The following is a 144,179-nucleotide window of genomic DNA, read 5'->3' on the forward strand; positions in this document are numbered from 1 at the left end:
ATGAAAGGTTGACAAGAGAACTGTGTATTGGCAGACAGTGTTGGCTAGGGTCAATTGCATCATCCCAGTCAATTGACACGAAAGCAGATGAGAATGGGACAGTAAGCAGGACACGTGAAGAGCCCTCAGTAGTACACCCATTCATGCAGAAGGCACTACAACAGTTGATCAGAGTCAGGGGGCCTGCAACAGGGGGAGGCCTGTGCCCCACACAGACAATGACACCCTAAACATGTTCGTGATGCAGGACTGAGATAGAGTGAGCATGGAATGGATGAGCAAATGCCATGATAGGTATGTAATCCTGGACACGTACTACAATGATCATCCTGCCAAGAACACATAGGGGCATGCATGGAATGCACATGGATCATGAATGGGCACTCATGTCCCTGGGGAGCATCTGCCATCTGCACAGTCCGAGTGAGACACCCTGCATCAAGGACAAATGATGTACCCCACAGTATGGGCCTCATTATAGGTCGGGCGGTCCAGAATTAACAGTGGCGGTAAACCCGCCGCCACTGTTAATTCCAGACCGCCCGATCTCGGGTCCTGCAGGCGGGAGGTGATGTTCCTGCCAGGTCTGACCTGACGGGTTTAACACCGCCCGCCTGCAGGCAGACGTGGAAACACCAGCACCATCACGAGATGGTGCCAGTGTTTCCACTTCCCCATTCCCATTGAGTCTTATGGGACTCAATGGGAATGGGGATTTACCGAATTCCGCCTCCAGAATTCCTGGGACACCAGGGTCGTAATGCCCTGGTATTTCCAGGAGTCATGGAGGCAGAATGGTAATACGAGTCCGGCAGTAACCAGGAGGTTTTACCAACTCGGTTATCGCCAGACTCGTAATGAGGCCCTATGTGTCTGGCAATTTCATAGGGGGAAGTGTGCATGTACACTGGAGCGTGGAACAGGCCATTGCAGTAGTCCAACATGTTACCCACCAGTGCCATGGTTAAATTGAGGTGCAGGGGGGCGTAGGGGCAAGGAAGCTTGCCCATGCAGAGTACCCGCTTGCAGGCTGAACACACAATTACTTCAGTCATGCAATGACATAGTCTGAGTGCTGAGTGGAAAGACACCACAGGCTACATGCAGACAGGTCAGCGAGCTGGGACATGGACCGGAAGGGCAGCCAGGTGACTAGCATGTGAGTAGGGTGCATGTGTGGTGATGAGGACAGTCCCCGTCTGCTTCACATGTCCAGCATGCATCACAACAGGCACGCATTAGTGAAGCATTGCATGACTCGCACATGAGAACCATGTACACATAGCATGTAGTGGCAGTCAACCACAACACAACACACAAGCAAACCACACATGGGCTGGACAACCACGCAACAACACTCACCAGACAGGGCATCATAATCCTGCATCTCTCCCACTCCTTTGACCAATTGTGCCGGGATGAACTCCACCTCATGCGGAGTGAGTTCTTCCTCCTCAGGTGGTGGCCCTCTGCCAGTCACCCGAGTCATGGTATAATTGGAGGCACACTTTTGCTTAGCACAGTGTCAGAGGTCATCCCAACGCTTTTTGCAGTCCTGAGCTGTGCGCACCTCATATCCAAATGCACTAACACCATCCGCAACATGCTTCCAGTGGTCCCAATGCTCGGCACTCGTAGTGTGGCAATTTGGGCCCACTAGCATATCGCGTTAGTGTTGTGACATGTAGCCCACAAGGAAGTCCAGTTCCTGCTTGTTGAAAGGCTTCTTCCTCGACATGCCAGAGGCCGGAGCCATGTCTGGGGTCCCAGCGTCTTGCTCAGGTGCAACCTTCCTCCTGTTGGGCAGTGGTACAGACCCTGACTGCCAAATGCCGCCCTGATCAGTAGGGCAGTGGCGCTGGTACTGTACCAAGGGAGTGGCAGGTGGAACTAAGACAGAAGCCCTGACTTCCGTCAGTGGCTGTTGGGTGCTCTTGACTGGACCCAGCGCAGCAACAGCCGCTGTGGCAAGGTCTATGACCGAGACTGTCCTGGCTGGCAGGGGTGGTGTTTGCTGCATCTGCCCATGCAGTTGCCAACATCCGGCTGCTATGGGCAGCAGATGACAACACTGCCCCAGGGACATGTGTATCGGTCAGAGCATCCCTGCGTGCACATTGTTTGTGCCTCCTGACCACCTGGAATTCAGCACATCATGCGCTGGTCGAGCCTGACCCTGGGTGGTGGTCACCACAGCTGCACCTGCAGCTACCACTACCATTGGGCCTGTGGCAGTAGATGAAACTAACTGCCTGGTCACATGGGCGCCATTATCATATGCACGAGCTGCATCTCCCGGAGGCACAGGGGGTGGTGGCATAACTGCACCAACATGTGGCAGAACTTTGTGCAAAAGTGTCACACCCCTGCCTCTTCCCCCTCTACAGCCATTCTGGCCACCATGGACTTCCCCTACTCCCTGGTCACTCAAACCACGTCCCTGACCACACCCACCATGCAGAGGATGCCCAACTGGGCACCCCTCACCTTTTGTAGCCTCGCAACCATAGCACGGATGTACTAGTGCCAATGGGAGGTGTACACAACAATTGTCCTGGGTAACTGGGGATGAAAGGGGGTGGGGTACTAGATGTAAACAGCACCCCTGTATACCTGCACGTCTGTATGTGACCCCGGTGAGAAAATGATGGATCACGCAACGCTCAGGCACCCCATTTCTGCAATAAAACTGTGCATGCAGCCCCCTGTAGCCCACATGTGTGGAATTAACCTCCCACAGTACGCGGTGGCACCCAGGGACACAAAAAATGCATACTCACGGGACACACAGGCTACTATAACCACGAAAACGGGTATGCGGTATACAAGTGGACCCTCAGTGGGAAAAATAGCATGCGCGACTCACCATCTGAATAGCATGGGAAAGAAAAACATGCATAGGCAAGACCCCCGCCAAAAGAAGAGGTACATCCTCGATCTGCTGTGAAGTGATGGTTCGTGAAACAACAAGAAGTAGCAACACACACGTCGCTCTCCACGAAAAGCATGTACAGCAAACTGCAGGCCCGCACTCACCTTTAACCTGTGCCAAGGGAAATGCCCGAGTGCATCACATCAATTACGCGCTTAGGCCCTTTCCTCGAATTACACGCATTCACACGTGGACGTATCGTTTTTGCACGTGCGAATTCACTCTGTACCTGTGCCGAGGGAAATGCCCACGCATGTCATGTCACTTACGTGCTTACGCACTAAGGCCCTTTCCTTGAATTGCATGCTGACGTGCTGTTTTTTCACATGCGGATTCACTCTGCATCAAGCTGGCCAACACACAGAAGTCTATGCTCCTGCCCAGAAGGCCATTTTCCTGCCCCCCACTACCCCAAGCAGCCTCACACGAGCCATCTGCTGCTGCCTGCCTGCCTGCTGGCCATGAGCCCTGCTATTTGGTGCCTGCACATCAGCCTTTTGCACGGGTCCAGTTGCTGCAACCATCCCTGCTGGAACAGAAGACTCCCGACTGCTGTTCCATAGCTCCACAGCTTCTCAGCTACAGAAGTTGGCATCCTGGTGGAGCAAGTCCTGGGGCATTATGATGCCCTCTTCAGACTACCATGCCCTGACAAGGATAGATGGAAGAGGACCTGGTTGGACATCATAGTTGCCATCAACTCGGAGGGGGTGGCAATCCATGACTTCAAACATGTCCAGAAGCGCTGGGAGGACTTCAGATCAAGGTCCCTCACAAAGGCCCAGGGCCTCTTGTGTGCAGCAGATGCAGGGGGGCACCAGGTCCAACGTTCAATAAAGCAGATGAGGGTCCTGGAACGCATCAACCCAGTGCTTCAACACCAGGTTCTGGAGAGGCAGACCCATCTGGAGTCGAGCAGTGAATGTCTGGGCTATCCCATTCCACACAGTGCATGTTGAGGTGTGGCAGGAGTGTGCAGCTTGGACATGTGTCTGACATGGCCCATGTATGGATGTGTCTGTGTGTGTGTGTGCAGGGACATGCCCATGCTGCATGTGAGGGCAGTCATGTGTGATGCACATCAATGGTGTATGTGTTCCAATGCATGATGCCCAACTGCATGTGGAGATGCACACATGTTTGCATTTCTGTGTATGTACTATGCCATGGTTGGGGTGTGACACATGTATGCAGGTTCCACCTTTATGTACGTGCATGGTGTACATGGATGTGTGTGTTTGACATGTGTGTGACTGTGATACGCCATGGATGCATGTGACCCAGACATTTGGGTACCTGATTGACCTGATTGGCAGATGTGATTTAGTTGCCGGTGATTGCACTGTGACAGGTGGTGGAGATGTACAGATGCACGTCTGTCTGGTGGCGTGTGTCCATGTGATCGGCACTCCCCATGTTGCTTGTGACGTTGTGCCAACCTTTTGGTTGTTCATCCAGTTACATGTGTATGGATGCTGATGCCTGTTGCACAATACCAGTTTATTTGTGCATGTGTGTGGGTTAAAATGATATGAGTGTTGGGGAGCCATCTGTGAAGTTTGACACTGCCACTCATGTGCAACTGTCATGTGTGTATCAGACCATTGTACAGTGCATTGATGCCTGTGTCCTCTCTCTCCCTGTTTGCAGCGTCAACTGATGAAGAGGACGGAGACGGTACTCTGGAGCACAGCGTCAGGGAAGCCACTGCCAGCCGGAGATGCAAGGCCAAGCTCCCCTCCCAGGTACTGATATCTTCCGGGAGTGAGGAGTCTGGTGCCGCGTCCATGTGATGCAGGTGCTGAGGGAAGGTCCAAGAGGCAGAGGTTGGAGGTGGACTCCTTGGCTGCAGAAGGGGAAGCTGAGCCCCACAGGGGCCTATGGAGGAAGACAGCATGGAGCCATCCAGGTTGGTGGGGGTTTAGTTGAGGAGGAGGCCATGACTGCCCCACACCCAGGGCCTGGAAGGGGGGATTCCACTGGTGCTAGTGGTGCAGTCCAGGGGGAAGGGACAGGAGGTAGCACTGGCTGCCACAGAGGTGCCTGTGGGTAATCCTGTCCCTGATCCTGTGACTGCATCATCCGGCACCAGCAGGGATGTCTTCGTACAGACCCATTTTCAGGGTGGGGATGCGCAAACAACAACTGGCCTTCCTCTCCCTGCGGACGTGGCAATCCGTGACTTGATATGATATGATATGTATTTATAACGTGCCTATACACAAGTGTTTTGAGGCGCGACACTTCCTGCCCAAGTATCACCTGGGCCCCTGTGGAGCTGCCCCTGATCCAGTGGCCAGGCTGGTAGAGGACACATCCCTGCCACAGTCGGGAGTTGGAGGACCAGCAGGGGTGGCCACCCCACCAATTGAAACCCAGCAAATGGAGGACATGCAGGCATCAACAAGCAGGGCACGTGCACGGTGGCACCAGAAGATTCCATCAGCCTGGATGCCGTTGTGGTGCCAGAGGAAGTTGCATTGGAGGCAGCAGCAGGCTCAGCATGGGAGCCATCATGGCTCAAGGCCATCAACATCCCCGGGCAGGCATCCAGGATTGGGAGTGTCTTCCGTATAAAAGTGGTTGGGCCAGCAAATAGAGGCGGAGAGGGCACGGCTCACAATGGTCAGGGTGGAGAACTCCATGCAGCAGGCTTTGAGGCAGGCTGAGTGCCTCAAGGCAACTCGCAGGGAGTTGGAAGATGCCATGGCTGCATCCCTGCGACACCTCAAGGCCAGGGAACAGGCCCGCCTCCGGAAGATCAACATGGAGTTCGATAATGCGCTGTGTGGGATGTATTCACCTACTCCACTATGCTATGTGGCATCACTCTGATAGTATGGTGCAAGGAACTGCAACAATGGTGGCAAAACTCTTGTGAGCACCAAAAACGTACAATAAACATGTTCTGCAACCCACAAAAAGATGGATGCACAACCAGCCACCCATGGTGCATGCGTGGTAGAATAGAGCACACCCTGCAGAAAATGTGCCAGTGGGCTCCATGACCAGCAAACAAAGTGCAGAGAGTGCAGAGAGAGAAGCAGCACTTTGCAAATGAAATTCCAATATGTGCCTACAAATGACATTTGCTTTGGTGCTAAAAAACTCCAAAATGCCTATAACACAGCAATTATCAACATCCAAAATCTTGCTCGGCGCTAAAATTCATTTCATATCATGAAGCATTGCGAACATACAAAGTCCTAATTTGAAGAGCAAAACATTCATCAGACAAACTGGATTGTCTGCAAACTGACAGCCCTGTCAGAATCTGGGTGCATACCCTGGGCTACCTGAATGACAGCTGTCAGATGAGTTACTGAGGGAACTTTAAAGTGATCTAAACTAAAAAGTCTGCCGGATCAGCAAACATAAATGGATTGTGGCTAAAAAGAATACAGATCTCAGTTGCTTTTTATCCCACAGAGTTAAAGGTAAGAAAACATGTATTTATGTTGGATGCAACAAGTTTGGTTTTTCCTGGATTTTAATTAAGAATAAATGAGCTTGGCTGAACTGCAAACCTTTGGAAGTGGACAATCAGGTTTCTACTAGGGGGAGGGATTTTCTCTCAGCAGAAACTCACTGGGAGGTTCTAATGATAATGATGTGTTATTTATATAGCGCCTTAATCCAAAGCACTTTACAAAGCACCTATTTACATACAATATTCTCCAACTGAAATTGGTACTCATTTATCAACCTCGGAAGGATGAAAGGCTGAGTTGGCGTTGCCGGGATTCGAGCCTGCGACCTGCAGATCACGCTCAGATCGCAGCAGCGAGCGCTCAACCCGCTGAGCTATCTTACCGCCTAATTGCAGGTTAGCCCAGACTCTTGTCTACAGAAAGAGACTGAACAATAGCAGGCCCTTCAGCCCAGGAAACGGAAGTGTGAGAGGCTTGTAAATGGCTCCTGGAAGGAACAAACAGGGAGGGGGTTGCTCCTGGATGCAATGGGGAGATAAAGGGGTGTATCATTTGCTGTTAAGCATGAACAAAGAACAATTTCTAAAGACGCATAACTTGCGATTCAAAATGGTGAAAAATATACAAAGGACATATCTGTTAGTCTAATTTTTGGCTGCAGGTTTTAAGAGGAGGCAGGACTGTGTAACATGTTCTGGACAGGAATGGCAATATATGTGGATTTATGTGAAATGTATTAATCCTAGAATTGTGACAATTTACAACCACATCCCTATGTTAAACACACACATTTGTGGAAATTTGCATAAAGTTTGGAAATTGTGTTCAAAGCAAAAAGGACAACATTCTGTAGAAAGTTGAAACAAGACCCCACAGCTGCAAGATTTTGATGAACAGATGCTACATAAAATATGACATCTTTGTGTGTGATTTGTGTAAAAGTGACCAATGTAGAAATGTGCATTTAGTATAAAATCCGATTTTGAGACCATTCGCTAAAGGGAGATTTCTAAGAATTGTAAAGCAAACCATAAAATGTGACATCATCCGGCCTTCATCCAATCACTCAAATGTAAGGCGGAGATGAAATTTTGACCCAATCCCAGCACACAAGGGCAAGTTTAGCTAAGCCAGCCCATACACCCACTTTGTGATGTCATTTTAAAGCATAAATAGAGACAGCTGACTACACACAGAAACTCACAGATCCACTCACTCTCCTGATTCTGGTGACGCACTCTGATCCAGCATTCTACACCCAGCTTTAACATCTTTCCAGATCCAGATGCCAAGACTCTTGCAAGCAGTAGAGATCTACTGACTTTCTGCAAAGCCTAAATCTTCAAATTTATTCTTGCAACCCAGCGAAGCGCTGTGGTGTGAGAAGGCCTTTTGAAATAGTATCCTGAAATTATCTGGCGTGCTACCACTAGGCTTGCCTGAGGAACTCATTATCCAGCTGATTGAAATATCCTCAGACTAGGGGGGCTGATCCTGTGCAAATCCGGTGACCGGCCTAGCTGACCCGATCCCGTGCCTGATGTGCTGTTCTTCCTAGACCAGATCCAATCCAATACCAGAACTGATGGTCCAATTTAATAATGTATCCTGTGAGTATTAATAGGAAGAACTGTGACCCATAGTAGATTTGCATTGTCTTATCCCTATCTCAAACCCATCCCTTTTTTAATTCAGAAACATAGTGTTGCAAGAACTATGTTTGCACTGACCCGTTTCTCATCTGAAGAAGTAGAGTATCCACAACAGGCGGGTTACGCTGATCACGTGACTGTAAGATCCATCTGTGGCATTCGCTTGTTCATAGTCATAATATATTGTAATCAACCCATCTGTCATTTTCAAAGTGAATTTCTGTTTTCCATTCTCACGCCTATTTTACAAAAACAACCTTTACTAAAACCTCTATAACTCCCTCAGTTTTTATGATAGAAACAAAAGTTTACATCCTTAGCTATCCATAGAACCCAAAACAGATCAGTGTGATTCTCCCGTTATAGTGAATATCACGTAAGGAAAAGTTTGCCGCGATTTTACATTCTGAGAAACTTTACACCTGTGAAATAGCTTTGATTTGTTTCCGACTTGGACTGTGAGAGTTCCATTGTGTTCTTTTGACTAAACCATTGCTTGTGATTGTGTGCAACTATTCAAAGCGGCTCCCATAGGAATTTATAACAATTTAATTATTTTTGACCAAATTTGGTGTTTTTGCTCAGTCAATTCCAAAGACAATTTAAAGGCCAATCTGACAGGTGAAAAGCCAATTCCGTTTTTCTCTTGTGTTTGAAGGTGGAAGGTGGGAATGATAGTCTGTTTGATTTGTGCTATTCCTGGACACCTGCTCTCTCCTTCCATCACTTTACATTGTCTATTGGGGGTTGAGGGGTGTTGCAGGGGGAACTGCTAACCATAGTGCTACCTGCTTTACACCAATTCAAAAGTATTATTTTCTGTGCTGCTTTTGTTTTTGTGCTCATTACTTGATTCCTAGTGTATTCAAAATATCATTCAGTGTTCTGTCACCCCATCAGTGATTGTTGTTTACCTATTAAAATATATTGTGATTAAATTCTAAATAGATAAATAAATATTTACCTTTGCAAACTAGCCTGATTCCTAGGGAGGGGTCCAGTAGAAGGGTGTGATATGAGTGATATATCGTTCAGAATATAGATAAAAATAAATAAGTGTTTCAATTGCACAGTGCACGCTGGCCGTGATTTGGGTGTATGCCGGATTGAAATCACTTCCAGCTTGGGGGCTCATCTGTGGGATCCTGAATTTGACATGCCACTCGTGACAGTCTAACACAGCGTGCTAGCCGACGCGGGTCATACACCGTGTTGGGTTACCATACTGTGCTACACTGTACAAGCACCCCTCAAAAGAAATACTCAAAGGAATTGGGCCTGTTTGCAAAAGTAAAAGAACCCTGAGAAAATCAGAAGGAAATTAATATTTCTGGAATGGCGACCCGAGTAGAAATCAATATTGCTAGGGAACACCCACTGCACAAGTTGTTTTTCAGGAGTGAATTGCCAGAACAGGATGAACAGATATGACTGCAGGGAATAATACAGAAAATCACTGAAATCAATCTTGATACCTGGCAGGACAAGGGGCCATTACATCAAGCACTTAGCGAATTGTATATGAGCCCTAAAATAAAAGAGGAGCAATGTAAAATTGCCAAAATAGTGGCCTGCTTTTACCTCCACATAGGAGTCATACAGGAAAAGTACGCAGACCATGTAGATTTCACAAAGAGGCAAGGGAAAGCACTGCAGAAAATCTGGATTCTGCCGAGCAAAGGCTCCAGAGTAGCCAAGAATTTGAAACAGGAGCTAGGCAGTATGCCACCAAAGTCCAAGAAAATCTGGCTCTCTTCTGCAAAAGAATGGAGAGCAAGATACACAGGTACAAACACTGCAAAAAGAGTGTCAGGAAATGTTGGACTTTTTAAAACAGAGTCAACAAAAGCTGGCACAACAATTAACTTTTAACAGAGTCTGCGCAGAACAGCTCAACGTCTTACAAGACCAGATAGACCAATTAAAAGAGGAAAATAATAAATTGATTATTAAAGACCTAGAATCCCAAGCAGAGTTTGATGAGGAGCGCCAGAAAGCTGTTGCATTAAAAAACAGAGGGACAACCTGGCTGCACAGAGGGGTACTCTAACCCAGGAGAGGGATGCCTTAGGCCAGGAAGCCAGCCATTTAAAAACAAAGTTGGAGGAAAGTAAGCTGGCCCTTCGGGAGTTTGGGGAAATCAAAACTGATTATGAAAAGCTGTTAGAGCACACCAGGTGGGTGGAGGATGCTTTGGCAAAGAACAATCAGACTAATAAGGACCAAACTCAGGAGGTGAGTCAGCAAAAATTGGCCCAATACTCCCAATGCAGGCAGGAAGCTCACAGAGACAATGAGGTTCTCTGTGAAAAAAATGACAGGCTCAACAAACAGATAGACATGCAAGAACAAATCATAGAGACCTGTAAGGCCTTAATAGAGGGAAAAAAAGGGTCAGATTTTGGCATGTCATCAGGGAGTAGGGGCTTAAAGAGATGAGGTAAGATGGGAAAGGGGAACCCCTGAGAGTAACCTCAGGACCCCTGGCATCAGGGACTTCAATCCCTTCAGTTCCATGGACTCTGCAACCCTCATGTCCACTGGCTCATATGAACCAAGGGCCATGTGGATGGTAGACTTCAATACAATGGGAGATATGGGACTGACAGATAACTGCCTCTCAGAAATAGATGGGAGGCCATCTATGTACAGGTCCCCAAATACTAGGGCCAGCTTCTCTGATCTCGGAGACTCCAGTGAGGGGAGAATCAGAGAACTGGATCCTCAAAAATATCACCTAGCAAGAGATCAGTTAGTCAAATTTGGTGGGGAATTCCATGAGACTAGGTCCACAATGAACATTATAAAAACCTCTTCCCAGCTAGGACAGTGGGGGGGGGGGTACTCAACCAATCCTGGGAGCAAGGGATAGTCAGAAGACTCTTCTGAGTGCCACAGGTTTCAAGAGACTAGGCCCCCACATTCTGCCAGCCATTCCCAATCCCGTAGAATCAGGGAGTGCCTAGAAGATCAGACAGCCACCTCTGGTAGCAGTGCCTCTGAGTCAGAGGATGAGTGGACCAGGGTGATCAGGACAAAAAGGGCCAACAAAAGTAAGAGGGCCCTATTGAAAGATCCCCTGAAGCAAATCAAGGCTATTAGGAGCGTCATAACGCCCTACCATAGAAATGCAAAATATTCTGTTTGGGAGCACCTCGAATTGTTTGAGCAAATGATGGAGACTTTCCACCTGAAGGACAGCCAAAGCTGTATTCAGTATGTCAAGTGGACATTTTCACCCTTCTTTGCGGGGCTGGAGGATTAGAACCATTCAAAATGGTCCACATATAGGGCAGCCATGTTAAAGCACTTTTCAATACACAGAAACACTCAAGAGGCCCTCAAGGCGGCCTACAATCTGCAATGTGGGAAAGATCAGGCTCCACAAGAATTTGTCCAAGAGCTGAAACGTGCCTTTGCGCAGACCACCAGGAGGGTGCACACAGACAGTAGGGAATTTATCAATACCTTCTGTCACGCCCTCCCTAAATACATTATAACCCAGCTGGTGAGGGACTTTCATGAGTAAAGATCACTAGACTGGGCCATTGAACAAGCAACCTGCATCTACGAAGTGCAGAAGCCAGTAGAAAATAAACGCCCAAAACCAACCAAAACAACTGCTGCTGCTAAGGTGGCGGAGGTGAAGGTTGCTCCCATTTTATATCTGGAGATGGGGGGACCTAAAAACATTCCTGTGCAAAATCCAACCAATCAAAGACCCAGAAGGCCCTTGGGCAAATCCCAAACAGGGAGTCAGGGAGGTAACCCCACAAATGGGACCCCTAACTCCCCTGACTACCTCAGCCCCCGTTACAAAGGCAACAGACCCACCCTGGACTATGTGTGAACTCCCCAAGACAAAGGGGTGGGGTGTCCAATCAGGCAGAGCCAACCCCGGGAACTTCCCTCCTCATTTTCCCCAGGAGGAAACCCATGAACCGGAACATGAATCTCCTGCCCCTGAAAATCTGCAACCTAGGGAAGAGAGGGCTGGTAGGAGAAATAAAGAGCCTAAAAATGTCAGTTTTGTGGAGGAGGTTCGAATCTTCCAATTTGAAGGAGAGGGGTCCTCAGAGGATTCCGGTAAAAGGATCTTCACCTTCAGGGATGGGGGAATTCCTCCCAAAGAAAAATGGGTCCCAAGAGATCCTGATCAAGACTGGGTAGATGTGGGGACTGAGATAAAACCGCCCAACATTTAGCCCCAGAATGATCAGCAACAAAATCACCTTGTTCAAACCAATTCTGGTGACTGCCTCCAAAAAGGGTGGGGGGGGGGCGGCCCAGAATCAGAACCAGGGGAGCCCAAATCTCCCCCCATCTCCAACTGTCACCTTTTTCTTACAGGTTCCCAAGATCCCAAACAGAATCGTGCCCAAAGCACCCCTCTATCAGAATCCAAAACAAAGAAATGAACCCATCATTTGCCCAAAAATGCACATTATCTTTGCCCCCTTGAGGAGAAGGAGGGAGGATTGTATGCCCCGGTCCAAATACAGGGGCAATGTAAATATTTGACACTGTGACACTGGTGGACACTGGATCCCAAGCTACCTTTTGTCAAAAAGGGCCTTTGATCAGCTGAATTCGGAAAGGGGGGAGAAATACCAAATCCCTCTCACCCCTCTTCCTGGACAACTTCAGAGCTTCGATGGGAATGAAATTCCTGTCGAGGGGACTGCGGATTTAGACATTAAAATCGGGTGACACAAGGTGAGGCACCCGATTATAGTTGTGACTCCAGAGGGCACACCATGTTTACTACGGGAATGACATCCTGCATAGATTGTCTCCCCTCATAGATTGTAAACACAGTCCTATAGACCCACACTAACCGACCAATAAAATTACAACATAGTGTGAAGCATGTTAGTTTAAATGGCACATGCCACATGGTTGAACAGAATTCCAATTCCATTTCCAAAATAACCAAATCCCTGATGTGACAGTAATTGCACTAGGACAACAAACTGATGATGGGAAGTGTAGGGTATTTTGTGGAGATTTGGGGCCTGACGGTATTTTATTACCGCCGAAAAATAACTTAGCAATAATCACTCTTTGTATTCAGATTTGGCCATGTGCAACAATAATACAATGGACATGCATTATTTCAGCACCCAGACCTGCATATTTGGTATACGTGGTTGGTGGTATTTTGGTGAGCATAATTCCCTTGTTTTATTTGTGGCCCCAATGTCCAGAATCCCTTATCTTTGCTTAGATTTTTCGTGTGATCACTAGAGAGACCTCAGACCTGCATTCTAGGAATACCACATTTTCCAGTGATAGTGTTGGTGTGCCACCATGGGCGAACTCACTGACTTATTTACGACAGAGAGCTATATATGGTAATCTTGTGGTAATTTCCACTACCTTATATACGGTAGGGAGCTATGTTCTGAGAGTCTCTCTTCCCGTTGGCTCATGTACCTCCAACGAGCTATGCTACAATCACTCACAACTGTTCATACTGGATCTGACATGCACACATCTGTCTTAAAATGACCATTGCACTGTTTAAAAATCTCCCCACATCATCAGCATTGTAATGGTAAACAATAAACATCAACCGTCTGTTTTCAAATATTTTTCTGTATTATAAAAGTTGTATTTAAACACGATCTCATTCTTTACAGAAATAAAATGGTACAGTCAAAGCATTGTCTGTGACACACTGCAAAGAGAGTGGCGGAGAACAGAACTCAAATTGCAACATTAGCACTTGATTAAGACACGCACAGGAATCCCCTTTCCTACACTGACTGCATATTTTCGTGCACACACACGGCTCCCACGCTTATGTAATTACCTTATCTGAGTTTTCTTCAGCTGTTCTCTTTGTGAATGTAGCTCCCTTGAAGATTAACCCCAGTTAAAGGATCGCCTTTCCTTCTCAAACCGGGGTCATTGCCTGGAATTCTCAGCTTTTGCAGATAGGAATGCCTCCAACCAGGAAAAGGGCTTCCTCCCAGCTCGGCCACATCTTGACTGTAGCAGGACGCAGGAATCTGCATTCAGTCAGGAGTCCCACAGCCAGGTCTTCTCCCCAGTAGTGCAGAAAAATGTCTCCTGTCTTTTTCCCCGTTACTGCCCACTAAAACTTTCCTCTCAGCCCTCTGTATGACGTGTCCCAATGAAATCCATCATCTCTCATCCTCCTACTCTTCAACAATAGCTTCGCTTATACATTTGCAATTGTTGCAAATCTGACTTCCTTCTTCCTGCAGTTACTGTGCACAAAAACACGGAGAATCAGGCAGAGAAGAGAAGAAAAAAAAATCTGCACACACATTTAAATGTTTTTCAGAGTATGCCTAATTCTGCAGTGGAGAACACATTTTATTAGTGGGTTATGTTAAATAAGGTTTTATTAGTCAGGTTAATGGTTAATAGGTTAGCTGTTAATTTTCAAATGTGTCTCTCGCACCATAGGCATTTCAGGTGAAAAATAGTGTGCATTTTTAAATGAGCATGTGTGCTTTTAACTGTAAAAATAGATTTGCATCTTATATGTTAAAATCGTTTTTGACTGAATAGCCTGTCTTTCCTTGTTAATCTGGTAACCCATATAGCAATGTACCCACACTTGTGGTGGTGCTGCAAAAAAAATGTGCTACTTGTGCAGTAGTGCTGTACTCTGTGCTGTAACATGCCAAATATCCTTACATATACCCTCCTTTTGTTTTTAGAACTTGGCTATAATCCAAGCCAATTCCTAAAAACAACTTGTTCTTTCTTTTTCTTTTAAAATGCATGTGTATTGGGATATCTTTCTCTTCCTGACGTAGTCAGTAAAATCAGTAACATTTTCATTTTTACTGATAGCACAATCAACCATCCACCCATGATTAGCACCAGGATAGCCAAACCCACTATTGAGCGTTCCCCCCAGGTTCCCCAATTAAATCTTTCCACTTCTATTATGCCCAGATTACTAATTGTAATATTGTTTTTTCGCAAATTCATTTTCATAACATGTCTTTCTTTGTGATTCAATAAATATTCCACATCTGGATCTATTGGAAAAGTATCCCTTTGAAAAAAATCGATATTTTCCACTTGGCTTTCCCAAACATCATTTGTTACATGAAACAATGTTAATCCCCCAATTGACACAATTGCATCCTTTGGAACCTGTAAATAAAAAACATTATATTTTACCTGTTTAACCACGTATGTTCCATGGTTTAAATGTACTACCGTCATGTTCTTTAAACAGGTGCTGACCAACCATTTACCTCTGACCATCTTAGCCTGTGCCATTTCTTCACTCCCCATATTACTAATAATCACTTCACATCCCTCTGATATATTTGGGTCAGATTTCAATCCACAAATAGCATCTGTGGCATCAGGAACAAACGGTTTACCTGGACACATATAATTTTGTTCTTTAAATGTTACACATGTTTCCAGGTTTGGTATTAAATAAACTTCAGGTTCCCATGACTGAAATGCCACCACTTCTGGAGTCTTAATCTTAATGAATTTGTCCTCTTGCCAAAATCCCACGTTGTGTACCCACTTCGTTTGATAAATAAGTTCAGGGGCTACAAATGGGATGCATAGCAAAAATCCGATCTCTAGTCTTTCCAAGTCCACATATAACGGCATTGCATTCCCCATTTCGAATGCAATTTTTACCTGTATAAGGTCAATTTCCCTCCTGGTCAATCTTTCTATCATTTGACGAATGATATCCTGCGAAACAAAATACAAGGGAATATGTCCTTGAATCAATTGTGAAACTGCAGTTTGAACTTCTCTCATATAATTCGTTAATAGTCTATCAACAGGACTCATTATGTTCAATATTTCATTTAAAGTTCTGTCATGCTTAAGTATTATTTTAGTCGCCCGTTGCATCACATCCGCTTGTTCATTTAGAATGATTGCAGTTTCATTTATGAATCTTACTTGTTCATCCAGTCCCCCTCTAATTCCATCTAATGTCTTTTGTATTATTTCGAGGTCAATACTCAGTTGTTGTGCTTTAGTACTCAGTGTTCCTACCGAAATAGAATTGGCTGTTGATATTGTGGTACCTATTATTGCTCCAATTATAGACATTACCATTGATATCGCGAGCATCACCGCACCTCTCTTTCCTCTCTTCTTCTTAATGTCTGCTGAATTCACGAATGTTTTTTCCAATTGCATTAATATATCTCTTATTGACTGCTTAGTGTCCTCTTTTCTTATTTCCAGCCACTCTTTAGTCTGTTCAATCTTAATTCCGGTATTGTTCAAGTGTTTTTCAATCAAAATCTCAGGATTTAACGGAATGTATATATTTTGGAAAATCATCCTTCTATCACTCATGATGAATCCTGGTGCCTCTTCCACCGCGATACCAGATGCTGGTCCAGGTTCAATGACAACGTGTGCTTCTGAATTCTTGAAGATCCCTCCAAATATCATCATCATTGAACATGTCATCGGTATCATCTTCAATGCTGATCGCTTTGTAGCCTTGGTCTTCACCCCTCTTTGGGGCTTTCCCGGAATCCGTCCTCGCGGGCTCCAGGACTCCATCGTCTCCCGTGGCCTCTGGTCCCAGAACCTCCGACCAAATAATGTTAATTTTCTAAATCAAAATAGAAAATAAACAAATTAAGTACATAGCACAATACTAATTTCCACCTTTTGCCAAAAATAAAACATGCTTGGTAAAAATATTTCGTTTATATTTTTTTCTGTTTTTTTTTTCTGAAATCAAATACAAGTTAAAAGAAAACAAGCATATATAAAACAGCATTCAATATTTAATACACTTTCTCTCTGCACACCAACCACGAGCTTCCGTTATATGTGCATTTATTTATTTATTTATTTATTTATTTATATTATATATTTTTACATATATTACAGTGTTTATGTGCCATCATAACAATCAACTTTTTTTTAACTTCTTTGTCACTGCCTCTTGATTACACCCATTTATTTTCTCAAGGGACTCTATCTGTTTCTACATGCTCAAGCTGCCTGATCTCATGCCTGGGATGGCATGGTTTGATTTGATTTACATGGACAAACTGCTCTATTGCTGTTTCACCTTCATTTTTTAAAATTTTATACACTACAGGAGAGACCTTATCTATAATTCGAAATGGCCCCTGCCAGGCCGCTAGAAATTTAGAATTTTTCTGTTTAGTTTTTCCAAAATGAAACTTGTACACCTGATCCCCTACACTGTATTCCTTTACTGATGTCTTTTTATCATAATATGACTTTGCACTGTCAGCAGCTCTTTCCAGATTTCTCTGCACAAAAGCAAATGCATGTTGCAAATGCCTCCTCAGTTCATCAATATATTCATGAACTGTGGATGCACTCACTAGAGTTTGCTCATGTGTTCTGTATAGTAGGTGTTGTGGTAACACCATTTTCCTACCTGTCAAGACCTCATGGGGGCTAACACCTGTTGCTTTGGCAGGAGTCGACCTGATTGCCATCAGAACCAACGGTAAACGTAAATCCCAGCTGGAACCTGCTTCTGCCACAAATTTCTTTAAAATATCCACAACAGACCTATTGCTTCTTTCAACTGTACCTGAAGACGCCGCCCGATATGCGATATGTAGTTTCCTTTTTACACCTAGTATTTGCCATACCTTACTCATTAGAGTACTTGTGAAATGACTTCCTCTGTCTGACTCAATTCTTTGTGGCAACCCAAACCTTGAGAACACATGGTTCACCAGCAATGTGGCTGCTGTTTGCGCACTACAATCTGGTGCAGGAATGCATTCAATCCACTTTGACATCAAACATACCACACTCAAAATATAACGGTGTCCCCTGCTCGACCTTTTTAAAGGACCTACATAGTCTATTTGCAAATCTGACCATGGGAGAGTTAGGCCTCTTTTCATCAATGGTGCTCTATGCATTGGTGAAGCAGGTTTACATTGGGCGCATACTAGACATCCTCTAGTATATAATTCCACATCTTGGGACATATGTGGCCAGTAAGCATAATCTTTTAGTATTTCTAATGTCTTTTGTGAACCTCTATGGCCTGCAGTTATGGCATCATGTGCATGGTGTAGCATTAGTCCTCTGAATGAAAGGGGTACTACCCACTGTATTTGCCCTGTTATGGACTCTCTAATCATGAGCCCATCCTGTAATCTAATTCGTGTTTTGTTCTTTAATAACACCCTCAACTCTTCTTTTCCCATACAATCTTTTTCTGTTACAGGATTTTGTTCAGGATCTATCAAATGATTATAATAGATTCCCAAAATTTGATCATTCTTTTGTGCCTCAATCAAATCTTGGTCTGGCGTGTCATGACTCCACTGCACCACCGGTTGATCTACCTCCTTTGGTGCTTTAGAACATGTGACTGCATCAATTTGTATTTCACCCATTAAATAATCAATAGGTAGCAATTCTCCCATCACAGCCCCAATCTTAGCCAGATGGTCTGCCTTATCATTTCCCTCCTTATCCTCTCCTGGTGTTTTTAAATGCCCACGAATTTTTCTCCAGTATATTGTTAAATTATTTTCTGACACCAATTTGTCTATGGCTTGTATCATTTTTCCATGTTTAAGTGGCTTTTTGTTGTATGTAACCATGCCTCTTGCTTTCCAACCAGGCAAATACTCCACAAAGCTATTCCGTGCATAGTCAGAATCAGTCACCAGGACAATTTCACTGAACTTTTTATCAACTGCAGTAGCAATTGCTTTATAGATGGCTGCCAATTCCGCCACCTGACTGCTCCTATCTCCAATCCTCATCCCTATACTAGGAACGCCTTCACATTTCATTTTCAATGTGAAAAGCACAACCATCCACATATACAGTTGGCAAATCCTTGCATGTTTTTTCATCAAAAGCTTTGTGTGATTATTGTTCAAATTCCTGCAAACTAGTTTCCACTTCCATTTCATTTGGTATTTGTTCAGCTGCACAGTCATGTAAGTCAGCTAACCCTTGAGCAATTGGGCTCTTTTTATTTTGTCCATATCTCACTTCTACGGGAAAACCTTGTAATGCCAGCGTCCATGAAGTGATTCTGGATTGCGCTAGATTGCCTGATCTAATTCTTTTACTCTCTAAAAATTGCAAAGGTTGATGATTTGTTTCAATAATCACCTTTTCTCCCTGAACAATGGGGCGGAAATGTTGTAGCGCCCACACAGTGGTTAATAGGGCCTTTTCACATTCATTAAATTTCATTTCAACTTGGGAAAATGCCTTACTTGCATATGCAATGGTTTTGTGATTCAAATCGTGTTTTTGTGATAACACTGCTGACATACAATGTTCAGAAAAACCTATTTCTATAAAGAAATCCCTGTCCTGTATGGGGTATGCTAAACATGGTGCCTTTACAAGACATTCCTTCAATCTAGCCACTGCATCAGACTGCTCTCTTTCCCATCTCCAGGGAGTATTTAGTTTAAGCAGTTTAGTCAATGGTTGAGTGATTTCTGCATAATTCTCAATGAACTTTCTGTTATAGCCTGTCATCCCTAATAAACTTTTTACTCCTTTCACATTTTTAGGATCTTTTAATCTTTGTATGGCCTCTATTTTCTTCCTTTGTGGATTTAGCCCATGTTCAGTCACTTCATGCCCTAGAAAGTTCACTTTTTTCTTGCACCATTGTGCTTTTTGCAAAGATACTTTGGCGCCTGCTTTCTGCAATTGGCCAAGTACATGTCTTATTTCATCAAAATGGCTTTTTAGGCTTTCATTTTTTATCAGGACATCATCCACATAAACTATTGTTCCTCTTTCCGCTGCATCCGGCATGGCCTTTCTCAAAAATATGCCAAATTCACTCCCACTATTGATGTACCCGAACGGAGCTCTAAGCCAGGCATATTGAGTCCTGTCAAATGTAAAGGAAAATAAGTGTTGTATCTCCTCTGCCAATGGCACACACCAATATCCAGATGTGAGATCTAACGTGGTAAATACATTTGAACCATGTATCTGAGCTAGGCCCTGATCAATGAATGGTAGTGGCCATCTAGATACTGGTACTCTTTTATTTAACTCTCTTAAGTCTGCACACAGTCGCCATTGACCATTTGGCTTTAACACACCTAAAATAGGCGTATTGGATGTGCTATGAATGGGCCTGATGATTCCCCGTGATTCCAAATTTTTAATAATCTCTGCCAATGATTCTAAACATGCCAGCGGTAGTCTATACTGGCGTACAAACACTGGATTTCTGCTACAACCTTCTGGTAGTGTGGCCACATGTAAATCAGTTAAACCACAATCATAAGCATCTTTTGCAAATACATCCTTAAACTCCATAAATATTTCCCTCAGATTGTGTCGATCCTCATCGTTGTCACATGCACCCGCTAAGGAGATCTGCTCTTCTACCATTCTGGAAAATTCTGGAAACTCTTCTGGTAAAGGAATCTCAGCGCTTTCCTCTAACTGTGTGGCTGTGTCTTTTTGTAGAGCTGCCACTTTTAAATGTTTTGGCATATCAGCTTCCACTTCAATGGGCTGATTTCCTGTTTCATTTTCATTTAATCTAAATATTATGCAATCCTCTTGATGGCAGCACACTGTCTCATTTGAATCATAAGGATACACAGAATGAATTTTAAATATTCCTTTGGGCTGAGAGTCCAGGTGTTCTGGCAACTCGCCCTTGGCATCTACATATTTTTTAGGAATATTCCCAATCACCATGTTATTTAAATCTGCCGTATAATGTGATTTTTGTATGGCCATTCCTAATGGGGAGTTTTCCTCTAAATGAATATCCTGATAACCTTTATTATTTACCATGATTTTTACAGATCCCTCACCAATGTCTACCAATGGAATGTATTCATAATCCAGGCCTTGCTGTTTTATGGATTCATTCAGGCATACAAATGCATCAGAGCCTTTCATCTGCTGTCCATTTTTGCATTTCAGTGTTATTGCAAACTGTTTTGTAAATGCAGGAATAATAGTATTTTTCCTCATTTGTAATTCGACTGCATAAGGAACCAGTTGTGCACAATGATAAGCCCTTCTTTTGTCTTCAAATTCAGGTGCCGGACCACCTAGGCGTGACCATATTTTTTGATTAAGGAAATCTAACACCATACACATTCTGTGCATGATGTCATTGCCCATGTAAAATTCATTTTGTGCTCCACTCACTATCCATACATTATGGTAAATTATTTTCTGCCCAATGCTAATTTTAAGCATGCATCTGCCTGCAATTCGGTTTTCAAAGTCTGGACTGTCCAACCCAGAAACATATTGGTTTTTAATCCTAAATTTCGGGATTTCTTCCCTCTCCATAATTTTTTGCAACAATCTCTCATTAATGAAACTCCTTTCATGTTCAAGTGCTAAAGTGGCTTTTATTGTTTTAAGATAATCATTTATACCAACATGAACCCATGGTTGCTCATCTTCCATGTGTATTTCTGCCAGAGTGGTAATGTGTTTTTCTGAATCTGTTTTAGGAACAATATTCTGTTTGCATGTTTTCTCTTTTAAATAGAAAGGTAATGTGTGCTCATCTATGGCAGTCTGCCAATCTTTCCTTGGGTCCAAGTATATTTGTACAGGTAGTTTTTCATTGTCGCTCTGATCTTTGTCTTGACACATTAATATAACAGTGACACTAGGTATGCAGCTATTCTGGAGATATACCTCCACAGCATCATTTGTTTTGGCAACGGTGTGACATTCTTTTATATTGCTGTTTTGTGATTTTAGTTTCTTAGGCCTCAATGGTTTTTTGGTTAAGGACCACAGCACTCCATTCACCCCATCTATGAGAGGAGACAATCTTTTCAGGCAATCTGTCCCCATCAGAAATGGAATTTCACAAATAGATGTGATCAATACCTCTTGTTTCATTCTGTGCTTTCCTATTTTTATGTCAACCTCAGTTACACCTATGATGGGCACCTCCTCCCCATTAAAGTTATGCACTGGGCCTTGATTTGCCTTCACTGTGATCTGACTATGTGGAGGCCTCCCTTCATTGATACTCTTTACCAGCTCCTTGGACATAATTGTGGCCTGTGCGCCAGTGTCAATCATAGCGAAGGTGTGGCATTTTTCTTCTACAGTGATGGGTGCATAATATCTGTCCTCAACTTCCTCTAATACACATAAGAAATGTGAATTCTTACTGATTTCAGGGCTCACCTTTCTCAGGTCTTTTTCACTTTTGGCTAAGCACATTGGTAAATGAAAAGACATTTTTCCCTCCTTTTTACCCATTTCTGTGCGAGATATTTTATTCATTTCTCCATGTTCAGAGGTTTTTTGGAGTGTGGCCACTGTTCGCCCATCCATCTGGGTAACATCAGAGACCACATTACAACCTTCCAACTGAACATGTGTAACAACATCATTCAGCAATTTGTCATTTTTTAATTCTGTGCATTTGTGATCATTTAGTGTAATACCAGCCCTTTCAGCCTCTTCAAAAATATGTGGCTCAAAGAATTCTTCAGGTGATTGACTTGTACCCTCCTTGTGAGTATTTCCTTTCTCTGTCTGTGTTTGGTCATTGTTTTGCTTGCCCAGGGAAGGAGCTATGGCATCCCCACTTACTCCCTGTTCACTGGTATTCCCCATGCATGAGTCATTTTTCTTAAATCTGTCCCTTTGTTCTTTTGGAATTCCTAATGTTTCTTTTTCATTTGTGCAAATCTTTACTGTTTTATTTAGCTCTAAGTTAAACCGTACCTCTTTTTTAGAAGTATTTGCACTTTCTATCACAATTTCATTTACTGGTACTTTCATTTTTAATCCATTAGTCACCTCAGAGTTGTTATGCAAAATTATATCAGAGCAATCTGTCATTTTGGCACTGCGATTATCATGAGTACTTAGTCACTTTTCGGAAGCCCCCCGGTCATTGCTATGGCCATCAGCCCCCTCTTTGGAAGGTTGTTTTTGCGCTGTATAGAGCTTTCCTATTTGCTCAGCTAACATTTTCACTTGGGCCTCAAGGCACTGGAACCTTTCCATCTCTCTAGGATCCTCTTTCTGTGGCCTAGGTCGATATTGGTTGTTTTCCCCCTGATTGGATCTATTCTGATACCTCTCAGGTGATTGATGTCGGTTGGGATGGTTTCTGAACTCTTGATTCATTTGTGGAGGGGAGCAGGTTGCACCCATCCTTTGATTATAGTCCCCTGGTGGGGAATCATTGTACTGGCGTGGACTGTAGTTCACGTTTTGCCTCATGTCCTGTCTCTCAGATTGTGGGTACTGGCCCCTATGTTGATTTCCATTATCAGTAAATCGATCCACATATCGGGGCCTATCCTGATTACCATATATCATGGTGTTGGGATCAAACCTACTCTGTGTCCCCAATGACTGGTAGGGACCATCATTTCTTTGATCTTGATTTTGTCTCTGGTTATTGTTCATACCTGCCATACCAGGCCGATATCCTACCCGGGGTCTATCCCCTTGATACCTAGGGCTGATGTAGCTCTCTCTATTACTAGGATCATGTGATTGGAACATTGGTACAGGAAATGGCGATCTTTGTTGATTACCCCTTTGTTCAGGTGTCACATTATTTTTACCTTGACTTTGAGCAGACTCAAGGGACATTTTGGCTGACCTGATTTCCATTACTGTGGCTGAGGGTTCTTTAGATTTAGGCCTAGTATCTTTCATTTTATCACTTTCTCTACCCTGACAATAGAGTACCTCATATAGCTTTGTGCTTTGATGTACAATCCATTCAAGGGACTTGTCACGGTCAAATTCACGGACCAATTGGGATATGATGTCTTTCTGTAGCCCATAGAAGTATGCAGTTTTAAACTCATTGGAATTTGAGTCAAAAGATACATCAAAGCGAGAGAATGCTCTTTTTAAGTCTTGTAAAAATTGGCGAGGGGATGTATTAGGTCCAGCAGTAATTGTGTACGCGACTTTCTTTGCCTCCTGCAATGACTGAAAAGGAGAAAAATGACGCCTAATTTCTTTTTCAAACTCCAGCCATGTCATATTCTGCTGTTCATTTAATCCCCTTATGATGCTGGCCGTCGGGGCATCTAAAGTTAAATGAAAATATTGTCTGTACTGTTCCTTAGGTATCTGGAGTGCTTTAAAAATGTCATGCACCGCTTCTAAGTGATCCTCAATGCAGCATTCACCTCCCTTTTTAAATGGTTTGATCAGGGCTTTAATGGATTTCATTATTTTTATGGGGCTACTTGTTGCAATGCATGGAATTGCACTATTTTGTGAGTCAATCCTGTTTTCAGGTGTATGAGATTGGTGACTGCCCCCAATGGGAGTATCAAATCCCCCAAGGGCGCTGCAACCAAGTTCAGTCACCGGCCCAGTCACTGGGGCACTAGCTCTTTGGGCAGAGCTAGAATTCACCTCCACTCCATTGAATGTGGTATCCTGCCGCCTCTCCTGGGACCTGGGAATGCACACTTGCTGTTCTAAGTCCTTACACTTTTTAAGGAGTCTGTTGGCTTCATCATGCAAATAATTATTTTCATCACTCATTTTATTAATCACCTCCTGCATTTCGCACATTTGCATTTGGCATTCATTGAACTCTTTATTTCTTTTGTCTCTTTCTTGAATCATTTTAATCATTTCTTGTTCTGCGCTCTGGAGATCCCGTTCTTTTTCACAGTGTTCTTTTTGTAAAATCTGCATTTCTGAAACAACCTCATCTTTATCCTGCCTAATGTGATCCACTAAGGCTTTTAAGTGTGCCAATTCTTGCTCACTATCTTCAAATTGTTTCTTGCTTTTGGATAACTGAGTATCAAAGTCTCTGCATTTTAATTGCATGTCTTTTTGGCATACATCCAATTCTGCTCTCAACATTTCCTGATTTTTACTTGCCCCCTCTAATTCAGTCTTTAACCTGTTAATTAGCTGAGTATCATTCTCTTGCATTCGCTGGGACTTGTTTAAAATAAACCATATTTTGCCGCATAGCCGTATTAAACAGTCTTTCTCTGCACTTTTATCGGCTGCATTCAATAATCTTGTAAGGCAGACCTGAATTATGCTGCCTTCTGCAAAAATACTGTCTAGTTTTTCTTTCTGCACCTCACCCTGAATGCGGTTACTCCATTCTAACGTGCTATTCGAAGACCAATTCCCATGTGCAAACAACTTTGCCTCTAAATATTGCACTAGATCTGAGAATGTGGTTTCCCTTTGTGACATTCTGAAATTCGTTTTTAGTGGCACACTGCTATTATAAAATGGGTTCCCTTTAATGTGCAAATGGCAGTGTGAGACACGCTTGCCACGCCCAGTAGGTACTCTATGATCACTTTCCCGGCCTGCAACGCACCATAAATATGTAGGGTATTTTGTGGAGATTTGGGGCCTGACGGTATTTTCTTACCGCCGAAAAATAACTTAGCAATAATCACTCTTTGTATTCAGATTTGGCCATGTGCAACAATAATACAATGGACATGCATTATTTCAGCACCCAGACCTGCATATTTGGTATACGTGGTTGGTGGTATTTTGGTGAGCATAATTCCCTTGTTTTATTTGTGGCCCCAATGTCCAGAATCCCTTATCTTTGCTTAGATTTTTCGTGTGATCACTAGAGAGACCTCAGACCTGCATTCTAGGAATACCACATTTTCCAGTGATAGTGTTGGTGTGCCACCATGGGCGAACTCACTGACTTATTTACGACAGAGAGCTATATATGGTAATCTTGTGGTAATTTCCACTACCTTATATACGGTAGGGAGCTATGTTCTGAGAGTCTCTCTTCCCGTTGGCTCATGTACCTTCAACGAGCTATGCTACAATCACTCACAACTGTTCATACTGGATCTGACATGCACACATCTGTCTTAAAATGACCATTGCACTGTTTAAAAATCTCCCCACATCATCAGCATTGTAATGGTAAACAATAAACATCAACCGTCTGTTTTCAAATATTTTTCTGTATTATAAAAGTTGTATTTAAACACGATCTCATTCTTTACAGAAATAAAATGGTACAGTCAAAGCATTGTCTGTGACACACTGCAAAGAGAGTGGCGGAGAACAGAACTCAAATTGCAACATTAGCACTTGATTAAGACACGCACAGGAATCCCCTTTCCTACACTGACTGCATATTTTCGTGCACACACACGGCTCCCACGCTTATGTAATTACCTTATCTGAGTTTTCTTCAGCTGTTCTCTTTGTGAATGTAGCTCCCTTGAAGATTAACCCCAGTTAAAGGATCGCCTTTCCTTCTCAAACCGGGGTCATTGCCTGGAATTCTCAGCTTTTGCAGATAGGAATGCCTCCAACCAGGAAAAGGGCTTCCTCCCAGCTCGGCCAAATCTTGACTGTAGCAGGACGCAGGAATCTGCATTCAGTCAGGAGTCCCACAGCCAGGTCTTCTCCCCAGTAGTGCAGAAAAATGTCTCCTGTCTTTTTCCCCGTTACTGCCCACTAAAACTTTCCTCTCAGCCCTCTGTATGACGTGTCCCAATGAAATCCATCATCTCTCATCCTCCTACTCTTCAACAATAGCTTCGCTTATACATTTGCAATTGTTGCAAATCTGACTTCCTTCTTCCTGCAGTTACTGTGCACAAAAACACGGAGAATCAGGCAGAGAAGAGAAGAAAAAAAAATCTGCACACACATTTAAATGGTTTTCAGAGTATGCCTAATTCTGCAGTGGAGAACACATTTTATTAGTGGGTTATGTTAAATAAGGTTTTATTAGTCAGGTTAATGGTTAATAGGTTAGCTGTTAATTTTCAAATGTGTCTCTCGCACCATAGGCATTTCAGGTGAAAAATAGTGTGCATTTTTAAATGAGCACGTGTGCTTTTAACTGTAAAAATAGATTTGCATCTTATATGTTAAAATCGTTTTTGACTGAATAGCCTGTCTTTCCTTGTTAATCTGGTAACCCATATAGCAATGTACCCACACTTGTGGTGGTGCTGCAAAAAAAATGTGCTACTTGTGCAGTAGTGCTGTACTCTGTGCTGTAACATGCCAAATATCCTTACAGAAGTCCTCTCTATTTCTGAAAATCAACCTTCCTTCCGAGTCTTACGTGGCATTCCACACTGCAGGGAATATTCTGAAATTCTATACAAATTCACAATCAGAAAATCCCTCTCCTCTAGTCCAAAACGATGAGAAACTAGTTCAAAGCTTGGTTGACATTCTGAAAATTGGAGAGCAGTTGTTCATTCCTATTCAGTTAAATGAGGGGCAGGACTCTGTTCTCACCCAAGTATGTGTGTGAACAACAGTAAGAGCCTCATCAGCGAGGCCATGTTCCAAAAACTCCTAAAAGATCAAGCCATTCCCACATTTAAATTGATAGAATGAGAAATGGACCTGGAAACACACAATTCCAAACATCTCCTGCCTAGCATTTTGATAGGCAACAAGAGCATAGTCCATAATTGTTAGGTCGTGCAAGATGTCCCTGCTGCATTCTATTTAGGCATTGACATTCTCAATCACTTTGCCATTAGTTTGGACCTAATATACTTCAAAGCTTAGTCCTGATTAGTGGGTAATCCCAAGGACTTTGATGACCCAGAGAAAGCATTTCAGTCAGCTCAACTGCTGCCAAATGGAGTTGAAATTCATATTGGAAAGGAAGTCACCATCCCAGAATGGACCCGACTATTCCCACTTAAAGTAAATATTAAAAGAGGACAGCAACTGAAAAATCCTGACGCCTATGTTCACCTCAATGCCCACCTCCAACAGCAAGGGTTGGGGTTAAACCCAACACCACTAGTTAATACAGAACACAACACCATTCCAATAGAGGTGGCTAACAGCAACCTAAAGAGTATCACTCTGGGCACAGGCACCATCATTGGAATGGCAGTTGATGACCAACATGTTTTCACAGTTTTAAGTAACATACTGATAGGACCAATCCCCAATAACTGTTTTGACAGTGATAGCGACAATGACACAGCACCAGACAGGATCTTCACTCGGCATGGGGGGAATTTCCTGGTGTACACTTCCTGCCCTTATGGTAAAGAAGATGTGACCTGTGTCTTCAGGAGGGATGAGGTGATCTTTCATGTCCAACAGGTATGCCTTTCCGACCTAAAGCCATCAGAACAAGTCAGTACTGTGACCAGAGACTTCTCCACCCAGCTGGAGGCCGCTGAGATAGCCAAACCAGAAGTCTTTCGGGCTTCAGGCAAATGGGTGAAGAGAGAGTCAACCTATCTGATGCCTGTGAGACTCTGGAGCAAAAGCAAAAATTGAAACAAGTTTCCTTAGATTTTCAAGATCTCTTTGCGGTGGACTCATATGACTGTGGCCGCACCAACATCCACACAACAACAATTCCCACAGACCCTGGCATGAGTCCAGTGTTTGTGAAGCAATATTGCTTGCCTCTTGCATCAATGGAGTCCCTTACTGAAATAATTAAGAACCTTGAGTCCGATGGAATAATTTGTCCAGTCCACAGCACCTTCAATAATCCGGTGCTGGGGATTTTGAAACCAAACAGCCAGTGGAGACTCTGTGCTGAGCTAAGGGAGCTCAACAAATGGGTCCATCATTCCCGATGGCCTCTTCCCTACATTGATCAAGGGCTGGCCCAGATCCAGGGGTCAAAGCTGTTCACTGCCATTGACTTGACCAATGGGTACTGGACTGTACCTGTCAGTAGGGAAGACCAATACAAGATGGCCTTCACCTTCGGGGTGCAGCAGTACACTTGGACCCGGGCTCCCTTCAGATACATCAACTCCGGCAATTAATTTAACATCTTTCTGCATAAGGCCATGTCCGACTTGGGTGAAAGGGGTTACCTGGCCTATGTAGATGATGTTCTAATCAAAATCTCAACTGTGGAGGAACACATAGCCGAGATCCGTTATGTTCTGACACAGTTGAGGACTGCCGGAGCAAAACTCTCTTTCCAAAAGGCACGGTGGTGCAGGACCCGTATCAATTTCTTGGGTCATGAGATCACCCCTGAGAGACTCTGTCCCCTGGAAAAGAAAGTAGAAGCGCTCCAGAAAATAAAAGACCCCACAACTCTGCGGGAACTAAGGAGCCTCCTTGGACTAACCAATTACAACAGAAAGTTCATTGAGGATTATGCAGAGATCAGGAGACCCCTGGTTCATCTTTTGAAGGGGGGCGTCAAGTGGGAGTGGGGTCCAGAACAAGCTGAGGCAGTAAGACAACTCAAAAGAAGCCTCTCAGAAGTGCCTTGCCTAGCTTACCATGTCAAAAACAAGTAGTTCATCTTGGAGACAGGGTTCTCAAATATATGCTTGACTGCAGTATTATACCTAAAGCATGACAAGGTCAATAAAGTAATCTCCTAGGCAAGTAAAACTTTATCTTCTGTGGAGGAAAAATGTAACGATTGTGAGAAGGCACACTTGGCAACGGTTTGGGCATTGAAGAATTACCGCCCCTTTATCCAGGGGGAACACATCATAGTGGAGGCTCCACACCAACCTTTGCAATATCTTCAAAATGACAGAATCTGGGCCGGAAATGTGAGTAATTCCAGAATTACTTCCTGGATTCTGTCAATGCAAGCTTTTCCTGTGGAGGTCAGATATGGCTAAAACAAGAACAGTCCCCTCCCGGAAGGTCTGGCTGACTTGCATGATAGTGCCAGAGAAAACTGTCTCGAGGAAAAAAGTCTTAAAATCAAGGACAACATGGAGGCATACCTCAATTCCCCACACAAGGTCTATGAAGAAGACAAGTGTGAGGGAATGCCTACTGTCTATGTGGATGGGTGCTCCTAACATGTTGACAACAACGGGGAAAAGGAACTTGTGGCCGGCGTGGGGAATGCATAGGTGAATGATGCCCCAGAACCCTCCGCTGGGTACAAAATCGGTCCCTGAAGTAGTCAAGTGGCAGAGTAGATGGCTGTTCATCAAACCATCTTGACTGCCATCCAACATCAACTACACGACCTGGTCATAATCACTGATTCAGATTATGTATGGAACAAGTTTGTGGAGCACCTGGGTAATTGGAAAACCAGAGGCATGCTATGTGCTAATAATAAACCATTAAAACACGGAAAATTAATACAACATGTTGATGATCTGGTCACCTCAAATGGGATGGCTATCTACTGGAAAAAGGTCATTCTAAAGTAGTGGGACCAGACAAAACTGGAAATTAAATGACCTAGCTGATCAGCTGGCCAAAACCAGAGACATCCAAGGGGATCTACTTGAGATTGAGTCCCTGTTGGGGAAAATGCAGGTCACTGCTCTCACTAGGTCCCAGACAAATGCTCACAATGAACTCTCAACTGCACAATGGAGTAAGGAAACCCCAGATGCTGATTTGATTACGGCTCAAAAAGGGGATCCAATAATTGGTACGTTTTATCAACACATTGAGGACCCTGAGAACTTTCGCATGAAAGATACCGATTACATTGGGAAAGAGCACCTCAGAGTGTTGATGAAATGTCCAAAAATCTTTGGAATCCAAGACGGTTTGCTGGTGAGGAGATACATATCTGGCCATGACCAGTGGGTGGTCGCTACCTCATTCTGACGCCTGATGCTAAGTCATGCCCATGATGCGGCCACAGCCGGTCATAGGGGGTTTCATACGACTTTAGAAATCTTACGAGAGGTTGCATACTGGCCACACATGGTGCAGGACCTCGACCAATGTTTGAGGGGGTGTGGTCAGTATGCACAATTTCAGCCAACATCACTCACACACCATGCTCCCCTCCAAAAGAGGGGGATGACACTGCCTTGGTCAGATTTGCAAGTCAATTTTATCGGACCCGTGATTTGATCCTCTAGGGGGAACAAGTACATGTTGACCGTAACATTCTTGTTCACTAAATGGGTGGAATGTCTCCCGGCCCCAAATTGCAAGGCAGAAACAGCAGCTGCCCTGATGATCAATCACATCTTCTTGCGTTTTGGACTACCCCAAAGGATTGAGTCAGCCCGAGGTAGCCACTTCACTAGCGAAGTGATGACAAAAATGTGGGAGATACTTGGGGTCAAAAGGAAACTACACATTGCCTACCAGTGTCTTCTAGTGGTGGAGTTGAGTGGTACAATAAAACTATTGTGAGCATATTAAAATAGTTTGTGGCAGATTCTGGGCCAAGTTGGGACACTTGATTACCCCTTGTCCTGATGGCTATTAGATCTACTGCAACAAACATGTCTCCATTTGAGCTGATGACTGGAAAAAGGATGGTGCATCCCCAGCATCTGCTCTACAGAACCCAAGAGCAGACCTTGATAAATACCTCCACAACTCATGAGTATGTTGAGCATCTGAGAAAACACCTTCAACATGCTTTTGCCTATGCTCAGCGGAATCTAGAAAGATCTGCAAACAGTATGAAGACCCACTATGACCTTAAGACAACTAAAAAGAATATCAAGTAGGAGACCAGGTCTACTTGTACAATTTCCAGTGGCAGGTTGTCGTCAATGGGGGTGGGTGGAGGGACATGTGTCGGGGCCTGCTGGCAGGTTGCCGTCAATGGGGGTGGGGTGGAGGGACATGTGTGGGGGCCTGCTGGCAGGTGCCCATCACTGGTGGAGGGGACATGAGTCGCGGTGGAGGGACATGAGTCAGGGCCTGCTGGCAGGTTGCCGTCAATGGGGGTGGGGTGGAGGGACATGTGTCAGGGCCTGCTGGCAGGTGCCCGTCACTGGTGGAGGGGACATGAGTCGGGGCCTGCTGGCAGGTGCCCGTCACTGGTGGGGGGACTTGTGTTGGGGCTCACAAGTGCATGGTGCCATGTGGGCTGCCTGCAGGACATTGTCAGGGGTTGCACTGTTCCTCCCCTGTGGTGTGGGCTACCTGCAGGTCATGGTCATGGTGGATGGGCTGCCTGCAGGGCATGGTCAGGGAAGATGGGCTGGCTGCAGGGCATGGTCAGGGGTATAGGGGGGGCTTGGTGGTGTGGGCTGCCTGCGGGGCATGCCCAGGGGTGATGGGCTGGCTTCAGGGCAAGGTCAGGTGTGTTGGGGGGCTTTGTTGTTGGCTGCCTGCAGGGCATTCCCAGGGGTGTATGGTGGTCCCCTGTGGTGTGCCCTTCCTACAGGACATGGTCAGGGTAGATGGCCTGCCTGTGGGGCATGACCAGGGGTGTAGGGGGGCTGTGGTGTGGGCTGCCTGTGGGGCATGGGGGGGAGGGCACCTCAGGAGGGCACACACTGCCAAATCACATGTAATTCTCACTTGCGTACCCCGGAATACACGTACCCCACACCCGCCAGTGAAATTACATGTAAAAGTGCACGCGCGTATCCCCAAAATACACGTACCCTGATTGCGCCAGCGAAATCGCATGGAATTCTCACTCGCGTACCCCAGAATAAATGTACCCTGCTCCCACCAGCAAAATCACATGTAAAGCGAACTCGCGTACCCCAGAATACACGTACCCAGCTTGCGCCAGCAGATTCACATGTAATTCTCACTTGCGTACCCTGGAAAACATGTACCCCGCTCGTGCCAGCAAATTTGCGTGGAAAGCTCCCTCGCGTACCCCCAGATTCATGCAGCAATGTGGTGAGGAACCACATGCACCCCCTGAAGCCAGCCCACACTACAGGGGTCAACCCTACACCCCTGTCAATGACCTGCAGGAAGCCCTCACCACAGGGGACCACCCTGCACCTCTGTCCATGACCCACAGGCAGCTGTCACCACAGGACACCACCCTACACCTCTGTCCATGACCCACAGCGAGCCCATCACCCCTGGACATGCCCACAGGCAGCGAATCCAAACTCCCCACGCCCCGCAGGCAGACCATCCACCCTCCCAGGCCCTGCAGGCAGAACATCCACCCTCCCCATGCCCCGCAGGCAGCCCATCCACCCTGACCATGCCCCGCAGCCAGCCCATCCACCCTGACCATGCCCCACAGCCAGCCCATCCACCCTCCCCCACCCTGCAGGCAACCCATCTACCCTGACCGTGCCCCTCAGCCAGCCCATCACCCCTGGACATGCAAGGCAGGCAGCCCATCCACCCTGACAATGCACTGCAGGCAGCCCATCCACCCTGACCATGCCCCGCAGCCAGCCCACACCACAAGGAGGACTTTTTCCACCCTATTTGCCTGGGGTGAGTGGGGTACACATATTCTGAGGGGTGTGCGGGGATTTGCGATTGGGCTGGCGCAAGCAGGCTACGCGTATTTGTAGGGGTGCGTGAGGTGTTTTACATGGGATTGGGCTGGCGCGAGTGGGGTATGCATAGTCTGAGGGGTGTGTGGGGCGTTTTACACATGATTGGGCTGGCATGAGCGAGGTACAGGAGTTTACACGTGATTGGGCTGGCGCGATTGGGGTACGTGTATTCCAAGGAGTCCGCGGGAGTTTTACACGTGATTGGGCTGGCGCAAGCGGTGTACGCGTATTCTGTAGTGGCGTGCGAGGAGTTTTACACACGATTGGGTTGTCGCGTGAGGGCTGAGTGGTGTTTTTAGCACAATTTCGTTGCTGGGGGGCTGTATGCTGGTCCACTGGCCTTTGCGCCATGTACGGGATTTGTGCAGATGTTTTTGGTGCAAATGGCGGGGTTGGGGGTGTAACTGGCGCTGCTGCACGGTCACTGCGCTACACTGCACTACGGCTGGTTATGAATGTTTAAATCCATGAATATGCTCCCTCTGTGTGCCAGCCGCGTGCGCCACTTCTGTGCTTGATTCCATGAATTACCCTGTTAATCTCAGACTGTGCAGCCCTAATAGATAAGAGATTTACAATGTTTGGCAGATTAGTTGTCTGATTACCATAGAAGTTTGGAAAAGGGTTGTAAGTGGTCATGAGTTGAGCCTGATGATCATGATGCTAAATGTTTGGATAGCATAGGCATAATTCCAATTAAAGAATCCGGATCACGTAAATCCTCAACCCAACTATTGGCATTATGTCAAAATTCTTGCAGTTATATTAAGCATGCAATAACATGAGAATTTGAAATGGTTAATTGCCAGGTGAGTTGTTTTTATGAATGAAATCATGGAACCATGTTGTATTGATTTGTATGTAAACATTATTTGTGTATTTTTATAATGTGACATTTTTACCATTTGATTCACTTTTTTTAAACATTTGATTTTAATGTGTAACTCTATATAAGGCTAACTTGGATAAGCCAAATAATAACAAAATGACTGTAGCAATTCAATGTAACTCTCCAAGCATCAGAGCTTTCAGAGGGTGTGCTGGAGGCTCACAGTGAAGCACCTATGTTTCTGAACCTTCTCTCACAGCTTCACCAGTCACTACTCAAGACTCTGTTCACTGCACTCTTGGGTTGGAGGACATAGTAGTCCTCTCTTGATCCCATGATGTTGAGATGTTTCTGGAATTCCAGGAAATTAGATCATGAACAAATGCTAGCACACATCAGGATTCAACTGGCAGAAGATGCTGGTATTTTTACTATTTGCAGTCAACCGGTAACTGGTACTCTTTCTGTTCTTTGTTAAAGTTGAAACAGTCGCCTCAGAAACCTTGCCTCAGTAGTGGAAGATGTCTGTTTAGCGCTCAACTATGCATCCAGCTGGCCCTGTGAAATGACATCAGAAGTTCAAAATAAACAGCTGGAAGCCAAGCTACCTTTCTATGGATAGTACACAGAGCACACCACACCACTTAGAGATGTTGCCCTGTGAGCACACATTTCATTACTTGCTCATACAGCCCACTATGGCCATCTATTTCATTTCTTGGTAGAGGCATAGCCAGGATTGTGTAACAAGTGCGGCTTGGAGCTAATGTAGTGGGGCCCACTCAGAGGGGAGCCCACAGAGATAAAACGGTGTGCTCTGCCATTGGCCAATATGCTAGATCTACGGAGCGTAGCGATTTAGTGGAAACCAATCAAGGGTGGTTCAGGAGGGTGGGGGGTCAGGGGAGGTTATCCCACACAAGAACACGTTTTAAATAATGGGTTAAAATGGTGCATTTTACAGTAAACCTTCTGTGATAAAACTTTGGGGGGGTGTCAGGGGAGATTCTCCCATCAGATAAAATGTTTTAAATAATGGGTTAAAATGGTGCATCTTACAGTATACCTTCTATGATAACACACATTTACACTATATGCCAGAAAGAGTAAAAAACATGTTCTTAATAATAAGTAGTTAGTGGCATTTCTGTTTTCCACAGCAAAGGTATGTGTCTTTTTTCTTCACTGTTGGAGGGTAGGTATGCAGAGAATTTGAGAGTTTTTGGTAGTGTTAGTCGGCGGTCGTCTCATTTGTAAGTGACTTCGATCCGGTACTCCAACTAAGTCAATGCCTAGCCTGGGATGCCCAATGGAAGCCCTTATTTATATATTTTTATGTCAAAGTTCTTTAAATCTGGATGATGAACCCTTATACAATGCCCCTCTCTTTGGATCTCTCTGACCTCACTGTGCCAAGAAGTAGGTTTGTTTTGCAGATTAAAAGGTTTATTTGAAGAATGGAACAATATATATATCACACTTTTATGAATAAAATAAGATCTGAATAGCACACTTATGAATATGAACGGTAATCAGCAATGGGTAATATTACAGTCTCAACAATCTCTTTAATCAATAAGGAGTCGTAATAGAAAGGATAAGGTAGCAGAGAATACTTTATATGGTTCAAGGAAATGCAATAATGTGAAAGAATGCAACACAGAAATAACTTGATATGATTTCAACCAAGAGATAATATGATCACTTTTTCCCCTGTTACTACTCACTCCCTCCACTATGCAATATGAAGAGATGGAAATGGGGGCACACAGTTTTTAGGAATACAATTAATAATGCAGTTCAATCCCAGTTACCCCAGCACGCTTAGAGAAAACAGGTATGATTTTAAAACAGGCAAAAATACTTTTGAATGTGATGGCAATGAATGTGAAAACTATAAATGATTTTAATTCACTAAAGGAGATTCAGGATAAGTGATAGTCACTTTGGATTCGTTCAGGTCAACACTAGCAATGATTCATGAATATCAGATTGAATACGAATCTCAGCAGTTGCAAACAAGAAAGAGCTATTTTGGCATGTTTTGAAATGGAGCTCAATGGCAATTTGTGGCAATTTTTCCGCGTGCGTGAAACGTGATTACCGAAAAACTATAATTAATTGGAATGTCATTTTAGGTTCGTTGGAAAGCTTAGGATCTCAGCTTCAAAAGGACAGTTGAATTTTGGTTCAAAAGTTACACATGTTTTTGTCAAAACACTTGTCCCTCTTCAGAAATATCAGCGCAAAGATGATTATTGCTACAATTATCACAGACTTATGTGGAGGAGAGAAGAATTTAGGATAGACAAAAGAGGTTCTGTAATGCAGTTCTGAACAGGTTGAGATGGTTGGCATAACATCACTTTACACTAAGAGATTGGTTTTGGACAGTTCTAGACTAGATACACACTCCTAGGGTTTGGAATGGAATCGGCCCCGTCAAAATCTGGTCAAGGGTTTGGCTGGGTTCTCTCGCCACCGGACAGATCTCAGGCACTCTGGGGTCTGCTCTCAGCACTGCACGGCGGTCTGCACGGTCTCTTAGACGGGATCTGATGGGTTCTGGATACAGCTCTGCCTTCTGCGTCTGGATCTTGGTTCTAGCACAGGGTTGTTGGCTAGAATAGCAAAACAGCACAGCCCGGCTGCTGAAGGTGAGAGCTCCTGGGGAGTTTAGGGATTAGAATCAGGTTGCTAGATTTTGCAGGCCTGCTGAAAAGGGTTCAGCTTTGGATTAGGCCTCTCTGCTTCAAAGTCCTAGAGTTTGGTTCTAGAGTCTGGTCTCTGGATCTATCTGGAGTCTTCATGCAGGGTGCTTCGGCAAGAATAGTTGAGTAGTGGAAAAGTGTGTGTCCTATCTGTCCTAGCAGTCCCTATTTTGTATCTCCAAAGTGGGTGGGGAGGCTGATTCTACAATGCCCAACCCTCTAAGGATCTGATAGGTTAGAGGATTTCCTATCCCCTGATTGGAGAAAGGATCAGCGTGTCAGAATGAGTCAGAGTGATGCTGTGTTTATGGGCCAAAAGAAATCCCCCCCTTTTGCTTTTACCTAGAAAATCTATTTTTCCCAAAAAACATATTTCCCAGATACACAAGTTGTTGAGAATACATAATTACATGACAGATTGTTTAAGGTACCGTTCTGTTCAAATCCCATGTTTCTATGAGCTTGGGTTCAGAAATGACAACATTCTTGCGCTGTTGGAAGGTTTCTCAATATTCATTCTGCACCAAATTTGATACATGCATGCATGTCCTCGCTGGGCATATTGCTGTAATTTCTTATGTTCATAGCAACAACACAGCATCAACAATATGAATAAATTCCGGGGTTTAGTCTCAGAACATCGTCCAGTTTAGTCTTGAACTTTGAGTGAATTTTTCATTTTCACAATCTCAAAGTTTTACATTTTTGTCAGTTCAGTGCACTTTGCTATAAGCATTTTTATAAAACATACATTTGCTTTCAATTCAATTCACACAATAGTTTGTCTCCGCCTATGGTCTGGGCTGACTCAGAGGTCACATGTCTCTCTTTCCTGCCAGCAGTTTGTTGACAGTTACACCCAAATTTAGCATATTCCTATTCATCCCAAAGAATCCATTGTCTTGACTGAGAGCAACAGGCCAGGGTGCCTCTGCTTGCTAGTTCCTGTTCACACCAGCCTGGCAATCTCTTGGCCAAGGGCAGGGGAAGCTTCCTTTGTCCAGGGAAAAGGTGTGAAATTCATTTGAAGCACAGTGTGGAAACTTTTAATTCTTAACTTAATGTCTACAAATTGTCTTTTCTTATAATATAACCCACATTTTTAACACATACATTAAACAATTTCTTCCTTCAAGCCTTTTCAGAATATAGTTTTGAATTGTATCCACCTCTTAGGCTTCTGATAGCAAGTCTTTCTTGGGCATAGTTTGGGGTTCGATTGGTCAACTTTACAAAAATGGTTTTAAAACGCCGGCTTTCTGGTAGAGGTGAGCAACGGTATTACACCCATTTTGGACAGCTGTCTTTCCATCAGGGATCTTTAAAAGAGGATTTTGTTCTGAGAACATATGATTTTTGCTGACATTGTATTGATGTGGATTCTTGCAGTAATAATGTGGAACACCCAACAAAGAGGTTGGATCTTTTAGGTGCTTTGTGAGCCATGATTTTAGCAATTTTTGACAATCAAGAAAACAGATTTTCAAACAGCTCTGTGTTTCTTTTTCACTGTGCTCACTAAGGTAGGCAAAAGTGGATGGTGGCCTATTTTTCAGGTTTTCACTGCACAATTTCTGGTGATTTCTAGCGAGCAGCATGCTTTCCGGTGGCCATTATGATGTTTCTGCTGCCAGCAATGCACAGTGATGTTGCAGGGCTTGGATGAGTGGGTTGATAAATCCCACAAGCCCCCTTCTTGCGATGGCCATTGAACTTCCATCAATGGAACTTCGCAAGACTGGGATGTAAGCCTCATGTCTCCGGATTCCACAAATGGCAAAGTTCAGCATCTTTTCCTCCATCAGGGGTGGATCGCTTTGTTGTCCTCGCCAGTCCTGATGGGAGTAATGAGCGATACTCTGGGTCCCTCGGATCTTTGCTCCCGGTAACTCGGGTCATCCTTCTTGGTCAGTCTCCATGGTTTATCTCTCTCTCTTTCTCCTAGGATGACAAAGCAAAAACATATTTGTAGACATTTCCCCACCACTATTAATGTAGTGGGGCGGACATATAGATTTTATAAATCAGGAGACATTTTTATTATTTTATTTTATAGACTATATGTGGAATATTTTAGGGTTGATATTTTATGGATCTGGAGTGGCCCCCTCTGGGGTTCCAGAAGACTCCTCCAGTTGCTGCAGAGTGTGCCTAGGATGGCAACACTTCAGCTGATTAATATGGACCCACTTATCTTCCCCTTCTGCCAAACTGCCTTTGGGGATGCAGATCTTGTAGGCGACTGGTGAGATCTTGTCTACAATTTCAAAGGTCCCATCCAGGTAGGCAGACATTTTCGCTGTTTGGCCTGGTTCCTTTGGAAATTGTATAGATAAACCCGGTCCCCTACATTGTATTCTTTTCTAGTAGTCTTCAAGTCATAGTGGGTCGTCATGCTGTCGGCTCATCTTTCTAGATTTCGCTGAGCATAGGCAAAAGCATGTTGAAGGTGTTTTCTTAAATTTTCAACATACTCATGGGTTGTGGAGGCATTGATCAATGTCTGCTCTTGGGTCCTGTAAAGCAGATGCTGGGGAAGCACCATCCTGCATCCAGTCATCAGCTCAAATGGTGACATTTTAGTTGCAGATGAAGGGGTAGATCTGATGGCCATTAGGACAAGAGGTAACCGGATATCCCAACTTGGCCCAGAATCTGACACAAACTTTTTTAATATGCTCACAATGGTTTTGTTGTAACGTTCTACTGCACCACTAGAGGCTAGCCGGTAAGCAATATGTAGCTTCCTTTTAGCCCCAAGTATCTCCCACATCTTTGTCATTACTTCGCTGGTGAAATGGCTACCTCTGTCTGACTCAATCCTTTGGGGTAGTCCAAAATGCGAAAAGATGTGGTTGATCATCAGGGCAGCTGCTGTTTCTGCCTTGCAGTTTGGGGCCGGGAGACATTCAACCCATTTAGTGAATAAGCATGTCACGGTCAACATGTACTTATTTCCCCTAGAGAAGCGAATCACGGGCCCGATAAAGTCGACTTGCAAATCTGACCATGGCAGTGTCATCCCCCTCTTTTGGAGAGGTGCACCATGTGGGAGGGATGTTGGCTGAAATTGTACACACACAAGACACCCCTTCAAGTATTGGTCGAGGTCCTGCCCCATGTGTGGCCAGTATGAAACCTCTCTTAAGATTTCAAGTGTTGTATGAAACCCCCTATGACCGGCTGTGGCTGCATCATGGGCGTGACTTAACATCAGGCTTCGGAATGAGGTAGGAACCACCCACTGATCATGGCCAGCTTGGGACTTCCTTACCAACAAACTGTCTTGGATTCGGAACATTTTTGGACATTTCATCAACACTCTGAGGTCCTCTTTCCCAATGTAATCAGTATCCGTCAGGGGAAAGTTCTCAGGGTCCTCAATGTGTTGATAAAACTTACCAATTATTGGATCCCTTTTTGAGCCGTAATCAAATTACCATCTGGGGTCTCCTTACTCCATTGTGCAGTTGAAAGATTATTGTGAGCTTTACTGGTTTGTCTGGGACCTATTGATAGCACTGACCTAGATTTACCCCAACAGGGACTCAATCTCTATTAGATCCCCTTGGATGGCCCCGGTGTTGGCCAGCTGATCAGCTAAGTCGTTTCCAGTTTTGTCTGGTCCCTCTGCTTTGGAATGACCCTTGATCTTGTTCCAGTAGATGGTCATTCCATTCGAGGTGACCAGATCATCAATATTTTGAATTAACTTCCCATGTTTCATGAGTTTGTTATTAGCACATAGCATGCCTTTGGTTTTCCAGTTAACCAGGTGCTCCACGAACCCGTTCCGTACATAATCTGAATCTATGATTATGACCAGTACGTCAAGTTGATGTTGGACAGCAGTGAGGATGGCTTGATACACAGCCATCAACTCTGCCACCTGACTACTTCGGGGACCAATCTTGTACCCAGCGGAGGGTTCTTAGGACTCATTCACCTATGCATTACCTACGCCAGCCACAAGTTCTTTTTCCCCGTTGTTGTCAACATGGTAAGAGCATCCATTCACATAGACAGTGGGCATTCCCTCACACTTGTCTTCTTCAAAGACTTTGTGTGGGGCATTGAGGTATGCCTCCACGGTGTCTTTGATTTTTAGACTTTCGTCCTCGAGACAGTTTTCTCTGGCACAATCATGCAAGTCAGCCAGACCTTGCGCGGGGAGACGCTTCTTGTTTTGGCCATATCAGACCTCCACAGGAAAGCCTTGCATTGACAGAATCCAGGAAGTAATTTGTGAATTACTCACATTTCCAGCCCGGATTCTGTCACTTTGGAGATATTGCAGAGGCTGGTGTGAAATCTCCACTATGATGTGTTCCACCTGGATAAACGGGAGGTAATTCTTCAATGCCCACACCGTTGCCAGGCGTGCCTTCTCACAATCGTTGAATTTCTCCTCACAGAGGATAACGTTTTACTCACATAGGAGATGACTTTAATGACCTTGTCATGTTTTTGGTATAATACTGCAGTGAAGCATGTATTTGAGAACCCTGTCTTCAAGAAGAACTCCTTGTTTCTGACGGGGTAAGCTAGGCAATGCACTTGTGAGAGGCTTCTTTTGATTTGTCTTACTGTCTCAGATTGTTCTGGACCTCATTCCCACTTAACCCCCCCTTGAAAAGATGAATCAGGGGTCTTGTGATCTCTGCGTAGCCCTCAATGAACTTTCTGCTGTAATTAGTCAGTCCAAGGAGGCTCCTTATTTCCCGCAGAGTTGTGGGGTCTTTCAGTTTCTGGAGTGCTTCCACTTTCTTTTCCTGGGAACAGAGACCCTGAGGAGTAATCTCATGCCCCAAGAAATTAACACGGGTTCTACACCACTGTGCTTTCTGAAAGGAAAGTTTTGCTCCGGCTCCCCTCAACTGTGTCAGAACATAATAGATCTCCGCTATGTGTTCCTCCACAGTTGAGCTTTTGATCAGAACATCATCTACATAAGCCAGGTTACCCCTCTCACCCCGGTTGGGCATGGCCTTATGTAGAAAAATGTTGAATTAATTGCCGGAGTTGAGGTATCCGAAGGGAGTCCGGGTCCATGTGTACTGCTGGCCCCCAAAGGTAAAAGCCAGCTTGTATTGGTCCTCCCTACTGGCAGGTACAGTCCAGTATCCATTGGTCAGGTCTATTGCAGTGAATACCTGTGACCCCTGGATCTGGGCTAGCCCTTGGTCAATGTCGGGACGAGGCCATCGGGAAGTATGGACCCGTTTGTTGAGCTCCCTAAGGTTCAGCGCAGAGTCTCCACTGGTCGTTTTGCTTCAATATCCCCAGCACCGGATTATTGAAGGTGCTGTGGACTGGACGGATTATCCCACGGGACTCAAGGTTCTTAATGATTTCAGTAAGGGACTCCATTGATGCGAGAGACAAACGATATTGCTTCACAAACACTGGAGTCATGCACTGGTCCGTGGCAATCGTTGTTGTGTGGAAGTCGGTGCAACCAAAATCATATGAGTCCACCACAAAGAGATCTTGAAAATCCAAGAAAACATGATTCAACTTTTGCTTCTGCTCCAGAGTCACACAGGCATCAGCTAGGTTGACTCTCTCTTCAACCATCTGCCTGATGCCTGGAAAGACTTCTGGTTTCGCTATCTTCCAGCTGGATGGCGAAGTCCCTAGTCAGAGTGCTGATTTGGACTGGTGGCTTCAGGTTGGAAAGGCAGCCCTCATGGACCTGAAAAATCACCTCATCCCTCCTGAAGTCACAAGTCACATCTTCCTTACCATAAGGGCAGGAAGTGTACACCAGGAAGTTCCCCCCATGCTGGGTAAAGATCCTGTCTGGTGTTGTGTTGTCATCACTGTCACTCTCAAAACAGTCCTTGGGGATTGGTCCTAGCAGTTCATTACCTAGATCAATGGAAAAATGTCGGTCATCAACCGCCATTCCAATAATGGTGCCTGCGGCTAGAGTGATACTCTTTAAGTCGCTGTTGTCCACCACTATTGGAATGGTGTCATGTTCTATATTGACTAGTGGTGTTGGGTTTACCCCCAACCCTTGCTGTTGGAGAGAAGCATTGAGATGAATATAAGCATCCAGGCTTTTCAATTTCTGTCCTCTTTTAACTTTCACTTCCAGGGAGAATTGTCGAGTCCTTTCTGCGATGGTGACTTCCTCTCCAATGTGGATTTCAACTGCATAAGGTAGCAATTGAGCTGACCTAAATGCTTTCTCTGGATCATCAAAGCCCATGGGATTATCCGCTAATCAGGACCAAGCTTTGAAGTTTATTAGGTCCAAACTAATGGCAAAGCGATTGAGAATGTTGCGGCCTAAGTAAACGGCGGCAGTGACGTGTCGCATGACCCAACAATTATGGACTATGCTCTTGTTGCCAATGGAGATTCTGAGCATACACCTGCTTGGCAGGAGATGTTTGGAATTGGGGGTTTCCAGATCCATTTCCCATTTGTCTATCAGTTTGAATGTGGGAATGGATGGATCTTTTGGGAGTTGGTGGAACATGGCTTTGTTGATGAAGCTCTTACCATTGTTCACACACACTCGGGCGAGAACAGAGTCCTTCCCTTCATTTAACTGAACAGGGATGAACAACTGCTCTCCAATTTGCTGAATATCAGCCAGGCTCTGAGCTGATTTCACATCTTTATGGACTATAGGAGTGGGAATGTCTGATTGTGGATTGGTAAAGAATTTCAGAGTGTTTCCTTCCAGGGTGGAATACTACCTTAAACTGGAAGGAAGGTTGATTTTCAGAAATAGAGAGGACCCCCCATCACCAGTCTGTTGTCCTACTGCTATTACCGTCAGATTTTTGTTCAACCATGTGGCATGTGCCGTTTAAACTAACATGGTTGAAACTCTGTTTTAATTGTATTGGTCAGCTAGTCTGGGTCCAGAGGACCTTGTTTACACAGTCTATTAGGGGTGACAACCTTCTCAGGAGGTAATTCCCTAGTAAACAAGGGGTGCCCTCTGGAGTCACTACTATAACCAGGTGTTTCACCTTGTGTCACCCAATTTTAATGTCCAAATCTGCAGCCCCTCGACGGGAATTTCCTTCCTGTCAAAGTTCTGAAGTTGTCCAGGAAGAGGGGTGAGAGGAATTTGGTAATTCTTCCCCCTTCCTGAATTTAGTTCATCAAAGGCCTTTTTGGACAGAAGGGTAGCTTGGGATCCAGTGTCCACCAGTGCCGAAATTGTACCCTGCCCCTGTACTTGAACCGGGGCATAGTATCTTCCCTCCTCCGCAAGGGGGCACAGATAATGCACATTTTTGGACAACTGGTGTGCTAATTTTCTGGTTTTGGACATGGAGAGAGAAGAGATTTGGGCAGAATTCTGTGGCGAGTCTTGGGAATCTGAAAGAAAAAGTTGGCAACTGGAGATAGGAGAAGTTTTGAGTTCCCCTGGTTCCGGTTCAGGGCCGCCCTCCTCCCCCTTTTTGGAGGCAGTCACCAGGATGGGTTTGAACCAGGGGATTTTGATTCTGTTGGTTCTGGGATGGGATGATGGGCAGTGCTAGCTCAGTCCCCATATCTACCCAGTCTGGATGTGAATGCCTTGGGACCCATTTTTCTTTGGGAGGAGTTCCCCCATCTCTGAAGGAGAAGATCCTTTTCCCAGGATCCTCTGAGGATCCCTCCCCTTCAGATTGGAAGATCTGTACCTCCTCCCCAAAATGGGTCTGTTTGGGTCCTTTGTTTCTGCTAACCCCTCTCTGCTCCTTGGGTGGCAGGCTTTCAGGGGCAGGAGATTTTGTTTCCGGTTCCTGGGTTTCCAGGCGCTGTTTACAAGTGTGGAAGGAAGCTTCCTCCTAGGCTTCACACCCCCCTTCCCCTTGTGACTCCTCCCTGGGAACAGGTGAGTTATCGGGGTGCTGCCCCTGTCATTCTTCTGGAGCTTTTGGGGCATTCTGTGCCGGCATGCTCATCTGAGGGTTCTGCTGAGCCCTCAGCATGCGATCCAGATTGTGTGCCATATTTTGGACCTGGCGCTCAAGCTGTGAAACCTGCTCAGGCTGATACGGGGTTCTGTTTTCTCCCCTGGGCTGATCCAGAGAAGGGTAGCTATCCCTTCTCTGGTAGTACCCCGGGTTGGGAAGATTTGGGTACCCCCCCACCTTAGCCTCCCCTCTCCCGGATTAGGTGGTCTGGGCTCAGGGAAGTGGGGAAAGAAGGATGGATTATTTTGGGGTTGGAAATTTTGTGGATACCTGGGGAAAAAGTTCTGGCCAGGATTTGGTGACTTTCTACCCTCCTGGGGGAAGTTAGGAGGGGAGTTCCCTGTGTTAGGTGCTTGATTGGATCCCTCCCCTTGGGCTGGAGGAGTCCACACATAACCCAGGATGGGTTGGTTTCCCTTGTAGCGGGGACTTACATAGTCAGGGGAGTGAGGGACCCCATTTGTGGGACTACCTCCTTGACTCCCTGTCTGTGACTGGCCCGAGGGCCTTCTGGGCTTGGCATTATTCTGTGCAGGCAGGTTCTTAGGCCCCCCCCCATCTCCAAATCTAAAATGGTGGTAACCTTTACCTCTGCCACCTTAGCAGCGGCAGGGGTGCTGGTCGGTATGGGGCTTACCTCATAGATTCGGGTGGCCTGCTGAATGACCCAGTCTAATGATCTTTTCTCATGAAAATCTCTCACTAGCTGGGTCATGATGTATTTGGGCAAGGCATGGAACAACGTATTAACAAATTCTTTGCTATCCGTGTGTACCCTTTTGATAGTCTGCGCAAAGGCACACTTCAACTCCTGCCCAAATTCTTGTGGGGCCTGATCCTCCCCACATTGCAAATTGTAGGCTGCCTTGCAAGCTTCTTGGGGATTTCTATGAACAGAAAAGTGCTTTAAGATGGCCGCCCTATATGTGGACCATCTTGAATGATTTTGGTCCTCCAGCCCCACAAAAAAACTGGAGTATTCTGGGGAGAATGTCCATTTTACGTACTGAATGCAACTACTGCTGTCTTTCAAATGGAAAGTCTCCATCATTTGCTCAAAGAGCTCTAAGTTTTCCCACACAGAATACTTCTTCGTTCTTGTGATAAGGCATGATGACACTCCTTATTGCCTTAATCTGTTTTAAGGGGTCCTTAAGCAAGGTCCTTTGGCCTTGTTGGCCTTCTTGGTTTGGGTAACCCTTGTCCATTCCTCCTCTGACTCAGAGGCACTGCTCCCAGAGGTGCCCATCTGATCTTCCAGGTTTTCCCGGATTCTGCAAGCCTGGGAATGGCTGGCAGAATGTGGGGACCTAGTCTCTTGTGTCCTGGGACGCTCAGAGGAGTCTTCAGATTCCTCCTTGCTGCCAGGATTTGATGGGTACCCGCCACTGACATAACTGGACAGAGGTTTTCAGGATGCCCTTAGTGGTCCTACTCTCCTGGGGTTCCCCACTAAATTGCACTATACTTGGGTGCCCATATCCAGATGCCCACCCATCCATGCCTGGGAGGTACTGTCCTATGAGCCCATACTTCTGACTGGATAGTAATCTGCCATCCCCATGGCCCTGGGCTCATGTGCGCCAGGGGACATGGGGGTGGCAGAGTTCAGGGACTGGGAGAGTTGAGGGCTCCTGGTACTAGGGCTCCTGAGGTTATGCTGAGGAGTTTCTCTTTCCCAGCGAACCTCATTTCTATCAGCCCCTGCACCCTGTTGCCATGCAAGAGTTTGTGCTTTCAGTTCCTCAATCAAGGACTTACTAGATTCTATCAGTCTCTCTTGCATGGCTACCTGTCGCTGGAGCCTATCATTGTGCTGACAGAGAGCCTCATTCTCTCTCTGTGCTTCCTGGTTTGTCCTGAGTCCCGTCCCTACTGGCTTGTTCATTCCTTGCCAGAGCATCTTCCACCCTCCTGGTGTGTTGATGCTCTTTTTGGAGGTCACCAAGTCCCTGGAGGGCCAGGTGATTTTCTTCCAGCTTCCCTTTTAAGTGACAGACTTCCTGGCCTAAGGTATCCCTTTCCTGAGCAAGAGCCTGCCTCTGTGCCGCCAGGTTGTCCCTCTGCCTTTGAAGGGCACTAGCTTTCTGGCGATCTTCCTCTTTCCAGGTCTTTCAGAAATAATGTATTGCTCTCTGCCTTTTCTCTATCTAGGTGGCTTTGCAGGATGACTACCTGCTCTGCACATGCCCTATTGAAATCCAGTTGTTGCTCCAGCTTTTTCTGGCTCTGAAGTAGGGAGGTCAAACCTTCTTGATACTCCTTCTGCAAGGCCAGAATTCTGGTATCCTGGTCTGCCCTTTCCTGTTGCAGGATACCCATATCTGCTTTGATTTTAACCAGATACTGCCTACTTTCGTTTTCTGACTCCTGGCTCCTCTGCAGCCTGTGCTCAGAAGAGTCCAGATCAGATTGGGCCTTCTCTAATGCCATCGGTTGCCTACTTGCCAAATCTTGGCCTTCAGCACATTTGTCCTGTATGGCTCCATAGATAAATATAAATATGCCGCTACCCTGGCAATCTTGTTGTGCTCATCCTTGGCCTTAGGGGCCGTATATAGTTCACTCAGGCCACATGTAAGGGACCCTGATCTCTTCAGGTATCTAACCCAGTTGCAATGACCTGTTGTGTGATCCCCTGCAACCACGCATTCTGGTCCTGCTCAGTCCACTCACCTCTCACAAATAGCTTATGTAAAAGGTGCTCTCTAGCTATCTTGCTGTCTACCAACGTCCACATTCTGGAAATTGATTGCCTTCCTGACTTACAGAAGTTTATTATTTTATTTTGCAAAACAGACCATTTACTTTTGAGGGGTGCTTTTACAGTGTAGCACAGTGTGGTAGCCCAACAGGATTTATGTATCCTGTCAGTTAGCACACTGTATTAAGCTGCACAAGTGGTAGATCGAATCCAGAAGTCCCGGCTACCGAGCCCCCAATCTGTAATTGACTTCAATCCAGCACTCCAACTAAGTCAATGCCTAGTCTGGGATGCCCAATGGAAGACCTCATTTATATATTTTTATGTTAAAGTTCTTTAAATCTGGATGATGAACTCTTATATAACGCACCTCTCTTTGGATCTCCCCGACCTCACTGAGCCAAGAAGTAGGATTTGTTTTGCAGATTAAAAGGTTTATTTGAAGAATGGAACAATATATATATCACACTTTTATGAATAAAATCAGATCTGAATAGCACACTTATGAATATGAACGGTAATCAACAATGGGTAATATTACAGTCTCAACAATCTCTTTAATCAATAAGGAGTCGGAATAGAAAGGATAAGGTAGCAGAGAATACTTTATATGGTTCAAGGAAATGCAATGATGGGAAAGAATGCAACACAGAAATAACTTGATATGATTTCAATCAAAAGATAATATGATCACTTTTTCCCCTGTTACTACTCACTCCCCCCACTATGCAATATGAACAGATGGAAATGAGGGCACACAGGTTTTAGGAATACAATTAATAATGCAGTTCAATCCCAGTTCCCCCAGCACGTTTAGAGAAAACAGGTATGATTTTAAAATGGGCAAAAATACTTTTGAATGTGATGGCAATGAATGTGAAAATTATGCTAAAATGATTTTAATTCACTAAAGGAGATTGAGGATAAGTGATGGTTACTTTGGATTGATTCAGGTCAACACTAGCAATGGCTCATGAATGATTATCAGGTTGAAAACGAATCTCAGCAGTTGCAAACAAGAAACAGCTATTTTGGCATGTATTGCAATGGAGCTAAATGGCAATTTGCGGCAATTTTTCCGGTGAATTGTTTTAGGTTTGTTGCTTAGGATCTTAGCTTCAAGGAAGTACGGTTCAGAAGTTATGGATGTTTTTGTGAAGGTAGATTTTTCAGAAATAAAGTCAAGATTTCAAATGACAGATCACACTTTAAAGATTTACCAACAAGGATAGGCATATACTAAGTAGCTACGAAGAAGCAAGACACTCAACGGGCAGCCACCAGAACAGCGGCGCCACCGCTCTGATCTCTGTCCTTCAAAACACTTATCCCTCTTCAGAAATATCAGCGCAAAGGTGATTATTGCTACAATTATCACAGACTTATGTGGAGGAGAGAAGAATTTAGGATTGACAAAAGAGGTTCTGTAATGCAGTTCTGGACAGGTTGAGATGGTTGGAATAAGATCACTTTAAACACAAGATTGGTTATGGACAGTTCTAGACTAGATACTCACTCCTAGGCTTTGGAATTGAATGGGCCCCATCAGGATCTGGTCAAGGGTTTGGCTGGGTTCTCTCGCCACCGGACAGGTCTCAGGCACTCTGGGTTCTGCTCTCAGCACTGCACGGCGGTCTGCGCGGTCTCTTAGATGGGATCTGACGGGTTCTGGATACAGCTCTGCTTTCTGGGTCTGGATCTTGGTTCTAGCACAGGGTTCTTGGCTAGAATAGCAAAACAGCACAGCCCAGCTGTTGAAGGTGAGAACCCCTGGAGAGTTTAGGGGTTAGAATCAGGTTGCTAGAGTCTGCAGGCCTGCTGAGAAGGGTTAAGCTTTTGGATTAGGCCTCTCTGCTTCAAAGTTCTAAAGTTTGGTTCTAGAGTCTGGTCTCTGGATCTATCTGGAGTCTTCCTGCAGGGTGCTTCACCAAGAATAGTTGAGTAGTGGAAAAGTGTGTGTCCTATCTGTCCTAGCAGTCCCTATTTATGTATCTCAAAAGTGGGTGGGAAGGCTGATTCGACAATGCCCAACCCTCTAAGGATCTGATAGGTTAGAGGATTTCCTATTCCCTGATTGGAGAAAGGATCAGCATGTCAGAATGAGTCAGAGTGATGCTGTGTTTATGGTCCAAAAGAAATCCCTCCCTTTTGCTTTTACCTAGAAAATCTATTTTTCCTAAAAAACATATTTCCCAGATACACAAGTTGTTGAGAATACATAATTTCATGACAGATTGCTTAAGGTACCGTTCTGTTCAAATCCCATGTTTCTACGAGCTTGGGTTCAGAAATGACAACATTTCCCGCGCTTTTGGAGGGTTTCTCAATATTCATTCTGCACCAAATTTGATACATGCATGCATGTCCTCTCTGGGCATATTCCTGTAATTTCTTATGTTCATAGCAACAACACAGCATCTACAATATCAATAAATTCCAGGGTTTAGTCTGTGAATTTTTCATTTTCACAATCTCAAAGTTTCACATTTTTGTCAGTTCAGTACACTTTGCTATAAGCATTTTTATAAAACATATATTTGCTTTCAATTCAATCCACACAATGGTTTATCTCCGCCTCCAGGGTCTGGGCTGAGTCAGAGGTCACATGTCTCTCTTTCCTGCCAGCAGTTTGTTGACAGTTACACCCGAATTTAGCATATTCCTATTCATTCCAAAGAATCCATTGTCTTTACTGAGAGCAACAGGCCAGGGTGCCTCTGCTAGTTCCTGTTCATGGCAGCCTGTCAATCTCTTGGCCAAGGGCAGGGGAAGCTTCCTTTGTCCAGGGAAAAGGTGTGAAATTAGTTTGAAGCACTTTGTGGGAACTTTTAATTCTTAACTCAATGTCTACAAATTGTCTTTTCTTATAATATAACCCGCATTTTTAACACATACATTAAACAATTTCTTCCTTCAAGCCTTTTCAGAATATAGTTTTGAATTGTATCCACCTCTTAGGCTTCTGATAGCAAGTCTTTCTTTGGCATAGTTTGGGGTTCGATTGGTCAACTTTACAAAAATGGTTTTAAAATGCCGGCTTTCTGGTAGAGGTGAGCAACGGTATTACACCCATTTTGGACAGCTGTCTTTCCATCAAGGATCTTTAAAAGAGGATTTTGTTCTGAGAACATATGATTTTTGCTGACATTGTATTGATGTGGATTCTTGCAGTAATGATGTGGAACACCCAACAAAGAGGTTGGATCTTTTAGGTGCTTTGTGAGCCATGATTTTAGCAATTTTTGACAATTAAGAAAACGGATTTTCAAACAGCTCTGTGTTTCTTTTTCAATCAGCATTGCTATTTCCAAGTGGTTTCAGGCTACTTTGCAGGTAGCCCAATGGTGGTTTTCGGCAGTGATCTCCTGTGCTCACTAAGGTAGGCAAAAGTGGATGGTGGCCTATTTTTCAGGTTTTCACTGCGCAATTTCTGGTGATTTCTAGCGAGCAGCATGCTTTCCGGCGGCCATTATGATGTGTCTGCTGCCAGCAATGCACAGTGATGATGCAGGGCTTGGATGAGTGGGTTGATATATCTCACACATTCATTTTCTGTGCATTGGGCTGATCTGTTCCGTTAAACTTATTTTATGGTGTTTGGGGTTAGCAATCCAGTTTTAGAGTTTCTTATTGTGCTGTATTGGTGATTTTCCTTCAACTGTGTCCCCTCTTTAGTTTGGTGAGCTAAAGAGCCATGTATTTAACAGTTTCCTCAATTTGTGGTGATCTTATGTTTGTATTTCCTTTGGGAGCGAGTTCCAAAGTCTCACTGCTATTCAACAGAATGTTGATCTGTGAATGTGTGTTATGCGTATTGTTTTGTTTTGAGGAGAATGTTGTTTTTGTATTTTAGTGTTTGTGCTTGTTTGTAGATGTTGATTTTTCCCTGAATGAATTCCGCTTCTTGGCCATGGATTGCTCTGTGTGCTATGCAGAGTGTTTTGAAGAAGATTTGTTTTTTGATTGGTAACTAATGTAGTGTTCTCCTGGTGTGATTTGTTTTCTCTTAGTGAGTCTGAGGAGTAGTCTTGGTGCTGCGTTTCATTTTGGTTTTTGTCAGACGGTTTTGGGAATTGTGAGATAGATTCTGCTGACATGAGAGAGAATAGGTAATTCTAGACATGATGAGAGAGATGACAGTGAGTGTTCTGTGAGGAAAGGCAAGGAAGTGGCCTATCCTCTTGATTGTGTGTAAGTGGAAGAAGCATTTCTTCACTAATGCATTGACTTGTGGTTCTATTATTGGTTTGTTTTCCATTAGTATTCAGAGATTTTTTTATCACTTTGCATAGTTGGGGTGGGTTTCCCAATTCAGTATGCCATGGAATGTCATGATCGTTCAATAGGTCATTTTGTGCGATCATGAATTCTGTTTTGTACCGGATTGAATCTAAGACTGTTGATGCTCATCCACTGGCTTAATTCAGTTATGCAGTTGGTAAAGGTTGTTTTTTTTTTCTTCACAGGTGTTGATTTTTATAGATGATTTGAGTGCCATCTGTATAGTTGTAGCAGTAAGGCCATGTTTTTTGCTGAGGTTATCATATGCCAACACCCCCACATAAGAATATACTCCTGTTGGCTTTGTCTTAATGATAGTAAAAATAAAGCCATTCCATAGTAAGAAAACACTGCCTGGCAGGATGCACATATGCCACCCCCAATGTAAGAACAATTTGCCTTTGACCTTAGTACCAGTAAATACATGCCAGTGTTTGACAAGTGTAAGCAATTGGCAGTGTTCCGTTTTGTTTCTGGCTTGAGTCTGTGCATCTGAATTATTTTTGCTTTGCACCCTGAATATGGCATATGGTGTTGGTAAAGAATTCAAGGTGCCTACACCTTTAACATTGCTGGGGACTCTGTGCGAGTGGACCTGCTCCACCCGCCTCAGGCCAGCAAAAACCACTTTCGCTTCGCGAAGTGGCAAAAATTGGTTGACAAGTGTAAGCAGTTGGCAGTGCTCCCTTTTGTTTCCTGCTCAAGTCTGTGCTTATGCATTATTTTTGCTTTGCACCCAGTGCAAGAATATAACCTACTGTGTTGGTGAAAAAACTAAGGTTCCTACACCTTTAACATTGCTGGGACGCTGTGTGAGCAGAAGTGCTCCACCCCCCTAAGATCAGCTGAAACCACTTTACCTACGTGAAGTGGCCGCAAAGTGGTCGACAAGTGTAAGCAGTTGACAGTTTGTGGTGAGCAGTAATGGTAACCGCTAGAAAGGACTTATTTTTCCCTCTGCTTAATCTAATGCAAAGCAGGTGGAAACATCATTAAGAACACCTTAAACTTAAAAAACTGTAAGTACAGTGCTTTGAGGGTAAAACTCTTCCTAAGCTTCCAATAAGTGAGTGGAAACTTTATACGTACTGCAGATCCGGGGGCTGCCAACAATATTGAGGATAGCAATCGCGCTGTGCTCATGTGGGGCGAACCTGTCTGCTGCTGGGAGAATACAGGGGCCTACACTTTGATCCCAGCAGCGGGGTTTCATACCGGCTGAGCACATTATTTCGACTGTTGAGGAAGTGCGTGTTGCAGAGTTAAGACACTGAAGTCCCGAGTGCCCCGTGGGCTTTCCTCTTTCCATTACTTTGAAAACATAAACACAGTAACATGGTGATGCTGGGAGCCTGCAGAGTTCTATCCTTTGATCCCAGGAGCCACTATCGGTGCCGGCGAGGCCGAGCAGTTTCACAGAGCTGAGTAAATCAGTACAGTCATTTACTTGTATGCAGTGAATACAGAGGAGGCGGAACATTGAAGACAATTACATACAGTTACCAAGTAAGCACACTTGGACATAAAGGGGCTTCTTGTGTCCATTTTACGTACCCCTACTTGACCTCAGGTGGGTGCAGAAGTATAAATCTTTGTTGTCTGACCGAAGGCCACGACTTCAACGCACCCGAATTTGAAATTCCTACAGCTTGGAAAAACTGATAAGTGTTGGAAAGATCAATCTTTAAACCATACCCTGCAGGTGGGGGCTGGGTTTTCCCCTCCCAAGAAACTTTATGTGTAGGATAACAAAGTACCCATTGGTTGTGTGTCTACTGACCCTAGTACCACTGAACTGTGGGTACCAGCTACTTCTACACCTTCCCACTCACTCATGAGTGGGGTTTTGGCCTCCAATTTGGAATATACATTGACAGCTACCACGTTAAAGAATACCATCACCAAATTCTTCCCCTCGAAGAAAAACAAGCCGCCCAGGACACTCTTGTAGTGACGTCTGGGGAGTCCCTCAAATCAATTAAATGAGGGTGTCTCACATAATAGAACTTTTGGAATCGAAGAACATGAAAGAAAAGGTTGATAATGGGGGGGAGGGTAACTGTACTACAGATATCCCTTGATACCTCTTTTGAACCAAATGCCACATCGGCTCTGCTGGAAATTTCAAAACTGGTGGCTGAAAAACGTGACTCAACTAAAGGAAGGGAACATGGGCCTGCCCCAGTCCATAAAATCATGCAGACTAACCATGAGCCAGCAGTTACAGTCCCTACACTTACAGATTTAAACTTTGTTTTGAGCTTGTTAGTCCAAGTGTTTGAAGCCCTAAAATCAGAGGTGTACCAACATTCAGGAATCCTCCTCGAAGTCACTGAAGACATGGAAATCAACGAGACATCATTGGTAGCTCTAAAATCAGCACTTAACAGCTATGTGGGGAAGGCTCTGAGAGAGATTCAAATGGAAACAAAAAATCAATCCAGAAAACTGGATCTCTTACAAATGCAATGGGATGGGGGTTAAGGGGAAACTGGCTTGTTTAAACTCAAATTGGGCTGAAGATAGGAGAGGGTCTTTGTGTGGTCACAGGGAGATGCACCCTCGTGGTTCAGAAAGTCTGCTACAAGAATCCACAAAGATCCCGTTAGACGATAGCCCTCTGTCAGCTTCAGCATTGGAAGAATTTGTGTGATTGGCCCATTTCGTTGATGAGCCAGTCAAAGCCATACTGAACAAAAGCTCCTGCCATTTAAAGGTGTTCATCTAAGCCAAGAGAATCTAGTAACACATCTATCAAACCCATGAGCAAAACTAAAAAGAAAGGGAAAAAAGGGTCTTATGGAATCTGCCCTAGAAACACAAGTTGTCACAGGGGAAAATAAGAAAAGAAAACATCCAAAAAACAAGAATAATTGGAGCTCGGAGACAAACCAGTTTATTAGGAAAATAAAATTACTTGGCCTGGATGTAGTGGAAATTGCAAAGAAGAAGGCGCCTGCATTTATCAACCCAACACCTATGAAAATGACAGGAGGGAGCCAAACTGAGGCTCCAGGGGAACCCCTGAAGATTGCTCCAATATTCCTTAGAGGTAAACAATGCGCAAAGTTCCTCATCCAGAACAGAACTGCGAGACTTGTCCTTGGCCTCAAGCCCAGGGACCGTATCTCTCCAGGACTGAAATCTCTACACTGGCTCCCAGTGCCTGCGAGGATTAAGTTCAAAACCCTCTGCATTGTCCACAAGGCCTTCTGGGGCCTGGGGCCTAAATACCTTCAACTCTCTCTTCCTAAATATCTTCCCTCCCGAGCCCTTCGCTCATCCATCTCCAACTCCCTCAAGGTCAGCCGCTTCTCGAAGCAACGAGCTGGGGGTAGATCTCTCGCTGTGGCAGGGGCCTCCCTCTGGAACAGCCTTCCTGTCTCCCTGAAACTTGAGGAGAACCATCTCCGGTTCAGGAAGCACCTCAAAACCTTCCTCTTTGCTTCTGCTTTCTCTCTCCCTCTCCCCTGCTTATTTCTCGACTGAATCTGCACCTAATCTGCAACTGGGCCACTCTCACTGACCTCGTTCCTGGGCCCAGCCACTCTCCTCTTGCACTGCCTCCCTGGCAACCCCTGCACTGAGGGACTGTTTCTGTTATCCCTACAGCCCCCCCTTTCCCAGCACTTGTCTGCACTTACCTTGCACTTGCCACCAGCTGGCCCTATTTATTTACTTTATTCTACTTACTTGTACTGCACTTCCCCCCTCCCCTTCCCCTTGCACTTTTCCCTTCCCCCTCCCCCTGCACTTGCGCAGTCTGAATGACACCTGGCCTAGTAGGATCGCTGTCTGTCTTCCCCTTGTTCCCCACTCCCTGCCTCGTCGTGCCTTGAAACACTTGTGTATAGGCGCGTTACAAATGCCGTATCATATCATATCATATCATATCATATCATATCATATCATAGGGCTGGACCTACATTTGGTCAAAGTAACAATCAAATTCCAGCTATTCCAAATACACTCATCAATTCTGCACCACCCACCGTGGCCAACACAAATACAAAGCCCTCTGGTGGGCGAAATCCTGCTGACCGTAGGGAGAATATTCAAATTGAGGACACAAGAATGGGTTGAAACCTCCAGAATGGTGATGAACGTGCATGTGTACGCTGTGCCTGCTCGGAGGGACCCTCCGAAAAACCAAATCAGCTTCAAGAAAAAAAAGCTACAGGGTCCCTATAATAAGAAGAGCCTAAATGTCTTTATTATAAAACCTGACGTGACAAACACCAGAAGGACTCTTTTGAACAGGTGTTCAGTTCTATCAATCATGAAAGAAATCCCTGATTTACGTTTCTTCACCACAGAGGATATTGAATATATCCCATTCCCCAATCTACCTTCGAAATACATGGTGGAACTTGGTTTTACATCTAGTCTGGGTGTGAATGCCATATGGGAAGCGGGAGCAGACTTCAAAAGGAGGGGATACAAAGTGTCTTTCGATCTTCCAGTGACACCAAAGCCAAGCCACGGCTTGGGCCCGAAAGTCTTGGTGGGGCAATCAAAATCCTCTTCTCCACAGAAAGTTGAAACTGCATTAAATGTTTGGGCGTTGGTGCTGGAGATTGTTTCACAAATATTTCTTAAGCTGGGCCTGCCCGAGAGGCAACTCTGGTAAAAGAGTCAGTTGACCTCCTAATCTGGAATACAAGGCAGAAAGCTTATATCTGTGAGAATTTGATGTGATATTGCTCCAGGAAATATGGCTGCTATCTCCCTTTCAGTTTGGATGGTTTTTCAGTCTTCCATCAACTAGCAGTGGGGCAGGGGGTGGGGGGACCTTCAGGGGAACTGTGTGTTGCCTGACAGGGGCAATCTGATTGTAGTGAACATTTATTGGAACCCAAATAAGGTGGGTCTTCTGGGCTTCCATCATCTTCTAGCGGACCTCTGTCTTCTTTGGTCAAGCCAGTTCCTGTGTCAAGAATTTCTAGTCATGGGGATTTTAACTCACAGTGTATAGAAAATACTGATCCAGGTCTTTGTCTTATAAGCCTTCCACAGTTAATGGGGAGAGGTGGGTGAATATTCTACTGGGCTGGGACCTTTTGATGGCAAATGGCACCATTGAATGGGACACCCCCTGGCTCCCACCTGGAGGAGGGAGTAAAGCTTTTCAACTATTGAATATTTATTCCTGTCATGAACCTTATTTGAAAGTTGTACTCGCTTCATGATTATTGACGGTCAGCTCAGTGATCATGATATTTTAGAGGCAGTGTTTGTTAAAAATAAAAAAACACAGGTGATGGCACATGTTTCCCCCTAGAACTGACCATTAATAAGAGAGGGAATAGAGTGACGATGTTTAAAAAGAGTGGACAGGTTTTGATTAATCGATTGGAGAGGGTGACCTACTCCATGTCAGAAATAGAACTACAGAACATCTGCAAGCCAAATACCTTTGTGGACTTCTTATAGGATATCCATCTCCCGACTGTGTCTTCCCTACCCACGCCTATTAAACATCTCCATCATTTTGTCACTCAGACTTGGGAGAAAAAATGGGGAAATGAGGTGGCACCTTAGAAAGCTTAGAACAAGGAGTAAAGATAGAAAGGAATATGCAAGGGAAGTGAACATTTTAAAAAACACCTACAGAAATTGGTCTAGATCCCATCGATCCATGCGTGCACAACTGGAGAGGGAAATTATGTTTAGGGCTATTTGTCCAAATAATTCTCGGAATGTCTGGTCTATTACTGGCTCACTGGATAACCCGTCTATCTGGGGCCAGGACGGGGTTATCCAGGAGCATGTATGGGTTGGCCACTTTTCCAAGCTGTATGGAGCCCCCTGCTTTGCATTGCACAAAACTGCCAGTGAGACATGCCATGCACTTACATGCAGACACTGTGATGAATTGCCCTTTAGCAAAGGTGTTCAAGCACTGGATATTTTTATTTTTATTAAATGTATAAAATGATACCGGTAATTACATCTCTGAATGGGTAATTTGCTGATCAGATTCCCCTTTCATAATCCCCATGACATAGCCTGTCTGATAGCACATAGAGTAGAGTGCTCCCTTTGACATCTGTGTAGAGTCTGCTGACGCAGGTTCGAAGCCTTGCAGAGCCAAACTCAGCCTTCATCCTTCTGAGGTTGATAAATGAACACCACACACTGTGGGTAATAACAAGCAGCCCTCAGATGCCTGAGGGTTCGCAGCTCTATATAAATGCTAAATTATTAATTACTAAAACATAATCTTTACCTGTTCCCTGCTGTATCAGTATCCTGATCTGCAGCCCATGCTCTACCAGTGGCGCAGAACAGATTCAGAGGCCATACGTACTCCTATGGCAGCTGCAGTAAAGGTCAATACTCTGTAGCTCAGGGGCTGCATTTAAGAAATGAAGTCATGTACCAACAACATATAATTAACAGTCTACTGTCTACTGGCAAATGCATTTTTACGTTCAAGCCATAGCTGAGTTATGGTATGGTGGATCATATATCTCATAATTATTACTGCTGTAACAACTTGCTTTCACACATGTGTCAGTACTGTGAGCCCAGCTCAGCTTTGAAATTATTATGTGTATTCTCCCTAGACAAGCAGGACCCTGCCACTGCTGGCCGGACTGCAGCCTTGGGCATTGACTCTCTCTGTTCCTTTGTGAGGACAGGCAACAATCTGTCCAGAGAGACAGCCACTCCACTGGGATCTGTCCTGGGAGCAGGAATCAAAGGGCACAACCATTCACAAAAGACTTGACCTCACAGTAGGGTGTTTCATATTTAAAGACCTTTGATTATATGGAGAAGGACATGGGGTGGGGTTAGTGTAGACAGAGGGAGCTCTACACCGTTGGAGGAAGGTTCAACCATCTAGTTTATCTCTGCATCCATCTTTCCTTCTGCCCCCTTTGTTCAAGGATTACAGGGGCAAATGCGCTCTCTGTCCCGGCCCTATGCTCGCAGTGAGAGCCATAACTATTTTCTGCATGTCCAGTGGTCTTGACATTTACTCTGTAATAAACTTAAGCGAATTATGGAAGAGAAATGTGCAGCAACTGATAATATACAATTTCTTGTACAAGTAAACAACATCAAAGTAAAAGTGGAACAGGAACACATTAAAAGACACCTAATTTTTTAAATGTAATAGGTGTGATATGTGCTAAACCTGGAGCCCTGTTACCATTGAAATGAGAGACAAGCGTCAAGACAGATCACCCATTCAATCCCCCGTCACTGATAATAAATAAATATGTACACATGGTGTATTCCCATGATCTATTCTGGATGAGTTTGTTTACAGAACAATGAATAGGATACCTGCACGAAATCCTGCGGAAATGCACATTTGCTGACAGAAGACAACAAAACAGTATTCATCATATTTTATTATCAATGGAACATTGGAACTTTTAACTAGTTTGTTGCTCTGCCGAGGAACATAAACTCCTGAGCCTTATTATAGAAATAGGGCTAATCCTCCCAAATAATAGTAGTGATACATTACGTCAGCAAACAGGGAATTAAATAGTCGCACACACACAAACACACACATAAGGACATTCATACACATTCACCCACACAAGCACCCCAAACAGTCACACTGCATTATTATTGTTTTAAGCATTCATTCATCAGCATGAATTTACAGACACTCTCACATATATACATGCACACCCAACCATTTACACATTTGCATGCATATATACATGCACACAATCCCTGCAACACATTTACAAAAATACAAACCACTTTTTTTTAGTTACCTGTTTTCCTCCAGAATCAACAAATGTAGCTGCTCCATAGGCCAAGGGCTCCCACACTCTATGCATACAGGAAAGAAGAAGGAGAGATAGCCTAATGACATGACAGCATCAGACATCGCTCAAAAGAAGGAGAGAGAGCCTCCTGACATGACAGCAGCAAGCATCGCTCTCTGGCCTATCCACACAATGTGCAGATGAGCTGGAGAGCGACCCCAGCTGCTCAGCCTGTATAATGAGCCCACTCAGCAGTGTTAAGTGGGCATTTATAGTTTTTGGGTGAGCCTTGCCCGCTCAGGACCTCCCCTGTCTATGCCTCTGTTTCCTGGTCCAGTTTTGGTGCCATGTACAGAACGTTAATACTGAGTATATGAATATTTCTAATGAAGGGTGTTGCCTGGGCATATATATGCATATGCAAATAAGACTGGTGAGTAGCCATTTCCTTACCAGATTTGGTATTTATGATCACGCCATGCATATAAAAACGAAGAGAATGAGGCAAAGAAAGAGAGCGAGAGCGAGAGGGAGAGAGATACATTATCGTTATGGTAATTTCTTTGGGCAATGTAGATGTAAAAATGCTATTGAGTGAACTGATTGAAACACTTTAATGTGTTATTATCACATAGGTATTGATGCCTGGATGCAATAATATCCTTGAGATTTTCAACCAGTTCCTTTTTGTTAAACATACAACTATAAAACACATCATGGAATTGGAGCCCTAACAAGAAAGGTCAGACTCTTTATTGAGTTTGCTGTAAACATGACATTATTCAGGTAGATCAGACATCTGACATTTATAAGCCTCACCGTGAAAATACCAAGCTGAAGATTATGATAAATCCAAAACTATTTATATGAAAAAAAGAGATCACGCATCCACTGACAAAGGAATGCAGTTTGTAACTATGATAAAAACAGTCTGAAATTAGATGAAAAATACAAATTACAGTGAGGCGATACATCAAAAAACAGGTGTTGTTCCAAATTTACCAAATATTTGAATTACTGTGGTTTGATATATTTATGTGGATCATAGAGTTAGAGAATGCATATGGGCTGTGTCCTACCATTGAAATGAATGTGTGATAAAGCCACCAGTAGGTGACGAAACGCGTGACGTGCAGCTTCTGCTGCAGATTCAATTGCGTTTCATGAATACATAACCTTTTTATTTTCCCCTGTGAATTCAGGGTATTTTACAAGACAGAGCACGAGTGCGGTCCTGGACATGCTGTGTGTCTAATACTTTGATACTATAAATATATATATTCACTCAAAAAACTTAAAGGTACGTTATGGTTAAGTTGCACTAATAAAATGCTATGAATTTCAATGAAAAAACTTTGTTAAAGGGACGTTATGGTTACAAATAAAACCGAAAAACCTCAGAAATGTGCCTGTTATGGTAAGATAAGCAACCATAACTCTCACCACCACCAGTCACTGCTAGGACTAACACTAAGGACATCACAAATGTCATTGAAGACATCACTGATGACATCACATATCTGGACCACTTGTTTTTGTTTACTGACATGATTATGCTCGTTTTCTGTTTTTACTGACATTGAGAATTTTGCAAATTGAAAAACTGAGCTCATAGTGCACATACATGGGCCAATAAGCATGCCTCAAACACATAATTAATTTGTGTCCATGATGATTGCCTCTAATGTTATTGTCATTTTTTTGTTGTTGTTTCTTTCTTCCTTACTTTAGTTTCCCTGTATGTGCCTCTAATGTGTATGTATTGGCGTTTCATATGTATTTTTTCTACTAACACAAGTGTATGGTAAGTTTTCAATTGTCACATATTTATTCCATGCTTAACATTAATGAAAACTCTCATAAGGTAGCATTTATTATTTTATATTAGGTTCCTCTTATAAGAACAACAATAGAATATAATGATGTGTTTACAAGAGTACATTCTTTAATGCATTGCGTAGTTCATGATTGGTCTCCCAATCACCCTTAACATCTTTTTTCCAACATTATAAACTCAACCCCTTGTAAAGAGAGTCTATTAAAATGTTTTTAATATGTGATGTCATCAGTGATGTCATCAATGGCATATGTGATGTCATATTTGATGTCCTGGGTGTTAGTGTAAGCAGTGCACAGTGGTGGTGCAAGTTATGGTTGCCTAGCGTCCCTTTAACAACGTTTTTTTCATTAAATTTCATAGGTTTTATTAGTGCAATTTAACTATAAAGTCCCTTTAACAAAGTTTTTTTTCAGTGAATTGAATAGGTTTTTATTAGAGCAACTTAACAGTAACGTCCCTTTAACAAAAAATGTTCAGTACATTTCATTGGTTTTTACCAGTGCACTACAACTTACTAATATCATACTTACCGCAACATAGCAAAAATGTTCTCCAATGTACAAAGTTTCAGCTTGAAACTCTGTCATTCCCAACCTTCTAGCATCGATTTAACACTTCTATACACTTCTTGCAACTTTTTTCACAGTTTTGAGTTTGGCGACATTCACAAACGTCTGACGTCATTGTGGACCTTCCTGACAGTGTCAAGTGACCATGCACTTGCGTGGGGCATGATGACGTGTCCGTGAACGGGTCCTCACTTTGTGATCAGGTCTGTGCTTTGGGGACAGTTCAGAACTGCATTTTCGACTGAACTAGGAACTTATGTTGCCCTTGCACAGCTCCTGCAACTATTCTCACTGATTATCCATTAACAATCTACTGCACAGCACATACGTTGTAATTGTAAATTGAAATTGTTTATTTGTAAAGCACTTATACACAAGTGAAGGGCTTCAAAGTGCTTCAAGGCGGGAAGAGAACAAGGGGAAATCATCATCTTAGACCTTGAAGATTCCGAAAGATCTAACAGTAATAACTAGCATACGGGCCGGGGCTTTTCTGCTTATATAAGTGCGTGACAAAGACTGTGGGAAAAAAAGGGGGGCGGGAGAGGAAAATACAAGACAAAAAAGGTTGGTCAACAGTACGCCTAAGGATGCAGGCATGGCCTGCTAGGGAGGGGAGAATAGAGGGGGACAGGACAGACAAACATGCAAGCCTAGTACAACCAAGGTTGTAAACGTGCGCAGGCAGAAGTGCAAGGAAGGGGGATGTGGACAAGTTTGCCCAGTCCAATGTGGGCCAGGGTGAAGTGCAGATGGGGTGCCACTCGCATGGAATGAATTTTGAGTGCAGTAATATAGGGCAAAGTGTGTAGGCCCAGGGGCAAGTATAGGACTGGCAGGGGAGCCTGGGACCTGTGAGGATCTGGAGGTGCACTAGGCAACCAGTCAGCTGACTGAGCAGATTGGTGAACAGAGCGAGGGAGGGAAGCACAAGAGAGATGATTATGGTTAGCAAGGGAGAGGGAGAGGAAAAAGAGGAAGAGAAGAGGAATGTCTTCAGTAGTTTCTGTAACTTAAGGAGGTCTGGTTCCAGACAGAGAGAGGCAGGCAGGCTGTTCCAGAGGGAGGCACCTGCAGAGGACAAGGATTTATCCCCAAACCTATGTTTGGAAAAATGCCTCACCCACAGAAAGTTGGAGGAGTCTGAGTGGAGGCCTTTGGAGGGAGAGATTTTAGTAAAAGAGCATTGTAGTTAGTAGGGGCCCCAGCCCCAGAAAGCCTTGGGGACTATGCAGAGGGACTTGAACTTGATCCTTGCAGCCATGGGGAGTCATTGGAGGGATTTCAGCACCGGAGAGATGTGGTCCCTGGTCTTGAGGCCAAGGATAAGTGTCACGGTTCTGTTCTGGAGAAGTTGAAGGGGTCGGAGAGTAGAGGTAGGAAGATTGAGAAAGAGACTGTTACAGTAGTCCAACCTGGAGAGTGAGCTTCTGGGGCAAGGGGATAAAAGGTAGATTGCTTTTGAGGAGGTGCAGCTGGTAGTGGGACTTTCTGGACATGTACAATATGTGAGAAGAGAAGGAGAGCGTAAAGTCGAAGATGACCCCTAGATTATTTTCCTGACTAGTGGTTGAGGGTGCAGGACCAAGGGTGGTTGGTCAGAGTGAAAGTGGGAAAACAGGAGCAGGGGTCCCAATGAGGATGATCTCTGTTTTACTGGCCTTACGGCAGAGATCATTGGCTGCACACAAGGACTGAATTGCGGACATACAGCCTGTGATGAGTGAGGACGAAGAAGTGGCCGAGGGTAGCCTTAAGGAGAGCTGAGTGTCATCCACATAAAACTGAAAGTTGGAGATGAAGGCAGAGATCATGTGGGCCAAAGGGGCCATGTAGACATTGAAAAGCCAGGTGGATAGATTAGATCCCTGGGGTACAACACAAGTAGAGGCAGTGATAGCAGAGAGAAAAGAACCAAGTTCGGTCAGAGAGAAAGGATGCTAGCCATGCCTGGGCCTGATCAGTGATGCCCAGGTTCTCCCAGAGACAGGAGATCAGTATGCTGTAGTTTAGCATATCGAAGGCGGAGGAGAGGTCGAGAAGAATGAGGACAGAGGGAGAGCTAGATTCAAGGTTTGAGAGCAGGTCTTCACAGGTGTTCAGAAGAGCAGTTTCCGTGCTTCTGGAGGCTCTAAAGCCAGTCTGATGGTCATGGAGACAACCAACAGATTCAGTGTGGAGGCTAAGCTGAGAGATAGCCAACTTCTCCAGTAGTTTACCCAGGAAAGGAGAGATGGAGAGTGGGTGACAGTTATCCAGAATAGTAGGGTCGGAAAAGGTTTTTTTTTAAGCAGACGGTGCACAAGAGTGTTTGAGAGAAGTGGGGAAGACTACAGTGGAGAAGGAGAGGTTGCAGAGGTCTGCTAAGGTTGGGGCTAGTGAGTCAATCAGGGGTGTTGCTAGGCCTGGAAAATATCAGGGGCTAAGCTAATGTCGGGACTGGTGGGATTCGGGGCTAGCTATATCCTTTTGGTTGTAGCCCCTGAGCTTCTATCCGGGGCTACAACCAAAAGACCCGGGGCTATAGCCCCCTTAGCGCCCCCCTAGCGATGCCTCTGGAGTCAATGCTGTCCTTGATGGTTTTGGAGAGGCATGGGTCTGCCTGTTTTGAAGACGCTTTCATAGACCAGACTTGTCTAGAGATCTCCTCATGTGTGACAGGGGAGAGGGAGGAGAGAAGAAGGGGCGTGGCTGGGTGGCTGAGGGGGACCAAGGAGATGGTGTACGAGTGGGTTTGGAGGAGAGAGTAGACAGGATATCCTGTGTTTTGGTGCAGAAGTGTGCAGCCAGGGCCGAGCAAGAGCATGGGTAGGTGTGTCAGAGGAAGAGGCTCTAGTAGGATTTGCCAGTTCCTTCCAGACTTTGAGGAGTTTGGCCGTGGTGTTGGATGCCGCAGAGATGCATGCTTGAATTTTGGACCGAATGCAGAGTCTATCTTGCCTCTGCAGAAGATGGCAGGCCAGGTTGTCAGAGGGTGAACCTGAAGATCCCCATTTCCGCTCTGCTGCCCTGCACTTGTATTTAAGGTCAGCCAGGTCGGAGTCGTAAAAAGAGGGACACTTTTTGGCAGGCTTCAGTCGAACCCTCATGAAAGGGACAGGGATATCAAGGGTATTGTAGATGGGAAGGTGAAATTTAGAGAGGGCTGTATCAGGGTGGGAGTCAGCCGCAAGAAGAGGAGGAGGAAACTAGGTGGAGGCAAAGGCAGCCACTGACACTTTTTTCATAGGTCGGATGACCTTGATGGTTGGCAGCAGTGCATAGTGTGCCGGTGCCAAAGGAGAGGAAACTTCAAGTGAGAGGAGAAAAGAGAGTGATCCATGAGAATGTGGTGGTAAGAGGAATAGAAAGAGGAATGTCTGTAGAGATAAGAGCGTCCAGGGTGTGTCTGGCAAAAAAGCGGAAAGCTGCAGAAGAGTCAAGATGGATGTTGAGATCCCTCAATAGGAGGAGTTGGGAGGAGGAGGAAAGGAGAGAATATGCCAGTTCAGCCTATTTTCGAGAGGAAGAGGGTGGAATATATTTTGAGGAATATTAACAAAACTGTTATTTATCTTACAAATGGCATCAGCTATTGCCATCCCTCCTCCCCAAGAGTCACTACCACCACCAGCTGGAGGTCCTACACAACAACAAAAAGTGCAGTACTTCCAAAGACAATGAAGAGGACTAAGAAAATGAGGTAGAGGAAGTACCTACCTCTAGCACCCACAGAGAATCATGGGTGTGGCAGTTCTTTACTACTATTGGGAATGTAACAAAGGCTAAAGCTACCAAAGTGAAATGCACTGTGTGTATTCAGTCGAGGACAATGTGGGCAGTACTCCTACGGGACCACCTCCATGCACCACCACACCCCATCCAACCACTGCAATGCTCTAAGAAAGGTTGTTGCATTTTTAGCAAGTAGTAGGCTATCTTCCTTCACCTCATCTTCCTCAACCAACAGTGTAATCACACAGCCTACTTCTGTTGAACACAGAATTCCACCATCTACCTTGCAAGCGATAAGAGGCTGTTGATCCATATATTTCGCAGACAACAGTACTCTATATACTGCAACACACCACTCTGCACAAGGGAGACATTTCAAAGTGCTTTTAAAGCTGTAATCAAGGAGCATGCACATCACTGCCGCCTACCATAGATGTAGCACATGTGCAACATCTTCCCGTGTACACCTGACCCTCTATATTAGTAGTGGGTGACTCTTCCATCATTTCCCTCCACACCTTACTTTCTGACCTCTCCTGCAAAACAATTAAAAAGGTTCCTTCAGCAACCACCTTTTACAGTATTAAATAATAGAACTAAAACAATAATCTTATAGACTCCATCTACTGTATATTTCTCAAGAAAATTGATAGACTCAATAAGATTCTCCAACATTTCCATTAGCATTTTGTGTTAAGCTAATGGGAATAATGTGGCATTAATCCCCCGTTCCAGGGGTTGGAATGGGGGATGAAGGCCATTAGCACTGTGAGTTGCCAAAACGGTAACCCGGGATACTAAAGAAAAAGGATTTTCTTTCCTATAGCAGGACATGTGTGGCATCCTGCTATAGGAAGGAATATTGTTTTCCAAGATGGCCACCTGTCACGACCACTGTGAGGGGGCACAAGTTGTGCCACAAGCAGGCTCCCACCAGAACCCAGAGGGCCTTAAAACCACTGCAAAAGGGCTCCTGGAGCCAGTCCTTGCGCCTTTGGCACCAGGCTCATATGTAAGAAGGAAGGGCTGTTCAAACGAGGTCCCATTTATGTACATGGACCTTTAAATCCAACATGGAAGCACCCACACAGTCTAGTTCTAAGAACCAAGTCACGCAGTCTAGTGTTTTGGGTGTGGCAGACATGGAACTACTTTCCCTGATACTACTTTACCTGGGCTATATAAACCACACCCTGACAGCAGAACATGCTTCGTGTTATTCTGCAACCCGCAGCGTGACGCTCACCGTGTCCAGCTCCTGGTCTTCAGCATCTTCCTGTAATCCTGCAAGAACAAGAACAAGATTATTCTGTTTTACCTGAGAAAACACCATCCAGCACTCAGCATCTCAACTGGGCTGCAATCTGTGGAAACCGAGAGAAGAAGAAACATCACTCACCTGTGAGTACTAGCTTAAGAACTTCCGGCGAACCACTACCACAGCTGTTGTTCGAACATTGTGACCTGCAATAACAAGAAAGGGAAAAACAATATTAGAACGCGCGCTTACAAAACATTGAATTCCATCAGTCTTACCTGAATTTCATTGTGCTACGCCACGCTTCCATTCGGAGCACCACAGCAACATCTGCAAAAGAAAAGAGACATATTCAGGTCCGCTTTCAATATCAAACAACCGCACATCGCTGTACTTACCTTAACGGATTCCGGCGGCCTCTTTTTCATCAAGATGTAATCCACTCACAGCACTACAGCGGCCAGTGAGGAGAAGAAGAAAGAAACACAGGTTAGCTTTAAAAGATAATAAAGAAGCTGCGCTTTGTGATTTCTCTTATCTAGAAAACATGCCTCTCCATCCGGCACGCCAGCATCAAGACCTTCACACCTGAAAAGAAGGAGATAAAGACATTAACAAATTCCCACCATAAACAGAACAAAGACTTACAATTAACAAACATATCTGCCTACCAGCAGATTTGGGGTCACAGCAGGCCTAGGCTCAAGGAAGGCGTACTGCACCAGTGAAGCAACTCGGGCAGCTTGCCGAAAAACGTCAAGCGCCCCTGCACAAGAAACGCAGGACGGATAGCTCACCATACAAATAACTAAGGTAAGAAAAAAACCCAGTGGGAAGGGAATTGGTCAGAGGGAGGTGAGAGATTCACTCATTAGAGACAATTATCACAAATCCTCCCTTCTGTAATTGCAGATTCATTATTCAGCACTGGGCAACTACGCATTCAGGGTTCCAGCTCTCAGAGCCTTCCAGACGCCCCCGGGGATATCAGGTGAGCATAACACCACCATGGAAAAGGAAGGTGGGGCTCTATAAAAAAACATGTGGCATCTTCAGAATACATTCTTAAAGAGTGATATTCTGATCCACTAATTTGTGTGGACCTTTCATCACATCTTCCTCCTTTTCCTGTAGGTAAGAGTAGAGGAAAATAATGTGCTTCTACACTTTTTGCCATATGCTCATTGGGGATCCTTTGGCTTGATCCATTTGAGATGTTTCTAATGCATCGTCAATGGTGTCTTTGGAGTGTAGTGGGTGAATTGTATACTGGTCTAAATTGTTGGCTGCAGTAACAGGATCTACACGTTCAAATTGGCCAGTTGCTGGTGAGTCTTGAATAATTTGGGTGGTTTCTCTCCGGTTTTCCTCCATGTTTATTTCTTTTTAGTATTAATTGTTTTCCTTTATGCATGTCTGACTTTGTTTACGTCAACTAGTTGTTGCCAAATTATGTTGTCTTTTGTTGGTACACCATTAACTAGTACAATCATTGGTCATTGTTCCCCTAGAGCTAGTACATGTTCTTTCAGATTTAATGGCAAATATACTACTTTACCATGGATGGGCTTTAGTAACTTGTTTTGGAGGTAATTTGGCTGATTTCTTTGAAGGTGTGTTATAGCTTGAAATGGGGGCACTGTTTGGATTATAACGCTCTTGTACAAGTTAAGTTGTTGGAGAGATTTGGGGGCAGATTTGGAAGTGGGAAAGATATTAGTTATGACATGTGATGGAATTTGGTGATTTCCAAACTTTGTGTGGCAGTACCTGCAAACTGTTGAGAGGTCAGTTGTTTTGTATTTAGTTTCTGCTGGTAGATATAAAGCTCATTGGAACCATAGGGATTTTTCATGGTCTTCTATTTTGTAGGATACATCTACTATTTTTGTGCTCTTTTTATAAAAGGTTTTGCGACAACAGATACATATTTGGTCTGGTATTTCAGCAGATGTGTTTTGAAACATAGCTTTTTTGTAGGTCTTTATTTGGATGTTGGTGTTTATGAGGTTTTCTGAAGGTACGGAATGTTCTAAGTCAAATTCAGTTCCAAAGAATTTACATTGGATCTGCTCTATTTCTTGAAGCACTTCTTTGGCTGTGCCATGTAGGAGAATGGTATTGACATTTTTCAGTTCTAGAGCAGGACATTTTGCATAGTATGGTTGGTGCACAAGATTCCATATAGTAGAATGGCGTGTTGCTAACATTTTGATGTGGTGGAATGTGCTTTTGCAAGCATTTCCAAAAATGCAGGCTAATGAATGTCTTTGCAGGCCAGTGTGACTGAGCACTGGACAGGAGTCTATGGTTTGTAAAGTTTTCATTCTACTTTTGTCTTTTAGTTTCAAATAGTGATTGAGGAATTGTCTTAAAACTTAAAGGATTGTTGGTGTACATTACACATTGAGCTGCATGTCCAGTTGTACATGGAAGGGTTGTCTGGATGAAAGGAGCATTTGTTTCAAAGTTTGTTGGGGACTTTTGTTGTATATGTGTTTTTTTTTGCCATAATGGTGTGTTGCACCATTTCATACCCTTGACCATTATTGGCAACTGATTGTTACTTTTCTTGTTTATACATTTCTTCATTGAAATATGGTTCTGTGCTGCTTGCGTGAATCCATTCACCAGTACAAAAGTTTGAAACGGTTTGTTTATTGACACTGTGCATGTTTAGAAGTCGCGTTTGTAATGTATTGATTCATTTAGTTAGTGTTTTGATTCTGTTTAAAATCTAAACAAACAATATTCTCTTTATTATGAAAGCTCGGTTCATTAGAGCTTTCAGGATTAGTCTCCTGCTGTAGTTTGTAAGGGTAGATTGTGACTTTTCAGCTGTTTTTATAAGATTGTGAAGAATTTACAGTGGAATATTTTCTGTATCATAAATATTTTGGATTGCTTTACAGTGACTACGTTAACACTGGTAGATGGAGGGTTAGGTTTGTTAGTAGGTCTGCTTTTCTTTGTACATAATTGTACATAACGTTTTCATTTTAGTTTTTACAAGATGGGCCTTAACTTTTTTCACGATGGCTGGTTTAGTTTTGTTGAGTGAGGTTACTAGCTCTTCTGTTTTACTGTTTCTATTAAATTGTTTTAGAGGTGAATTACTATATTGTGTAGTTTTATTCTTTTCTATGGAGTTGCTTTTTGGTAGGAATTTTGTTGTGTCTTTTGGGAAAGAGAAGGTTTGCATTGGAAAGTTGTGCAATGTATATGCATGTATGGTGCATGGGTTTCTGGGTGTGATTGTAGAGAGGAGTAGAGTTATTTTTAGTTGTGAGGTGGTTTGTTAGGTGTGGTTGGGAAGATTGTGAGCATAAGAGTCTGCAGTGGTGTGATGGTATTGGATTAGTGAGTAAGGGAGTGGTGGTGTGATGGAATATGAAGGGTCATTTTGCTGTTTTGATCAATAGAGTGGGTGTTGCAATGGTGGTGTGTAGATGGGAATAGTAAGAATGTGAATGGTGGAATAATGGGCTAGAGTGAAAGAAATGATGGTTTGAAAAGAGTAGTCGGGGGTAACATGATATGTAGGTGTTTATGTAGTCCTAGATGTTTTTTTTGTGTTCTGGGACTTATAGATCCACGGTTCCCATTATAAAAGTTGGAGTACAAGTCACAGATTGTCGGAAAAATAGTAGGACTGCATTGTCGGAAACATAGTAGGACTGCATAAGCAGCTGAAGATTGGAGTGGGTTATGTTAGGAAGTATATATCAATATAAATGTATTTAACTGGCACACACTGATTGCCAATTGCTAATGGTGTACAAATCTATTTTATTTTAATTTATTTTATTTTATGAACAAGTGACACAGTGCTGCTATAAATGCAGGTATGCATTTATTTACTTTCTTCAAAATGCTTCCCCCAACAATATTTTAAAAGCACAGCATTTTACATGTTTATTTGATATACATGTCACAGTTTCCAATATTGAAGTTCAGTCCTGTTTTTCTCTTTGTATTCTGGTACTTGTAGTTTGAGATTTATAATAGGCAAAGTCAATTGGAAGAGACAGAATGCAAAAGAGAAAATAAAGACTTAATAAGCACGTATAGATTTGAGTGGGTGATGTTGAGATGTATGCATGTGCTGCCAAATTATTAAACAGACAGACATTAGGTGCCAGTCAAAAATGGTCTAAATGTCTATTTTATCTGTTGTTCCTTTATTTTAAGAAACAGTGACACAGTGCAGCTACACATGCCTATTATGCATTGTTTTTACTTTCATCACAATGCTTGTAATAAGAATAATTGGTTTGCTGCTTCATGTGAGCAGGTGATGAATGCTGCAATGCATGTCATTTGCTAAGTAGTAGGAAGCCTCTATATAAAGATATATTTGTGAAAGAGTTGAAGATTTTTTATGAGCATATCTGTGTTTTGTTAGATGCAGATCTTGTTGAATTTGGAAATAGAAATCTTGGACAGTTGAACAGTAGTTTTTGATGCCTTTCATTAACAGGAGATATGTACCGTGAGAGTTTATGGGTACACCTGAAGTGTTGAAGTGAGATTATAGGTTTGGGTGTAGAGGTTTTGGATGTGATTGGTGGATGGATGTGTGAATCTGTGAACGCAGTCAATAAGTGAGTGTTGAGAACATGCAAGTGGAGAGGGTAGAATGGCTGCCCCTGTGCTACGGGGTTGGCGGTTTCCGCGGTAGTCCATGGATGGCACGTGCCACATCCAGGTCTTTGTGGATGCCTGTCATGAAAAGGGGACTGTTGGGATTAGCCAATCTGGTTTGCTGGGTGTGATGTACAGAAAAAGAGGGTAGCAGGAGTTTTGTTTGCAGGAGTTGAGAGCAATGAAAATGGCTATGTCTTTGAGAAGTAAGACTGTGTGGATTCTGGGGGACTTTTCAATTCAGTCAATTAAGGTGTATGCTGAAAATCATGGTATCCTTACAAATATTAGACTGGTAGAAGTGGAAGTTGTGTGGCATGCAGTTTGTGACTTAAACTGGGCAAGCTTGCTTTCCTTTGATGAGAGTATGGCTCACTTTAAATGTCCAGACATTGTGATTTTGGATTGTGGAGGGGACAGTTTGGGGTTTGAGTCTCCAGTGTATTTGCAGGTTGCCCTGAAGGATTTCTTTATATTCCCAATCGAACTGTTCTTTCTGCCACAATGATTTCACTGAAATAAATCACAAGGAAACATGGAACAAACGTTTTCAAATCAAGAATCAAGGCAACTTGTCAATATCTGATTTTTTTAATATGCTGCAGGAATGTCATTGTTTGAGAATGACAATATAAATTGTGATGGTGGGGATATTTTTGTCAAGATGGAGTTCATTTCGCAGATGTAGGAAATGCAATTTTCCTTTACAATGTTAGGAATGCACTGAAAAAGTTTCTGTAAGAGAAATGTAAAGGAAGATGTAGAGTGTACAGTACTACTGCACATAAAAGCAAACAAAAAAGGAAACAAAGGTGTTTGTTAAGAAACCCAAAACAAGGGTTCTTTTCAGAGCCACCATTAAAGATGACATAACTTAAATTGTGTTTAATCCCCCCCACCCCTTTCAGTGACCATGGCATTTGCATACTCAGCAGCAGGCCGTGGATGGCACGTGCCACATCCAGGTCTTTAAAGGTTGCCTGACATGGAAAGGGGTCTATGAAGACCGCAGGCAGTCGTGGTGTCAGCGGACATCAGAGGATTAGCGCAATCAGGTTTCTTTGGTGAAAAGTATAGGAAGAGAGGGTAGCAGGAGTTTTGTTAGTGGGAGTCGTGAGAGGATTAAAAGTGGCCACTACAATGTCTTTTAGCAGGCATAGTGTTTGGATTTTGGGGGAATCATGGATCCATTGGTTGAAGGTGTATGCTGAGCATTGTGGAATAGCCAATAGCCAAAAATCTTGGATTCCCTGAATTGGAAATGTTCTGGTATGGAGTGCAAAGCATGAATTGGGTGCACTTTCTCCCATTTGCACAAATGTGGTTGAATTGACACATCTGGACAATATTATTGCTCATTGTGGAGGGAAACGTTTTGGTAACAAGACTGGAATTTCATTACAGTTTGCAATGAAGGAGACATTTGGAAAGTTGAAGGAAATGTTCTGTAATTCAAAAAATATTTTTTCACACATTGCCCAGAGACAAATGTGGAAGCGTGCAAGTTCATTTGGTCCACAAATGGAAAAAGCAAGGTGCAACATCAATAAAGCTTTGTGTGCTTTTATGTGAGATGTTGGCATGACATTGTTTGGTAATGAGAACATTACATTTGATAGGGCTAACATTTGTTTGGAGAGATGGAGTCCATCTAACTGATGTGAGTAAAGATTTTTGTGGAAAATATTCAAAGTGCTTTGAAGCAGTCTTTGTGAAAGTGAGAAAAAATAATTAAATTCAGTTAAATGTTTTCTTAGTTCAGTTTGTAAAACCAAAAATTAAATAAAAACACATGAAAGTCAAAAACCCCAAAAACGTTCTTTTAAGAGCCTCCCTTTTTAATGCAAACCTATGAAATCATTCTAACTGTCCCAACCCTGGAATTTTGTAGAAGTCTGCTGACTGCTGCACTGTCTGTGGATTATGCAGGCTGCACAGGGGCCTGTGACTTTTTTTCTTACTTCTATTTTTTAACTGTGAAAGGTGGCTCCTAAAGGACTGTTTTTTGTGTTTTTTGATTTATTAATTTATTTGGCTTTTTTCAGGATAGGCAAGGTAGGGGAGGGAAGGGGCACCAACCACAGGGGCAAAGAGGCAGTTGGAGAGAGGAAGATGATGGGCAGGCCTTAATCAGGTAGGTGGCAGTATTTATCATGCTCCTTGACTGGAGCCTCGAAATGCACTCCAAAACAGATCCCCTTTATAGATCAGTGCTTCAGAGTACATACATAACATTATGACCCTCAAAAGGTAAGCATCAACAGCGTTTGGTACGGCCAGTGAAGCCACCACTGGGATCCTCTGCCCCAAAGGAGCAGGTGATGATGATGAGGGGAGGAAGTCAACCTGCTCTTACCTGAGCAAGGTATTGCCTTTCTCAGAGAAGTTGGGTGGGTTTATTTGGTGTGGCGCCTCATGGAAGTAATCTTGTATGAATACAAGCCATGTTTCCTGTGACTTAGTGCAACTTTGAACTTGTATGAGCCTTTGGGACATTTATAATGGTCGTGAAATATTTCCACACCCAGGACTCCACTTCATCCTCTTCTTCTTCTTGAACTCCCCCTTCTTTGTCACCGTGCCTGTTCCCCTCTCCAGGCCCACCAGATGATGATGGCGGTGGTGGTGGGGGACGGCTGGGAAGAAACGATGGCCATAAGAGATGCCATGGTCTCCAACAACAACTTCATCAAAACTAATCTGCACAGTAGTGAAGCAAGCACTCTCTCCTAGACAGCCAGATTGAGAATGAGGAAAAGTGATGAGTGGGTCCCTTCTGGAGAACCGTCCATGGACAGTCATTCAGTCTGCAGACGATAGAGCCAAAAATAGACCTAAAAAACTTAAAAGTTGTAAAATGTTGCCAGATCAACCAAGAATGGGTTTGGGAGTTGTGGAAGGGTAAAGTGTCTGCTTGAAACACCCTAGATTGGCTGGAAAAACTGTTTTAAACTGCATGTGGTCACAAACACCATTCGCGGATAACCCTGTCATGCTGCATGGGTGCAGTTACATAATTATGCGTGCGGCCATGATGGCTGACAGTGGACACCCAGCAGGCAGGAACTGCCGGAACATGAACTGGGTGTCTGTAGAACAGGTGCAATGTCTGCAGACTAAAAGTGTGTCATGCAAAACCAGACATTTCCAGACATCACCCCTGTCCGGGGCACCTCGATTTTGAATACGGTCACCCCCGAATATTACATAACAATATAAACACATTTATACTATCAAATATATATTTCTTCAAGAAAGGGATGGTGTATCAAAATGGGAAACATATATGGGAGAATTAGGAATTTGTGTACAACAATTATAAGGGGAGAAAGGGAGTGAGGTTTCATCAAAGTGTATTTAATTAAAATGTTCAGAATTTGATGAGGTTGATTGCTGGACACAAGGGGGACAGGTGCAAGAAGGACAGTAATAGGGAACATTTGAAATGACATGTTTTTTGACATACTATAAAGGTTCCTTAAATTCATTACTTCAGCCATAATTGTGCTGTCTGTGACCACATTTCCTAGATCTTTGTGTAAAATCCTGTTGAATATACTTGGGGTTTCACAGTACCCCTGGGGCAACCTACAGTGTTCATATCTTTTTCCTCCCAATGTAAATGCTGTCAGATATCGGGACTCTTCAGCTAGTGGTACTGAGAAGAATGCGTTCTTCAAGTCGGCCACTGTAAATCAAGATGCATCTTTCGGTATACTGCATAGAATTGATGCAGGGTTGGGGACCAATGGGAATTCTTTCTGTATGACGTCATTGAGTGGGTGTAAGTCTTGGATCATCCTCCAAGCCCTGCCATTTGCTTTCTTGATGGGGTAAATGCAGGTATTGCATGGTGAATTTGATGGCACAATTATTCCCTGTGCTAACAATGCAGTGATTGTTTCCTTTATCCCTTCCTCTGCTTCCCAGGACAGGGCGTACTGTTTTACTCTGGGCAGTATTGCTCATTGTTTGAGTTTTATCTTAACTGGTGTTACTATATGCAACAGTCCCACATCATGTGGGCCGGTTGTCCACAGGTCGACCGGCACTGATTGCTTGTCATGGTCAAAAAATGAAGGTGGCGCTCCTACCAATGCCATCAGCTGCACTGGCACCTGTCTTGTCTGTATCATGATGTCACAGGGGATTGCTATCTCCATTATTATTTCCCCATCACTGTCTGAATCTGTGAAGATGTCTTCGTTGGATAAGTCTTGCAGCGCAATGTTTGCATTGATGCACAATACTGTGCGCCACTGGCACCCATGTATGTCCATTCCAATAACCGTTATCCTTTGCGCTGATACCTGTACTTAATTTTGCCTCGTCTGCTAACCTTTTCTGTGCTATCTCTTTCTCCCTTTCCTTTATTCTTTTGCAGTGGTGTACTATTATGCTTTGTATTTCCTGCCAGCCTTTTGCTTCTATTCCTGCTATTTTGTCGAGTGCTTTCTGAACCTCTTTTGGGAGCCCTCTCTTTATTATAAAGTAAAACAAATATGTCGATTGATCCCAGGCCGTACCCTTTCCGCTCTCCACATCTGCTGCACCCGTAAAATGAAATCCATGGCATCTTCCCCATCATTCATTGTATATTGCATTACTGACTGCAAATCTGGTGTATCTGGGAACGTGTCTCGCAAGGCATCCCAGATCCTTGCACGTACTGTATTGAAAGAGGCACCATCATGGAGGTCCCAATCTAATGTTGTCCCTGGGAATCCAGCCTTTGCCCAAACCCTGTCAGCTTGATCACCCACTCCTCCCGACAGCGGGACCAATAATTTCAACAAGTTGGCCTTATCCATCTGAGCCCAGCGTACCATATATCATGAGTGTGGGGGTCTGCAAGGGGTCAAGGCATGTTTGATAGGGACAGCTTTGTTTTCTCCCAGACCTCAACTTGGGCTCCGGTCACTGTCAGGGGCAATGATGTACTGCGGAAGGTAAATGATACAGTGTTTGTTCTGTTACTTGTTCGTGCCTAGTTGTTCGGGGGAACAGGCCTTCTGTTTGGCCGCCATGGTGAGGAGGCTGGGGGGAAGTGTGGGCTCCCTGTGTGCGATCAAATGGGGGAGAGCTGCAGTTCTGCAGGCTGTTTATTCCGCAAAGGGCTGAGTTAGTATATTCAAAATGGAGTCTAAGTATATCACAAACTGGAGTCTATATCATGCTACAAGGTGAGCCGTGAAGTCTCATGCATCAGCCAGCAGCCATCCTGCATCCCAGGCCCAGGCGCACGGGCGGCTGCCGACAAGTCATAAGCCCCATGTAGGAGAGGGATGTAGGGGAGGGAGGTCTAAAAGACGTTTCCTCCCATACAGAAGGGGGGAGAGGCTGCGCTGATATTAACTCAGGAGCCCCAACATGGGTCTGGGACAATATTAGAGAGCATCAATCGCCATACCATTGTGGAACTTAATTCGGATGAAGAAACTCACTTCGTCTCACCTGTCCTGTCTCCTTGTGAAGGCCCACACCTCTGTCCATTGGATGTTCAGGTTGTAGCTAAAACTCTTTCTCCTCGTAACATCTTGGAACATCATCAGGAGGGCGCATTCCCAGAATTCCTCAGTGATTTTGCCCTTAGTTCCATCTGTGGCCGGGGGAAACTTGGATATGAATTTAACTACCTTGACTGCTGACGCTCCTAATATTATGCCTTCTGTAAATTATGTAGGTCTCCAAGATCAGGAGTTGAGGGTGGTAAAATCCACCCTTTTTAAACCCTACACTTTTGGTATCTCTAAACAACTTAAGCCAAACAAACACCCTTGTTCTTCAGCAGGATCTTCAATTTGGAAGCCTAGAGGCCTAACTCCAATTCTGCCTCCCTCTAAACAATTGTTTAGCCGGGTATAAACTCTAAAGGTGAAACTGGCTCCTCAGATAAATAATCCATCCCCTGCCCTTTTGATTGTCTAGACTTGACAAATGATACTCACAAGCCTCCTGTTGAAGTGAAGAGTAGTATTTTGAAGGGAAATGAAGACTCTTACACTCAACCCCCACCAAACTTAATTCCTAGACCCAGGACCGCAGAAACTTCCATGGAAGGTGATGGACTTTTGGGTGCTTCTTTTCGGGTGATGGTTCAGGAACTGGGTTGGTGGCTCCATCCAACGATCAACTAGAAGTTGAAACATCCAAAAGTGTTTCAATCAAACTAAACGGTACCACTTCAAATAATTAAAGTCTGGGCATTGCAGTGCAGGAAATGTGAGGGGTGGGTCAAACTATTCAGGCTCTTAAATGTAGGAGGTTCACATCATGTTCAGAATATTTAAACACCTCTGAAAGTAATCAGATCACTGATGAATACCTATTACTAGATGTTGTTGATGCCCAGATTGAGAAAGAAGGGACAGATGTTCCAACTACAGATGCAAATATGATTGTGGTCTTCTCTCTCACAATTCTCAGCCCCATTCATGAAGTTATATGAAGGGGTGGCCGAACAAATTTGAGACCAAAATACTCTTATAGCCATGCTTCATTCAAAAATCATCTATATTGAAGACTTCATTGAGGCTCTAAAGGAGAATGAAGATAAAAGTCTTGAAAGGGTTTCTACCTTTCTAAGGAATACTCTTGAGCCCCTTATAAAATAAAAGGATAATAGGAGGGCTTCCCTGTTAATAAATCAAAGGACAACCCCTCTGCACTTGACAGTTAACAACGAAAACCCTATTCAAGGAGAATCTGACAAGACATTGCAAATCAGACAAGAATCCTCTGATAAATGTATGTCTGATGAGTTTAGCAGCATTAAATCGTCTAACAAGTATTGTGTTTCTAGTGAGAATCCAAAAACCAGCTGCTTTAATGCCTCACTGCTTAAAAAAGGCTCAATTATATCTGATTAGCTGAACAAATTCGCTATGAGAGCTCCAGTTCAGAATCCGGACAGGGATCCCATTTTAGCAGCAGCTCCTTACCCTGTGTCTTTAACATCTTACAGAATTTTCAATAAAATATTGGATCCTGCTCTTAATGTAGGTGTCAGCCATGGCTCCAAACCTTCTAGAAACCTCACCTCGAGGAAAGAGCTGGTGTCTCTGGCAAAAACAATTCTGAACTCTTCTACACATAAGCAAAGACCACAACTACTGAAGAACTTTAAGGACCTTGCTGGCCATCGAAATCACCAAGGCTCTTCAGAGAATAACAAAAGCATGCCAATCCCTAGTGAGAGTTCCTCATGCGACTCTATGGATGAATCAGGTGTAAATATATCTTTCATGGACGAGCTGTCAGAATCCCTCTTGAAATATCAGCCCCGGTGAAGCCCCAGTGGGTGACATGTTAGGCCCTCAGGATACATCTATTTGCTTTGATGATCTCATGAATCTCTCTACATATTGAGATGAAATGGGATGAGGTTTTTTCAAATACAACAATCAACAAGACTCACTGGCAGAGCGTCTAGTTGTTTTAAGAACTTGCCATCACACGACCAGTCAATCTATTACGGTGATGGAACCCGAAAGTAGTGATGAATGCGAGATTGCTTCACAAAGACATGAAAGGCAGGCAAAGATTGTTTCTGCAACCTCTGATAGCTGCCAAAAGGTAAAGGTGCCCTCTCGTGTAGACGTGACCAAGTTTAACCCAGCTCCAAAGAGGGATAAACATTTAAAGTATCTTTGCATTGATTTTAAATCACTGGAACAAAAAAGTCAAGATTGAAATAGACAAGCTTTTTGGGGAGATAATAACGAAAGTTACTGCATGCCTTCATCTACTGACCCCCGAACACCTCAAGCGGATCGCTCGAGTACAGGATCAAAGAGGAGAAGTGATGATAAGACTTTGCTGACCCTTGAAAGAATCCTACATCTAAGGGATGATTTTTTCCTCAATAGAGAAAATGTTTTGAGGCTCCTCCAGAGTGTTCTAACCTTAACCCAAATCTGTTCCAAGGATATTAAACTTATTGAAATTCCTGATAAAAAAAAGAAAGACAAGATGATCTTGCATCTTTGCTCCAAGGAAATCAAAATCTACTTATAGGAGAAACTCGCCAACTAACCCTTAGGGGATTTTCAATTCAAGACTTTGATAGACCTACGTCTGAAAATGATGATAACATTCTTGATTGAATAATACACTTGTTGAAAGGCCCGATCAAGCAGAACACCACTGCACCTATCAGAGATTTGCTGCTACCTTCTTTGAAAAACCTGAAATTTGTGATAGAAAATTCAAACTGTAATAACATGAGCAAACCTCAAAATGTTAAGCAGCCAGAGAAATCTGAAGCTAAATGGGACTGGCTTACTGGTGCATTGGCAAATAAATCATAATGCCTCAAGAACGGGGGCAATAAGCAACCAAAAGATATGTGTTTAATCTGTCAGAACACTACAGGCTATAAACATTTATTTAGAGTAGGAAATAGGCCGTTTGAGTTTACTGACTTGTTGTGTCTCCAGGAAACAAGGCTAGGGGAGTCACCTATACTCAAGAGTTTTACTTCTTTTTCATCCATAAAAGGCCAAAAAGGTCGACCTATGGTGGGCCTACTTTTCCTATTGAACGACAAATGTAGCCATAAGGTAATATGGGTAACAAATCTGTCTCCTCTTGTACAAATTGTTCTGCTAGATAAGAAAATCCCAGACTACAGCACTTCAGGAGGATGGTTAATCTGCAACCTTTATTTGAACTCTCATTCAGATATGGCCAAGAAATCTGTCAAGCAAGTTATGGATGAAATTGATGACACAAGAGCTTCTAGGTCAGAGTTGAAAATTATAATTTGTGGTGACTTTAACATCCACTACTTTGACAAAGATCGAATCTTGATGACACATACTACACCTAACATGGACAAAGTAATTCTATGGGATTGGAAATGGAGAAAGGAACTCAGTATTAGAAATATTGAGACCTTAAACGGTTGCACAATGGGTGACATCCCCCTAATGAAACGTGTAAAAGGGGTCTAGAGAGGCAGATCCTCAACTACTGTTTTGTATCAGACAACTATAAGCCCTACAAATCGCTAGTAGTTGAATCAACAGATTTGATTGATCACAATCTTCTGATCCTAGAAATCAAACGTCCCAATCATAATAAAATGCAATCTAGGCTATATAATATAACAGTACTTACAGGACATAATATAATGGCCACAAGAGAAGCCTTTGATATGTTTCCTTCAAGAGTAGACCTGGACTACCCAAGTTTTCTTTGCTTATATGCGGGGGAAAAAAATAAATAGGGGAAAAGACCAGGATTTCAACATCAGCATAAATTTGACTGCGGTTTTTGAAAGGAAAAAGCAGCTGAACAAATTAAAAAAGGGCATGGCAGAAAAAGCCGTGTGACATTTGGAGGACATACAATTCCATGAACGCCCCACAGCAATCCCTGTAAGCAAACCCTGTTTCCGAAGTGGATTGTATTGCTCACTTGAGTAATCCTTTCTCAAGTAAAATTATGGCCAGTACAAATACGGACATCAGCTGTATATCTGGTCACCCCAGGACTTTTGATACAAGCAGGGATAACATCCTGACCTTGATTAAATCTTCAAGCTCCTCTAAAGCTGGTGGCCCAGAAGGTCTAACAAATATGACCTCGAAGAAAAATCCAGAAGAACGGGCATCCTTCATGTACGATATGCTTGAAATGATAAAGTTACACAAGGAAATACCAGAGCCATGGTTGTCTGTCATAGTCCCAATCTTCAAGAAGGGCAATAGGTCCTTACCAGGTAATTATAGGACTAACACCCTTCCTGATGTTATGGGGAAGATATTTGCAGCCCTGGTTTTGAAGCAATTGACTTCTAGGCTACGGGAAACTAAACACTGAGACCTCTGGCAGTCGAGCTTTGAAAAGGGTGTCGGAACATCACTGAATTTGTTTCTTATAAACCTGTTGAAACTAAGATCTTCACAGAGAAACAGTAAGAAATTATGTTTAGCATGACTTATCTAGGGCGTTTGACTCTGTTAATTGTCAAACCCTATGGAATAAATTGAAAGCTTTGGGTTGTTCAGGTGATATCTTGGAAGCCATAATGAGTCTTCATACCCAAACCACAGTGCGTATAAGACTGAATAAAGCAGGTGATTTGACTGATCCAATCAATACATCCATTGGTTTGAAACAAGGTTGCCGCTCAGCACCTGCAATCTTTAACCTACATATTGCGGATATAGAAGATGCATTTATAGACATCCAATGTTTTCCTCCAACCATCAACGGAACTCAGTTTAATAGATTGCTGTATGCGGATGATTTTATTATTATGGATGAAACCCTGATAGGGTTGCACCGCCAGATGGAAGCTCTATCTAACTTCCTGGCAGCAAATGATTTAAAGGTAAAATCAAGTGTACTGATCTTCGGCAAAAAATCTGGGAGGAAAAGGAAAAGTGGCTGTTGGTTTATTGACGGTTTAAAGATTCCAGTGATAACCCAAATGACTTACTTGGGTGTATCAATAAATGACAGTGTTGTAGAAGTCCATCGTGAGGTGGAACTGAGGAGAAAAACAAAATGCCTGGCTGTTCAGGCCACAGTCTTTAAAACTTGCTTTGGCAAATTCACATTTGCCCCTGTCATTACCTTCTACCCCAGTAAAGTAATAGCCATACTGATGTATGGTTCTGAAAGTTCCTTATTTTTGCCTTGGAAAATCCGGAATGTACTTGAAGGTATATTTTGGAGATATGTCTTATCTTTACCTAAATCAATGCCAGCCCCTATCATCAGAAGAGAGCTCGGCTTAGCATCCTATACATACAAACAGTTTGGAACAGTGTCTCCTTCTATCAAAAATATTTGATACCTCCTATAGAAGCAGGGTTTACACTATTAGAACAAGCCATTAGTGTTGGATGTGGCCGCCTCCTCATAAATGTATGGAAACTCTAAGCAACTTTGGGAAAAACAACAAGTCATAAATACAAAATCCAGAGAGTGTTAGGAAGGCATTTTTTGATCAAGATTGGATCGATACATTGGATGCTGCATCAGAGTACAAGTTATACAGCAAATACTGATGAGCAACAACCTTACTTTATCTTCAGAAATTTCTGTCAGACTCTACTCAATCTCAATTATTGAGAATAAGACTGAATTGACTGCCCACTAAGGAGCTGCTTGAGGCTAGGAAACCAGCGGCCATTAGGGATTATCAATGTAGACTATGCTCTCATGCATATGAATCTCTTAAGCACCTCATCATGATTTTTTCTGGAATTGAGGACGTAAGAACAAATGTGAGGATTTTTTTTTTTTAAAATTACTGCTCACTCATCTAGTTGGAAATTTGCTCCCAGCTAACAAGGAACCAGAATTTCAGTGACTTTTGCTTTCTTTAATTTGTTAGGGTTATATTTGCAAAAATTGAAGCAATAGTCACTTCTTAAATTCTATTTAAGAAAGTACTTGCTTTTGAAAAGGTTTTTTCCTTTTCCTGGTTTTTTCTCTTTTTTTTTTGTTGAGCTTTTTCTTATATGTGTTATGTTATGTTACTTTGCATTTATATAGCGCCTTATGTACCATTGGTATGGTCTGAAGGCGCTGGTAGGTTGAACGCCCTTGGGAACCGAAGTTCAAGTCAGTAGAGAGAGTAGAGAGAGTCAAAGGTGCGTGTGAGCACCGGATATGTGTGCAGCTGGTGTGGCATTCGTGAAATAGCTGCTTCTTAGCGGTAGGTGTGGTGGTTGAGAGGTCAATAGTATGTGTTCGTTCTGGCAGGATTTATCCAGACCGATTGTGGCTGCGTTGGGCCTGAGGAGAACGCCTGGCTGGGGGGTGTGCAACCAGCAGTGTTTAGTTAGAGTGATGGGGGTTTGAGGCAGATGTTGGTATGAGAACAGTTATACCGAATGGTGTCATAGTATCGCTGTGTTCTATTTGAGTGGTGGTGTAAAGAAGAGAATATGGTGGTTTACTGTAAGTGCTTGAGATTGCATCCACTCCAATAGTTCTATGAACTTCATCCGTTCCATGTACTCTGACTGTTCCGTGCATTACGACCATTTCAAACACTCAGACCGTTCCTTTCAAAGCTCTTTCAGATGTTCCATGCCTTCCAAACCATTCCATGTACATCACGCCATTCTGTGCACTCCAACCCGTTCCATGCACTCCCATCCGTTCCATGCACTCCCATCCGTTCCATGCACTCCCATCCGTTCTATGCACTCCCATCCGTTCCATGTCCTTCAACCATTTTATGCACTCCACCATTTTATGCACTACTCCTTTCATTCGTTCTACCCACGTTATCCTTTCTTCATTCATCATCCATACACATACATCATCTTCACACTGCTCGTTTCATTCGTTCTACCCATATTATCCTTACTTCAAGCATCATCCATCCACATGCGTCATCTTCACAAGTTCCATTCACTTAACTAATTGCAACCATTTCACTCGTTCCATGCACTTCATTAGTTCCACCCACTTCGCCGGTTCAAAGCACATCACCCGTTCATTCACCTCCTTCATCCGTTCTACCATTTCACCTGTTCCACCCACTTCACCCATTCTACATCAGTTCATCCGTTCCATCCTCATACTTCACCCGTTCCATTGACATACTTCACCCGTTCCATCCACATACGTCATCTGTTCCAACCACATACTTCACACGTTCCATCCACATACTCACCCGATATAGGGCATCCACTTCACCCGCTCACCCGATATAGGGCAGACTTTCTAGACTTTGGCACATTGACGTTATTGGGGACACTGTCAAATCCCGTTATGCCAGAGTGTTGTTGTTATATACACTTCTAGAATCAACTTTGTACCGAGAGGATATTAGGCGCACTTCTAAAATCAGCCAAGGCACGCTAAAAGGCACACTTCTAAGTACAACCAGGGCATGCTATCAGGCACACTTCTAAATTCAACTAAGGCACGCTATTAGGCACACTTCTAACTTCCACTTTGCACAAAGAGGATAATAGGCACACTTCTATATTCAGCTTTGCAGAAAGAGGATAATAGGCAAACAAAACATCTTTGCAATGGGGATGATGTTATTCAACCAAATTTAAATTTGCACAGTGAGGATATTCAACTAAGGCACGCTAATGGGTACACTTCTAAGGTATACCAAGGGCACGCTATCAGGCACACTTCTAAATTCAACCAGGCCACGCTATTAGGCACCCTTCTAAAATTCAGCTTTGCACAGAGAGGATATTAGGCAACCCAATTCAACTCTGTACAGAGAAGATATCAGGCACACTTCTAAATTCAACCAGGGCGCGTTATTTGGCACACTTCTAAAATCAGGCAAGGCACATTAATAGGCACACTACTAAATTCAACTTTGCACAGGGAGGATATTAGGCACACTTCTAAATTTAGCCAAGGCACGCTCATAGGCACACTTCTAAATTCAACATTGCACAGAGAGGGTATTAGGCACACTTCTAGATTCAACTTTGCACAGAGAGAATAATAGGCACACTTCTAGATTCAACTTTGCACAGAGAGGATATTAGGCACACTTCAAAATTCAACTTTGCACAGAGAGGATATTAGGCACACTTCAAAATTCAATGAGGGTACGCTATAAGGCACACTTCTAAAGTCAACCAGGGCATGTTAATAGGCACACTTCTAAAGTCAACCAGGGCATGTTAATATGCACACTTCTAAATTCAACTTTGTACAGAGAGGCTATTAGGTGCACTTCTAAAGTCAACCGGGCACGCTATTAGACACATTTCTAAAGTCAACCAGGGCATGTTAATATGCACACTTCTAAATTCAACTTTGCACAGAGAGGACATAAGGCACACTTCTAAATTCAACCAAGGCACACTAATAGGCACATTTCTAGATTTAACTTTGCACAGAGAGGATAATAGGCACACTTCTAGATTAAACTTTGCATAGAGAGGATATTAGGCACACTTCAAAATTCAACTAGGGTGCGCTATTAGGCACACTTCTAAAGTAAGCCAGGGCACGTTAATAGGCACATTTGTAGAGTCAACTAGGGCATGTTAATAAGCATATTTCTAAATTCAACTTTGTACAGAGAGGATATTAGGCACACTTCTAAAGTCAGCCGGGCACGCTATTGGGCACATTTCTAAAGTCAACCAGGGCATGTTAATATGCACACTTCTAAATTCAACTTTGCACAGCGAGGATATTAGGCACACTTCTAAATTCAACCAAGGCACACTAATAGGCACATTTCTAGATTTAACTTTGCACAGAGAGGATGTTAGGCAACCCAATTCACTAGATATCAGGCACACTTCTAAATTCAACCAGGCCGCGTTATTTGGCACACTTCTAAAATCAGGCAAGGCACGTTATTAGGCACACTACTAAATTCAACTTTGCACAGGGAGGATATTAGGCACACTTCTAGATTCAGCCAAGGCGCGCTAATAGGCACACTTCTAAATTCAACTTTGCACAGAGAGGATATTAGGTGCACTTCAAAATTCAACCAAGGCACGCTCATAGGCACACTTCTAAATTCAACTTTGCCCAGAGAGGATATTAGGCACACTTCAAATTCAACAAGGGTACGCAATTAGGCACACTTCTAAAGTCAACCAGGGCACATTAATAGGTGCATTTGTAGAGTCGACCAGGGCATGTTAATAAGCACATTTCGATCCAGATGCGGTGCAAGCTAAAGTTCAGTTCCCTACATATGTGGCACTAGCTAAATTGGCAAGTAAGTTCATATGCAACAAAGGCAACATTTACATTCCATTTATAGTGGTCACAAGTCTTCCTAAGTATGTATTGTTTAAGTCTATGGCAGTCTACGTTATGGAGGTAAGATAGAGTGGCAGGGGCTTTCTGGAGTACGCCCCACCCATGCCACACTCACGGTTTTGTTGGTGTCTGTTGGCTTCCTTGGCTTCCCCTGCTGACACCTGCAGACACATCTTGGAGCCGCCAATGTCGGAGCTGCCCTTGGCCTTGGAGCCCTTAGCCTCAGGGGCTGTCAGGCAGAGGGCTGCCTTGGTCGGTTCATTTAAAACCAGACAGTCAGCCAATTACAGGGTGGAGGGAGGTCCGGGAGGCGGGCAGAGGGAGGGGAAGGGGGAAGGAAAGGAGACGGGGAACGGAGCAACACGAGGGGACATGCAAATGGGTTACAGAGGGGTCTGGGGGACCACGGATGGCACCAGGAAGGGGTGGAAAATTACACCCAACAAGCGGCTGCACTCACCGTCTCCAGAGGATGGAAAGAGCTGGAGCGGGCACGCGAGTCAGTACACTCGCAGCCCCACGCTGGATGCACTAATGGGAGGGGGTGGGCAGGAATCGGAGGCGGGGGGCAGGGGAACCAGGAAATGGGTGCAGGCAGGGAGTGGGACACAAAGGGGTTACAGAGGGTTCTGGGGGACCACGGATGGCACCAGGAAGGGGTGGAAAATTACACCCAACAAGCGGCTGCACCCACCATCTCCTGAGGATGGAAAGAGCCGGAGCGGGCACGCGAGTCAGTACACTCGCAGACCCACGCTGGATGCACCAATGGGAGGGGGTGGGCGGGAACGGGAGGCGGGAGGGCAGGGGAACCAGGAAATGGGTGCGGGGAGGGAGTGGGACACAAAGGGGTTACAGAAGGGTCTGGGGGACCACGGATGGCACCAGGAAGGGGTGGAAAATTACACCCAACAAGCGGCTGCACTCACCGCCTCCAGAGTATGGAAAGAGCCGGAGCGGGTATGCAAGTCAGTACACTCGCAGCCCCACTCTGGATGCACCAATGAGAGGGGGTGGGTGGGAACGGGAGGCAGGAGGGCAGGGGAACCAGGAAATGGGTGTGGGGAGGGAGTGGGACACAAAGGGGTTACAGAGGCGTCTGGGTGACCACGGATGGCACCAGGAAGGGGTGGAAAATTACACCCAACAAGAGGCTGCACTCACCGTCTCCAGAGGATGGAAAGAGCCGGAGTGGGCACGCGAGTCAGTAGACTTGCAGCCCCATGCTGGATGCACCAATGGGAGGGGGTGGCCGGGAAAGGGAGGCGGGAGGGCGGGGGAACCAGGAAATGGGTGCGGGGAGGGAGTGGGACACAAAGGGGTTACAGAGGGGTCTGGGGGACCACGGATGGCACCAGGAAGGGGTGGAAAATTACACCCAACAAGCGGCTGCACTCACCGTCTCCAGAGGATGGAAAGAGCCGGAGCGGGCACGCGAGTCAGTACACTCGCAGCCCCACGCTGGATGCACTAATGGGAGGGGGTGGGTGGGAACGGGAGGCGGGGGGGCGGGGGAACCAGGAAATGGGTGCAGGGAGGGAGTGGGACACAAAGGGGTTACAGAGGGGTGTGGGGGACCACGGATGGCACCAGAAAGGGGTGGGAAATTACACCCAACAAGCGGCTGCACTCACCGTCTCCAGAGGATGGAAAGAGCCGGAGCAGGCACGCGAGTCAGTACACTCGCGGCCCCACGCTGGATGCACCAATGGGTGGGGGTGGACGGTAACGGGAGGCGGGAGGGCAGGGGAACCAGGAAATGGGTGCGGGGAGGGAGTGGGACACAAAGGGGTTACAGAGGGGTCTGGGTGACCACGGATGGCACCAGGAAGGGGTGGAAAATTACACCCAACAACCGGCTGCACTCACAGTCTCCAGTGGATGGAAAGAGCTGGAGTGGGCACGCAAGTCAGTAGACTCGCAGCCCCACGCTGGATGCACCAATGGGAGGGGGTGGGCGGGAACGGGAGGCGGGAGGGCGGGGGAACCAGGAAATGGGTGTGGGGAGGGAGTGGGACACAAAGGGGTTACAGAGGGGTCTGGGGGACCACGGATGGCACCAGGAAGGGGTGGAAAATTACACCCAACAAGCAGTTGCACTCACCGTCTCCAGAGGATGGAAAGAGCCGGAGCGGGCACGCGAGTCAGTACACTCGCAGCCCCACGCTGGATGCGCCAATGTGAGGGGGTGGGCGGGAGGGCATGGGAACCAGGAAATGGGTGCGGGGAGGGAGTGGGACACAAAGGGGTTACAGAGGGGTCTGGGGGACCATGGATGGCACCAGGAAGGGGTGGAAAATTAGACCCAACAAGCGGCTGCACTCACCGTCTCCAGAGGATGGAAAGAGCCGGAGCGGGCACGCGAGTCAGTACACTCGCAGCCCCACGCTGGATGCACCAATGGGAGGGGGTGGGCGGGAACGGGAGACGGGAGGGCAGGGGAACCAGGAAATGGGTGCGGGGAGGGAGTGGGACACAAAGGGGTTACAGAGGGGTCTGGGGGACCACAGATGGCACCAGGAAGGGGTGGAAAATTACACCCAAGAAGCGGCTGCACTCACCGTCTCCAGAGGATGGAAAGAGCCGGAGCTGGCACGCAAGTCAGTACACTCGCAGCCCCACGCTGGATGCACCAATGGGTGGGGGTGGACGGTAACGGGAGGCGGGAGGGCAGGGGAACCAGGAAATGGGTGCGGGGAGGGAGTGGGACACAAAGGGGTTACAGAGGGGTCTGGGTGACCACGGATGGCACCAGGAAGGGGTGGAAAATTAAACCCAACAAGCGGCTGCACTCACCGTCTCCAGAGGATGGAAAGAGCTGGAGCGGGCACGCGAGTCAGTACACTCGCAGCCCCACGCTGGATGCACCAATGGGAGGCGGTGGGCGGGAACGGGAGCGGGAGGGCAGGGGAACCAGGAAATGGGTATGGGGAGGGAGTGGGACACAAAGGGGTTACAGAGGGGTCTGGGGGACCACGGATGGCACCAGGAAGGGGTGTAAAATTACACCCAACAAGCGGCTGCACTCACCGTCTCCAGAGGATGGAAAGAGCCAGAGCGGGCACGCGAGTCAGTACACTCGCAGCCCCCCGCTGGATCCACCAATGGGAGGGGGTGGGCGGTAACGGGAGGCGGGAGGGCAGGGGAACCAGGAAATGGGTATGGGGAGGGAGTGGGACACAAAGGGGTTACAGAGGGGCCTGGGGGACCACGGATGGCAGCAGGAAGGGGTATATATATTGATTGTTTAATAAAATAGCTGAAAAGTTTTGATTAGAAACTAGATATTAATAAAAAATTAAAAAATAAAATAATCCAACATAATTAAAAATGGATAATGTTTACAGTTCCAGGGAATGACTCCCTTCCCCATGTTTCTCTCCCTCAAAATAAAGTTAAAAAGAATAACCATTTTTCTTCATAGCCCAAGAGGATAACCCCCTCCGCTTGGTGTATTTCATTCCCGGGGAAATGATTGCCTTCCCCAGGTCTTTTTCACATGCAATGCAATCTTCCTTTGGATTCTCTTTTCAGAATACTGCAAATGCAATTAAAAATCTTAAGGTCATGAATCTTCCTTGGGAATTTCTGACTTGCAAAACACCTGGTATACTCTCGTGCCAGGTTTGCTCATGAAGTTCCTTGGTACAATTTGGGTGTGGGTACCAAGCCAACAAAACATCTGGTAACATAACAGGCGCATTTGTAAAATGCATGTTCACTTCCGAAGGGACATCCTGGCGCTAATAACAGATGTATTTTGTTACCCAACTAAATTGTACTCATTTTATCAACCTCAGAAGGAAGAAGGGTTAAGTGGACCTGTCGGGGTTCGAAACTGTGACCATGAGGTCAAACACAGACCCCTCTAGTGGATGCATTAGTCCACTGAGCCATATACCCGACCTGGTATACTCTCCTAAGAGGTTCTCTCATATGTTCATTCACTTTCAAGACCTGAGGGTATATGTTTTTCCCCAAGTTCCTTTTATTATTGATGTATTTGTATCTCCCAAAACACAAGGACTATGCAACTCAGTTCCTGATTTAAGTGAAAGGTAATTTTCCCCCCGTTTCAGTTAGGGACCAGGAATGCCTTCTCCAGTTTTGTCCAGAAGCCCTGACCATCTACTGTGGGCTCACCAACTATACGACAGCTCCCTGGGCTTCTCTGACCCAGATCATGTCCTTCTCAGCTTTCGCGTTCTCTCTTCAGTTTGGGCGTCACTTCGCTGTGGCTGGTGGTGTTCTGCACATCATTCTGCTTTCTCTTGCTGGCAGAAAGCTACTTTGCCTTGCATTCTGCTTCAACATCTCTCCTGCCAGAGAGAATGTGTCTCCAGTCCAGATGCCACTCCATCTTTCTTTGTGCCACTTCTTTGCTTGCAAGTCCACCTAACAGCTTGGCTTCCCCACCAGCCTCTAGCTGGTTGGATCTCCTTGCAGTTCTCCATGGCTCCAGTTTTGAACTCCTGCGTTACTGAAGGGAGCTGTTTGGAGCCTATCAGTTTACTCCAACAGCTCGACCGCCCACTTCAGTCTAGCTGAGTTATCTTCATTCCGGGTTTCTTTCTTCCTCATGTCGGTCTTGGTTACTGATGTAACTACATGATATTTAATGGTTCTATGACTAAGGGGGTCATTCCGAGTTTGGAGGCAGCCATGGTGCGGTTAGCACCATGGCTGCCTCCAAACTCGGGTCTGGGTCCGTGGTGTCGGAATGAGGACTTACCGGTACATTCCGACCTATGCGGGCCCGGTAAGTCCCCATTTCGAAAACCATTCCCCATTCCCATTTGAGCCCCCATAGGGCTCAATGGGAATGGGAAGGAGCTAATATGGGCCTGCAAATTCTGGGCCCGTTATTTGCTCCATGGTCCCTTAACGGGTCCCACTAAGGCTGACTGGTAAAACCAGCTGGTCCTGGTGGGACCCGCTAAGGGACCTCGTAATAGGGTGGTAGGGGGTTAACGGCACCGGCATCCTTACCGATGCCATTAACCCCCTACCATCAGGGTCGGAATGACCCCTAAGTGTTGGAGAATATGAAGGGTGACTGCCACAATATGCCATGAGGGCTTGAGGTATAGTAGGGGTGTCCCTAAAAGGGAATAGGGGATACCATCTCTCACCCAATGATGTCCCCAACATGTGGTCCTCCCTCAAAGAACTGCACCCGGGGTCAGGGTCAGGTAGCATCTTCTGTCCACTTGCCACATGCGGAGAGGCAACCTTCAGGAAAGGAGTGATAACATCACCAGATTCATCACATCTTCCCTTTCTTTTTGATTCTTGATCTCAATAGTCAAAGATATAGATATTGCCAGTGAATCTAAATCTCATATCTGCACATCTCTCTGCCTAGTCTACCTCTAATCAAGAGTTGCTATTCCTCATCATAGTCTCCAACTACCCCCTTACTCTTCCTTGTCACAGTTCCAACTTACCCACCTCCCAATTCTTTGTGACAGTACCCAACTACATAACTTCAGTCTTCCTCATCACAGTCCCCCAGTAACCTTGGTCGCTCTTCCTTGTCACAGTACTACATTACTAATCTCTTCTTATAGAGTGGACACACAAAAAAAATGAAATACTTGCTGAACCTGATTTTGCAAAGCTCAAGAACAGATATTGATATCAAATGATATGTATTTGTAATGTATTGTATTTTGGAGTGCAGCGCCACTGCATGGGATCACATTATTGCTATAATGTGGCACACATATAGCCAGCCAGATGTTGCCAGTGTGACATATGGATATGCAAATGAAGACAGGTCACAGATTTAAAAGCATAATAGATTTTTTTTTCTTTCTTATTTGAAATGCCTCATTCACAGGAGAACACATTAGCTATCTAATTGACTGACTTAATTAACCAATACTAACACAATATCAACTCATTAACATTATAATGTGCTCTCCATGTAGAAAAAGGAGGCAGGAAAGGCCTGTTCTGAGATTCAGTTTAAACGTGCATTTTTCTCTGATTTTTCTGGCTGCGCTGAAATGTGAAGGACGGAAAGGCAACAGGAAATCAAACAGAAACAGTTATTACAGTATGAAGATCCCATTGTTTTTTGAAACAGGGGTGGCAGCCTAATACACTTTCTGTTAATATGATTGGGGGGAAGTATATCTGAAGACAGGCTGCGTAAGCAACAGAGCTTTGCTGGACGAGCTCTGACAGAATTATGATCAGTTCACTTTTGCGGAGCTGCTGTGAGGTCGCCTTTTCTGGGCTGCTGGGAGGGGTCATTCCAGCTGCCCTGCTGACCTTCAGAGACTGGGGGTTCCTGGTCACTTGGCACCGGCTTGAGAACTGCAGATTGCAGATTGAACTGCATGTTCTCGCTGTGCACTTTAAAAAGAAAGCCCTGGGCCCATTCATCGGAGGCCACGAGCCAAGGGAGATTGCGTGTGGGAGAACTACAGATAACTGGTAATTATCAAAGTGAATGGAGATTATTGTGACTGCTGTGTACGAATGACCTAATATATATCAGGCAGGCAGAGTAGAAAAAAAAGGAATCCCCTGTGTTTATTTGACACTTTATAATGTTGCAAAGTGAATATTGTTCTTTTGCTGCATGTTTTCTTTTTTCTCTTTGTTACAGATGATGCAAAGTGAATCTCGTTCTGCTGCTGTACATTTTTCTGGTTTATTTCTGTAAAAAAAGAAGGGTAAGATGGAGTTCTGAAATGCAACTGTTTATAAAACACAAAAATACATGAAAGCAGATGTGTAGTGTGTTTTTGTTTTTCTCTTTTCTTAGTGCATCTGGAATAGCACCTGTGATATGGGGAAGATTTTGAGGTAGTGCATTTGTCATTTTTCCCATATAGATAGAACAACAGAAAGAATAAGTTGTCTAAAAGTAAGACTTAGTAATTATAAATAGTTGTGTGCGTGATTCCACTCAGGTGTGTGTGTGTGTGTGTGGTTTTTATTTATTTATTTATTTAATATGTTACAGTTTGGTTAGTAAACTTTACACATACATGGCAACAAGAATACAATAATGAAATTAAGATTACACAATTAAATAAAATGGCAATACTAATAACAATAAATAAATAAATCTAGCCTGGACACAATCATACATGCTAAGACCTAAAACAACCTAAATCAAGCCCTGTATATATCACATCAGAACTCACCAGGATATGAAATACTGACAATATTAGGAAGAAACAATTAGGAGTTAGAGTTCACAATTTCAGAGTAACGCATAGCCCAAAAAGGGTTCTCGTATAGGTGTATCCCATCACTACTCCTAAGTGTAGATAAGGCCACCTATTCAAATCTTAATGCCCAATTTTCCCTCTATGACCAACCAGATGTTATATAAAGCAGTTAGAATATGGATATTTTCAGAATTTAGGCAGTGATGCCAAAATAATGCCTTAGAGGTTGCTGCAGAATCATGAGTATACTTTCCCATATGTTGATGTATTATGTCTGTCATACTACTACATTGTGTCAGAACATGTTGTGCTGTCTCTAAAACATTATTGATTTTACACAATCTGCAAATCCTTAGTGCCGACAGCATTTGATCTCTCTGGCCCGTGACCCATAGTGTGTGGTTTTTGAGTGGAATACAATACAATAGTCCTTGCTGGGCGTACATGAATCAGCAAAAAGAGGCCTATGGAAACATAATTCACTAATGTAAATAAAGTAGTGATAATACCACATGTTATTGTGAATACTTTATGGAAACATAGTTCCTGGTGTAGCTAAATCAGTGATAACAGCCATAGGTGGCACTCTATATGAAAATGTGGTGTTTCTGAGTAATGTAGGTCCGAAGCCTCTAGAGATCACACAAACAGTCTAAACAAAAGAAGGGGGCTTTGTATATTGGGGCCACAAATAAAACAAAGAAATTATGCCCACCAAAATACCACCAACAAAAATGTATACCACTAAATGATCCTATATAATGTAATAAGGAATGCTCAGGGAGTAGGAGGTATGAGTAGTGGTAGAAGCAGAAGTAAGAGAGGAGGCAAAAAGGTGTAAGGGAGAAGAATGGAAGAGATATGATTAGAGAAGTGCGTGAAATAGGGTAGGAGGAGTAGAGAGGAAAGAGAGGGTGAGGTGGTACAGAAGTAAGAGAGGGAGTAGGAGGTGTAGGTAGAGGTAGTAGCAGAGATAAGAGAGGAAGCAAAAGGTGTTAGGGAGGTGAATGGAAGAGATATGATTTTAGAAAAGTGCGGAAAGTAGGGTAGGAGGGATTAGAGCAGATGCGGAGGGTGAGGTGGTTCCAGTGAGCGAGCAGTTGGAAAGAGCACAAGCGAGAAGGGATGCAGGGTGGTGGTGGAGGAGGAGAGAGTAGGAAAATATCGGCAGAGCAGAGAGAACGAGAAGGGGTATAGAAAGTGAGAAGGGAGGATAGGTGGGGGGGCAAGACCATAGAGGGATTTGAAGACTAGACAGAGGAACTTGAATTTGAGCTGGGAATTAAATGAGAGCCTGCCTAGATAGGTGAGAGAAGAGGAGATGGGGTCATGAGGTGAGAGAAGGCAGACGGAGTGGATGGCAGAGTGGTAGACACATTTGAGTGGGGGGAGGTGAGAGGAGGGGAGTCAAAAGAAAAGAGAGGAGCAGTAGAAAAGTCTGGTGAAGATGAGGGAGGTGATCAAGAGTTTTGTTGTGTAAAAGGTTAGGAAGGGTCAAATTTTACGAATGTTGTAAAGGTGAAAGCGGCAAGATGCAGCAGTAAGAGAAATGTGGTGAGATAGGGAGAGGTGGGGGTCAATGTGAACACTGATGTTACGGGCATGGGGAGAGAAGGAGAGCTGGGAGGGGGAAAACAGAATGAAAAGGGGAGGGAGGGAGTAGAGAGTGTGTTGGCAGGGAAGAAAAGGATGTCAGTTTTGTCAGCATTAAGAGTAAGGAAGTGAGAAGCTATCCAGGATTTAATAGCAGCGAGGCAAGAAGAGAACTTATGGTGGATGTCAGGAGAGAAAGAGGAGAAGGAGAGGAAGAGCTGGGTATCATCAGCTTAGAAATTGTGTGAGACACCAAATGAGGAGATGATGGGAGCTAAGAAGGAAGTGTAAAGTTAGAAGAGAAAGGGGCCAAGGACAGAACCTTGGGGGATGCTATGGTTGAGAGGATGGGTGTGAGAGGTGGAGCCACCACAGGAGACAGCAAAGGTGCTGGTAGAATAATAAGAGGAGAACCAGTTAAGGACAGAGTCTTTGAGGCCAAATGAGGAGAGAGAATTAAGAAGAAGAGGATGGTCAACAGTATCAAAAGCAGCAGAGAGGTCGGGGAGAATAGTAATAGAGGAGTGCTTAGAGTAGCGTGCAGAAAGCAGAGAGTTAAGAACAGAGATGAGGGCAATTTCAGTGGAGTGTTGAGGGCGAAAACCGGTTTGGGTAGAGGGAAGGAGAGAGTGGTTAGAGATGAAGGAAGAAAGTTGAGAATAGATAATACGTTCGAGAGGTTTACAGAGGAAGGGTAGGAGAGAGATGGGGCAATACTTGGATGCAAGGTGGGGATTAGCAGAAGGTTTTTTGAGAATGGGGATGATTGGTGCATGTTTAAAACGAGTAGGAAAGGTGGAAGTCAATAGACAGGTGTTAAAATAGGAGGTGGGATATGGTATGAGGAGGGGGCAGATTTTAGGAATGAGGGGGGTAGGAATGGGGTCAGTGGGGGTGGAGGAGGGGAGTAAGAGGGGAGGAGAGGATAGTTTGGTGGAGATTGAGGACTTTGTTAGAAAAGAAGGAGGCAAGATCAGAAGCAGAGAGAGGAGAGGCGATGGAAGGATCAGGGGTAGCTGGAGAGGGAAGTCGGGATAAGGTTTGAAAGAAGAGGACTGAGACTGTAGAAGGTCAGAGAAGTAGGTGTGTTTAGCGGAGTTAAGGCAGGAGTCATAGAGGGTATGATTGGAGAAGTATGCTGCTTGGTTGGAGGCGGTGGGGTGTTTGAAGCAGAAAAACTCAAGGTGCCTGAGAAAGCAGTGCATGGAGGAGAGATGAGATGAGAGCCGAGGTTGAGCATGTTGGCCAGAAGGATGGAATGTGGAGAGGGGGTAAAGAAGAGCAAGAGTAGAAGTGAGAGAGGAAGTTAAGGTGGAAGAGGCTTTGATGGCTGAGAGAGAAGAGAAGTGGGAGATGGGGGAGGGAAGAGGAGCAGGATGCAAGGAATATAGAAGGGTTGACTTTGCGTAAGTCACACTGGAAGAAGAGGGTGGAGTATGGAGGGGAGGGAATAGAAGGGGAGGGGGTGAGGGAAAAAGAGAGTAAGGAGTTGTTGGATAGAAAGTTGGGTAGAGTAGAAATAGGAGCAGCAGTGAGATAGGAGGTAAAGATGAGGTCGATAGTGGAGCCAGTTTGATGAGTAGGAGGGGATAGGAGGAGGGAGAGAAGGTAGGATTCAAGGGTGGATAAGAGAGGAGAGGAGGGAGGTTTAGAAGAGAGATGGAGATTGAAGTCGCCAAGTACAATTAGTGGAGTGGAGCTTGCAGCAATGAGGCTAAGGAGATGGTCAATGTCCTCATAGAAGGTGCCGATGGGGCCAGGGAAAGGAGGGAAGGAAGGAAGAGTAGGTAGAGAAGTAGGAGAGGGATAGGGAGAGGAGATAAAGTGAGAATGAAAGAGAAGGCCTACGCCACCTCCGGGAAGCTCCTGTGGAGTGAGGGCCATGTTCAATAGAAGATGAGGATGAGGTGAGGATGAGGTGAGGGAGCAGGAATGGAGGTGTTGTGGGGCGGGGTCCAGGTTTCTGTAATACTGAGAAATTGGAGGTTGAGGCATAAGAAAAGGTCAAGAACAGCCATGGTTTTGTTGCAAATCGATCTGGTGTTGCAGAGGGCAATGTCAAAGGCATTGGAAGTATTAGTGATTTGAGGGTAGATGAGGCTGCAGTATTGGAATGAGATATTTGGGAGCTGGGCTGAGTGTGTATGGGGGTGGAGGGGAGGTTGAGAGAGGAAAGGGCCATGATGAAAAGGCAGAGAATTTTGAGGTGGGAAAGAGTAGGGGGAAGATGGGAGGGAAGGGGAGTGGGGCGGGACTGAAACAAGGAACAGAGCATAACAGGGAGTAAAACACAGCGAGGAGATGGTCAGTAGGACTTGAGGCTGCCTGTTGGAGTATTCCTGAAAGGGGAGGAGGCTGGTAGGTGGTGGAGGGCACCAGAGGTACCAGAGGAGCAGATGGTAATAAGAACCAGAGGAGCAGATAGTAATAAGGCGGAGCACTCTTAAAGCCAGGAGGCTTCCAGGTCTAGGGTAGACACATACAGTGTTGAGACAGGGCCTGAGAATGTAGGAGGAGCAGGTGGTGGGCAGGCGGTGCAGCCAGTTAGGCAGACACAGTTAGATGGTGGGATCAGGAAGTAGTAGCGTGAGGATGGGTGAGGGGCAAGAAGTATAAAGCACTGAGAGGAGGGGCCAAAGTCGGGGGAACAGGCTCAACAGTCCGTAGCTCACAGGGGTGATAGGTGTGAGGTGCTGGTGGGAAGATGCAGGGACAGGTAGATCAGGCTTCACAGTCTATGGAAGAAATGAGGCAGGAGGTCAAAAGTGCAGGAGGTCAGGTAGGATTGCAGAAAGAAAATACAGAACTACAGATTGTGTGAGGTATAGTAGAGTAAAACCCTTGAAATTCAGTGAAAAAATATTAGTTAAGGTGAATACATTCAAATACATTCAGTGCAACAAAACCCTTGAAATTCTGGAAAAATTCTTAGTTGAAGTTACGTTAAGGTGCTGATTTAACACCACAGAACCCTAGAAATTTGCCAGTTGTTGAAGTTGGGCAACCTTAAATATGATGCCCCCATTGTGCGGCCCCTGAGATCATGGCTGATATCACAAATGACATCACGGATGAATTCACAAATGACATCATGAGTAACATCACCTGTCACGTGTGTGTGCAAGAAAGGCAGTTGCAACGTTTCAAAAGTGTGTTTCTGCATATAAGGGTGGATTCAGCAAGGTTGGAGTGATGCTGAGTCTCCACGTTGATAACCCCTAGGATTACATGATGTGTTATTTAAATAGCGCTTATGGCTAAGAGCATTCCATTGAACACATATACTTACAATTTCTCCCAACTGGAGTTGTTACTCATTAATTGACCTTGGAAGGCTGAAAAGGTGAGTTGGCCCTGCCGGCATTCAAATCTGCCACCTGTAGGACACACACAGATTACACCAACAAGCTCTCAACCCACTGAGCTATATTGCTGGGCTTCTAATTTTGTTTGTCATTGTTTGTCATTGTGAATAACATCTGTTATGTATGTGCTGATGGGCTTTGAAACAGGGGAGACATTGAGTTATTATGATCATAACTTCGCACATCTGCTGAATTTCAAGCATTTTGTTGCATTAAATATGATCCCCATAACAGCTCCATAACTAATGTTTTTTTCAATTAATTTCAAGGGTTTTGTTATACTCTAGTTTATTCAAGGGTCACTAGCCTTTGGTCATGGCCGCTCTGCATGTTCCAACTAAAGGTTTCCTTGGGGCTCACTAGCCCCTTTGGCCCTGGCCAGTGAGCATAGCCGTTGGCCAAGCCCAATGTATATTTTAATTAACTAGTTTTCTTTCAGTCCCACTCTTCAAGGCCTTTGGCTATGGCCAGTAGCCACAGCCTTTCGCCGCTGCACATGATGCACCATTAGGTTTCTTTGGGGTCCATTCACCAGGCCTAGTAGTTCCTCCCCCAGTTTCTATTCCCCCAATAATTACTTAAGTCTACCCAGTTGCTCCCCACGTGCCTCCTTCCTTTTCCATAGAACCTCCTACCCACCTTGATTGATTTTTACATCCCTGGCTCCCTCCCATTACTTCTTTCCTCACTTGGTGTGACACACTTTTGCTTCTGAGCGCGTCTTGTTTTATTACTGCAGCGAACTCATGAAATTCCCTCCATATTCCCCTGCTAATACAAAAACATCCCACCTGTAATTGGCTCCCTAGACCACCCCCAAGTTTAAATACATGATGTCCTCTTCGCCCATCCTCATTACTAGCATGGTGTGATTTCAACCTTTTTCCTTCTCCAAATATGTTTTTTTGAACTTTTCGTTTTCACATTCACTGGATATTACCACAGTAATTTCTTGCATCAAGCAACAAAACTGGTGGCTTTTAATTTCTAAGAAGCCTCTCTGCTGCAAAGCACCAGAGGAGATATAGCTATTATTTTGGGAGAACAGGTCACTCTGCTCTCTGTCAAATGATTTTTGTGCTTCGGTTTCATAAAATGTTGACCTTTTCTCTATGGTAAAATGAATGGGAGTAAACCGAAATCAGAATGTATTTGCTTTTTCTATAACCTATTGACTTTTTAGCAAATTTGTCCCATCATTTTCTGTATAGGGGTCCCGTGACAAACTTTTTGTTTGGGAAATATCAGCCAAATGTGTTATGCAAGTCAAAAGTTATTAGCAATAGAATGAATGGATTTCCTGTTGCTCATGCATCATCTTAACTATAGTGCAGTGGTAAGTATGTCCTGCTACTTTCATATTCTAAAAGAGCTCCACAAAGAAGATAAGGGAGTCCCCGCTTTCCAAAAATGTTCGTTCTTTGGTTCTTTGCATTCTTAATAATCCATCCATTGAGTGTTGTGCTGCTGAACGGTGCCAGAGATAACAAGTCCACACATCACCACTGTTTGCAGAATATTACAATATACGTCACGTTGACAATGTATTTGCTACATCTATTTGACAGTTGTGTAAGGCACCAGATACTACCTACTAGCACTATGCATGGATTACAAACATCAAAGTTCCATTTTACAGGACACACCATGGTGTGTACAAGTGATTCAAGTAAATAATGCACGAACAGCCATTGAGAACATCAAATTCATTTAAAGGCAAGTGTAAGACCTGGACTAAGTCTCTCACAATAATTGTTGTAAAAGAAAATGTGGTATTCTAAATAACTCTAAAAACCTTGTCTAATTATGAGTTAAATTAGGTACACTGGAATTGGCACTAGTCACGTAACAATTGTTGTGGGGCTTCTTGCCAAGAAACGATTGTATGGTTTTATAAGTGCCTTTACTAGTGAATGTGCCCTAGGTGTTGACACGTGTTTCGACCCTACCAAGGTCTTTTTTCGAAACAGGGCACTAGAAATAATGATAACATAAACGTGACAAAGTTATTTTTTGTATATGATTCACATTTAAGCATAGATCAAAGAACACACAAAATACCATAAGCCAATTATAATAGCACATTGTTGGCAAGGGTTTGTCAGCGCCCCGCACATGGCATACGTTACAAAAGAACCGAATTACAAATGGACACAATAAAGGTGAATATGAGAGGGATTAAGAGGGAATGGACATAGTAAGGGGTTGTGTGGGGTAGTATAGAAGGAAATGACAAAAGAAGGATACACAACATATACGTAAGTATGGGGGCCGGTATTTGGTTGCAACAATTAGCTATATTGTTACAAGCATGCAGTCAGACACTAATCAAAGTGATCGGTTGGAACCATTTTTGGGCCACTCCAAAGGAAACCTGTACGCTCACCTTGTGTGCGTATGATATTCACCACCAATACGTGCTGATTGGAAACTGTGTGTCCTAAAAAAAAAAAAACAATGTTAACCATGACCGAATGTTGCCAGATGTGCATATGTTGCCCCATAAAAAAATGTGCATACTTGATAATTCGAAGGTGCAATTTTGCATTCATTTGGCCAACCTAATCTGCATCCCGATAAATGCAGTGAAACGTTCCTATGTGAGTTGTACCGGCTGTTTACTTGTGCAGTTCAGGCGTGAGTTAAGGCATGGGGTTAGCACTGAAAGTAAGGTGCCAGTTAACCTTATCATTGTAATTGAAAAACATATTCAAGAGCTGTGTAATTGAAACATTTACCATCAGTGTGCCCTGCAAATATAGTGTATACATCTTAATGAGGGCTGCTGTTGCTTGGCAACAGATGTACTCACGGTACGGCGGTCCTATAAGCTGCATCTCCCTTCATAAGAACGCACTACCACCTTCACGTAGGAAGGAAACCCCATTCACAGCATTCCTCAGAGCGCTCAAAACCAAGCTCTTCAGCTAGCACTGCCATGTTAGAACTGACAGCTTCACATGTAACTCTGGAAACTGTCCTGTCTTTACCCTTATTTCTGTAACTGTATGTACTACTGCCTATCTGTATTACTGACTGAATACTGCTTGATTGTTATGTACCATGTGTTTTAAGCAAAACCTTATGTAACAGTGGCATGATGCCTCAGGGCCGTTAGTCGCTCTATAAATGCAAATAAATAAAAAACATAAAAAAAAAACAATAAGTACAGCCTCAAAGAGTGTTTCCGAAGGCAAGAAAACACCCCTACCTGAACTGGATAAGCTTGTCCCCCTGTAGGTACGGGATCACTGGACCTGATGGCGTGTCGCGATCCGTTTGGATCGAGGCCGTCATTAGGTTTGTCCTAACAGTAGTGGCCGTAACTATAGCATCACGCACATGCGTCCAACGCCATTTGTCAAAGACGTGCAGTGTGCCGATGTCATATTGAAAATGACTGGGCTAAGGGCCCCTGGTTCTGCTCAAATATATAAATTGGTGTCATAATGCAATTGCTATGACACTATTTTTACTGTAACAGTGTGCATGGATGGGGTAAGCACAAACCTAATATAAGTGTTACGTGACTAGCACCAATACCAGTGTACCTAATTCAACTCATTTGAACGATGTCAAGGTTTTGAGTAAACCTCGTCGGTACCTGTGGCTGCTAAATACCATGGCCCAGAAGCGTTCTACACATTCATGCTCCATTAATATTGAGCATTGATCGGCGCTGAGTGAGCCGAATTACCCTGCTCTTGCATCCACTTTCCAATTATGAGTTGTGGTCACTTATTTAACACATGAGGTCAATAAAGTGCACAACACGGGGTAGATATTTCTTGTTTTCGTCAGGTGGTACTTTTTATACCTAATAAAGTAAATTTCCAAATCCCATATAATACATATTTTTTTTGTTTTTAATTGATATTTAAAATATCACATGATTTTCCACTTACCACCATACGCATAATGAATCCCAAACATTTCTACTAGTGCTGTGGGTTGACATGTTTAGAGTGCTAAATTCTCATCAATGCGATCTCGTAGTGCTGTTGGCGTTCGGGAGTGCATTGCTGCGTGGTTGTGCATATGTGTGTATTTGATTTATTATGGCTAGGCCCATCTAGCTAAGTAACAAAGTCCTGTACATAGGGTCCCCACCTAAGGGGTTCTAGGTAAGGTGTGGGGGAAGCAAATGTAGCGGGATCAGGAATGGTGGGGATCAGATGAGGGAGAACTGTGGAGTGTTCACCGATTGGCAAGATGTTTTTTGAAGACAAGGGTCTTCAGGTTCTCTTGAAGAGTAGGCTAAAGCGGGACAGTGTGAAGAGATTGTTCCATAGACTGGATATTGTAGTAGCAAGTGGTATCTTTCCTAGTTTCCCTCCCTGCGCTTTCAGTTCTTTGTTCCACATCTGATGATGTTGTGATTTTTGGTGGTGCATTTGCCACTGGAGATTGTGAATTTCTTTGCCAGGTAGGTATTTTGTTTTAGGCAGAATCATATACAGTACACTTTGGGAAAACCAAATACAATTAAGACTACAAGTGTAAGTACAATTTAACCTTTGGTACAAGCCTGTACTACACAGTAAAGTGGTAGTGATGGCTGAGCAGCCAGACTTATAGCAAGAGTAAAGTGAGCAGTATCAGAAGTTACACAAAGGACAACAATTACTATGATTAAAAAAAACACTGATTCAAGGTTTCTGAGTAAAAGAATATACATTTATTTACACCATCAGTTATGAAACAGTTCACTAATAAACTTCTCAGGACCTTCCTCTTTGCCTCTGCCTTTGCCCTCCTTCTCCCGTGTTGATCTGTTTCTTCTCATGGCATTGTGCAACTGGCCACCCTCTGTTCTTTCGGGCCCAGGTATCTGCTCATCCTGCCACCCTCCTGCACTGCCTCCAGGCCACCATCTGCACTAGAGTTCTGTATCTGTACCCATACAGTCCCCCTCCCACGTTTCTTCTGCACTTATCAGATATACCTTTCTGATTAACTTTCACCTGCCACTTGCTGGCTGCACTACCATGGTTTAAAGCCCTTATTTATTATTTATTCTATTTAATATTTATTTATGTTTCCTCTCCTCTGCTTCGCACTTTCCACTCCCCCCACCCCCTGCACTTCTCCCCCATTTTCCTTTCCCTTGCACTTTCTTAAATGTCATTGGGCCTAGTAAGATCGCTGTTTTCTGTTTTTTCTTTGTTCCCCTCCCTTTCTACCTGGTCGTGCTCTGAAACACTTGTGTACGAGCACGATATAAATAAAATATCATGTAATTTAATTTCATTTCATTTCAATATAAAGCAGCCGAAAATCACAATCTTAATACACTACAATGACCCCCAATCAATTCTGGACAAGTTAAACTAAAAAATTAAGTGTGAGCAAAATGGAACTCCAGCAATTTAAAAGGGAGGACCACCAACAAGTGATAGGCAGGGCAATCTAGAAAAGGCTTACAACTAGGATTCAAATCAATCAATAGGCCTGGGCCAATGTTAATGGTTCAGAGTCTTTGCCGAGGATCACACAGTTCAAAGTAGTTTGCGGTTAAGTCTTTTCCCTGAGTTCAAAACGAAGTTGGTCGGAGGAAAAGTTATTCAAAGGAGAAGGGAAGGACAAGCCTTCAGAGAGGCGAAATATTACAAACACTTTCACCGCAGTCGGACGGAACGAACAACCGGATCTCCACAGTACCTTAAATGAAGAAGAATGCTATAGCTGAGGCGGTTGTTCCTGGCTGTTCTGTCAGGCTCACGGTTCCTGAAGCGACTGTCATGGTGACAAGAAGGAGGAAGACTGGAGGGTCCTGCACTGCACAGGGAAGAAGCCAGCAGCAGAGCAAAGCGTCGAATAAAAGTTGTAGTTGTGCTCCTTAAAAACACAAATGGACTCTCTATCCGGTTTCCTGTAGCACATCAAATTCAACCAGGCTGAAGAGGAGGTACAGGGGCTTTGTGAGCTGGTTGGTCCTACCAGGCTCAAGCGGAGAAGACTCCTTGAGGATCTCCTCTGTCGTCGAAATTTCAGGCGATTCAGACCTGCAGCAGGGCTCCACCAGGTGTCATGTAGTTGCAGCAGTTGAGGTATAAAAAATCCGGAAAGAGACTGCACCCAATATTCAAAAGGTTGTTTTTATTGTATTTTCAAGGTACCCCTTGGTGATGACACGTGATTCGGTCTCCCTTAGACCTTTCTCAAATCAGGGCTTGTATTGCTCTAGTGCCCCTATTTCTTATGGAATAGTACCACCACAATAACCGGGTTAGATCCCTTTGATAATAGTAGCGCGTATAATCGCGTGCTGCACTGAATCCTCTGTCATCAAAATTTCAGGTGATTCAGACCTGCATAGGGCTCCACGAGGTGTCATGTAGTTGCAGCAGTTGTCTTCCTTCAGCTTCTCGTTGGCTCTCTCGATCCAGTGGTGACTCTGCCTTCCAAGTCCCAGAGACCTGCTTTTAAGCAGTTTTCCCCCATTCACTCAGCCTCGCTGTCAATCACACAACAGGGTGGCTGTCCTGGCAGGACAGTCACCTAGCCAATCAAACTAGAGTGCGACTTGGGTTTCCAAGGAGACCTTGTGCAGGGAGCCTCAAACCCCTCCCTCACATCCTGTCCACCTGGACACTCAGGAGCCTAAGGAGGGCTTCTTTGCGAAGCCCACCAAAGGACAGTGAACAAAGGAACCAAACCTGGTTTCGCACACAGAGTACAACACAAGAAAGACCTTTACAAAACAAAATGGCGAATTAACCCAACCAGAACCGAATAAAATAGAAGGGGTCCAGCGGGTTAGAGTTTGAGGCTACCACCAAAGCCTCGAAAGTTGCTGAGGCTATTTTCATAGCCCGCTGTAAAATGAAAATGGTAGATACCACTGCCACCAGCCAAATCTTAGAGACAGGGGAACTAAATAATGTTCCATGAGAATCATACAAAAAGGGATAACTATTAACCCTTCCAGTACTCTATTGGAAGATAGGCTGTACTGGGTCTGTAAATTTAAAATGACTAGTAAAGTCAATGGCAACTTTACATGTTCTGGGACACAGTAGTCAGTCCCAGAAAATGGAGTTTAAAGTGGGAAGTCTAATAAGACAACCTTGTGTCACTGCACTAAAGGTGCTGTGTGACAGACAGTAAAAAGATGATGCCTGTGGAGTGGGTGAGACTCCATAGTCCATGAGCACAATAAATGTACAATACAGAGCAAAAACACATGTACGAGTGGAAAAAAAGGCTCACACTCTTACCAAGTGATACAATGAAACCCTAGAAATCCACCAAAGCTGCTGAGGGACACAACAGGTAAGGGAAATTAGACATTCTGGAGAATTCTCCCTAACATTTTGCTTATGAGTGCTTTGTAGGCATTGCAAATTGTCATGAACATGATGAATGCTTGATGGGGGTAGCAGGCCAGCTCTTTGAGGTTGGGGGTTATCTTTTCAAATAGTCCTTCCATCTGTGATGTGGAGTTCTGTAGCATGCATGATGGATTTCAGAGGGAGGGACCAGAGTGGCATCCTAGAAGCCTGACAGTAGGATGTTGACACCATGCAAGTGGAAAATGAGTAGTGATTGGAGAATTGTTGTAACTTTGTGCAGGGATTAATGGATGAGTTTTAGTTGGCGCTATGTTGTTTGAATCATGTTTTGTATGTGTAATTTGAATTTAATTAGAGATCATTGTCAATCCTACAGCCAAGACATCTTACATGGCGTGATGGTTGAGTCAGGAATCCATAAAGTTTTAATTCCCTCAGCAGATTTGTGCATGGTCATTGGGGTTGCCTCAGTGAATGAGTTTGGTATTTGTTAGGTTTAGATTCATGTACGCACTTGACATCAGGATGGAAAGAGACACAAGCAGTATCTGAGCTAAAAGGAATGAATCTTTAGATAAAGCTAAATCTATGCTGCGTAATAGTGTAACATGATGTCTGTGTTGGAGAGGAAATCAAAAGTTGTAATGTAGAGTTTGAAGGTGACAGGGGACTGGATGTTTCTTTCTGGGACTTCCCAGGTTACTGGGGTCCTGTCATATGATAAGAGCTATCAGAATGAGACAGTATCTGTTGACACTGTAAGAGCAGTAATACATGCACCATTACAGGACTGGCAAAACCTCATGCATATGACAAGGAAATGGAGGTGTGATTCATGTTCAATGGTATCCAAGGCTGCAGAAAGGTCAAATATGGTTCTAAGTTTCTGGTGGATTGTGATCTGATATTGAATAATATATGCCACTCCACCCAGATTCTCCATTACTGCATACCATTAGTGAATAACATGTGACTGCTGATCAAAACACATGTGGAGGAAAGTCAGCAGCTATTATTATGTGAGACGCGGTGTATGTTGTGTGTGTGCAAATGCCTAGTTGTTGTGACTGGAAAATCAGGAGTTTATTAAAGGCATAGAGCCTCATATTACTAACATATACTATGTTAACATAATTAACATACAACAAAGATGGTTTTATGCTAGTGAAACATAGTAACTGTTTCCACAGCATGAAAACAACTGAAATGTCAAGAAACAAAAGCAAATAGTTGACATAAAAGAAAGGCATGAGACAATAAATAGTCAGCAAGGCAACATTACACTCCTTTTCTAGCACAACATAAAAGAGTGAAGTGAGTAGAAGATTGAATGCAGAGAATACTCAATACGTCTGTCCACCATGGGCATTAAAATGATCATCAATACTGCAACAGCAAAACACATGTCAAACTTCACAACCAATAAAAGCTTAATGCCACTAATATACATCAATTGAGTAAACATATATTGCTGGATGTGCCAAAATCCCCTGTCCCAGCTTGTATGTAGACATTGAGTTCACCAAGGGGGCCAGGTGCCACCACAAGAAGCATGATGCTGGGCATGGGAACAGTCTGGACCCCAGATATAACACAACCATCTCATGTAAGTTGGGCAAGGGGTCTCCACATAGGGCTCTCCTGGGTAATAATCTTTTAGGAGAAGATAGCAACACAAGTATCTCTCTTCAGACAGCACCAATGCCACTATTCTGCTTAAGCCCATCATCTGAGGCACACAATACAGAACTAGTCTTCCCCGTAGACAATGAAAGATCGGAAAATATCACAGGGTATGCCAAGACTCAAATACAGACAGTATAACAGAGACACATGAGGCATACATTTTTTAAAGTATTTTGTTATAAAATCCAATTAGTAAGGCCCAGACGGGGGACATAGCCATGTCATGGAACTATTCCCTTCCCATTTGCAGTCCTACCTTCAAAGATGGTCGAACCCTGCTCTAAAACCCTGGGATATGTACCCATGGAGGCAGGGTGTGTAGCCTGAAGTGAGACAGGGAAGATTTCTAAAGACAGAAACACACACACCTGAAATCAGTTGATCAGGGTACTGTCCCCGGGGAGAATCCAGACACCCATACACATTAAAGAGATAACAGTGGTATTTGGTATGTTTTAGAAGGAGGAACAAGCCATGGTGGTCTTGGTCCGGTGTATTACTGCCTTTGAGAAAGGTGGCTTTCTTAGAGTATCTGTGGGCCTGATTGATTGGAATGATGGGGTGAGGGTAGGTAGATGTGACAATGGGTCTCTAGCTAGTTACATTTTACCTGTTCTACTAGGTTTACATTGAGTCCTACCTGATGTACGTGGTCTGGGCCAGAATGTGCTCATTATTCTTAATTTGCAGCAATATTAGCAACTAGTCTAATACGCCTAGTTTTCGAGAGTGGGGCAGCAGACCACAAAGAGGTTACTCACCACGCCAGATAAATACAGACGTACCTGCAAATAGCAGCTGAAATTTCAGATTTAAGAGCAAGCAGAAATAATGCCATGACTGCTGTTTGGGGTCCATAAGGGCAGGACTGGTGGAAATGGGATTGCAGAGGAGGGACCTGCCTCAAAGAAGGTTCTTTCACCAGATGGAAGTGATTCAGGGCCTGGTGTTGCCATGGTCGACCTGTGCCTAAACTGATTGGATACTGCTGTACAGTTTGCTCTGCAGGGCAGCCATGAGCATTGTTTGCCTGAGTTCCATTGTCCTTGAGAAGGGTTATGTTGCTCCCTGTTTGACACATAGAGTGGTGATGAGATATAGCTGATTGTGGTCACCTAACTGCTACAAATGTGATCTTGTTCAGGATTCAGCTCACCTTTGTGCATGGTGTGATCCAGTAGATATGCAGGACATATAGATACTTCCTCTGCAGAGGATCTGAATGGACTGCTGATTCCCCATTGTGGGATATTTTCAATCCAGGAAAAATGAACTGTAAGGCCAGGTTAGGCCTCACTGTAAAATACATGTTTTTTATTGAACAGGCACATTGTTGGTTGAGAGACAAAGAGCAGCATTTGCCCTGGGAACTGCCACACATCAAAATGCTGTTCACTCTAGAACTGAAGGGTACACAGTGGGCCTTGCAGGTGAAATTCAAATCCATGTGAATATATTTCCTTTCGGTGATTAAGACTCATTTTCAGTACATAAATGGACATCATGTACATAAACATGCATGTGTGAGTGATCAAAATGAACAGCAGCCCTTTAGTTTGAGTTTGCCACATTAAAGAAAATGCAATAGGAAAGAAGATATAAACATGTTGGTACAAATGGCATTGACCCATAACAGAATGATGCAATAAACTTAAATAAGTAAAATGCGGCACTGGGAAAAGAAGGCAATACTTGAAAAGTGTATTTTCTTTCAGATGCAACATGTGAATCGTCTTAAACACAGGCAAATGATTCTTGTCCGTGGGCAGATTCTCAAGTACCCTCACACAGAGCAGGCCGGATTGGCTCATTATTTGGAAGGGAAATCTCTCTGAAGCTACTGCCTAGCATGTTTTTATGATGGGCTGATGATCAACATATGACCCATCCTGGGTGGGTGAAAATGATTGGAAATACAAAGTCTTAGATAAAAATTGTGCCAATTTAAGATTACAGGACAATGCCAGCCAGGCCTCCTGAGGCCAAAGACCATCTGGTAACAGAGATAGTATCTTCTCTGTCCATAAACTCTCAGAGAACAAAAGGCTAACAGTGTTTAACCCAGCCTTAAACCAACATTCAGCCCAAGAGATTCCAGGACAGAAAAGAAAGAGATAGGTGTAAATAAACACAATGGTGGACATCTTCCTCAACTGTAGAGAGCCCTCCTGTCTACTCTAACCCAGCCCCTTTCCTTTCCAACCAGGATCCAAGGCCTTTGGAAATGCAGCACTCTGGTGAGAGGCTACTCCCTATGTACCACTGTATGAAAACTATGATGATCATAAGTGACTCAATCGGGTGACACAGTAAACTCTAAGGTTAGCTATACCTGAGTTAAGTCATGGTGCATGATATGAAATGATAGGTTATTTATAACGCACTTAATACCCAGAGGTTTATAAGCGCGGACCCGGGAATCAAACCTGTGTTGCTCCGTGTAGTCTTGCGTCCAAAGCAAGCATGTTGCAGCTGAGCTATCCTCCCGATAATTATTATTATTGACACCGCATCCAATTTGATATCACACATGTGTCATCTCATGTGAGCCAAGCTCACCTGTGCAAGGTGATGTGCATTCTGGCTAGACAGTCTGAGCCTGCCAAATGTCAGGATAGGAACCTGAATGGCCATGCCTCTTCTTTGATCTCTCTGTGAGGACAGGTAACACCCTCCAGCAGAGACAGCCACACAACAGGCAACTGTCATTGGCCCAGGCATGAAAGGAACATACCCATTCATAGGCAGTAGCCTTTCACCAGTAGCCTCTCACCTGCCTCCCTGAACATCTTATACGGGCCCTTCATTCTAATAAGGACAATCTTCTAGCCAAACCTCGGTTTGCGTTGATAAAATATGGTGGTGCCTGTTTTGATGTTTAGGCTCCCTCATAATGAATGTATTGCCATCTTCACTCAAGTCGAGTTCCTGTCTTTTTCAGTTCAAGGAATGTTTCAAAACCTCTTTATTAGACAGAGGGATGGATTAACTCATTCTTCTGTCTTTGCTTCCTCATCCTTTTCTGTGTTATTTGTTCTGTGAGTCTTCTGTGAGTGCTCTGAAGGATGTGGGCATGTGGCGCAATACAGAAAATAACTAGAATAGAGTAGAAAAGGATCGACAAACGCCACCGAAAAGGTCAGGTTCAATGCTGTCGAACTGCCAAGACATTTGCAAAGGTATTACTGACTTCTATCTGCACCACAGGGCCATCTGTGGACCATCAAGAGACTGGATAGATCATTTTAATCTATTTTGCAATGTCAAGAAATATCCTTTTTGAACATTGTGATTTTTAATGGCCTTTTTTACCCCCCCTGCCTCATTACCCAGAGTACTGCATCTTTACCATCTTTGCATATTGTGTATTGTATTTGTATTTATTGTTTTATATAGCGCCTCAATCCAAGGCGCTTTACAATGAACAACAAAAATACATTAAACTTGGAACAGTAGAAGCAATAACTTGGGTCCTTCCTTTCATCTATCTTCCTCTCTACTGTGGTGTTCCCCAGGGCTCTAACCTCTCGCCCTGGCTTTTCAACCAATACCTGGAAACTCTCGCCCACTGCATTGCCACTTTCTGCTCAAATTTTCAGTGCTATGCTGACGACACTCAACTCATTTTCAGGCTGCCCTCTGCCAACTCCTTCCCTCTCTCATCTCTTATTTCCTAACTACCATTCAAGATTGGTGTGCCGCCAATAGTCTCTGTCTGAATGCCAGCAAGACGAAGATCCTCCTCATCGGCACACCTTCATCATCCTTTCCCCTCACTCTAGGCCGGCCTCCCTTGACCCTCCTCCTACCCCCACCTGCAAGGCTAAGAACCTTGCGGTCATCTTTGACTCCACCCTTTCCTTCTCAGCCCACATCTCTGAGGTCTCTAAAACGTCAGATTTCCTACTGCACCTCCTCAGAGGTACTCTGCCTTTCCTCTCCTTCCTCCTGAAGCTCATGGTACCCCAAGCTCTGGTTCTCTATAGCTTGGACTATTGTAACAGCCTCTTTCTAAATCTACCTGCCTCTACTCTCCGCCCTCTGCAACTAATCCAGAACAGGACTGCAAGACTTGCTCTTGGCCTCAAGCCCTGGGATCGTATCTGTCGAGCTCTGAAATCTCTCCATTGGCTCCCAGTGGATGCAAGGATTAAATTCAAAACCCTCTGCATTGTCCACAAGGCTTTCTGGGGCCTGGGTCCAAAATACCTTCAGCTATCCCTCCGCAAATACCTCCCCTCTCGAGCTCTTCGCTCCTCTACCTCCAACTCCCTCAGGGTTAGTCGTTTTTTCAAAGAAACAAGCTGGGGGTAGATCTCTGTCTTCGGCTGGGGCCTCCCTCTGGAACATCCTCCCTGCCACTCTAAAACATGAGGAGAACCATCTCCAGTTCTGGAAGAACCTCAAGACCTTCCTCTTTTCATCTGCCTCGCTCCCCCTCTCCCCTGCTGATCTGTTCCCTCTTGGCACCGTGCACCTGGCCACTCTCTGTCCTCCAGGCCCAGGTACCTGCTTACCCTGCCACACTCCCGCACTGCCTCCGGGCCACCCCTTGCACTGGGGTCTGTATCTGTACCCATACAGCCCCCCTTTTTCTTCCTGCACTTATCAGATCTACCCTGTATGCTGCCTTAAACCTAGCACTTGCAAATTGCTGGCTGCACTACCACTGTTTTTTGCCTTTATTATTTATTTATTGTTATTTATCTGTTTCTCCTCTGCTTCGCACTTTCCACTTCTCCCCCCTTCCATGCACTTTTCCCCTCCCCCTCTCCCATGCACTTGCGCATTCTCAATGTCAGTGGGCCTAGTCAGTTCTCCCCTGTTCACCTCCCTTGCCTTGTCGCGCTCTGAAAAACTTGTGTACAAGCGTGATAGAAATAAAATATCAATAACAGTAAACATGAGTCAAACCAGAAAATCAGCATGTACAACAATTTGAATTTGACAAAGAAGAGGAGAGGAGGGGGTGGAGAAGGAAGGAGAGGGAGAAAGAGTAGTGAGTAAAGTGAGTAGTAGGAAGGAGGGAGATTTAGAAGAGAAGAGGAAAGATAAAGAGAACACAGAAGGGTACAAGAAGGAGGGAGAGAAGGGTGAGAGGAGGAAGGGGATCAGGGAGGGGAATGAAGGAGAGATTTCAGTGATGAGCGGAAGGAGGAATAGGTAGGTGTGATTGGACATTCCTTTATTTTGGAATGTTATACTTTGCTGTTTGGGTTGCTATTGAACTACGTTCACACCCCTCTTAAGAGTAGAGCCTTCCCTCAGTCCACGTTTCCACAAAAGGTAAAGGAGATATTTCTCTTAACTGTGACTGTTTACCTTTTTGATTGTGTTGGCTCTTGGTTTGTAAAAGTCTGGGGCCTGAGTGGACACTTTACCCTCCATTCATCCTTGTACTCATGTGGGCCACACATCAATATGTCTCACCCCCTCATCTAGAAAACATCACAGGGCACTGGAACCTATTTTGTGAGCATAACAGTAATATAGAGATAGAATTCAATAAGTAATGTATTCTGCTGAAATGAATGGGGAGGCAGCCATCTGCCCTAGTCATTTATGGGCCTAACGGTCACTATCAAGTTTCCAGGAGCACAGAGTTTTATTTGCCTTTAGGCACCTTGTAAAGCATCACTGTAGTTCCAGCATCTGCTTTTTGATCAAAAATCTAGTAGACTTTGTAAAATGGAAGAACATGAGTTTGCTCACACAGTTACTTATTATTGGTGGTTGCATAATTCTACAATATAGTTTGTAGTTTAGTGTACACTTACATTTTGTTGGATAGGTGGGATATTGCTTTGGGTCCCACTCCAACAATTGTGGTCGAGTTTCAGCATAGGTTAAGTAGAAGAAAGTACATTTATGAATATGTAGAGTATACAAGTATTTGGTACCTGACATTGTTCTGTTGGAATGCTGGGGCTACATCTTGCTGTCAGATAGTTGGACTTTAGGGAATATTGGAGAATGTTATGTGCCCCATGTTCACTATATTAGTTAATATTGAGTTGTCCTAGTTGCGCAAGTGTTAGTGTACGGGGCAATGCGCAGTGGTTTTAATTTGGGTAGAGTGTTGACAATGTAGATTATGTCAGCTATGACACTTACTCATTTTCGGGGTGTTGGGGGGTTTGCTGTGTGCAGATGGTGGTGGTTTTTCACCACATCTCTTACAAGCTACTGTGATGTAATCACTGCAATTCTAGGATTGGTAATTTTATATTATATTAGGTATATTCTTTTACAGCACCATGCAGTGCTTTGGAGGTGCTGGACTTGTTTTGTTTTGTCCATGCTAGCTTATTATTACAGTGTTTCATTTCCGCTTTGGCTGGCACTAGTTGGGGTGGAGGTTGGAGTTACTGCATTCCCTAAGGGATGCTTTGTTTGTTTAGAACTGTTATCATATAGGCAGTGTGTTTGCTCTGTTTAAAATGTGGATTGTGCTTATTAAAAATGACAATTGTGCTTTAAAGGAATGCTGTACAGTGTGTAGAGTGTGATCTGATTGTGTGCTTGAATGGTATCCTGATCATTGTGTTCCTGATCGTGAACTCTTTTGTATATGTGTGCACATGTAAGTCGTTGTATGCATGTTGATCGGGCCTGTGAATGTGTTACTTTCCTTTCTGCATTGAGGTTTGGTAAACATGCTATTATTATGTATGTGTAAGCATCTGTACACAGAAGTGTTTGTGGCATGAGTAGTGCCTGTGGAATCTGAGTAGATGTTTTGTCCGTAATGTAGGGCTTTAGACCTGTGCATTTTCAGTGTCCATTCTTTTGGCAATAGAGGCACTTACCTCCCTCCATGCTCTCCATTATTATGTTCCATGAAGTGGGAGACTGAGGTTCCTTTGAATGGTTGGTGACGCTGTGTGTCTGTGTCATTATAATAAATGGTGTTCACTCTGATGATGGGGTAGATGTATGGTTTTAGCTCAAGGAGAGTGGTTTTATGGGGTGTTTTTTCCTGCTCATGTTCCTCTCGTATGTGACACCATCCCTGGCTCCCTGCATGTGTGGTTTGGTGTTGTGACATGTGAACACACATTTCTCTTATTTGTGTTTTGACCTGGTTACCTTGTGATCCCTGCCCCTGCTGGTGCTTCTTGGCCATTATTTGTGTGGCTGCAGGTGCGTCTCCTTGTTTGAGTGTCTGATTCCTTAACTCTACTTCGTTGAATGCTTGGCCATGTGGTTGAGTAAATATATCGCTGCTGATTGTTCATTCATTATGCTCTTGTGTTCTTTGTTGTCTTGTATTCCTTTTGGTGGAATAGGGATGGGCGTCTGTGTCCTGGTGTGTATTCCATTGTATTGTATTTTATAGTATTGTATTGTATTGTTTATTTGTAGATGCACACGTCCTTGCAGGACCAAGCGGGTGAACCATAAACTACGAGCAGATGAGACAACTGGTACAAAAATGCCCCAGATAAAATACCCCAAGGATCAAACAAAAAAATTTTTGGGTTACTGAAAGAGATGAGTCTGAAGTTTTCTTCAGAACACATCCACCAATGAAGCTATGCAATTTTTCAAAGTCATTTGATTTTAAAGTTTAAGTCCAACTACAGAAGATCTTCTATCCCCTCTAGAAAGGCACATATTATATGACATATATACAATGTCAGAAGGGAACAGAGATAGGATGGAGCCAGATCATATTTACACTTCTAAACCAAGCCCAAAATATTGAAGACAATCCGTGGCACACTGGCAGCCAATGAAGCTCTCAGAGGTACGACAAGAAGGAACAACCTTTGTGAAAAGGAAATATAAATTGTACTGTCTCATTTTGCACAACTTGAAGTTTGCGCACAAGTTTGTCAAGAAATCATATATAGTGCATTGGCAAAATGCATGTAAGAATTAGAATGCGTGCCAACAACCGGTGCATGGTCCACTTTCAAAATGAATTCTTGAGTCAGTTGAAGTCACATCTGGAATGACATTGAAAGGTCTGAATTCCATATCACTCTGCAATTCCTCATTTTAGTCTCAAAACGAAAAGAAATAAACAGAGTTAATTGGGCGACTGAAAATGATTGCTATGAAAAACTCTAGGACTTAACAACAATTCATTTGTTACAACAGGATTAAGCTGGAGGTTATTATTTAACATCCAATTGCGTACCCTGGCCATGACTTATAGTAATGAAGACAACGTTCTGAAGACCCACACATTTGAACATAAGTGTGTGTATCATCCGAATAGGGATGATATCTCAACTGAATGTTTTGGAAAATGTTCACTAACAGTTGAAGATGGACATTAAAGAGGATAGGAGACAGAGATAGGCCTAATTTAACCAGCTTAGACACAGATGTGCCAATCTTCACCATTTGGAAGTGATCAGCCAGGAAATTCTTAAACCAGCTAATGCCTGCTAGGACATCTTAGTAAAGTGGGGTGATATACAGTGAGGAATGACCTTCAACAGCATGTGTGAGAATGTCTATCAAACAGCATTCAAGGCCATGCAGTGATGTGGTTTGGGTGGAAACCAGATTGTCACAGTTACAATAGGCTATTCTCCTCTAGAAAATGTTAAAGTTGCCTGGTAACAATTGTACCCATTACTTTTGCCATCCAAAATGAGGGGTAATGGGGTGAATGTTACTCGTCAAGGTAGAATCAAGTGTATTTTCTTTGAGAAGATGAGAGATTAAAACTGAGTTTAACAATTGTGGGACCACTCCCTGAGTAAAGGAGAGATTAATAAAATGGTTTACCATCCTAAGTATGCCCCCCCACAAAATGATGAATTCTGGCAGCTGAAAGGAAGTTTAGTTTAAGCTGTGTAGGTTTGAGCCTTCCCAATAAAGATACCACAACTTTGGAGAAACTTCATGCAATTTGAATGACATTTTGGTGGTCAAACAGGCATCTCCCCACATCCTAGGAGACTTGTTCTCTCTTTAGATAATCCTGAATGTGCTCACAGTTTACGATAAAAAGATCTCATTAAGCTCAGAAGCTAATTCGAACAAAGGTTTTGTGGTCTACAAAATACAAAGGGGGCTCTTTTTGAAGTTTTGCGAAATTTGGCAGGGGGCATTCATTACATGTAGACTTTTACATACCTGGGTCCCCGCTGCAGAATTTCACTCATTTAGACATTGGAGTGCAAAAGGGGAGGGCACAACGGTGGTGTCCATGATTGTATGCCACCTTTTCGTACTCTGCTTGTAAGGTGAGTAAATGCTGCCTGCCATCTACACATGGCAGGGAGCATATCTAATGGATTCTTATGTAGTCATCCTGCATTGTGCTGCAGGAGACTCCATAAGAATCCCCATTATTTGTGCAAGCATGAAAATCCATGGCGGTGTAAATGCTGACGTTTTGGTATTGTGGATTGAAAGGGAGCAGCAGAAATGTAAGTTAAGTTCTGCGCCTCCGTTCTGCCATACACATTTAAATAAATGAGCTGCGACGTAAATAAAAGACCTTACAACAAGCTCTCTTAATGAGCTCCTTAGGTGGATAAGCAAAGGTTTTCATAGCAGATAACAATTATTTAGGTGTATCAATAGTTGCATGAAATTGCTAGCTCACACCATGATCTATGGAAACATTATTGCATTTTTTATAAGAATTGTGAGATTCCTGAGCTTGGGCTTTGGTCATAGGATTTCCGACATGGCACCAATTGTTTTCTGCATTCCTGGCTTGTTTCTTTACAGCGGGCAGGTTTAGGGAAAATTGGGGTGCACAGAGTTTCAGCAGTTTGATATTGCTAAGGAGGGCATACTGATCAACACTGGTCTGCAGCCCTAACCTACATTGCTCTAATTATTTTCCAGAGTCTAAGTCCACCCTGTATTTTAGCGAGTAGTAATGAGTTTTGAGAAGGGTGCATTAAGCAAGGGCTGCTTAGAGCTGTTAGTTTGGCCATCCAAGATGATTTTGACATTAACAAAATGATGGAATCAGAGGGAGACATGCCTGCTAAAGTTGTCACTCCAAGACAGAAAACTGTGCCACCCATTAGTAAATGTAGCTGTCTAGCAATAGTAAAGTCCACATGGTGAACACCTACATGTTAAAGTGTCTTAGTAGCTGATGTAAGATCCTGAAAATATTGTATGTCTGACAATGTGACAGACCAACCTGTAGAGCCACTTTCATGAAACATTTTGAAATCACCTAAAAAGTAAGACATGAAGAAAACCTAAAGCATTAGAGAAAATCATTAAGACCAGTTACGAAACATTAACAGGGCCGGGAGCCCTATAGCAATGGAGTATGTGGACGTTGTCTGCTGGGGTAACTGTCACCGTAAAAGAACAGATTTGAGAGTAGCTGTCCCAAGACTGTGCAGTAAAATTATTTACTATTTTAAGGAAGGCATGGTATCAACAGTAAGACAGACACAAGTGACCACAGTTCAAGGGTGTTTATTGAACTTTTGCAAGGGTATGATAAACCTAAATCTAAGACGGGAGGAAGTTACAAACATCAAATAATAATAATGCAGCCCTAGTGGGTCTATGTCAAATTAAAAGGACCTATACTAAAAATAAATTTATTTTAAAAAAAACTGTTGCCACTTTTTACTACTAATTTACAAATAGTGTGGGGGTTACGTTCATGAAAAAGAAAGACGTGTTCACAAAATGATACGTCAGGATGATAGGGCCATATCCTTGCACCAAGCTTAATTCTAACCAATTTAGAACTGTACGTCTCAGATGCCATTTGTTGCAGATAAATCCTTGAGAGAGCTGGCCATGGATCCAAGGAATGTTATGCCATCCCTGAGGTCTGCACCTAGAGATGCCCTTACTAGGTGTTGGCTTGGTTGCAACAAAGATTGGGACCAGGGATTGTAATCCCATGTATGGCTGGTGGAATGATGAGTAGATGATGCATGCATTCCTGAGTGAATGTTAAATGAGTAACTCTTAGGACATGAGTTGCTAGAGAACAAATAGGCAAGTGTGTCTCTTTCTATGTACCTTCCTAATGAGGATGACTATTTATCTGTTACCTCTTCTACCACAAAAACATTCTTACTTGTGTTTCAATGGATGGCTTTGGTCTGGCATTGGGATTATTCACCTTTCTTTATTTATAGCACAAGCTTGTGTAGATGTCTCAAGGTAGACTGAGAGCCAGACTGGAGGAAGAGGAGAACCGAAACAAGGGAGAGGAGTATCAAAGGGGAGGAGAAGGATAAGAAGATGAGTGGAGAGGAGTCACAGGGTGGGATTAGAGAGGAGTAAAGAAGGACTATGCAGGGGTTGTGGAGAAAGGAAGAGGCGGATGTGAGGAGTGTATTCGAATCACAGGGGTATATTAAAAAGTGACGCAGGGTTGAGAAGAGAGAGTAAGTGGTGGTAAAGCACCAGAAACAGGTGGTAAAGAACTGACAGAAGGAGGGGGTAAAGAATGAAAAGCGGGGGCTAGTAAAGAAAAAAGGAGAAAGAGGCAGTCAGTGAAGAACATAGATCAAGAGGAATATCTGTGGACAGAGAGTTATAACTGACCTCCCAAGAAAACAAAATTATATGCCAAAGCCTGAAAAACAGACAATTCAATGACCCTTTAACAGCCTATGGAGCAGTTCACATTTACCAGTGGATAATTCTTTCACAAGAAGGTGTTTGGTTGCTGGCTTCAACATCAGACACAAACTAATTAATACTTTGATAAGCCTCACCTTCCAGAAACAGTCCAGTGAGGAAGGTAACAAGCTCTAGAGTACTAACAGGAAGCAGGCCACGTTACACATTCCAGTCATGCCATTCTGTCCAGGCTGAAACTTAATGGTGCTGAGGTACCATACCTCAGGACTTCCCAAGATTCATACCTACATCTAAACATGTCTCAGCAATCAATGTACCCTATAAATACTCAACACATTCTAACATAGTGCCGACTGAGGAGAAGATTTTGTGACTAGTTAAGGGGGTATTCAGCAAAATGGTCAGAAAGAACAGTATAGGAATTAGAAAGTGTGATATAAAAAAACAGCAACAGTGTACCTTACACATAAGGAAGAATCTTCAGGATTGCTAGAATATCCAACACACTTATAGACTCCCCACTGACATATGATATTTCAAAGCATCCGAAACAGAATACTGGTCACCAGTTGTAGAAACAAAGAAGAGATTATGTGGACAGGTAAGGAGATTGACCAAATAGGTCAGGAAGAACAGTATATGCCTTAGTTTTTGAAAACTCTTATCCTGAGTGATGTCGTCTGTTCTATTGCTCAACTTGCTTGCCTCTCGCTGTCTTGTCTGCCTACTCCAGTGACCTTTGCTAGTGTTTTCCCCTCTCCCTTCCACCCCCTCCTCTCCCGCCTACTCCATGGTTCTCACAGTCTCTCCTATCTTTTCCAACTGCTTCTCTATTGACAATCCTGCTCTCCTCACAAAATCTGGTAGGAAGAAGTTTAAAAAGGACATCCTGGTCTCCAACCCAGTCCTCCCTATCGCCAATACCTACACCAGTGCCTCCTCCAAGGAAACTCTCACCAACATCCTCTTTGTCGTGCCTTCGCCAGACCTATCGACACTTCATATGGTCTCTGTGCTCTCCCCCTTCTCCTCTTCTCCCATTAATGATGGCACCCGCTGGGACGCCCTCCTGGCATCCTTCCATTCCTCTAAGGTCATCATTAATGTTTACTCTAATGAGACTGTCCTGGTCCAAGGCCCTCAGGCCAACCTTCACCTCTTTGATATACTCTAACCACGCCTCATCAACTTCCTTTTTTCTCCTGCTGTCCCCTCTCCCCTTTCCTTGACTACATTGCCTCCCCCTTCGGCCTCCTCCTTGGCTACCTTGTCTTCCCCTTCCCTTTCTGCCCCCCCTTTGGGATCCTTCTACACTTCCGCGGGGCGTACTTCTGATCTGTACCCCTCCCCAGACGTCCTTCAGGATGGAAACCTTCTCCATATTGCCACTCTAAACTCTGGCTCTGCTGACAAACACTCCTCTGATTTCTGCCGCCTTCTGGAAGAACTTGACATTGATGTCCTCGGTCTCACCGAGACATGGTTCACGTCCAGCTCTGTCACAAGCTTTGATACGCTCCTACCTGACGGCTACAAGATCCTCTCCGCACCCAGGGCCAACCGCTCTGGTGGGGGTGTAGCCCTGATCTTCCCCAAGTGGATTCCTGCCTCTGTCACTCCTACGCAGGTCTACTCCTCTTTTGAATGCCTTGTCTGTAGGATCTCTCTCTCCCCTAGCCATTCACTCACTGTGGCTACTATGTATCGGCCACCTGGTCAGATTTCATCCTTCATCTCTGAGTGGGCTGACCTCTCCGCCTCACTCCTGACCTCAACTACTCAACTATTCCTTCTTGGAGACTTCAACATCCACCTGGATGACTCCTGTCCTCCCTCTGGACTATTTTACGACCTCTGTGACTCTCTCTCACTCACTATTCTCCCCTCTGGTCAAATTCACTCTGCAGGGCACACTTTGGATGTTCTGATCTCCTTAGACCTTCCCCTCTCTGTCCCTCTCACCACTATTCTGTCCTGGAGTTATCACTGTTTCATCTCCTCCCACCTCACCTTCCCTACCCCTCAGGCCAAGACACTTCCATCACTGCCAACCACCTTCTCGGTCATCTGAGCATGAAGCGCGTGTCAGTTGAGGCTTTCACCATCACCTTCTCACCTTCCCCTGCCCGTCTGGCTGACTCTCATCCTGACACAGCCCTCTCCATGCTCCACTCTGCTATATCTTATAGTCTTGACATCCTTGCCCCTGTCATGAGTACAAGTGCAACTCCTGGTTCGACTCAGACCTCGTCACCCTAAAACGCAAGTATAGGGTGGCCGAGAGGAAATGGCGTGCTTCATGTACATCCTCTGACAAGCTGGACTGCCACCTGCTGCAAAGGCAATACCGGCTCTCTGTCCTAACCAAGGAGAGAGCACATATCCAAGCCCATGTCTCTGCAGCATCTAATAACTCATCAAACTCTTTAAAATCTGCAAGGAACTGGCCAATCCTGCTGCAGTATCTACCTCTCCTGTCCACTCCCAGGCCCTCTGTACGGCACTGGCTTCTCTATTCATCTCTAAAACTCAGGACATCCTCTCTCTCCTCTTATCCACCTCCCCACCCCTCACTGCTCTTCCTCTGGCCTTTCTGCAGCCTCCTCTCTGCCTTTCCCCTGTTCTCCACAGACAAGGTTTCTAGACAAGTCTGATCTATGAAAGTCTCATCGAAACAGGTTCACCCCTGTTCCTCCAAAACCATCACATTGACTCCCTGGCTCCTGCCCTGGCTGATTCCTGCAATCACTCCTTTGCCACTGGAGTCTTCCCATCCCCCCTGAAGCACTCCCTTGTGCACCTCCTTCTTAAGAAACACTCTGCTGACCCCTCCTGCCCGGCTAACTATCGCCCAATCTCCATCACTCCCTTTCTGGGTAAGCTCCTGGAGAAACTGGCCATCTCCCAGCTTAATATCCACACTCAATCTGTTGGTTGTCTTCATGACAATCAGTCTGGCTTCAGAGCTGCCAGAAGCATGCAAACTGCTCTCCTGAACATCCCTGAAGACCTGCTTTCCAACTTTGACTCTAAAACCCCTTGTGTCCACATCCTGCTTGATCTCTCTTCTGCCTTTGATACTGTCAACCATGACATCCTGCTCAACCGTCTCTGTGACAACCTGGGTATCACTGGTCAGACTCTGGCATGGCTGACTTGTTTCCTCTCTGACCGACCCTCCCAGGTTCAACTTGGGTCCTTCCTCTCTGCTATCTTTTTCTCTACCTGTGGTGTCCTCCAGGGGTCCAAACTCTCTGCCTGGCTATTCAACCAATACCTGGCACTCCTGGGCCATCGCATAGCCGCTCTCTGCCCCAACTTTCAGTGCTATGCGGATGACACCCAGCTCATCTTCAGGCTACCCTCAGCCTCCTCCTCTACTTCCCTCATCTCTGACTGTCTGTCTGCTATCCAGGGATGGTGTTCCGCCAATGACCTCTGCCTTAATGCCAGTAAGACTGAGATTCTCCTCATCTGCACACCCGCTCCCCCCCTTTCCTGTAGCTCTCTGGCCTCTCTTGGCCCCCTTCCTGTTCCCACCGGCAAGGCTAAAAAGCCTCGGGGTCATCTTCGACTCTACACTCTCCTTGTCACACTACCAGCTGCTCCTCCTCAGAGGTATTCTTCCTTTCCTCTCCTTCTCCCAGAAGCTCACTGTCCCCAGAACTCTGGTTCTCTCCAGGCTGGACTATTGCAACAGCCTCTTTCTAAATCTGCCTGCTTTTACTCTCCGCCCTCTGCAACTTATCCACAACAGGACTGCAAGACTTTTCCTTGGCCTTAAGCCCAGGGATCATATCTCTCCAGGACTGAAATCTCTGCACTGGCTCTCAGTGGCTGCGAGGATTAAGTTCAAAACCCTCTGCATTGTCCACAAGGCCTTCTGGGGCCTCAATACCTTCAACTCTCTCTTCCTAAATACCTTCCTTCTCGAGCTCTTCGCTCATCTGCCTCAAACTCCCGCAGGGTCAGTCGCTTCTCCAAGCAACAAGTTGGTGGTAGATCTCTTTCTTCGGCTGGGGCCTCCCTCTGGAACAGCCTCCCTGCCTTCCTGAAACTTGAGGAGAATCCTTTTCGGTTCCAGAAGCACCTCAAAACCTTTGTCTTTGCATCTGTTTTTTCTCCTCCTCTCCCTTGCTGACTTCCTGGCTGACACTGAAACTGCACTGGTGACCTGGCCACCCTCCGATCTTAGGCCCAGGTCCCATCCCCCGCCAGTCACACTCCTGCACTGCCTTCCTGGCAACTCCCGCACTTGGGGACTGTTTCTGTATCCCTACAGTCCCACTACCAGCACTTGACTTCTGACGTCTGCACTTACCCTTTCACTTGCCACCTGCTGGCCATACTTTAACTTATTTTTATTTATTTTTCTTATCCCATGTACTGCACTTTCCTCCCACCCTTGTCCTCCGCACTTCTACTCCTTTCCTTCCATGCACTTGCGCTATCTGAATTACACTTGGCCTAGTAGGATCGTTGCCTGTCCTCCCTCTGTTCCCCCTCCCATGCCTCATCGCTCCTTGAAACACTTGTGTATAGGCGCATTATAAATTCCATTTCATATCATATCATATGCTAGGAAAAAAAGAAAACACAATGTTCCTCCAAACACAAAGAAAAACCTTCGGAATTGTTAGAACATCAGGAACGCATATCTACTCCCCACTGGCCAACCCTATTTCAAAGCATCCTCCACTAAGGCAACTGGATCTGGGGCCAGATTACAGAAACGTTGCACATGTGCAAGTGCAAAGTCTGCACAGTATTAGCACTAGGGAAAAGTGTTACCCTATTTATAAAAAAACACTGGGAAACATTAAAAAAACATTGCACCTCGACAAGTGCAGTTTGGGTCACTGAGTACATTTAAGGCAACTTTTGTGCAGTGATGTAGTGCAGTGTGAATTAAAAAAATGTCAACAAAATATTGAAGCAAATATGTAGAACATACCTTTTCTATGAAAAATACATTAGAGTCTTGAACAAATACCTGGTGAAGGAAGACCTCATGCAGCTGGGCTGTTTTGTTGTTGTGGTGTGTGTGTGATGTGCACCCTGCCCTGTCACCCGCTCTTTTCTCTATACTTCCCTCACTGTGTTTGTCCCTAAATGATTGTAAAGCACTCCATTTCTTCCAAAAGCTAGGTCTTGGCTCAATAACTACCCCAATATCAATATTATTATTATTATTATTATTATTATTATTATTATTATTATTATTATATTATTATTATTATTGTTATTATTATTATTATTATGGGTAATATTAAACTGTTTTTCGGGATGAATCAACCACTTCCTCAAGCTATATGTCTCTCTTTTCTGGGGCAGGAATTATTTGTGCCCACCCAGGGACGGGTGTTCAGCCAATCTGGTGGCTGGAAACATGGCAGGGGAACACACAGTGTATCTCCCACACTTCTCCAGCCATTGTGATCTGCTCCAGTTGCCCCCCATCGTGATGATTGAGACACAACAGGCAGCCCCTCCCTATTGCATCTCCATGGCCCTTTTACCAAGAAATCCTGCACCCTTCTCTGATTCCCCACTTACTACTGGTAAGTGGGGGATCATGGAAGTGGAGAGTGAGGGTCACAGTGTTCTGTCCTGCTGTGGCTCCAGCCCCAGCTCTCCATCCCACCGTGTCCACCACCATAGAAATGAAATGTGGCTAAGTGCCTTTTCTAATTACTATGGCGTGATTGGGTGATTGGGCAATATAGTGGAATATATTGGCAGAGCCAGCATTGATATGTTTTGATATTGTTTTCTTATATTATCATTACAAGCATTATACATAAAGAAAACATGAATATGTTCTTATATGGGTATACTGGCTCATGTTGGTTCAGTCATCAAGGAAATGTTTTCATAGTGGCATGTATTGTGGGAAAACTCATCCGAGAAATGCATTTGAAAATGCTCCTGTGCACTGTTTGTTACTTGCATCTATGAGATTTTTTGACCCAACAAAACTGATTACAAACTGCGTAGCTATTTAGGTATTTTTTAACAAAGAAAATGTGTTTTATCATGCACTATTTTAATTTATTATTTTAAACATTTTCTAGAGGGAGAACCACCCGAATCCCCATTGATTGGTTCGGGTTCCCTCGCTTTGTTCGATCGTGCCCTTGCATTTGTGGAACATCTTTACAACCCCCTATTACAAACAGACTCAAAAACAGGCTCCACTGGGATGGTTCATGTTTAGAAGAGTTTTTAAATCAATCGAGACAATTCAACTACATTTTAGTTTGTTTGGCAAGTCGGATCCTTCTAGAGGATTTTAAGGTTTAAGGATCACAGGTACAGAGTGAGTGTTATCCTTTGATTTGAACTATTAGTAAGCTGTGGCACAGTGCATTCAAGGGCTCCCAAGGAAACTATAAATGTAGAGCTAATGACGTCAATGTTGCAACAAACAGAAGTGGATGCTGGTCTAAAGTGCATACCCAGAAGGATGTTCCATTCTTCCATCCAGACATTGTTCCCATACTTGAAGACTTTTTATGTTCTGCACTGGCTCACAAAGTTGTCCCACATTAAACTTATGACCCATTATTGATAAATATTAAGCCCTATGTTAAAATGGACACAACATTTATTGTGAGGGCAATCAAGTAAAATAGTTGGTTTGATGAAGAATGCAAGAACTCAAGGGTCAAACTATTATCTGCCATAGATAATTCTTCAACCAAAGTGTTTAGCAATCTCAAGAGACAAGGAAAAAGTACAGGCAATTGGTAATTAGAAAAAACACAAAGAGGGCGAACACAATTGGAACATTTTGACGAAGACAGTGGTCTCTATAACAACTTTGATTTTTGGCCTATGGTAACTATAAGGGCTCTGTATCTAACCCATGAGCATTGACGAATTAACATGTCGGAATGAAGACCATGGATGATATCACTTAAATGTGGGAGGACAAATATCTCTGCATAATTTAGACATGAGTATAACTTGAGAGATGGAATAAATGCAGAATTTAAATCCACAAACATTGTCTGGCATTGTGATTTAATTGCGTTTAAACATAGCAGATTTATATTAGTGCTCATTCCGGCTACAAAGCCAGTTTGTTGTGGATCACGAAGTTGATTGAAAAGCGTCCATGCATTAAAATCTTTCAAGAATAATTTTGCAAAGATTTTACCTGGAGCATCTAATAATGCGATTGGAGGGTAGTTTTGAGGCATCATATGATTCCCTCTCTTAAACACGGGAACAATTATGGAGGTCTTCCATGATGGTGGTGTCACACGTCTGGTCAAAATCTGTTGAAAAATGTTATTCAATATGGTCGGCCAAAGATGAGGATTAGCTTTTAACATTACATTATTTATGCCATTGGGGCCAACCCCTCGAGAAGAGCTAATCATGTCCTCGATGATAACAATTGAACATTCAACTGTTCAACTGGAGGTTGAGCGTTGAGGGAAAGTCAATTTTTCTAATTGGTCATCAGAATATAGTTCTGTATAATGTGAAACCCAATGATGTTCCTGTACACCATTACATTGCCCGTCTGCTTGGGAACGATATGTGCGATTATTAAGTAAAAGCCACATGTCAGCAGAGTTTTTATTAGCCATGGCTTTAAGCATCGCTTCGCTATCATTCTGAAACAGGAGGGCCTTTCACGCACGTAACCAATTCTGGTATCTACATTTCGCAGTATTGAGCCGCCTCAGGATGTGAAAGAATACATTTTCTTTCTCTTCGATATTCGGCATGTTTGGCTCTGATCTCTGGATCAAAGTCATGTGTGTGTTTAAATACTCTTGGGCCAATGACCGTGACAGTATTTTTAAATGAGCTTAATAAATAGAAGTATTGCTCTGGCGCCTTTGAGTTTATGTTAAAGTCGAATGAAAGGCTGAAGGCAAGTAATTTGGATTCAGACCACTGAAACCAAGATTTGGCATTATTAACTACAATTTGTTGCTGAGTCCACTGTCTTTGACTATTTATTATATCTAGTGACCATGTCGCTTTGAGTGAGGCCTCTCTATGCCATGTTTTTGGGGGAGGAATGTCACCAGAAACTGATCTATTGGCCATACAAAGTTCCTTTCAGTCTTAAACGAGGTCCATCGCTGTACATTTTTGGACTTGCGGCCATGATTCTCATTCAAACAATCCAGATTGAATTCACCCGCTAAGATGGTGATTGTTATGTCTGGAGACATGAGTATCAGATCCAGTAATCTTGTTAGACCTAGATAGAATGCCTCATCAACTAAACCAGCCATATTACGATAAATATTCACAAAAGCGATGTTATGATGTGCACATGAGATTTTCACTAATTGAATGAAAGAAAGAACTGACTCCCACAGAGTACCAGAGTATCCCTCACTCATTTTAACTGCCACCAGAAGACCAGAAGATGGTCTTCCTTTATCAATGATAATTGCCGGTAAGAGAGAGACTTCATGATTATCCCAAATAGGTGTAAGAGTGAGCCACGTCTCTTGGAATGCGATTATATCATATGTGTTGGTAAAATGACCTGCAAATGTGAATGCCCTCGTATATTCCAGCTGGCAATGTAAAGAGAACCTAGAGTATTCTGTTTTGATGGTTAAGCCATTGCTGGCTGTAGTGTGCTGGCATATGCTGTTGCCCTCTTAGATTCCCATGAATACTAATTTTTATGCTCACATAATCACCTCTAGCTGTAATACGTTCCGGGTCATGTGTAATCAAAAAACCCATTTCAAACAACATCATTTTAGCTTTCCAAATGGTGTTTAACACAACACCTGATGGAATCCATAACCTCACTATGGAGCATATGGAAATCCGAAAGGAATTCGATATGGTCTATATCTCCAGAGGTAATGTCTTCCAACTCCACCACATCGCCAAAAATGTTAAACACTTCTTCTGTTAAGGTCATATGTCTTGAATGGAGCCTCACGATACTTCATAATTAGCGAGTGACAGGCAGATGAGTGACACTGCTTAAGCTGTGATGCTCTATGATGGACTACTGTGTGCTTGGGATTCGGTGCTTGCTCAGTTGATGATACCATAGTTTGAGCAAATCCAGTATTAGATGGATCATGTATGTGGGAATTGTGGATATGTCCAACCACAAATCTCGAATCCAACTTTGTCATATTTGGTTGCACAGGTAACCAAGATTGAGACATCGGAGTCACTGTCTGTGGGGATCTTTTGGAAGTTAATGTCTGCAGACTGTTTTCTCGATAACCATCAACTGCGTTTTGAATGTTCTCCATTGAAAAGGTCAGTGCCGGATCTGTTACTTCAACTGGCTTTGGCACAGCCAATTTGGCATGACTCGCAGGCTTAACTCATTTACGTGGGGCTACTGGGGGAGTTCTCCAATCAGCTTGTTTAATCACTTGCATTAGGTCATTTAATGGTGAATAGGAGAGAGGGGGTTTGTGTGTAGTAGTATGACAAGATGGCCCTTGTGGGGGAATATTCGTGGAGCAAGATGTTTTTGGACTCAGTATAGCATTTTTGGTGTTAATGACATCTCGAAAACTTATCACTACAGACGTGGCGATTGCAGGCACATCATTTTTGTTTTTGGAAGCATCAGTAACTTTTTGGGACGCCGTAATGGCTATAAAAAAAGTACCCAGTGTATTATTGGCGTTTTTAGCGGCTGGCATGTTTTTAGATTTCGTCAGGAAAGTACAGGGCCATTTTGTTTTCTTTTTGATGTTATGCTCACCCTGTCTGGGAATATTTTTACCAGATTCTCTTCTTGGTGAATTACGTCTAGGAGGGCTTGCAACAACATGATCCAAGCTAGCCCAGGAGTCATTGGACACCTGGTCAGTCAAACATACTACAGTCCATCACCGGTTGAATGATTTGTGTAAATGTTGACAATAATATGCACAAACCAGCCAAAGCCGACAATCCTACAGCTAAGACCGGGACAATTTCTGCAGGTGAAATAGATAAATTAGAAGTACCCTTGTCGGGCACAGGCAGGTCTTTAAGTGTGGGCCAGCCATTGGGCAAGATGGTCTATCTGGGCAGATTGTTTCACCAATTTGGCAACCAATGACCCAAATAATAAAATAAAACTCAACATTGTGGTATTAATCGCTGCTAGTGTTATCTCAATAATAGTTGAGTTAGTAATAGCAACTTCTGGATTTGAGATTTTATTTTGCTGATGTGGAGTTGGATGTGCATAAGATAATGAAATTGAGTGCATATACGAGTCCATTGAGCACTTTTCCTGGTGGATTGTGTGTTCGCTATTTATAGAAATGGGTTATTTGCATTGACTTGCGGATATTGAGATTTCAGAGCCATCTCTACTGGAGGATGAATGCTGTTTTCTGAGCGTCCCACTTTCTGATGAGTGAAGAAGCGTATGATCTGAAAGGGAGTGGGGCTCGGGCGGAATGGCCGCCGTCCCAGGGCGCCCATTATTTAAACTTTTATGAGACAGTGAAGGGGCTAACACGAACACGCAAGTGCTATTATGCCGCTTTGTGATGGTTCCCTGCTGGTTCTCACCTGCTTGCAACATATTAATAAAAGGCAACATGCAAGCACTCCTCGCAGCATTCTGTGAACTAATAGGGGTCAGTGTAATTGTTTTATGTGATTGCCGTATGGCACTCAAACCACCAGTTGATGCCATTTCACTCAATTCGTGAAAATTCTCAGGCATACAACATTTCAAAGAATAAAAAAGGTGAACCATACACCTACTAGAGAAAGATCAACCACAGATTCAATTAGAAAAATAAAATGCAAGTATGCCCACTAGACCGCGGTATCGCGGCTAAGCGGCCAAGCAGTACTTTCCAATGGTACTTCCTCACGAGTGTGGGTGCGCAAGCGTTCTCGTTATGTAGCAAGTCCACAAGACACCAAAGATAGGGGGCGTGTCAATAGTAATCACGCTATTCTGCCACAAAGTGCAAAGGCAAACATGAATTAGAAAACTTAAAGCAGATACACTTGCAATAAGTCCTTCCTGTGCAATGTAGTCCCCTTTAAAGCAACAGTCCAAGAGGGAAAATCCAAGAAAGAGAAAGTCCAATGTTCGTAGCTCAGCGGTCTCAAGTGGTCAAGCTGTACTTTCACACGGTACTTCCTCACGAGTGCGCGCATGCGGCTGCGCAAGCATTCACGTTATGTAGCAAGTCACAAGGCACCAAGGATAGGGAGCGTGTCAACAGTAATCACGCTAATCTTTAAAGTGACAGTCCAACAGGGAAAATCCAAGAAAGAGAAAGTCCAATGTTCGTAGCTCAGCGGTCTCAAGCGGCCAAGCGGTACTTTCACACGGTACTTCCTCACGAGTGCTCTTCAACCTTTACATTGCAGACATTAACAACTTGTGGCAAAATATAAACTGCTTGACTGTGAAATTGGGGTGTATTCCCTTGAACTGGCTAGCCTTCACTGATGAACTTTTTGATCTTACAACTGTAGGTTTGCAGCAAACATTAAATCGGTTATCACATGCGCTGTTGAAAACAATGTATTGGTATTGGTAAATAATAAAAAAAAAAAAAAAAATGCCCATACGAGAATTCCCAAGACTATACATTAGTTGGTTGCAGACCTAAAATTGGATAAAATCCCTTCCTTGATTTACTTGGGGTTCACCATTTCAAACCATTTTTCACCTTTTTTCCTGCAAGTGGCCAAGCAATCGTTTAAAACATAGATGAAACCCCTAATGATGCAACTGAAACAGGCATTCGTTTGACTGTAAATTCTCACTCTTACCAGCGTTGAATTTTTATTCCTCGAAAATAGTTCCTGTCTTTATCTATGGGTTGGAAGTTGCTCCGTTTGATCTGAGCCCCTTTTTGAATTGCCTGGAAGCTTCACTCTTGAAAAAAGGTTGAGTTTAGCACAATTCCTTCCTAATTGCGCGATTAGACATGACTTGGTTGGTTTCTCTGAATCCTATGCTGAAAAGTATTTCATTGCATAAAATGAGTCAGCCCTCTGCCAAATTCTCACTTCAGTGATTTAAAAAAAGCCATTGATGACAAAACTATATGGGCCTCATTACGAGGTGGGCGGTAAGGGATTACCGGCATCGATAAGGGCACCAGTGCCGGTAATCCCTTACCGCCCTACTACGAGTTCCCTTTGCGGGCGTTTACCAGGCTTTAAGGACGGGACCCGCAAAGGGTTACCGGGGTCAATAATGGTACCGCAATTTGCGGTACCGTTATTGCCGCCTTCCCCCTTCAAATTGAGCCCTATGGGGGCTCAAATGGGAATGGGGAATGGCTCTGGTGAATGAAGAATTACCGGTCCCGCCGACCTCGGAATGGACCGGTAATTGCTCCATCCACCAGACCAGAGTCAGAACGATTTTGGAGGCAGCCATGGCGCTAATAGCGCCATGGCTACCTCCATCCTTGTAATGAGGCCCTATGTCTTCTTTAGTGCACATTGCAACGTCTTTTATTGGAAATTCTATCAGAAGCATGGACAATAATGTACACACCACTAGCATCTAAGAGAAATCTTTACGAGAGAGACGGGGGCTTTCAGGAAAAGGGGTAACATTTCAAAATACGTCAACGTTTTCCATTGCAATTTGGCAATGAATGTGTACATGTAATTCCAACTCAACCATCTGCTCACTTTGGAATGTTTATTGCTGGTCCTTACAAATGAAAAGAAAACCTATAGGTTGTGCAGGACAGCTTAGGTGTACGAAAAAAAGAAGCACTTTGTGATTGACTGTCCTAGAACTTTAAATTTGAGGCTGATATGATTACAAATATTCTGTTATTTTAAATTCATGCATGCAGCGGAGAGACTGTGGATTAGATTGATGGAAGGAATTCATATTGCATTGACACTTTCACTGATCAAAACATTATGAATTATTGAAACTGTAAATTCTTAATTACATTGCTCTGAGTTCTATGATGGTTCTCTGCATGTTGCTTTATCCGAATCCTGGTTTGCCAGTCCCAGTTTTGGCACTCTGGGGAAACATCATTCCCCTTGCCGGACCCCTTCCCTGGCCTCTACTATGCGGGGTGCATCACCACAGCCCCTGTTCCCTCCCTGCACCTTTTTCCCTAGTGCTGTCGCTTGTTTGGCGGTGACACCCCCGCCAGCACCGACTCCCGAACTGCCGTGAATGTCTGAGTCATGCACAAAAGCATGCTTCCATGTTGTGCTGTAAGGTCATGCATTAAACCCCGACAGGTCACTGTTTAGTGAAAGTGGTGAAGCCTGTCGTGGAAATGGTTGTGAACAAATTGGGCATGTCCAAATCTTTTGTGAATCCTTTTCAAATTTGGGATTTTCGGAATATGAAACTTCTTCTAATGTTTCTTAATATTACTGGTTTGTGTAAGATTTTAATTTAAACCCATTTAACAATGAAAAAAAAATCGGAAGAGAAATTAAAATCAAGCCTACACGTTGTTGTTGAAAATGAAAGCCATGTTTGAAAGGCAACTTAGATAAGAAAAAATAAATAGCAGATAAGTGTGACAAAAGTGTGAAATCTGGGGACATTATTGTCACATATTGGATAAATATAAATATATGTGCACATGTGCACATGTGCAATCCAAGACATGTTGTATACACCGGGAGCCTATGCCCAATGATGCATATTGTCTCATGGACTCTTTTCAACTATGTTATTGCTAATATTGGGACCTGCTTATTATTTGACTATATTATTTTTAATGCTCATTCATTGGTGGTCATTACGAGTAAGCCAGTATTATGGCGGTAAATCCACCAGCATACTGCCTAAGACAATAACTGTTACCGCTACTTGGCTTGGCGGTATTGTGGCAGGGACGGTGTAAATACCTAATTTACTGTAGACCATAGGACTGAATGGGGCATTGCTGGCGAATTACTGCAGCGGTAATACTGCCATGGTAATTCTGCCAAAAATGGGTGGAAAGTCAATGTATGTACCTCCAACTTTCCACGCAACTCATAGTTGGGCATCACGGTAATGAGGTGGTAACAGTACTACCCCCACATTTTTACCACACCTCCCAACTCATAATCAATACAAGAAAACACATATACATGAATCCTAAACACGAAAGTAAGATCAATCCTAATGTGTTTCTATTTAGGAGTATAAAACACTGCATTACAAGCGAAAATACGTGTCTGTTTAGTTATATACCTGTGTATGGAAGTTATTGATAATATGTAAAGTTTATCATACACAAGAGCAAAATGCATTGCATCCTGGATGCTCTAGAGGTAGACCACAAAATACATGTCGTTCAATAGAAAGCCTGTCAGGTGCTGAGGGATAGTGGTCTCTCTTGAACTAAGCTCAGAGATCCAACTCTCCCCTGAGACCAGCAATATTCTCTGCCATAAAATCTGCCACAGTCGCAGGTGGGCATTTATATTGCCTGAGAGGAGATCAGCAGCTGGCATAAAGGTGATTATGAAAGTCATTACTGTATGTAGTGCCAAGGGAGCATTATGGGTGGGAAGGTTGAGTATTGAAACATATCACAGGGACAGCAGACTCTCTTCTGCTTTTACTGACTCAAACTATGCTGTAACAACAGCAGCACTATAAGAAAAAAAGAAACAACTGAGCTCTCTCTCACACGTTTCAGTATATCCTCCTTTTTAACCTTGAAAGTCATAGTGTGATGATAGGAGAGGTAAGAAGTCAGTTACAGTGCTGAGGAGTATCTTAGCTAAGCAATGCGATGCATTTCAATTATACTGAATGTGGTACTTTCATTTGATTTAGAAACATCAGACCTAAACCTGAGCTGTCAATATTTATAATCAAGAGTAAAGTGGGTGTTTCTCAAGCATTATGCCCTGGCTCATTAGCAGCTTCGCAGAGCAGGAAGAGGATTACAGATAGAAGTGTATCTAGAACATGGCTGGGAATACTAGGGGTAATCTATTTCTAGAACATGGAAAAAACACCAGACCTAACTGCAGCCTCCTGCTGGGCAGCAAAGGGAGGACTGCATGGACAATGAGCGATTTGGGCACCTGCAGTTGGTAGGGAAGTCCATTCTCAAGGTTGGTGTCATTTCCCTAGGTAAGGCTTGCAGAGCATTGTGAAGAGAAGCAAATGAAAGTGAACACTAAAAGGCCAGAGGCCAGCAGAATAGGGAAGTCATCAGGTATGGGAAATAAGTACATGCATTGCATTTCTTAAAGTGCATGTGCTGCAGCCAACATTTTACTATTGCCACCGTTGTTTAATTGAATATTTCTTTGTCCATATATCCACTGTTTTATTGAGTTAGAGGTGTGGGGAGAGGCATAATATCTAAGATTATTAAATCCTCATAGACGTCCTCACTCCCCCCACAGACTACTTCATCTCTGGTGCCAGCCACATCCCTCTTTGGTGGCAAAGTAGAATAATGGAACATTATGTTAACACAAATCCTGGTATGAAATGAGTGAAAAAGGAGCATGTTGAAAGAAGATGTACAGAAAACACAACAGACACACCAGCAAATACTAACATTCACAGCCATGGTTGAAGGTCCCCTAAAATCAGATCAGAAATAATGCAAAGACATTTTAATCCCTAAGAGATGTAGTATAATTTATTGTGTTTTGGAGTACAGCGCCACTGCATATGATCACATTATTGCTATAATGCAGCACACATATAGCCAGCCATATGTCGCCAGTGTAACATATGGGTTTTGAAATGGTGACAGGTTACAGATTTAAACGCATAATAGATTTTTTTTTTCTCTCACTTGAAATGCCTCATTCACAGGAGAACACATTAGCTATCTAATTGACTGACTTAATTAACCAATACTAACACTAGTGCTAACTCATTAACATTATAATGTTTTCTCCATGTGGAAAGAGAGGCAGAAGAGATGTGCTCTCAGAGTCATTTTTAAACGTGCATTTTTCTCTGATTTTCTGTGGCTGCATTGAAAAGTGAAGGACGGAAAGGCAGCAGGAAACAGAAACAGAAACAGTTATTACAGCATGAAGATCCCATTGTTTGTGAAACAGGGGTGGCAACCTAATTCACTTTCTGTAAATATGATTGGAGGGAAGTATATCTGAAGACAGGCTGCGTAAGAAACAGAGCTTGCTGGACGAGCTCTGACAAAATTATAGTGAGTTCACTTTTGCGGAGCTGCTGTGATGTCACCTTTGCTGGGCTGCTGGGAGGAGTCGTTCTAGCTGCACTGTTGACCTTCAGAGACTGGGGGTTCCTGGTCACTTGGCACTGGCTTGAGAACTGCAGATTGCAGATGGAACTGCATGTTCTCGCTGTGCGCTTTAAAAAGAAAACCCCGGGCCCATTCATCAGAGGCCACGAGCCAAGGGAGATCGCGTTTGGGAGAACTACAGATAACTGGTAATTATAAAAGTGAATGGAGATTATTGAGACTGCTGTGTACGAATGACCTAATATATATTAGGCAGGCAGAGTAGAAAATAAAGGAATCCCCTGTGTTTAATTGACACTTTATAATGTTGCAAAATTAATATTGTTCTTTTGCTGTATGTTTTCCTTTTTCTCTTTGTTACAGATGATGCACAGTGAATGTCGTTCCGGTGCTGTACATTTTTATTTTTATTTCTGTAAAAAATACAAGGGTAAAATGGTGCTCTGAAATGCAACTGTTTATAAAACACAAAAATACATGAAGGCAGACGTGGAGTGTGTTTTTGTCTTTCTCTTTCCATAGTGCATCTGGAATAGCACTTGTGATATGGGGAAGATTTTGAGGTAGTGCATTTGTCATTTTTCCCATATAGATAAAACAACAAAAAGAATAAGTTGTCTAAAAGTAAGACTTAGCAATTATAAATAGCTGTGTGCGTGATTCCAGTCATGTATGTGTGTGTGATTTCTGAGTGGAATATAATACAATAGTTCTTGATGAGCGTACATGAATCAGCAAAAAGAGGCCTATGGAAACATAATCTCACTAATATAAATAAATCAGTGATAATACCACATGTTATTGTGAAAACTTTATGGAAACATAGTTCACTGGTGTAGATAAATCAGTGATAACAGCCATAGGTGGCACTCTATATGAAAATATGGTGTTTCTGATTAATGTAGGTCCAAGGCCTCTAGAGATCACACAAACAGTCTAAACAAAAGAAGGGGGTTTTATATGTTGGGGCCACAAATAAAACAAACAAATTATGCTCACCAAAATACCACCAACAAAATGTATACCACTATAAAGCCAAACCCAATCTAAATGCAAAGAGTAGTCATTGCCAAATTACCATTATTTTTGGCGGTAAGAAAATACCGCCAGGCCCCAGATCTACACATAATACCCTACAGAGACCACCCACAAGCCCAAAACCCTGAAACCTTTGAACATCCAAGAGGAGGAAATGAAGCAAATATGACAGTAGTGATGTAGCAACAAAACTTGTCAGCTACAATTAGTAGCAGAATTCTTATCATGAACTGTCAGCTGACCTAGTTTGCGCTACAACAGCTCCAGAATCCCCATACATCCATCTGTTATGCTCACCTGGCTCCCACAGGGGCGTCAGTTGGACCCAGACAGCTGCGGTCTCCACCCACGTGATGCGTAGGGCAGCGATGACTGACTGGATCTGCCCTCCTAATCTTGTCTGCTTAACCCGTAGAAATATTCTCCTGCAAGTGGAGAGATGGATTTAGCCACTTGTGGATTCAAGTGATGGCACCCCCACAGTCCTCCCCAACTAATCACCTCCGAAATGCTCTCACAGCAATCTCACCTTATATTCTTAAAAGATGAGCTCTCCATCCTGCATGGATTTGCAGGGGCGCGTCGATTCCAGTTATATCACTGGCTTGAAGGCTCGGGAGAGTTCCGGAGAGTATTGACTCTGAGGTTCCTGGTGAGGACCAGTAAGTATTAAGTTCATAGAGTTCAATATGTCCGATGTTCACTCTTGTTCCCCCCTTCCTTTCTTGTCTTGCAGCTGTCTCGTGAAAAGATGCTCTTGTGGCAGCTGGTGGCGCTCAGGTAAGAGTCTGAATTACCCGACGCTGTCCGGTAAATGTTGCACAAGGAAAACGTGTTGTTTTGTCTCTCTTTACAGATGCGGCACATGAAAATATGGAGAGTCACAAAAGGATGCCTCCGGTGGCAAATCAGGTAAGTCTATGGTGGTAAGAATTATATTTGTTGGTTCCCTCGGGCTCACCTTGTGGTTTTCTTTTGTCTCCTAGGTACTGAAGTTCGGCTAAGAAATGATGGAGGCAGCGGCGACCCGAAGGATGCTGTGAAGACTGGTGAGTATGGCGCGGCGCTGCAGCTGGAGGTGCGGCGTGTGCAGAAATGATGTTCTTTAGAGGTCCAGAGACAAGATGGATCCAGAATCAGGTGTTGAATAGAAATACATTCGTTTTCTAACCTTGTCCCTTTCTTTCCTCTTTGTTTTAGGAGCTCAAGATTCGAGGTGAGCGTGGCAGAAGACTGGATGCAGGCTGCAGGCACGGTGAGTGTTACACTGCTGGATGCAGAATAACGCAAAGCGTGTGTTGCTGGTCGGGTGTGGTTTAAATAGCCTCAAAAGTAGTCCAAGGTAAGAAGTCCCTAGAACCACACCCAAGTAAAAAATTGTCCCTGTAGAAAAATAGTCCCTTTCAGGCTTCATGTTGGATTGGAGTCATTTGCAGCATGGTCTTCCTGAGGTAAGTAATGACTATGAGCCTGGTGCCTTAGGCGCCAGGACTGATTCCTACTATGAGTCTGGTGCCTAAGGTGCCAGGACTGGACCCAGATAGCCCCTAGGCTGAGGCTTTATTAAATGTCTAGATGCCAGCTCCCAGGGCTGATGGGCTTGGTCCGGATGTCTGGGGGTAGGCATCATGACATCGTCCTCCATTATTCCATATATCCATCCAGAGACAAGGTGCAGGTGTATTCAAGGGAAGTTCTAACTTTGCCTGTGGGAAACGTGGTGTTGAGAATAAGTGGCTCAAGGGGAGAAGGAAGAGACACGTACACGTGCCCAGACTCATCTAGGAATCAAATGTCTGTTTATCGATATTAAAAAAAAGTTTATAAATAAACCATAGGATGCTGGTTAAAAGTATGAAAGAGGTGGAGGACTGAAGTGCTACCAAAGATGATCCTTAAAACCTCACATTCAAAAATGTTATTTACAGTATAGAAGCTCAACTAGAATTATAATTCTACTGCAATTTTAGAAAGCCCAAAGAACATGATGAAATTAGAGAAATCCCAGAGCTAGGGATGTAAATGTGCCATCTCAGTCTCCCAGTCTATTCAATCATTGACAAGGTCAGAAAAATGCAATCCTCTCCACAAATTTCACGATCCGGCAAATTAACAAAAGAGGTAGTAATAATTGTGTCATCAATAATATGAGGTTGAAAAACCGAAGGGATATCTGTTCAGAAGACTAAGACTAGCAAAGTAGGTACATTCCTAGCTTGAAAACATCAGATATTAAATCAAACTACACAAACTATTCTAACAATGTCCACATTATAAAAATAAACAAATGGAATGGACCACTCTCAATTTCTTCAATAAACATTGGGTCGAAATGTCAAAATTAGGAGCTGCCCAAATAAGCAATTTATATTTTTAGGTGAAATAACCTTGCCTTTGTATTTGCAAAGTGAAGCATACGCTGTTGAGGTTCAGTAGCAATGCATTTCTAATTACACATTATAGTGGGGGCCTGACATTAGTATACAATGAACAGGGATTTTCTCATGAGTTTCATTGATTCACTATAAAGTGGTTCCTGTTTGATATTAGGCAGAATGAACTTCCAAAGCAGAAAAATATGGACTGAGAAGGAGTGTTTGCCCCATGCAGTCTGGTATATTTAAAAACTACAAAACGTTGGTGGTTGCCTGAATGAAGAGTCCATGAGGGAACATATTTCTAAAATGAGCTTTATATTAAATTAGTATGTTTTGATAGTAGTCATTATGGGTTATACAGAGTGCCTTAAATTGTATGTGTTCATAAATAGGGAGTACATGTACCTGTTCAAGTGCTAGACTGGTGTGTGATCCAAGGGGAAGTTTCAGTACTAGACAATGCATTCTGTACCTTCTGGTGTTTGTGGATGGAACGGATGATGTGGATGAAATGGATGCCGTAGATAAAACGGATGGAACGGATGAAACTGGTAGAGTGGATGGAACAGATGGAGGGGATGGAACAGATGGAGTGGCTGGAACGGATAAGTGAAAGGAACGGATGCAGCGAGCGAACGGATGAAATGGATGGAACGTATGGAGTGAGGGAACAGATGAAGTGGATGCAAAGGATGAAATGGATGGAACGGATGAAGTGGATGGGACGGATGATGTGGATTGAATGAACGATGTGGATGGAATGGATGCAGTAGATAAAACGGATGTAACGGATGAAACAGGTAGAGTGGATGGAACAGATGGGGTGGATGGAACAGATTTAGTGGATGGAACGGATGAGTGAATGGAACGGATGGAGTGAGAGAACCAATGGAATGGATGGATCGGATGGAGTGAGGGAATGGATGGAGTGGATGGAACAGATGGAGAGGATGGAACGGATGTGTTAGGCAGAATTATATGCAGTACCCTTTGGGAACACCACACACAATTAAGACTACAAGTGACAGTACAAATTCACCTTTTGTACAAGCCTGTACTACACAGTAAAAGTGGTAGCCATGGCTGAGCAGCCAGACTTATCTCAAGAGCAAGTGAGCAGTATCACAGGAAAGCAATTACTATGATTCAAACAAACACTGACTCAAGGTTTCTGATTAAAAGAATATACATTCATTTACACATCAGTTATATACCATCTCACTAAAGTAAAGCAGTTGAAAAATCACACTCTTAATACACCACACCACTCCCAATAGATTCTGGACAAGTTAAGCTAAAAAATGAAGTGTGAGCAAAATGGCACTCCAACAATTTAAAAGGGAGGGAAAGATAAAGTTAGACACCAATTGAGCTGCACCAACAGGTAAGTAAGCAGGGCAATCAAGAAAGTGGAACTAAGGTGATGGAACCAAATCAAAAAGGCTTAGGGCTAAAGTCAATAGGACAAAATTATTTTGCTCAAGATCACACAGTTCAGGGTAGTTTGTGGTTAAGTCTTTGCCAAGATTTCCGGACGATGTTAGTAGGTAGAAAAGTTAGTTTAAAGAGTAGAGAAGGAAAAGCCCTCGGATTGGCGAAAGGTTTCACACACCTTCACCGCGGCTTGATGAAACGAACAACCAGATTTGCACAGTACCTTTAAATGGAGAAGAAGCTGTAGCTGAAGTGGGTGTTCCTGGCAGTGCCTGCAGTCTCACGGTTCCTGAAGTGTCTGTTGGACTGACACGAAGTAGGAAGACTGGAGGTCCTGCACTGCCCAGGGAAGAAACCAGCAGCAGAGCAAAGCAACAAATAAATGGTGCGCTCCTTAAAACCCAAGCAGGGTCCGACCTTCCTGGCTATTCGGTTCACTGTAGCTCTGTACAGCAAATTCTACCAGTGGAGGGAGTCCTGGCTTGCAGTTTGGGCGAACTGGTTGGTCCAACCAGCTCAGGGAAAGAAGATTCCTCATAGATCTTCTCTGTAGTTGGAGTCTGAAGATTTGGACCTGCAGCAGGGCTTCACCGGGCAGTTCAGTCATTGTAGGGGTGCTCTTCTGTCAGCTCCTCATCAGTTCTTCCGTTCCAGTGGTAACTCTGACTTTGCAGACCCAGAGACCTGCTTTTTATGCAATTTTCCCCCATTCCTCACTCAGCCTGGCTGTCAAACACACAGCAGGGTGGCTGTCCTGGCGGGACAGTCACCTAGCCAATCAAACAGGAGTGCGACTTGAGTTACCAAGGGATATGTAGTAATATATATAGCGCTTTATAAGAATATACAGCGCTTTACTAAATGTGATGGCATTTTTTTTGTTCTGTTGCTAGCAGTAATGTGGCACACACATATAGTCATGTTTGTGTTGCCAATATAACATGTGAATACGTTGCTGATGGCATGCAAGGTATAGAATTCATAACGCAGCAAAAGCCCAATATGAAACTGCAGAGAGTAAAGTGCTCCATTATTTTCTTTCTCTTGAATACCTCATACATAGAAGACTACATTATTTATATAACTGACTAACTTTAATTAACATTTACTAAACACTTACTCTAACTTTCTTAACATTATAATGTAGTCTCATGTTCAAAGTGAGGTGAAAATACATATTTTGGAATTCGTTTTTAAATGTGCACTGGCATTTTGTGTACTCTTTCTGTGTTAGTGCAGAAGGCAGAGAGGAAGGCAACAGGAAACCAAAAAGATACAGTTATTATCCTCTGAACCTCTCATTGTTTGGAACATGATGGTGGTAACAGAACGCATTTTCTGCTAATATGATTGGAAGAAAGTGTCTGCAGATATGCCATGTCAAACGTGGGAAGGCTCTGAGTTTTTCTAATGGGGAAACTTAAAGAGAGAAGGCAGTTCGGATTGACTCGGCTCTGAAGACAGAAGTGCCTGGTGCCACTGAGCGCTGGCTTGAGAATTTCTCACCGCGCATTCCAGGCACCCAAGATTACAGGAGCAGTTCACTGACTGGGCCTGTCTTTCTGAGGCGAGCAAAGCAAGGTCATGTGGGAGAACTTCAAACAAATACTTCTGGTAAGCAGATAAGTTTAAGTGAGGTCACTGTGTACGGTCGTATGGATGACTGAATTAGAATGTCGTGTAGGCAGGATAGCAAAGGAAATCCACTGCATTTGACTTCATCATTTTTAGAATGTTAAAAAGTAATTCATGTTTTTAAAAGGCTTGCTTGCTCTGTTTCTTTTTCTTGTATTGCAGATCATGGTCTAATGTTCATGGTAAGAACTGATAATTGTGAATTGTACTTCCATATAATATAATCAGGATATAAGAACACATTGTTTAGTGTCATTTTTGCATTTGGGACTTTATATGAGGACACAGGGGAGATTCATTCTCTTTGATAATACATTTGTCAATTTGCTCATGCAGATAGAATAACAACCCAGAATAAGCAGCGATAAACTGGCGTGTGCGAGTGTGCCCTCCTTGCATGTTTTTGGAGGGAATCTAATATAATATATAGATTGCTGGAGGTCCATGAGTCAGCAATGCCTACGGGCGCATAGATCGCTGGTGTAGATAAGACAGTGATACTGGCCACAAACTGTAGGTGGCGCTCTAGATAAAAGTGTTGGGTTTCATTGTATGCATAGGTCCAAGGCTCTCAATAGATCACTGGGAGGTATTCTAATAGAAAGGAAGGTATTGTTTATGATGGGGTCATGATGCAGGGAAGAAAACTATGCTCACCACTAAATACCGCAGATAACATACCACCAGAAAATACTGCAAATAATATATATTACTAGATTCTCCAATATAATATAACAAGGTATGGTCACTAGAATGAAATGAGGCCAAACCCAATCTAAATGCGAGGATAATTTACCACCAAACTACCGCTCATAATTTGGCGGTAAGAAAAATACCACCAAACCCCAAATATACACAAAATATCTTACAGAACCCATGGCAGGGGTCCTAAAACCCCTCCCTCACATCCTGCCTACCCAGACTTTCAGGCACCTAAGGAGGGCTTCTGCGTAGAAGCCCACAAAAAGATGAGGAACAAAGGAACCAAACATGGTTTGGCGTGCGGGGTAAAACACGAGAAAGAGACATTTTCTGAAAGAAATGGGGAATAAACCAAGCCGGAACTGCATAAAAAAGTATATTGTCTTGCGGGTTTAAGTTCGAGGCTACCAAGATAGCCTAAAACAATGTCAAGGTTATTTAAGATAACTGCAGTAGGAAAAATAGGGTAGTTACCAATGCCACCAGCCCAGTCTTGATGAAAAGGGAGTGAAACAATGCTCCAAGAGAAACAGACAAAAAGGGATAAGTAGTAACACTTTCCAGTATTCTATGTAAGATAGTGTGTACTGGGTCTGTGGATTTTAAAGAGACTAATAAAGTCAATGGCAACTTTACATGTGTTGCGATCCAGTAGTCAGTACCAGAAAATGGAGTCTGAGTTTGGGAAGTCTAAAAAACAACCCTGTGTCACTGCACTGAAGGTGCTGTGTAGCACACAGTAAAAAGATGATGCCTGTGGAGTAGATGAGGCTCACAGTCTATGAACACAACAATGTTAAACACACACAGCAAAACACATGTAAGAGTGGGAAAAAAGGCTCACACTCTTACCAGGTGAAAAAAATAAATCCAAGAAATCCAGCAAAGCTGCTGAGGGACTCAGTAGGTAAGGGAAATTCTGGAGAATTCTCCCTGACAGGATGGAGAGGAAGAAATGGATGGAGGGGATGGAACGGATGGAGTGGATGGAACGGATGGAGTAGATGGAACGGATGGAGTAGCTGGAACAGATGGAGTGGATGGAATGGATGGAGTGGATGGAACGGATGGAGCTGAGGGACCGGATGGAGCTGATGGAAGGAATGGATCTGATGGAACGGATGGTGGCGATGGAATGGACAGAGCAGATGGAACAGATGACTGGATGGAATGGATGAGTCAATAGAACAGATGGACCAGATGGAGTGGATGGAACGGATGGAGTGGACGGAACAGATGAAGTGAATGGAACGGATGGAGTGGATAGAATGGATGGAATGGATGAGTGGATAAAACAGATGGACTAGATCGAACAACTGGAGTGGATGGAATGAATGGAGTGGATGGAACTGATGGAGTAGTTGGAACGGATGGAGTGGATGGAACGGATAGAGCGGATGGAATGGATGGAGTGGATGGAACGGATGAAATGCATGAAACGTATGGATTGGACAGAATGGATGGAGTGGATGGAACGGATGGAGTGGATGGAACAGACAGAGTGGAACGAACAGACAGAGCAGATGGTAGGGATGGAACCGATACAATAGATGGAGTTGATGAAACACATTTATTGTGTGGATAGGAACAGATGGAGTGGATGAAACAGATGGATTGGAGAGAACAGATAGAGTGGACGGAACAGATAGAATGGACAGAACAGATAGAGTGGACGGAACAGATGGAGTGGATGGAATAGATGGAGTAGATGGAACAGACGGAGTGGATGGAACAGATAGAGTGGATGGAACAGATGGAGTGGATAGAACAGAAGGACTGGATGGAACAGAAGGACTGGAAGTAACAGAAGGACTGGATGGACAGATGGACTGGATGGACAGATGAATTGGATAGACAGATGAACTGGATGGACAGATGGGCTGGATGGAACAGATAGAGCAGATGTAACAAATAGAGCATACAGAACAAATGGAGTAGACGGAACAGGTGGAGTGAAAATAACACATCGGGTGGATGGAACGGATAAAGTAGACGGAACGGACCGAGTAGATGGAACAAGTGAGTGGGTGGAACACATGGTGCAGA

This window comes from Ambystoma mexicanum, chromosome 7p, assembly GCF_040938575.1.
Source record: "Ambystoma mexicanum isolate Mex_15411 chromosome 7p, UKY_AmexF1_1, whole genome shotgun sequence".
NCBI classification, from domain to species: domain Eukaryota; kingdom Metazoa; phylum Chordata; class Amphibia; order Caudata; family Ambystomatidae; genus Ambystoma; species Ambystoma mexicanum.